We start from the raw sequence: 144179 nt of genomic DNA on the forward strand, positions 1-144179 counted from the left end.
TTTTTATAAGTTTGTTTAAGAAGCAGGGATCAATGGTAACGAGTGTATTTGTTTATTACTCACTCTGAGACATGAGTACAGAGAATTTTCTCTTCCACCATCTGTGTTCTACTTCTCTGTATAAAGATTAATTGATGACATTTTATACCTTTCGCCTGCTTTTCCTTGAGTGATGGAAATCACGGATCTGGAGCCCTATCCAGCAACGACGCCTCCTAGTTTCCGAGATTTCGGAACCAAAAAAGGAAGACCTCGTACAAAATATATGGAACAGGAAGAGGAGGATGTGAAAGAGAAGAAATACGTAGGTGTGGAAAGATAAGCTGATGGGAGAATTGAGAGGAGAGCTGCGTCAAACCAATCTTAGGATTGTTGACCAGTGACGATGATGATAATGATAAAGCTGATGAGCCATTTTTTTTTAATAAGAGTTGTTATAAAGGGAATGATTTTTTGTTATTTTCCACGCTGTACAATCGTAATGTTATTGAGAATTTGTATTGATTTTGGAAGTGATTCATCATTTAAAGTATCACTGTACCGGGTGCTTTTAAGCTTTAAATATGCATTCACATTTATGAGTTTTTATGTTTTAACGATTGTTAATAATTATGATAGCGAAGAACACGGAGGCATACATAAAACACGATTTAAATTAATTTTCATACTACTCGTTTATATTGGGGCACTGCAGTGGATTGTAAGAGGTTTGTAAAATCTTTCTCCCATTCTTTTTTAGAGATCAGTTTAGTCTGTGAAAATGTTTTTTGGTTTAACACCCCAAAGTCCAGGCTTTAAACCCTTATGAATATTTAAAAGAAATATCGATCTTGACTTATCTAATTTCCGATGACATGAACATCATCCTGCTCGTGAGATGGAACTTTGGAGTGTGATCCACATGGAATCTAATAATAAGAGCATGCTAAGACTGATACTTACCAAGTTTCCAAGATATCAAGTTCACACCACCTATTCCTATCACTTCCCCTGCCATTTCTCACTTAATCTTAAATGTCAATGACTACCTCAAAATAATATTTCCTGCTTCTGAATGTTTTTCTTTGCACGAATATACCAGCTGCTACAATGCGGAGTTGATAAACTACAAGGACGACTACATATTTGGCTTAATTACGATGGATTTTTATTCTCCATAATCTCCATTCGAACAGGTAATACAAAAAAGTTAATTAATTCAAATGTTAACTAGTTAAAAAAGATAGTTCCTTACGTAACGTAAAGTTAACTAGTTTAAGTAGGAACCAGGAGAAATAATAATTTTGCAAAGATATCCTCTAGTCATCTATCTTATTTTGTCGGCGGTAAAAAAAAGTGATGCTCTTTGTTTACAGGGAGTAAATGCTAGATTTCTCACGACCACGCAACAATGTTTTCATGTGACATCATCAGGTACCTAAACTTACCTTTCACCTTGCTCGTGCCCTTAGACCTATCTGCATAGGTGGTCCATGTGTATTTGTTTTCCCGTGTCAGTGCAGCTTTAGGGACTAATGAAACGTGTAATCCCTGCCACTGTGAAGGTATAATTCTAATAGACAGGTGTTACCTGAATACCCCATGGTTTATGAAAGATTTAGTTGATGCGAAGTATGTTTTATTACAATATGACTCATTTTAAGGCGAGTAAGGCTGTATTCATAAAATCAGAAGAACTAAGCGCAGTGAAATGTAATTTTTTCATATTGAAATAAATACTTACAAATTTCCACGACAATCAATATCCACAATTATCGATTACCGTTGAAAACTGCAAGAGTTTCGTTCAATAAGATTGCATTTGTTTTCATTGCATCTCGTTGATAATGTTGATGAAGTTTGAAGTGATTTTCTATTCTAGGTAGCAGAATAGCTGGGTAAATATTGTGTAAGTATCATTTTCCGAACAAATTAAACGAATTATTATTTTTACGAAAAATTATAGCATTATAACGAAACAAATTAAAAATAGTGTACAAATCCTTAGTGTTAAGAAAAATAACATTGAAAATTGTGCTGAAAGTTTTTCATCGTTTATAATTAATGATAATAGATGTGATTCACTTTATTTAACTAAAGGTAACCCTAAGATCTTTTTTCCAAAGGTTGATTTTGGCTCTGGTGTTATGTTAACACCTTAAACGATTCTTGTTGGAAACACTGATGAGTCAATATACCTTTTAACATTTATACAGGGCAAGAAGATGAGTCAAGTGGAATGTCGGTCACATTCCAGAAGATGTCATCGTCTTACACAAAATTTCTCTCCATTCTGGGGTACATCTCCGTTTTCCGCCCGTATGAAGCATCCTCCTTTTCCTTGTTTCATCGCAGTATCATCTCTAGTGTGAAATTCAAATCTTAGTTTACCCTGATTACGTTGTTCAAACTCAAGCCGTCTTTTCTCACTCGCTCTGACTTGTCCTATCACCAACCGTGCCAAGGACTTCCTTGTCCCTTTTCCTCGCCGTAACCACACATTCTCTGTCATCTACGTGTACGAGGTGCCGTGAGAGCCACCACCAAGATGTGTGGCACGGGGTGATAACTCACCAGGCATGTAGCACTCATCCTAAAAAAAGACATGGGGTGCAAATCTGAGAGATTTAAAATATCATTCTTTCGTCGCACTATTAAGGACAGCAAAGGTGACTCAATTCATAGAATTAATGGCGTCACTCGCTATGATATCTCATTGCATTTTAAATTTTTTTCCAATGTCAATAATAGACACTTTGTTACTTCCTCAATATATTAATTTTATATTTAAGCTGATTTAGATGAACGTCTACCATAAAATAAAAGATTTGGATCCACTGATTGTCTGCTAGTCCTGGATAGTGAACGCAAGGAGAAATGGTTTAATTTTCGGAAATAGGGACGCGAAACGTTTTAAAACGTTTCCTCTTGATAGCCAGCGCAACTTTTTATGAAGCAGGAGATCAGCGTGCTCACTCCCCATTTCAAATAAAAATTCTTCGTATTGGCGATGATTAAGCGCTTTAGCTAAAATGGAGTTGATAGTGGTAATCACTAATTCCATAACTTTAAAAATTTCATCCGGAAATGTTTGCGCACAAAGCGCTTCTTGGTGAATGATGTAATGGTAAACAAGTATCTCAATATTTATATTTTCATTCAAAATAGCAACAAACCCTTTTCTTACGCCGGTCATACTTTTGGCCCCATCTGTTAAAATGGACACAATTTTATCGAAGGGAATATGACGTTTAACCTTACACTCAATTACAGCATTTGCGAATCTTCGCCACGCGTCTGACCTTTGAGTGGTAATATTCCGAAAAGTTCTTCTTTAGGGCCTGAATGAGAAATAAATATTACAAAAAACGAAACTTGCGCTGCATCATTCATGTCACAAGACTCGTCAACTGCTATTTATAAAGCCGAAACCAATTTCAGATCTTCGATATGTTGGGTGGTTATATTCGAACACATTTTAATTGTTTTTTTTTCTTGTTTTTTTATTGTTCATGTGGTTTTGGCAGTCAATGGTAACTCTTTAATTCTTTTCAGAATATCTGATTTGTTCTTAAAATTCCGAAGTAGCTCTTTCGATGCATTTGAAAGCTATTTTTATGTATTCACCGTCTCTGTACGGTTTCCCTCTCTTAGCAATCTCTTGGCTAAAAACAAAACTTACCATATTAATATTGCTGGAAGATTACATCCAGTTATTAAACACGGAAGTTGACGACTCTTGACTCTTCTGAAGTTTCTCCTCTGCTTTCTTCCTAGCATCGCCGGTAGGATACTTAGTGCTAAATGAAATGTGCCGTCTTGTAATCTGTCTCTCTAAATTTGACTTCTTGCAAATGAGACATGTCGGAAGTCCGTTCAAGTTTTGAATAAACGCAAAATTCTCGGTCCACTCAACTTAAAATTCGCTGTTTTCATCTTCCGTTTTTCTTTGCTTTTTTGGTATCCATGTTTATGGGGGTGCCTATAGAAGTTATCGAAAATTGATTACAAATTTTGTACAGGAACCACAAAAATATATAGCAGGTGTAACAAAATCGTATGAAAATACCTGTTAGATGTGCAGCTAGATAGAAAAAAAAACAGCATTTAAATAAGACAGGACAACGGTATAAACAGTAGATAAGACAAAACTGTTCTCACTGATACTGATGGTCTGTGATGCCAATTTGTACCCCCACCACTTTAGAAAAGTATGCGGGCGCATGCTTGTGGTACCTTTGTATCACAACGTAGTACGCCAAAAACATACAAAGAATTTGAGTCGGTAGCTAGTACATAGTTTCTGTTTACGTTAACGAAAACTAATAAAATTAAACTCGATGTTCGTTACGTCTTTTTACAACAATATAAAATTTTAATTACCTATCCATCTTTTAACTTAAACAAAAAATTATACATGTTCTCAATTATTAGAAAAATTTTAATTTATCAAAATAAGATGTAATTTTTTTCTTGTCAAGTTTTTTTTAATTGAAAATATTATTGCGCCTTTCGTGGATATTTGTGCCAGAGCCGCACAGGAGCCAAAGAGCCACATACAGCTCTGGAGTCGCACTTTGCCGACCATTGTCCTAGTGTGACCGCGACTTAAGATACGGAGTTTTTGTGTCACGTTGGATAACCGTGGTGATTTGTCTCTCATAGGAGAGTTTTTATGATACCTTTTCGTTGGTAAACATTTTATCACAGGTTGGCTCGTAAAGTATTCTTATTGTGGCTCTATTATTTTTGGAGTGCTTATAATACGGTTATCCAGGGCATTATATAAACGTTTACTTTCACTTGAATGGATTTCCGTGCCTTACGTTCCTTTTTGACCTCTTTGGTTACCGTTATGAAACTTGCGTGACTGAACTAGAGGTACATTGACTTTTGTCTTTCTTACATGACTTGGTTTTATCAGTTTCCGTGACCCCCAATCTCTCTTTTTTCGTATTTGCTAGTGAAAGGGACTGTCGTTTGTCGCAGTTTTTAGGCTTACGTATCTCGGTGATTTCCACACATTAAAAATAATTTTTCTGGTTGATGAAGTGGTTGTTGTTATGAATTGCCCTCAATATCAACATTTTAAAAATTGAAACCATTATTCACTATTTTTACTCTGCATTCGCTTGCTTTTTTAAATAAGTTGAGATCATATTAGTTAAATAGTTGTGTTATTGTGGCAACAATATAAACTTGGATAATATTATATATAGCCAAAGGCGTGTGAAGCGATACAATATGAGGATAGGGTATCAGTTTCTTTACTCCTAGCTTTTTGACTATTTTTGAAGTACAATCGACCCGGTATTTGTAACCGAATTAAATCTCTGATCGCTAACAACGATTTCCGTCCACAAGGCTGCCACTTCTTTACCTGGGCTAAATTACACGTGAACCAGAAAAAAGGTATATTTGTGAATTGCGAACAATTAAAGGGGTATTACTTTCAATTATGAGCTGACCAGGAATCTCATATGATAATTATATTTTTAATTGCGACAATTTTGATTTATATCATAAGTATTAAGCCTCAAAAACTTGAAGTGCATCAAAAAATTGAAAATAGTTGACTGGTAGAGTGTTTTATGAAAATATAATTGTGTTACTTTCTATAATTTTCGTAAACATTTCTTAAAGTAAAATTGATACATAGTGAGAAACGCTTTGAGTAACTTTACTGCTTTAAATTGGACCTATTTGAAAACAGTGGATATGGACAAACTTTGAAAAATCGCTAAGTAGTGATAGTGGTTCCTGTTGATATAAAGTTGTGTGGTAAAACAATACTCTGACAAACAGACAGATTAATTTAGGACAGAATCTGAGGAATTTCCATTAGTAATAATAGGAGAAGAGATACATGTACCTTATTTTATAGAGCTCTTCGAGCCCATTTAACAGATCCATGAATGTCAGGTGTTGTCAACATATTTCGGTATACCGAATGGCAAATCATTAATTGTATTAAAGGGATACATACGGGTGTATGCCGCGTGATGTATCGGAATTGCGCCGACGCTTCACCGACGGTCTCTTCTTCAAGGAAATGGTTTCCTTTCCACCATTCACTTGAAGAAGTGACGTGCAGTCGCTCACGAGACGTTCCGATACATCACGTGGCACACACCCGTATGTCTCTCTTAAATCACGATGAGCCGCGAAAACTTCAATCAGGATATTAATTGTGTTATTCGCATGATGGATACCTTTGTGCAATCGTTTTAGTGGATCTAACCGTACCTTCGCCGGTTTTGGTCCTTTATTCCACTATTTTTACTATCCCTTCGCCGTGTTTCTGCCAGCAAAAGTCACAACATCAACGGAGAACAGGCCATCACCACCTTACTTTCTCTCTTGTTTTCGCCGTCGGGAAAATGCGTCGTGCTGATGGGTATTACATGACGATAGTTGAAGACTGTCCACGGCACCTAATATGAAGATTTACGTAGCTTAATGGGCCGTCATTTATGATTAACAAGAGTCAGAACCAGAGGAAGGAAAAACCGTGCCCCTAAGCACCCTACGTTCCAATAGGATCAGTAAAAGGAATTAGCGTGTTAACGAACGCATTCCGGAGTAGCTAATTTTTATTTATTCTTAATTTTACCCCTTCAAAATTTAAATAGGGAGTAGGAGTAGTACATTAAAGGATTTACATAATTTAATAATAAAAAATGACGTTCTGGATTGCTTTCGCCGACCGCAAATCAAAGATTCGAGTGAGATACTCTAATAATAATCTTATTATCTGGACGCACGGTAAAGAGAAGCTGGAAGAATTTCATAATTATTTGAACGGTATCGGCGACCATATAAAGTTTACAGTGGGTATGGGGGAAAACGGAAAACTTCCATTTTTGGAGCTTCTGGTGGAGAGGAGAAGAAGAAACATTAAGGCAATTAGTATGTTCAATTAATAGTAGCGTGCGTAACTTGGTGGAAATCCACAATCCTAGAAATGGAAGGAATAATGGTAATTTATTGAGACCGACCATGGCTTCGCTACAGCGTAACATTATCAAGCACCTTGAAGCTATTATTCCTTCTTTTCCTACAATTAGTCTGTTGTAAACCAACAGCAACAAATCGGTGCAAACTGCACGTCCGATCTCATCATCACCTAATTGAATTTGAATTGAAGTTGCATTTCTTTTGTTTATATTGATGTTTAGCCTAATTCCTATTATTGTTATTGTTATTTTTATTGATACATATGTGAATAAATGGTCAACTAAATTTAGAATTGTGCTAAATCACAGTGTTATCCTTGTGTTATGCTTTCTTTAAATAAATGTTTGTTTGACATAATTGTCATAACGTATTGTCACCATATATTTTTGTAATTAGTATGTTATATCTAAGTGCGATTATTTATTATTTTGTTGAAAATATTGTTTTGTTTTTTTTCATGCTCTTGGCGATCTGCACTCGTTGCATTTGTCTGTAATTATACTTATTTACTTTTTTACTTCTATTAATCTACCATGATGTAAATGTAGAAAGCTGTACTTTTATTTTCTCATGGTCCCGAGTGCCTACGAAAATAAACGACATTATTATTATTATTATCATTATCACCCAACCAGAATAAATGGAGTGGTCAAGACATCTTGATTCACCGCTGCACACAATAAAATTCAAAAACAGCTTGCAAAAATGATGTATCGAAATCTGACTTGTGGATAACGAGACCCTCAGGATGAGAAGAACCCGGGAGAGAAGGTGAGAACAGAAGCTTGATCGTTGAAGCACATTATTGGGATCTACGGAATTCCCTAAGGCCCTATTCGGTGGCATAACTATTTCCCACAATCACCGGTGCAGAGTCACATGCACGCTTAATTGCTAACTGAAGCTGAAAATACTTCAAAGAACAACAATTTTTCCAGTGAGTAATAAGAAGCAAGAAAAACAGCATGAAAATCATTAAAATTTGCTAAAATCTTTATTGCAAGCATACTTAGATCATAGTTAAAATAGATTAATCAATAGATCAGTAGATTAGCGCCAGCGTCGAGAGCCGGCAAAGAGATAAACCCGGAAAATGAAAAACGAACAATGGCACCGCATAGAGGTCGATAATTTATAAAAACAATGGCCAAGACGGGAATTTTTTCCATTTTTAATTAAGGCGAATATGTCGCAAACTAAAATTCATATTTCTGTAGATTAAGAAACTGTTGAAATTTTATTTTTATAGCTTCCTCTAAGACTACTTAGATATCGTTAGAGATGAACAATATTATTCAAAAAGTTTTTTAACATCATTTTTCTTAGAAACCGTGGTTTTACTTTAGCTTGTGAACGGTTTATCTGATTCTTAGCAACAATTGAAGCATATTTCCCGAATGGCATGTTAATTGCAAAGATATGTAACAAATTATTTATATTTTTTAATTATATTTTTGGCATGCTCCCCCTACAAACGCTTAAGGTCTAACCACTTTCTTCCTCTATGAATTCCTGTATGGTGCCTATTTCTGTCTTTTAATTGATATTCCACCAATCCCAATAATTTTGACACTTATATTACGTTTGGGTCGCTAAACCTCTCTCACTGACAACGGTTGGCTTTACCAAAGATGTAATTTTTTGTGTTATCAGAAATTTTTTAGTGATTTCTGTATTTTCTATCGTACTGAATTGTATAATTTGTTAATATAGCCCGCTTTTGTGGACTAACTAAAACTTAAGCGGTTTTTTTTTATCTTCTAACTTTCATTCTCCGTTCCATTTCTTCGTTTCAACCTAGGTATTAAATTGTATCTTTACACAATGTGCTATAACTGTGCTACGACCATAATGAGCAAAAATTTCTATGCTGGACACGTAGTTGCAAAAACTTTAAATTAGTGCATTTTAATTCGCGTATTCTTGCGTTACTTGTGCTATGAATTTAGCATCCCATACTGGCCTGACTAATCAACGACTGATCGACAAAAGTGTAACAGAGCAATGCATAAATTGAAAAATTAAATTAATACAAGCTTTTTTTCAACTTTTGTGACAATTAAACAAATATTTTCTCTGTATGTGATCATTTTCAATGCCCTAAAATATGTGCAGTTTTTTTTAAAGGATTTATCTATAGTGACTCTTCAAAGGACTTAATTTTGTTTGCAAGAATATTTATAAATTTTCAATGGAAAAATAAGGGGAAGGTAAAGTGTTAATTGCCTTGTTTTCCAGCACAAGATGTGTTTCCATCCATCGTAAAAGGATGCATAGCTGAGGCCATGCATAAATTTCTTTTGTGGCATGTAGCAAGCGTAATAAAAACTGTGGAATTGTTCAAGGCACTATATATATGATATATAGGATATATATCCTATATATATATATATATATATATATATATATATATATATATATATAGGATATTCTGCGAAATGAATATAGCGATGAATCCTCAAGTCTATTTTGATGCGCTAGCGGAATATGACCAGGATGAATGCATTCGGTAACACAATTGCTTGGGAAAAAATATCAAAGGATAAGTGGAAGAATATTTCTGCATTTTCTGGAATGTGAATTCCGGAATTTTTCTTTCATTGGTATTAACAAGGACATAGCAGTAATAACCTGTAAAATATAGCGTAATGAGAGAACTATTAACTTATCTGAATTAGGTTTTGCCACTCGTGACACCTGTTGGCAAATTATTGCGGCCGAAGGACTAAAGCCATGATACTGTTTGTATGTTATTAACGGTTATTTTTGGCTCAAGAAAAAAATTACTATAACAGTAAAAAACGAGCAGCTCATAAAGTCAATCAGACGGTGGAAATATTAGCTATTGTGGGAGTACTTTATTTCCTGCATTATTACGTTTCGTGTTTTGTAATTCCAAAGGAAATTTCTCCTGATTCGAATGATCAATCATTACTTCTAGCATAACAATCTTTTAACGATACCCATTCATTTTTTGTATTTCCAAGCGTAATTTTATGAATCAAGGAATTGCATTGAAAAACCATCTGTTGATTCAACAAATTCGTCAAAAATAAAAGGACGGTTTTTTGAACTCCTGTTGTTTTATTCTTTATGCCTAGATGAGGCAAAAATTCCTATATGTATCCTTAAAAATGAAAGCATTTCTCGTCTACCTCAGTGATTTATTTCGTTTTATCGAAATAATTTTTAGACCCTTGTATCTCTAGTTGATAATAGTATTGAAGTATTTTTCCGCGTATATTCAGCTTCGGCTTGTAAACTCAGCATTAGCAGTACAGTCGGTGGACCATCAATTATCCATTGATTAAATGGACATCTAGTTCGCCGTAAACAATCGTATGAATAAATATGCCTAATTACCTTTGTAAATTTTCACTCAATTTTTATTTGGTGCGATGCGTTGCGACGCTAAAGCGTTTTTTTTTAGTCCCTCAGTTCCAAGTAAAAAATGAAAAATATCTGAGAAAATATACAGAGGTCGTATATTCATCAAGCTGATTTTCACCAAATGAATATAAAATCGATCTATTTCATCGCTCGAATAACCAAAATAGATTTTCGGTCGATTGATATGTTGAATGTTTGCTAAAAAAAAACTACCTGCATAAGAAATCAGGTTCTCATCATAACCATCATAATCTCATCAAAAATTATTAGTCACTTTATATGAGAAGTAAATAAGCACAGCCTTATCGGAGCGCATGATTTTAATTCCTACCAACGAGGCCGAAATTTCCATGTCTACGCTCAAAGATTTCCCATCATAATCATCATAATCTCATCAAAGAATGCAAAATTATTAGTCACCTTATATGAGAAGTAAATAAGCACAGCCTTATCGGAGCGCATGATTTTAATTCCTACCAACGAGGCCGAAATTTCCATGTCTACGCTCAAATATTAAAGTTTTTGTATTCCCTTTTCCAGTCATTTATTTAGTTTTACTGAAATTGATCTAACACATCATAAATAAATGAATATTTTTGATGCCTCATAAAATGAAATAATAGTTTTTTAAATCGATGAAATTATTTGTTTGGACGAAATCGAAATTTTCATTTGTAAATACTAGTGATGGGTCGATTCCAAAATTTTATCGATTCCGATCCCGATTCCGATTCTGACATTTCGATTCCGATTCTACCGATACCGATTCCATCGATTCTGATGCCATAGGTTCCAAGAAAAATATCACTTCCAGGAAACAAGAAAACTACTTTTTAAAATATTACTCTGTGAAAGAGTCAGTTCACAAAAGAATCTTTCATATCATTACTATGCAATTAAAATATAATAGCTAAATTTCAAAACAGAACATACCTGAAAAGTGGTGTTACATGATAGGTATTACTTTAGAATATTGGCACTCATAATATGTCGACAATGTATATATCTTTATCCAAACTACAAGGGAGAGCCCTGAGTACAGGAATTTTCATAGCTGTAATAAAGATTACATACTACGTATATGAATCATGTAATATTTGGCCCTTTCAAATTCTCAAGCAGAAAATCCAATTATTCTACATCAGTGGCGGATACAGAAAAAACTCAAGGGGGGGGGCGCAACATATCTTGAGTTGTCTTTACTTTTATCGTGATGAAAGATAATCAAGTCACAGGCAAAGTACCTATATGAAAATTTTATTTAAAGTGATTATAAACATGTAAAAGACAATGCCATCTTATGATATAAAAAAGTTACAATTGTGGTTTTGCAATGTTCGGCAATACAGGCGGACCCGCAAGGGGGGGGGCGCGCGCCCCCTGCGCCCCCCATCTGTATCCGCCACTGTTCTACATGCTCAGCCAGCAGGTTTTGACGTCTCCATGTTACAGTATTACTGCCTGCAGAAAATTGCCTTTTGCTACACATGTTTGTTATTGGGCAAGTACTTTCCCACCAAAATTGCAAGATTTCGGAGACTTTGGAATTTTTATTAAAAATTATATCAACGATTTGTTGGATCTTGAATCTTAATGGAATTCAAGTGGACGAAGCGAACAACTATTGAACTAAACTTTAGTTTTGTAGAGCCAAAAAAAATGCTAGACTTCTCACGTCATTCGATCAACCTTTAAATCTCTTGCTTTTTAAAGTTCAAGAAAGAAACTAAACGCTACAAATGAATATTACATCGGACGGACGCAGTAATAGAAAAGGCTAAAAGAGCCTTGTGGTGTGAAAACTCCCCCTAACGCGCGACTCACCTCAGAGAGGGTGGAAAGGGAAAAAGGGTATCGCTTGTTGCCTTTCACGGAAACTGTTCATTTTTCTCTCTCTTAAGCATACTGACTTAATCTCTTCACTTTACTTCAATACCCGAGGCATATTTCTTACGCGCGGGATGGTTCCGAAAAATATCCAATCGTTAGTATTTTCACTCGAGTAATGCGCGCTAAATGGTCTAGTCGATCTATACATAGTCCTTTTTAACATCCTATTTAGTGTTTTAAGTCAATGAAGACGATTATCCATGCTTTAAATGACGATTTTTCAGGACTAATGTTTTAAAAAACTTGAAAAATCGGCCTCAGTTACCGAGCCTCAGAGGTCCGCGGCGTGTAGGTCAGCCTTGACGCGCGATTGAAAAATCGCTCTTATTTCCTTCGTCGCAAACTTTCTTTTCAAGATTTTTACTTAGTACTCTTTATAAATCTCTACTTTATATTGCGATTCAAATTTTCCGAGTTATATTTTTCGTAAACGAAAGATAATGTCTACTTAATGTCAAATTTCACGTGAAAAACGGGTCGGCCATTTTGCGTTGTAAAACCAGACAGATGAGAGCCAAAATCTTCAAAAGTCATTGAAAGTATAGGCAAAGCACCAGATCAAAGGAATATTGCGTTTTTTATTCCACAAAACTCATACCAACGCAAAACCACTTGGATAAATTCAAAGATTTTTTGAGGGAAAACGATATCTCGTGTGGCATTGAAAAATTGGTCATGTTTGGGCCTCTGTATCTCACAGAAGGTTCGCATTTTTGTAAAATGGCATATAAAGCAATATTTGGTAATGATTAATGAGTATTTACGGTGATTTTCAAGTCTCTATCCCCAAAAAGGTCATTTTGGACTTTATTCCAGCTTTTTCCGATTTCGGACCAGTGTGCGCGGGGTAGGAAGACGATCGGCCGCCGCGGCTGGCGTAAAGGTATTCGGCGCCCACGTCGACAACAACAATAGAGTATTCGGCAAGCTGAAACTACCAGGCCAAGGCATTATAATGACTTATCGGCTTTAAAACCTGCACTATTACATGAGTTTCATGATAGCGCTTCCTGTCGGCAGATTGCTGGACCTACTAGCCTCGAAAGCTCTGTAACCTTAACTACTCGACTCGACATCCGTAATGCTACTCGAAACGCTCGAGTCGAGTACCAACTACTCGATCGACTTGAATTTTCGAGTACTCGCACATCCCAAGAAGATATGTGTTTTGTTATTACGATTACGTGGCACGAAAATTCATATGACTATTGGAAATGCGGTCGTATATTTTGTTGTTTGAAGTACTGCTGGAATCGGAATCGATTTTTCGCCTTGGCAAGTACTCGTTTTCGATTCCGGTTCTTGGCCGAGAATCGAGGAATCGAAGAATCGAGGAATCGAACCGACCCATCACTAGTAAATACCCTTTATTATGTTTTTAAGCTGCTCTACTGCTGAAAATTCCTTGCTTTGCACATAAATTTTAACTTTTTTGGCATTAAATTATTTTTTGGCATTATATTTGTAATAAAACATTGCCCAAATATAATCTAGATTTTATTCGCGATGGGCTATCATGATGATACTATCAATGGCCTTAATCGACATCAGAGTAGATGTAGGTCTCTGGAGTACTGAGCAAGGCAAAGAACAAGGTACAAACATTTTTATATTTCGGGCCGCATAGGGGCTTCCTCGGTGAATACCCGTTGGGTTATAGTTTCGGAATGCGGAGTTCGGCGATGGGAAGTTCTCAGAAAACCATCAAGAGCAGATTGGGCGCAGTCTTTTCAGGGGATCTACCTCTCACGCAGAGAGGTATCGGAACTCAGGCAGGAGATGTTGGGTAATATCCTTGTATGGGTTCGACCTAAAAGGATAAAGGCTCCAGACGGAATGGAAAGATGGTGCGGTTAAAGCTATCGTGCGGTTGAAGATATCGTGCGTGGGGATAGAGTGGAGCCTCCGGCACCAACCAGTAATCCCCTGATTGCTCCTTATTATCCGCCGGCAATTCATTAGTAGCAGAATAGGGCGATTTTCCATTATTTTTTAATGCCTAAATCGAAATATTATTACTCCTGAAGTACGTATTAAAATGCTTATTAGATTTTTAAATGATAATATCTATTTTTTGCGATTAAATGAAAAGTGAAAATTTTTAAGCGCGCGAAAACGCGACGGCTAAGTATGAATGCCGGGAAAACTCCGTGTGACGTCGTTCTAGTTCTCGCTGCCGCAAGTGAGGTGACCTTGGGGCGAGGCTTTGAGCGCTGATACGACGCAGGATGCTAGCAGGTAGCAGAGTACCTTGCTAGCTGGTAGCATTTGGCTTAAATAAGGATTATTAATACCTTATCAAACGAAGAAAACTTTCCGACCGTAGCCAGTTTTAACAGGTGATTATTAAGACATGTTTCCGTGAGATCTGTGCCTCATGCATGCATTGGTAACCTCAGACGATGTAAAACTCCCATCTACTCGTATAAAAACTAGGTCCCTGTGACGTCACGTGGAGTGGCACCGCATGGGCGCCAATCTGGCCTTTTTCAAATGAGGATAAAATTGACAATTGCCATTCGTCTAAACCGGTATTTCTAAAACCAAATAATTTGTATATTATGAATACAGTAATGGTGGGTAACGAATCACAATCAATACCTTTAGTTTTCTTTGATGAAGGAAACTACCCTAATGATCTATTTCCACCACTTTGCTGAAAATTATTTTCCATAATATGAATCTAGCCAAAGTGCTAAATTCCAGCCTACAGTACAGAATTCTCGGCATATATTTAGCATTCCAGACTATGAGGGCGATATATGAGAGATTAATGCGGTTCTGGTTATCTTACGAGGATTCTTCTGTTTCTTTTTCTATTTTATCTGATTTTCAAACATTTCGTATTTAAATTTCTCTGGAATTAATTTCTAGATAAACTACATAGTCAGGAAAGTAGGGAGTAGAGAAAAATGCATCTAAAATTTTTTACTGAATCTCTACATGTGCAGTAACAATGTGTATCAAATAATAACGTATTACCGTTAATCTGCAGCAATACAGTGAAAAAAGTTGGTGATAATAACTTAAATAATAGGTAAGAATTCAAAAAAAGCCGTTTTAGAAATCAAATTCTCCCAAAACGAGTACGTTAATACAGAAAAGTAAGGAAATATTTATTTTAAGTGAGCAAATGACTCCTATCCGAATTTCCTTCATTTGGTCCGTTTTTGTGGGATTGCTCTTAACTATATTTTTTCTCTTCTTATCTTGACCTCGTTTAATACATGTTATAATATTTCCTGGAGTTTTGGTCAAATTATTTTATTGCTCTTAACTTACCTAATGTGATATTAATTGGAGGTAATTATTTCAATCGGTAAACTAAGTTGTTTTTCCTGGTTAACTTTTTAATTATACTATACGTATTAAATCCTACGGCACGAAAATTTATAGGTAAAAATATGTTTGGATTGGTGCGGCGGGCAGTGTATCCGGGTTCAAACCCCGGTCGTGGTAGAGATATTTTTAAAGATTGCCCGATCCCTTCTTGTGTGCTATGTGGAGTGCTTCTTTGTGTACAGTACTTCGTCCGTCAGATGGGATGTTATGCCGTTGTCCCCTAGCGCCTTTCGTTAACAATTGGGTAGTTCCAACGCGTTGGGTAATCCAGTGTTGCAACGTTGGATTTCTCTATATCCTACTCTCCTTACACGGCACAGGAGGCATCTTAACTGCTGGTCGCCTCCTTCAGATATCATAGTGCAATAGAATCTAGCGGTGTCAGAATAATTTTGTGGAATTATATATGCTGTCGGTGTAACTGTGTACCATTCAAACCATATCATACCAATATCCAGTAAAAAGCAAGACGAATGAATTTTATGCCAGTGCAGACGTCCAAGTGAAAGTCAAGAGTCGTTGAATATGTATCCCAAATGTTATGGCCCCTTTAAGTTTGAAAAATATCCCGTTGTCGCATGAGTCTCGTGGGATGAAATAGCCTGGAGTCAATTTTTTTCTTAAGTGGGACCGCTGCCCACGTTTCCCTTTGAAGACAGATACCGGCTGTGGCTTCCCTCTGAGACTATCTTGACAGCCTCGAAAGGCAGCGCAAAATTAGTTGAAATGATGGGAGAAATGATTCCCGTAAAAGAAGCAGAGGGCTGCCTAGCGGTTCGGTAACTAAAATTTTGGGGTTCTGTTGCAGTCCTTCTCCATTCAAATTCATCCCTTGGTACTTTACGCAATCCATATTTTCTTCGTGTAAGATTTTATGACCCTTGCTACCGTGGTCCTTGGTAATGATCCTTGAGGCGATCTCTGTACCCGTATTCCTATATACCATTTCTCGTTTTGTATCTCCTCTATACAGTTTTCTAAGTCCTCTACAATGATATTTCCAGAAAATGAATAATTCTATCATTTTGCATTCAAACCGAGGTAAAAGTCATTATTCTGGCCTTAACATTTATCTAACCTCTTATTTTTAAAGTCAATCGTCTTTTGGTAAATTACGTAATCTATACTTTCTTCGGGTAGGATTTTACTTAATATGATCCTTGGACGGACTGAAGTATCGTTTATCCTATATAACCTTTATCATTTCATGTCTTCTCCATAGAGTTGTCTACGTCCATTACAACGATTTTTCCAGAAAATGCATTATTCTATCACAAATTTATCATTAAAAACCTTGAAATAACCCGGTAAATGTATACTATGGTTTCATCATTCATCACCGAGTCTCTTATTTTTAAGGACACTCACCCTTACTCAGTGCTTCATCCTAGAGGTTGGTTAATCTAGGTGAGGGTAGAGCTCACCCCGAACTAGGCCTAAGAAACTAAAACTAAAAACTCGTTTAATTAAAGAGGCTATAGAGGTAAGACTGGAAAATAAAAATGTCAACAAAGACACCGGATATTTGATCAGCAGCTCTTGGAATAGAATTCTTAAAAAAAATGATTGCCAGAGCTAAGTCTACGCTGGTCCACGGTCCTCCGCGACTACCATCGGAACTCGTCCAATCCCACCCTCCTGATGCTGAGCTTCAGCGATCACTTCTAATATTGATTCAGTAGCCGTGAGAATGGGTAACGAGTCGGATCCCGAAACGTCGGCGCTCTTAGAAAATCTTACCCGCGTGGAGTCCCGAGAAAAGTTTAAATATAGGCCTAAGAATCTTCTCGGGATAACGCGCGGGTTATATTATTTAAGAATTTAATTTAATTTTTTTATTTTTATTATTTATTTTTTATTTATTATTTATATTTATTTAGGTATCCCGAGAATATTTTTCTAAAGTTGTTCGCCGGGAAAGTGTAAAATCATATATAGGCCTAAGAAGTTCACACTCCTTTCGATGGGCCACCTCACACATCACAAATGGCTTCACCCGGGATTTTAACCTTCACCAGTAGCAAAGCGTCCTAGCCACTAGGCTACCACGCTTCCATAATGTGATTTTGAAGGCATGATAATTAAATTTTCTTCATAGTAGCTTCTTACCATATGATTGAAGAATTGATTGATGAGGTTCGTTTTCGAATAGGATATCCCAGAGATAATATCATCCATAATTCTAGAAATTGTTGGTATACAATCGAGTAAAAATAATCGGATTTTCAGGTAACATTATATTTTTGCAGTAACTTGTACTTTTAACAATCAATTTTTACGAAATGAAATTTTTTGTGATATACTCCTTGCGGCGAAAGAAAATTGTTATTTTCGTGTCAACGATTACTTTATTACGATGACTGATTTTACTGATTAACCCAGGAACTTCTATCCCCTGAGTACCATAATTATCTTGTTTAGGTTCAGGAAATCTTATGCGGTGGCCTACTTATGGTGGGTGCAAAATATGACACCCCTTGTGTTGTTATAGCAGTTGTAATTGTACATAGGATAAATTGGGGAGAGTCGCAGCATACAGGATAGACTGCGCACCCCCTTAGTTTTGGTGTTTCCTGACAGATTGCGGGAAAATGCCGAATGCAGAGACGGTGTAGATGCTAAAGAATACGTGAAGATATCCCGTTTGTTTTTCATTGATTTTCCAAATTTTAAGAAGCAAACACAAAGATAAGTCTGGTATTTTACCTTCAAAATTTTTCTCGCCTTGCACTAAATTCGTATCGGACATTCAAATACTGCTATATTACAACTTTTTGAGGTTTGTAGCGACAGTTAGTTCTCTTCAGAATGTTTTTAGTCTAGTTTACGACGTGTTGGCCTTAAGGGCCGTAGAGCCACGATGTGCTGCGTCTCATCCGTAGAGAAATGGAGAAACGCCGCACTAAACTTACAATTAGTTACACATTCTGCATTTCTCTCATGCGGGATAAACGCCACACGGTATAGAAAATGATTTCAAATGAAATATAACATGTTTTTTTACAAATTTTTAACAGTTTTATTGTGTATTCTAATCCTGAAAATTTTTTTTGTGTTGTGTGGTATTTAATTCTTTGTACGCATAATTTAAACATTACTATGCTAAGTTTGTAGGCAAAAGCAAGTATCATCGATTCAACTTTTATTTATAGACAAAAATTGGATAAATGTACCCCATGTTAGTCAAATTTCTTGGTTTTTACATATATATTTTTATAATATAATAACAAAAACATAGCTCTAGTTTTACTACCTGCATTCCAATGGCATTAAAATTGTGGACATTTGATATTAATTAGAAAAATGGTAAATGCATATGAAAATCATTTGCATATTTTCTATGTATGATTGACGTCTGAGGTCTGGATTATCCTATTACTGTGTTCCCTTATTTTTAAAATTAGGTTTGTAAATATTTTGTTTGAATCATGCCGTTGCAACTAAAACACCTTAATTTTTTTCGCATTTCATATGTCTCTTGATATTTTTTAATGATGTTATATTTGTATTTATTTGGATTTACTCTATCAGCTTCGCCAATAACCTTCTGCATTAACCCATTTTAACCTAATGTTGCTTATAAGCAACATCAAAAATGTATGAATTTTCAGCTCTATTTAGGGAAAATTATAACTACGCATTATTTTAACGTGTAAATTTGAAAGAAGAAATATTTAGCTGCCACGACAATTGCGATTGAAAAAAAAAATTTCAAGCTTTGAAAATGAAAAATCTTGAAATTTAATTTCTCCCAGAAGCAGGTCTGGGTTAGAAAGGGTTAATTGCTTCTGTATTAATGTCATTAATTCATGACTGAATCCGTAATCGAAAAAGCCGACCAAATTCGTTTCAAATGAAAATTATTTATCATTTCTTCGATTTTTCATCACTATTATCATTTGTATGGAGCCATGTTCTTTCAAGTAGCATTGAGGCTAAATATATCATACTGAATGAGAAAAAAATTACCCCTTGTTATTTTAATGTTCTACTGGCTTTTTGATTGATAATTATCCTTTCAATACGACTGAGAATAAGAAAGGTTCTCCATGGTTTAAAATTGCCGTTCGATATTTAAAACGTGCTTGTAGTAGTAACCAGTTGGGATATTCAGTAATAAATCGATTTATCTCCATTCAGAGGAGGAAAATCATACTTTTGATCATTTTTGCTGATTAATACATTCTATGTAAATTATAAGTAAATTTTTATAACTTTTTATATAATTAGTATAACTTTTTTCATTTTCATCGGCAGTAAAATAATGTAAAATAATTTTGTGTATGCGCCATATTACTATTCAACTCGTATTATTATATAGTAAATATTATGAAAGATAAAATGTAAATATGCTGATGGCATTGTTCACGGACATTGTTCCTCATAATTCCTTTCACCGCACTGTCGTTGAGAGGAAGACATTACTCCTCAAACTGCTGCGCCTTCAAGCCGAGCTATGAAAAAAAGAAGATACGAAAAGTACAAACACTTTAAACGTCATCTCTTGGAACTGCAATGCCCTACTGAATAAAAAAAATTAGTTCTTCCTGTGCGCCTTCGAAAACAAAACAACATCGAAATTTTAATATTGCTAGAAACGCATTAAAGTCAACACATTCTTTTTTATTTTCCTCAAAACAACATTTTCAGACTGAGTCGCTCAATGCGAGGTGGAGAAGTAGGAGTCCAAGTCGGTAAAAACCCCCACCACTCCCTTTAGAACTCTCCAGCTCGCGACGTATTCGAAGCTCTTGGTATTTCGATCCATGCTTCACCCGGTCCTAACTCCGTCTATTGCATTCCAACAAAACACATCACCACGGACGTCTGTTCTCCACTTCTAACGGCATTCACCTCGGTGAATTGTAAACACCTCTGCTGAAATAGCAATGGAACCGATAAAGACGACAAAATCCCATGCTCATTCATTACAATTAAACTATTCCCCACTTTGTCTCCGTTACACCCGACGCATTAAGCTCTGCGATCATCAATTGATTTTGTCCTTCACCAAAGCCTCCCAATTCAATTCGCTCCCTCAGTCATCTATTATTTTACCGATCTAATACCGTTAAAAATTTTCAATCCCGTTGAATAATCTGCCCTTATAGGGTAGTTTCCTTCATCGAAGAAAACGAAAGGCATTCATTGCGATTCGTTACACACCATTACTGTATTCATATTATACAAATTATTTGGTTTAGAAATACCGGTTTAGACGAATGGCAATGGTAATTTTATCCTCATTTAAAAAAGGCCAGATTGGCGCCCATGCGATGCCACTCCACGTGACGCCACAGGGACCTAGTTTCTATATGAGTAGATAGGAGTTTTACATCGTCTGAGGTTACCAATGCATGCATGAGGCACAGAGCTCAGAGAAACATCTCTTAATAATCACCTATTAACTCTGCCTATAGTCGGAAAGTTTTCTTTGTTTGATAAGGTATTAATAATCCTTATTTAAGCCAAGCGCTACCTACTAGCGGGGTGCTCTGCTACCGGCTAGCAGCCTGCATCGCAGTGGCGCACATATTTTCGCACCAAGGTCACCTCACACGACGGCAGCGGGAACCAGAAATACGTCACACGGGCTTTTCCCAGCCATCATACTTAGCCGTCGCGTTTTCGCGCGCTTGAAAATTTTCACTTTTAATTTAATCGCGAAAAATAGATATCGTCATTTAAAAATCCTACAGCCTGAAATGCGTACTCCAGGAGTAACAATCTTTCGATTTAGGCAATAAAAAATAAAAGGAAACCACCCTATTGCCGCCAGAATTTTTAGTCAACGACTGGGAAAAAATCTTAACTTTTTTTTCAAGGTTCCCTTTCCTCAATTACGTCTACTTCTGATCCAACTCCCTCAATGATTGATCAGTAAACTGTACTAATTACCACCGCACTTAGTTCTGCTAAGGAGTTTGCCACAGGCTCCAAAGCAAAATAAGCTTTCTCCCTCTCCCAAAAAGCCGAATAAAGTCTCTCAGTCCGTGGTCGCACCCATCAAGCGCCGCAGTGCTGCCCGTCGAGAGCTCTGCATCGAGGTCTGTCGAGAGTGGCCAAAATCGTAAACTCAATTTGATCAAAAATGCTGCAATAGTCTTCCGAACAAAATTAAAAATGAAATCCGCAAAGTCAGTGACAGAAATTGGAAAAAATATATCGCCAAATTATGCGAAACATCCACAGAGGAAAAATCATTCGCCTTAACCGGGATTCGAACTCGGATCCCTCGATTTGCTAGAGCACTCGGCCCGAAATCGAGGGATCCGGATTCGAATCCCGGTCAAAACGAATGATTTTTCGTCTTTGGATTTTTCGCACAATTTGTGTATTGCCGGTGACTCCGTAATACTTATCACCGTGGCTAGTCCCGGTATACTTAAATAATCGCCAAATTAATTTTTCAAAATCCTGCTCCTTTAAATACATAGTCCATCTGGCACACACTAAAATTTTTAAGAAAGCTAGTGTAACGTTTTTTATTATCTTCTCTTTAATGGTTCATAAATATTGTTATCACACTGTACAACACGTTTTATAATTTAAAACTCGGGAGCAAAAGACATCCACACACCGTGACTATTACAATCCCACTCCCCCTCTACCTGCCGTTCACAACAATCTCTGTCCACCATCCCTTGCCTCATTGTTCCTCTCCCACCAATTGTCATATCAACATTCTCCGACTCAACTCAAATAAAACTCGAAATTAATTGTTACACTAGTATAATTCCGCTCAGCTTCACATTTATTCGAATTCTGAATTGATTTTTGTTCCTCATCAAAAATTCGTCATCCAAGTGATCGTTTGCAAAAAGTAATGTCTCTCGGCACCTTTCTTTCGCCTATTGAACAATCAATTTACTCTTTTTTCCGACAATCTGCCATCTATGCCTACAACATTTCCAGTATCAACTCCTACCGCTCTTCCCAAAGTTCTATCTTCTCCTCCCGTCAGGAAAGCCCCAGTAAGGATAACATCTCTAAATCTCAGTTGACACATCCCAGCCGATCTACAAACTTCCTTTCTCTTTTCTCAAATCTAATGACACCCTTAATGCTGAAAAAAATTAACAAAGCCATTAGCAACTTATTTTTTACAATTATATCATATCACAGAAGGGAGGCAGAAGGGAGGCAGAAATTCTACTAAAATCAATCGAAGCGTTTCCGATCACTGCGAAAGACGCACTGGGCACAATTGCAGGGTCTATTCGAAGACGCCGAGACAGATAGCGGGCTAAGAAACATAAGGGGACCGATGCTTTAAATTAAAGGCCTCCATATTGAGTGTGTTAACTCATTGCTATTCTTATGTATATTTACGCAGCGCTTGGAAGCAAGAAAATATTACTCTGTTTCCAAAACCCGGGAAATACCAAGAAGTCCTTTCCCCAATTAATCAAATCATCTGACAGTTAGTTAATTAATTTAAGTCCAGGCTTGGGGCAACCAATACCACAAATTAAAGACATTTGGAATTGTGATCCAACAATTCCAACGATATGCATACTTCCTCATCAAGTTTCTCTTCCCCGAGTCTTTAATTATCTTTCCTTCTTCTAGTTTTATAATGGTTAATTGATGAAAATGTTCATTATTGAAGTTTTATGCGCAAAATATAAGGAAATGAAAAAATATATTTTAAAAATGATAAAAATTGCATCCATAGATAAAAAAGAAAATAATTAAATAAATCAAAAAATATACACAAAAAGTTAAAATAAATAAACTGACTTTTATTACTGCTAAATGTAAACGTACGCAAACATCCATTGTATCTCTAAGGGCTATAGGAACGTGCAAGCCTTTCCGCCACGTCAAGGTTGAAGTTCAAGGGAAAGGAATCGGAAATAATTCATTTAAAAAATACTCATTCGATATAAAGGTGCCGAGTTAAAAAATGTAAGTGTCTTCCTATTTTTATAACTTACATCTCCCAGCGGAGACTCGCAATGCCTAACGATATACATCGCATGGCTTATTCCTGCTCATTCTTCATTTTAACACCGCCCTTAATTCATTTGGTCACTAACAAAAACTTAGCATGGAAATCGCGCGAGAAGAGTTCTTGTCTTGCATATGCTTGCAGGCCTATTGACTGCACTTAACATAGCACGGACAGGTGACCAAATCAAACGGCAACGTAAGGAATTCACTGATAATGTCCAAATTTTGGAATGAGAACTGAAGAAACTTATCTATCTATCGAAATTTTGAAAAAAAAACATCTAGCAATTTTCCGGTATTATAAATTTTTTAAGCCCTAACATTCAGTGTTACTACATCATCTTAAAGGTAAATTTATGTAAATGCAGTAAAATTCGGTGACTATCCATAACTATGCCTATAATTTCAAGGTACATGTAGTAGCATTAAAATCTTGGTCACAATATATTTTATAATCATGGAAAATTCCTCGATTTTTTTTATTCAATGTGGAAAAATTCCACTCCATCGGGCTTGAATCTTCGGATTCTATCCATCGAAGGGATCACAATAATAAATTGGGTTTTATGTTTCTTGGAAATCAAATTTACCGTGAATCCTCATGTAAGGGGATCCTGAAGGGAGGTAGACAGTTGAAGGAACACTCGCATAGGTACCACCTTAACATGAGTCAGGAAATTATACGTATTCATTCGAAGAAAACGGCAATCGGAAATCCCGATTTCTGGAAATTTTGGATTTACAGAGAATTGGAAATCGGAAGGAGCTCTCATACAGCAGCATGATCATGCTGGCTGTAAAGTGCATGAAATGAGCTTTTCCCAGAAGTGTCACATATTTCAGAAGACGGAAAATGTCTCCGCGCTGTGAATTGGGCCAACAGGCATATGAATCGCTAACTGCAGAAAGGAATCGTGTCGAATTTGGACGATTTTCCTCCTTTTTCTTGGACATGTTTCCAAATAGTATGACACATTGATTCTTGCACTTAGTAACAACTTATAGAAAATAAAAAAGAAGAATCGTTCAACTTGGACATGATGCCTTTCTGCAGTAAGCGATTCATATGAGTTTCAAGCAATTGTGTTGAGAATAAGCCCTAGAGGAAAGAATAATTCCCTCTAATGGATTTCAGCTTATTATGCGTTTATAAATTTTCTTGGCTTCCGTTGCTATGGTATTTTGCTACACCTAAGCCGGACCTCATTCCAACCCTTTCGCTCACAACTACAGCATTCAGCTGAAACATGCGACATCGCTGAACCACTCTCATAAACGGTAGATTTTAACAAAAGCTATCATGCTTGAAAGTAGGTTATTATTTTAACCTCAAATGTCTTACGAATAAATTGAAAAAATACTTTATTACTTTTATAATTATCGAATTACTGAATTATTGAGGTCTTATTCTTGCAGAATTCCATTTTAAGTTGGGAATAAGAACAACTTTGCTCTTTACAAATTAGTCTTAAACCGTAGACTAATTTCATTACAATATTAAAGACTACTAGTGCAAAACATATTGCAGAGTGTCCAGCGACCGGGAAAATTTATAATTGCGCGTTAATTATTAGTCCCTGAAATTATGCAAGTATTATTCATGAAGTTTTGCTCTTACCGGTAATTTCAAAATATTTAATTTCAAATTCATTTCACGTAAAATCAGTCGAAATTTTGTCTGTACGAAACTCAGCTTTAGCCTAAATAGACAAAGCCAAAATGTAGAACGACTCGTCACATCTAATTCCCGCTACATATGTCGAATTTAAAGAAAATTTTTTGAAAATTATTGGTATTATGGCACTCGATATTTTCATACAATAAAGGTGACGCCCGGGAAATATCACCGCCCCAGCTATGGGACCATGAAAGATCATCTCACGAGTAAGATCGCTTCAGCTAGATTAAGCGGATTCGAGGTGAATGATCCCGTTTTTTTGACCGCTCTCATGAAGCAATAACCAATCCACAACCAAGATTTGATACGTTCGGCAGGTCCCGTGTCGATTGAACATCTCAGAAAGCTGTGACGTTGGTACGAACATTCCGCAGTGAGTTCACCCGATCGTCCAGAGCAGAAGCCTAGCGTAAACCACATACGCTAAGTACCCCCCCACTCCCAACGCAGGAACCTTACCCGACGAGATAATCACGAGTCTTTTAATACCGCGTCTCACGAACGAGGGATCCAGAGAGGTTTTTTAGAGGCGGGTGGCTTTAAAAATTGTTTTTAGATTAGGTGGTCTCTTTTAGGTGATCTGAGGAGTAGAGGGGAGGATCTGGGAGGTGGATTTGTGTTTGGAAAGGATGGGGTACAAGTCCTTCAATATATTCTGTAGAACGTGAGCGCCAGGAAAGTAGGTGGTGAGCAGAGAAGGGGAGCAATATATGTGTGAGCGGGGTTTATTGGAAATGTGCGGTTTTTTTCTAATTTTATTTATCAAAAGTTTTTCGGAGTAGCTGCGGTGAAGAGGAGGGGTGTGACGTTTGGAGATGAACTTCTCAAGGGCTTCGGGGTTATTACAAATCCTATGTCCGCGGACGGAGAGGGAATAAGGGATGGAACGCTTGGTGTGTGGTGGCAGAAAAAACGTAAAATATGAATCTTGCATAGGTTTCCGGGGCGGTGATAATCATAATAACAAGTTTCTCCATCATAAAAAGGACATAAACTACCATCACAGTGAGAGTATTTAAGATCAAAAACGTTAATTAAGCTGTAAACTAGCTTTTAAAAGTACAGTGCAGTTAGCGCGAAAGACCACTGCAAAATATAGACCAAATGGTATATTTAATATTTCTCCAGGAAGTTAAAACTCAAAATTGCTTTTAAAGGCGTAAAAAAAACTATTCTCCTTCATTAACACACAATGAAGCTTGAATGAAGCTAAATGAATTATTTTATGCGCGAGATAAGTATGAATGTTTCCTTATTGTGCGAAGATAAAAGAGCTCTGCTTTAAAAGGCTGTTCTCCTTTCTTTGACAACCAAAGTGCTCATTTTTCTGGGTCAAAGGGTAACCATAGATTTTTCTCTCATTTGAGATTTTAGCGCATATTTTATTTCACAGGTACTTTATTTTTTTACCCTTTTCGATAGTTAATGCCATGGGGGAATTATCTTGGAGTAGTTTTCATTCTCCGTAATTTTATCCTTGTTCATACCCTTATAAATTATTAGTTCACTTTAAGAATCACTTTTCTCTCGACTGCTCATCGAGCTGGATGCCTGGTGGTAGCTAACGCAATTTTCTTAGAATGAATGATAATTCTTTTTATTCGAAATTTAAACCGCGTTGGTATGAATCGCATCTCACATATGCATTCAGTATGTAGACTTGAGCAAGTTTTTGATACTATAAATGCTTTTAAACACAGCAACAACACGTCTAAGAACATACCAATTAACATCAGTAATGACTGCGAGTATCTGCTGATATCTGCGAGTTTAATCAAATTGATTTTTGAGTGGACAAACTTTTTAAATATTGAGTGAAACTAAGATATAGATGGCAAAATTCTAGCAACACGTACCTCAAATTCGTCCGGTTTGAGACAGGTATTTTTTACAAAGCGCAATAACATTAAAAAATAAAATACAAGCAAATACCAAATCTTTGTTTGCAAATGAATGCTTCTTTATTAGTTTTTTGAACTTTTTGTTCTTAATTTCAGTGTACAATTAAAATATATTAATCGTTTTTTTGCTCACCTAAAAATTTTCCTTGTTGAGCTACGTGCTGTTAGAACTTAGCCATCGATGTCGTAATGCCCACAATTTATTGACAGAGTACTACACATGTTTCGATTCTATTCCAACATCCTCAGGTACTAATGGAAACTAATTATTAGTTTCTATTTGTACGTGAGCATGAGTACTGTGTCAATAAATTGAGGGCAATACGATATCTTCGTATAAATTTAGTTACGTTGTTCCACGATATCTCTCCCAAGGAAGTTGACATTTTTTGATATGGTGTAATCGGAAGTTTTTGTGCCACGTCCTATATATTGGGGATTTACCATTGCGTCTAACGATGAAAAATGCCCAAGGGGTCTTAAAAGTCTATAAATGTGTGCTTTAAGTCTATGAGCATTGAATTTCATGTGCTACTCAATACTACCCTCCTTATTATTTTTTAAATTTTTTAAATTTAGTGACCTTTCTGAATCAAAATTCGAGACCATTAGATTTCTTACGTTCATTCTTCCCTCGAGTCAAAATAACAAATTTTTTCATCTATCCCAGTATTCTTGATACTGCTGCAAACATATCACGTTTAAATCGCGATACAGCATTACAAGCAGGATATTTTAGCGTGTATGATATATTTTCAATCAAACGTACCTCAAAATTCGGGTCAAAATTTTGATATTTTCTGTAATTTTACATGCCAGGCTCCCTTTCGAAAAATAATAAGTCCCACAAATATTAACATTGCTGAGGAAACTCTCGTGTCCACAATCATTCGGTAGAAATATTTCCACTTTGAAACTGAAATGCAGCATAAAAAAGGGTATATTTTATCACCTAGGATATTATTTCAGCCAAACTTACGCAAAAATTGAGATCAAGATTTTGTTATTATCTCTAATTTTATATGCCAGGCTCTCTTTTGAAAAGCCCAACAAATGTTTGCTGAAGGAACCTTCGTGGCAGCAATAGATCATCACATAAAGGACTTCTTATCGTGGAGGATATTATTTCAAGCAAAGTTTCATCATAACGGCGTTTGTCGAGTCTGAGAGCGATAATAAATGAATCGAAAAAAAAACATTTAAAAATATTTCTTTCATTTTACGGAGTATTTAAAAAAAGGATATAACAGAAAATGAACAATGTTTACCTCAGAATATTTTTATTGACAATAGGGTGGTTTCCTATTATTTTTTTATTGTCTAAATCGAAAGATTATTACTCCAGGAGTACGTATTTCACGCTTTTAGATTTTTAAATGACGATATCTATTTTTCGCGATGAAATGAAAAGTGAAAATTTTCAAGCGCGCGAAAACGCGACGGCTAAGTAGGAATGCTGGGAAAAGTCCGTGTGACTCATTTCTGGTTCCCCCTCCCGACTTGTGAGGTGACCTTGGGCGGGGCTCTGAGCGCTGATACGACGCAGGATGCTAGCGGGTAGCTGAGTACCATGCTATCTGGTAGCGCTTGGCTTAAAAAAGGTTTATTAATACCTTCTCAAACGAAGAAAACTTTCCGACCTTAGCCAGTTTTAATAGGTTATTATTGAGACATGTTTCCCTGAGCTCTGTGCCTATTGCATGCATTGGTAACCTCAGACAATGTATAACTCCTATCCTCTCGTGTAGAAACTAGGTCCCTGTGACGTCACGTGAAGTGGAATCGCATGGTCGCCAATCTGGCCTTTTTCAAATGAGGATAAAATTTGGCCCTTGCCATTCGTCTAAACCGGTATTTCTAAAACCAAATAATTTGTGTATTACGAATACACTAATTGTGGGTAATAGATCGCAATCAATGCCTTTCGTTTCCTTCGATGAAGGAAACTACCCTATTGGAATAGGTATAAGGGTGTTACGATGAGAAAAACCGATTAAACTTTGCTTATACAAAACTCTCATATAAAGATGATTGGTTAAATGAATTAGGTGAAATTGGGAGGGTGGTATAATAATTGGATCAGCTAATATTTTTGGTCCCTTCAATTTCCGTAATTGATGAAAAAAAACGGTGGCGAAATTTAACCTGATGTGTTCAGAAAAAATGGTGAAGAGAGGCTAATTTGAATGGAGGTTGAATTACTGAGAAAGACCCAAAACACCTTATACCGTACCACAAACCTCTTCGATAAAACTTATATCTTTCTCTTCATTTTCTGTTTCTTATATATATGATACTTTAATTGAAGATAAATACACTTGAAAAAAGGAAGCTCTCAAGTAAAAACTCGCTAAGTTTTTAGCGGATATCGGATGCCTTGTGCTATTTTATTTAGTACTTTAAATTTTGATCTTGAAAGACCTTTGATACCTCCCCTTCAATCTTAAAAAATATATACCTACATTATATTCATTAAATTGCTATAGTAATTTAAAGCATTAGGAGAGTAATTTAGTGGCATCGCATACAAAGTATTTGCTAACATTTTGTATCCATGTGGCAAAGAGAGATAGATATAGACAGGGGCGAATCGAGGATTTTTTTCTGAGGGGGCATAAGAGCCTGGCAGGTAAACGGTGTTCTCATAATTGAGATTAAAAGCAAGATATAACAATTACTGTACGAAATATTCTCTTCATTTTGACATCAAAGTTATTAATATGAAATTAAATGATTCAGGCCCCGTAATATATAAAACAAAACGAACGTGATGAAAGCAATATTAAAAATTTCTTAAGCGTCTAGGGATAGGCACTCGCCCCCGTGCCCACCCACCCCCTATAATCCGCCGAAGGATATTTATCCCTTAGCTAAAGATAGACACCCTCACATTTCACATTATTTCTCCACTTTATACCTTGACTTGTGCCCGTGTAACTTTCTCACTGATTGTTGAAAAATTCTCACAAATTGGCTATTTTCATGACACAAAAGAACACTAAATATGCTCATTAAGCACAGAATCGGAGATGGTCTTGACTGATATTTTCTTCGCTAGCTAAGCCACGTGCGTAACCACCGTAGGGAATAACGTCTTTTTTACCATTAGTGCGGAAATGTTCATCCGTCAGCATGAGCCATCCACACTTAAAAGAGTCCCTGCAGTAGCCTCACAAAGTTGCGTGATGTACGTGGCCAGAACGAGACGATAGAGTCCTCTTTATCTCCTGAAGTAATCATGGTCGTGACAGAAGTTCATAAACCGAATGGGGCCTCCTTGGGGGGTAATCAATAAATTCCATTGTTTTCTTTAAATGCGCCGAATGGACTGGCCGTGTTTTTCCACAGAGTCCTTTTCACAAAACCAGGCACACAGATATCCCTAAATTTTATTTTATTATGACAAAACATCGCAAAATTAATTATATATTATGCGAGCGTGATGCGCCCGCTCCCAGCGGGCTTCCCCCGCTCTTTTCAATGCAGGTCCACAGAGGGATAGGCGCATTTCTAATTTTTTAATGTAGAAAAAAAGGCAGGGTCTTATGTACAAATTCAATTGGAATGTTCATGTACAAATTGAGGTCAGAGGACCCCTGCAGACAAAACATTGGAAGTAATTACACTATCCTCTGTTAATACTTGTTTAGCGTTTTCCTTAATATTTACAAACATATTTTGAAAAGATCTTACCCTAGAGAATGTTACATAAGTTGGCCATGAGAGAATACAGGGTCAGGCAGGAATAAGCCAGCTCTTCAAAGTCTGACCCTGAGCCTTGTTAATAGTCATCGCATAGGAAACCTTAGTGGGAAATTGTCTGCCAGTCAAATTAAAAGGCATGGTGGGATCTGACGGCGTTAACTGTATTCTTGGAGTGAGGACAATCTTTCCCGAATCGATAATAATTTTTTATTGATTATTTATTATTTTTTAGCCAATTTTAGGACACAATAGCAATATTTAGGAAGTAAGATATGCCGTCGCATGTTCTCTGATGAATTCTGTACATTTTGGTACCTCATTTGTTGAGTTTGGTTGCGTGTAAGTTGATAAAAATGTGTCTATACAGTAGAAATAATATAGAGGATTATTGAATTTAATGTTCATATTTGAAAACTTTTAATGACTAAGAGTGAAAGAACGAAATACGAGGAATCATACCATTAAAAACAGGATAGGGCATTTTTCCGTACTTGATTACCGAGAATACTTCTGAATCAACTATAATTCAGATTTTTACCCATTTTTATGATGAAAGAGATAGCTTTTGTTACATTTTATCTCTAAATGGGATAAAAATTATTTAACGAATATATTATAATGTTTTTAGGAAATGCGTTGATCCATTCATTGCGCATTCATATGACTTCCATCTAAGGTAGAGGGTCGGCATATTGTCCTAAATGTGGAAAAAGTAATGCAAATTCTTAAATTTTTTGAAGATTTCGTTTTCAATTGGTATTTTGTGAAATTCCCTATGCATTAATAATTTATTTGCAGCAACGTTTATTTGGCAACCGAGGTATTGGCTCTTTATTGTACCTTGTAATAGGTTATTAACGAACCAAAGAGGTAAATAATTATGTGTTTAACTAATTAGCAATTAGCTATTGTTGGATAATTAGAAGTTTAAGTATCGAATAATTTCACGGGAAGAACTTCAAACCAATAAATGGAAACTTTTGGCTGGGAAGTAAGCTGTGAGTCCAGATAGAAGTATAAATATTATTTTTAATGCAGGGGTTACAGTAATGATTCTAAATCCTATTTTAATTGCCACTCGTGAGATCAGCGAACTCTCTTACAAGCGTAGGTAAATAGTCATAAACATATCAAAAGCGGAGTAGATGATTGGGATCGGAGAATGAATTTTTTTTATTTCTTTAAAAACATCGATAGTGAGTTGAAGTGTCTGGGATACCACATCCGTCAGCTATGGGTTGCATTACGTCATAGTCTAGACGACTACTCTTTATATTTGTATACTCCAAGGTCAAAAATATCGCTATGCATTATTGAGGCTTCATAAAGAAAATGCTTTGATATCAACGCAATAACATGCTCAATTTCAGTAATACAAAAATATAAGTATCAATTCAATTCGTAACGAACGCATGTGTGAATAGAAAGTTTTAATATCAACAAAAAATGGTGACCAAGCTTAAATCCAGGTCTTCAATAGCAGTAGAATCTACGAATAAAGGATTGTAGGTACTGTGATGTTTTGATATCTAGCGGTAGAGAATTCCAGACACTAGATGCGGCTAGTTTAAAAGAGTTGAAATATATGTTACGCGAGAGTTGAAATACTCACATACTTGTTACTTAGACTTGGGTGAGCTCTACTCTCACCTATCCATGTCAACCTTTGGGTTGAATTAATTCCCCTCACATTTTATTTTTAAAAATAAATGAACGTGAAAAAATTAGGCTGATATAATTACTGGAATTGAAATAAAAATGATCACCATCATGCATATATTCCAGTAAGAACATCTATGAATGAGCAGAGCAAGAACTAATTAACTAATCCTTCAAAGAGAAAAACGACCTTCAAAGTAATTGAAAATTTTCCGCCTATTATTGACGCTGTTACTTCTAAAGATTTTCATTACAAGACATAATTCACGTTACGGAGCCAATGGAAATTGCTTGAGACGAAATCAATGTATGTTATTAGATATTTGAAAACATCTCAGCCAAAACTGATTAATTGATGCAGGTTTAAAATGGTGGTTGTTAAGGTCGGCGATAATGACTTAATTATGACAAAAGCGTGTGCAGTTACTACTACATTATAAATTTGGCCGTCTCCAATTAGAGATCCAGGTTGTCCTAGTTCAACTCGAATTAATATTCTGAAAGCAGTCCCTACTATTCCTGCTCATGCTCCAAACATCAAATATAGGGTTCCAATATCTTTGTGGTTTGTAGAAAACAATCATGGTCGCATTCCTATATCTTTTTATAATTAATGACCCTTTAATTATAAAGTAAGATGGTTGAGAAATAGACATTAGATTGTAAATCTAATTACTAGGAGTTACCCCTCTCTTGCTAGGTTTTATAGTCAAAGGAAATGATATTAGACTGCAATTCTAAAGTTGTTTATATAAACTGAGACCTAAAAGATTATTACTTACAATTGGAGCTTTGAAGGCTACTTGTTTACTTAACATAAGATCTTAATATAAATTAATTGCCACAATTAGAGGAATTCCTGCTATTGAAATTAATACTGATATAAATATAATTGATTTATTGTTGTTTTGATTTATTCATGATGTGATGATAAATGTGCGTAAATATCGTTTAAAAATAAATTAATGTCCGTTCTTGTTAAAGATTTTCCAATTGAATGTTTTAAAAAGCATTGAGCAATCCCCAAACGGGCTTCATTTTCCGAGCTGCATTCGTTTCGATTGGCTCCGCGAAAAATTTCGTGGAGGAAAAAATTATTCGCCTCATTGGCTAACAGGATTTTTCGCAAGTATTGAGCGTGACTATGAGTGACGCCCGAAATGTAAATCACTAGTTAGTCCGCGATACGAATTTTATTTGAATTCGTTGTGTGCGTACGTTCTTCTGATGGTGTAGACGATACCCTGTAGATGTATATTTGGTGCGCTACTAGGATATATCGTGAGATTGACTCCCTGCATCCAAATGGGGTGATTATTTTGCTGAAACTCAAGTAGGAATGTATAGTAAATGTTTCGGTTTACCTCCAGACGGAAATGGCCCGCTGGCTACATTTTAACTTGACTTAACCTGGCCTAACTTTTGATTTGAGCAATTGAATAGCGCGAAAGCGGATTATGAGTTCTTAAAGAGGTGTAAGAGGGCTGAGAAAGGTTTTTATATGGGTTTGGAAATAAATAAAAAAAAGCTTTCGTATCTTTTAGAAGTAGCCTTGAAAGTAGCTTTGGAAGTTAGGAAAACGATGTCTATCGAGAGCCATATGGACTCTTCAAAGTTCTCTCGAATTGATTTTACAATTGATATAAGGTCTGTGCTTAGATTTGTGGAATCTATTATATCCATAGGTCTGCGGGTTTATTTAAGTTACGCCAAGTGAAGTTTCTGTATAATAAAAATTAGTTGAGCCGTAAGAAACGTAGCAGTAAAATGTTTAAAATTGTTAGTGTATTTAGTTATTTTTTGTCATTTATGCTAAAAATGTTGGAATTTTCAATCATTTGTTTCTTTTTGAGAAGTTATTTTTTGTTTTAACCCTTCTGCGCATTTTTATCATATATACCTACCTATGCCCTACACTCATTGCCGGTTATTTCTGAAGGGCACAATTCTTCCTCTCGAACGCATTGTGTAGACAGTCAGATATGATACACCCCTCCGCTGTACTATGTGGTTCTCGAAGCAGTCAATAGGTGCCAAAGGTGATCAGCTCTTAATTATGTAGAAGGAAGTCATTAAAATGTAGCAATTGAAGCGTTTCCGGATATATTTTATAAAAAAATATTTTTGCATGAATTTAGTAATGGTTAATTTCTTCTATAAAACTAAGTGGAGATCATTTAAATGATTAGTTGATGGATATTTAGCTTACGTTTATTGGTCATGAAAGGTGTTTCAAGTGTATCGTCAGACTTTTGCTTTGTTCCCAATCCTCTTTATTTCCGATAAGATACAGTTTCTTTTCACAATGAATGATAGAATATTATTGGCAATGAAGGGCAGAATGACATTATAAAGAGAAAATGGTTGGAGGTTTCTCACCATTCTATAGTTTCATGATGCCCACTCCGGCTAATATTGTGGTGAAGATGAATCGCTAAGAAAAATCAATACTTAATCTGTCTTTGCGGAGACGAGGATCCTGTAGGAAAAGATGGTATTTCACGATCGGATGTGAGGTCAGAGCGTGATGTAAAATGAGGAAAATTTCGTGGAGGCGGAGCATAATAAAAATACCCAATAATGATGAATAAAAAATTACAAACAACTATTTTTCAAAAGGTGCATGGCGTAATATTACACCCTCAGCAAAAATCGAATGATATCGCATGGCCTAATATTATGCCCATTACACGCAAGGTGTTGAATAGCTTATCATAGCGGGTCAACGTACCATGTCTTTCCACTATCCTTCAGATTTTGTTTTTTAGATTTTCATGTCTATAAAAATTCATGGGGATAAGTCAAATCTTTTTTATTGTTCAGCCTAGTATCTCATTTTTTTTACTTATCAAGCACTAATCATCTTAGTAAATACGTCTACAGACAACTTCAAGACGCGAGTTCCTCCTAAGTTCCTCTAACTATGATCGAGTTGTTGATGGAGGCCTCCGCGGAGTGGTGCAGTAGGCGCAGCTTGGCTTTTGGGTTGTCCTCCGCGTTGATTCATCTTCATTTCGACACTTTAGCCGGCGTTGCAGCAGGCGTTCAAAAGTCTTCTGGCTTAAAGTCCTCAAGTCTTCAATGCTGAAGACACCAGCTGCAACGTCGGCTAAATTGTCGAAATAAAGATTATCTAACGATTTGATCGTTGAATCCTTCTTCCTCATAGAATGATCCTCCAAGATCGTTAGACCATTAATGGCTTTGCCTGGTTTCGCTGATGGTAGGACCCGCCCGCCTTTGTGACGGTGCGGGATTCAGGTCAGGTTTCGCTGGGGCGTCCCGCGGTTGCGTCCGACTGCCGCGTTTGGTCGTCGCGGTTGGACGCTGCGGCAGGGTGGTTTCTTTCGGGCGTCCCGGTCGCAAGACGGCTGCGGCCCGACAACATTGTTTTGAGCAGAAAATGCATTTCAGTAGCTGTTTGCCTCTCAAGAGGTTGGCTTGGAGCATGGTGGAAATGGACGAAGATTTTTTCCTGATACATTGAGCCTTCGCAATTAACTTTGGGAATATTTTTTTCATTTTTAAAGCCGTGATTTTCACGAAATGGTCAACTTCATCGTCTTCTTATGTCTTTAATTATTTCCAATCTCTTTCTTGCTCTCTCTTCTAAATATTCAGCCATCCTTGAAGTAATACTTAGCTGCCTTTGAAGTATTTCTCAATTTCGTATACTTCTGTGTATAATCGGAGTCTGGGGTTAGCGCTCTTGAATCGTCTGAATTTAGTTACTTCTTCACAATTTTTCTAGCAATAATGCTTCCGAGGTATTTTGGCCTAACAGCTCAATGTTGATGCCATTTTGACGTTTTGACAGAAGCAGCAGAGCCCGTCCCAAGTTTTTGCTTTCGCTCGTATTTTAAATAAATTTTCCCCTACATTCTTCCACCTTTTTTACAGTCATCCCTTTTATGATAAAAGAAAAAATATCAATTAGTCAACTAGTAAAGGAATAATCTTTTACAAGTGTCTAGCTACCGGAGACACCTTTCGGCCACTGAGCTTTGCTTTTCGTACTTCATACAGTTATTAAAGTGTGATACTTAAAGAAACATAAAAGCATTGTGTAGCCGTTTAGTACCTTTGTAAAATTCCCCACAAAATCATAAGACTTCGAAGAAGAATGCTTTCGATTTTTGGGAGAGATGGAACTTTCCAAATTTTGTGTGCCCCGTTGACGGAAAATACGTTAGAATATTCTGCCCAAAAGCCAGCGGATCTTTGTTCTTTAACTACAAGGAATAATTTTCTATTGTGTTACTAGCCATGGATGGCGCTAATTGTAATTTTGTTGCCAGAGATGTTGAATCATATGGAAAAGAAGGAGGCAGTGGAATATTCTATAAATCAAATTTTTCCCGCCAGATGAAAGACTTCCCGTGTGTCATAAACTTTTGCCCCATGTTATCGTTGGAGATGAAATGTTTAGATTACACAAACACATTATGAAGCCATATAAAAAAGTAACATATCGGGCGGAGAGAGCCAAGATTGTATAAAATAACAGGTAAACTCGTGCTCGTAGAGCAACGAAAAATGCTTTTGGGCTGATAAGTCAAGTGTCTCTTGTGTTTTATCCATCAATATCGATTACCCCTTAAATATGCGCATCACTGATAATAACAGCATGCTTTCTGCATAATTTATTGAGGGGTGGTTATTAGAGAGACAACAGCGGCCACAATATGAGTTCTATGCTAATGTAGACCTACCAGCAAACATCGCCCTTCTGGAAGAACTGGGTTCTTCGCTGGATCAGAAGGTTTTTAACTGAAAGACATTTTAATTAAGTTTTTCAGTGGAGAAGGAGCTTCAATTTGGCTGCAGGAACAAGTATTTCGACTCACGAGCATTGACCGACCCATTGTATATGAACGAAGGAAGTGAATTATGTGACTGCCAATTATATAAACTTATTAATAAATATGAAAGAAAAACATTTTCTCGCTTTTTCACTAGTTTCTATGTAATCACGGGCCAGGTATTCTACTTTATCGCGTAATATTTAAAATATTTATCCTGATGGTCGTAAAGAGGTGCATATTTCCTTCCTTCTTCTATATAATGAGTCAGTGGCGGCCGGCCGCGGCAGTCGGACGCAGCCGCGGGACGCACCAGCGAAACCAGACCTTTCCTCGACCCTTCCCTTCCTTCCCAATCCACTCCCAGGAGGCGTCGTCGGGCTCCTATCGCGGCGGCGGCGCCTCCTTCCTTTCTCCTTCCAGGCCTCCCCCTTCTGTGGTGCAGAGGTGATAAGCTTCGGCTTCAGGCTTCGGCCCAGGAGTGTGACCTTGCGAGCCCGCCGTAGGGTTTCGTATCCACTGTCGAAATGAAGATGAATTAACGCGAAGGACAACCCAAAAGCTAAGCTGCACCATCATCGATTTCTTTGGAGAGATGCCATCGGCGCTGAATACGCCTCGGGAAATACTTTATCAAGATAGGCAAGTTGGCATGGATGTCTACGTTTTCCTAAGAGAGAGGCGTCTACTAATGCCTGATCTACAATGGGACGTAAGCTGTAAGATATAACTTGTATCCAGCGAAAGGCTTAAGCCGAAATAAATAAATTGAAATTAAGGCCCCGGCGAAAACAACTGAGTTCCGATTTCATGTGTGGAACTCGATACTCGATCGCGTTTTGTTTTGCATCATATTAAAATTCACCCAGCTATTACGCAAAATGTATTCTGTCTCACTCTCGATCAAAAAAGATTCACTATTCAGCGAAAAGGTAGGGATTGAATTGGTGGGCTGGTATTAAAATAGCTTATACTAGCGGATTAACGTATCTTATATTTCATTTAGTCTTCCTTTTTTGTTTTTCAGATTGATATAAAGGATAAGGTTGTACACTCCATGTAACTTTGCACTGAATTTTTCAATGTTTTTAATTACATCATAATATTCGTACGAATATGTGTTAATATATGCATTGCATACACCGTGTTTTTCCATTAATTTTCATTTCTTGGCAAAGAGGCATTACCCAACTGAAATACGTAAGTAAACTCTCGGTTGGCGAGGCATTGCACTAACTGAAAGTCGTGCTAAAGACGCGCTCTGATTGACTAGACGTGAGTCGTTAGCCATAAGGATGAAAAAAGACCATCGTTCTCTCGGCACGTCTTATGTCCATTGTGGAATAGCTTTTGGCTCCCTAAAGGCTTGCGTCTCACGGGTAATGTATTGTTCTAGACCAGCCTTAAGGGTGGGAAAAGTTTCCCGAGCCTGCTGTGTCTTGGGACCCCTGAAACCATCGTTGCCTCGGCGCCAAGTGGGGACTTAGCATTCAAAGCATTCATGCATAATCCTCTAAGGATAAGGGTGGGAGCATCGCACCACTCGACCGAGCTAAGGTTAAGGGCCAGGCTGCTCGAAACGTAAACCGATACGAGTAAATGTCTGAATGCATGAGACAAAATTTAAACAGGCTCTATTTTCTATTCAAGGGATCGCATAAGTTTGGTGACTACACGGTGCATTTTGGCATTGATTTTCTAGGAACGGAACCCAGTGGCGGATCAATAGGGTGGTTTCCTATTATTTTTTTATTGCCTAAATCGAAAGATTATTACTCCTGGAGTACGTATTTCACGATTTTAGATTTTCAAATGACGATATCTAATTTTCGCGATTAAATGAAAAGTGAAAGTTTTCTAGCCCGCGAAAACGCGACGCGTAAGTATGAATGTCGGGAAATCTCTCCGTGTGACGTATTTCTGGTTCCCGCTGCCGCCTTGTGAGGTGACCTTGAAGCGAGTTGAGCGCTGATACGACGCAGGCTGCTAGCGGGTAGTTGAGTACCCTGCTGGCTGGTAGCGCTTGGCTTAAATAAGGATTATTAATACCTTATCAAATGAAGAATACTTTCCGACCTTAGCCAGTTTTAATAAGTGATTATTAAGACATGTTTCCCTGAGCCCTGCGCCTCATGCATGCATTGGTAACCTCAGACGACGTATAACTCCTATCTTCTCGTATAGAAACTAGGTCCCTGTGACGTCACGTGGAGTGGCATCGCATGGGCGCCAATCTGGCCCTTTTCAAATGAGAATAAAAATGGACCATTGCCATTCGTCTAAACCGGTATTTCTAAAACGAAATCATTTATATATTATGAATACAGTAATGGTGGGTAACGAATCGCAATCAATGACTTTCATTTTCTTTGATGAATGAAACTATCCTATTGGGTGTGGGGGGCTAACGGGTATTGCTCCCCCCATTGGTTCGAACACATGCTAGATAAAATGAAATATTTTCGAGGTTGCTACTTTGTACAAAATTATATAGTTATATTTTCCGATATCTTTACCTAATTTAATCAATGGAAATACAAATTAACTCCAAAGGGCCTATTTTACACGCTTTTGGTATGTTATAATCCACTGGCGGTAGCAGATTCAGGGGACTGTTGCCCCCCTTTTGGATATACAACTCACACAAAAAAATTGGTAATTTAGTTCGGACCCCCACTTCTGCCGAGTTTACCCCCCGCATAGCCCCACCTTGTCCCTATCCTTGATCCGCCACTGACGGAATCCATGCACGAATGCTTGAACAAAATTAGAACATATAGATATCTCTACTAGCCAACATCAAACTACTAAATTCATTCACGTAAAATGTAATATGTGAGGCGTGAATATTATATTCCCATGGATGTGTATTTATTTATGTTACATACACCATGCCGTACCCTTAATTTTAATTTCTTGGCCATGCTGAAATGGTCAACATGAAATAGCCTATACACTATATAGAAATAGCCCAGGCACTTTACCCACTTTCGGTTTGACGAGGCACTGCACTAATGGACTAAAAGATCTACCTCTGATGCGGTTTCTCACATGTTCATGTTTTTTCTTAAGGATTATTTTGCTTATTAATGTTTGTGCGCGGCAGTGGCGTTGCGAGGGAGGGGGTCCGGACTCCCCCCCCCCCCGAAATATAAAAGCATACTTACTTTGCATCACAAAAGAAAACCAAATATTGAGAAATCATGAATTTTACTTTAATTGAAGTTTTTCGATTACGAAAGCTGTTAGATTAGTTTATAACCCTCCACATTGTATCCTGATTTCAAAAATTTTCCCCCTGGTTTTGGACCTCCCCCTCAGAAAAAATTCCTGGCTACGCCATTAGTGTGCGGTAATATATTCATTCTTACATACCTAAAATTTATCTCGCCAGCAAAGTATGAATTAATCTCGTTTAACGCGCACGCATAGAATTTCGTAAACATTTCATCAGTTTTTTTTCATGACTCTACTAGAAATATCTTCGGGGTTCTCATCGCATCCGTTATATTCGGTCGATAACAGTTTTTCTGGAATTTCTGTCAGCATACTTCAGTCCTTTCTGCAGTGTCAGTCATTGTCAACAAATGCCAACGGACATGGTGAGAACCCAAATAAATGCTGATATCATCAGATCAACGCCACGGAAATATTTGTAGCTACAAAATTTGTAGAATTTTCTATTCATGGATTTCCACAAGTAGGAAGGTTACAAATTACAATTTGGCGTTCATTGTCACTTTCACGCTATTATATTTTAACTTTTACATGTTAATTTACAGTGTAGCTAGTCCTGAAGAGGTTGTCCGACTCATGCATGAGTGTGGAAGATAAAGCATTTTTATGTGGACGGTACAAAGTTCTTTAACAATTTCAATTATTTAGAGAATTTTATTTTTCTTATTGGTTTCACACAGTTCAAAAATGTTTAACATTATCAATCTACTCATTATGTCTTTCCAAATCATGAATTCCCCTTTCACTAAAGTTATTTTCTACCTGATGTCCATAATTATGTGTTTAACTACTCCACCTGCAGCAGTTTTTTTCAGTACTCTTCTTATGCCTGAGCTAACTACTGATTTGACTAATTCTTTACTATTTTACGTAGTTTTGGTCGAAAATTCGCACACTGGATGGGGATAAGCTTTCTGAGAATAATAATCACTGAAATTTCCATGAAAATTTCTATAAGGTTTTTTCCGTTTGGCAGACTCTCAGGGCCTTGGTGTTCCTGGAGTTATTAATGAGGCTATTATTTGGACCCAGATCCTCGGCTGATGCATACATAATGCGAACACATACGTGCTCAGAATTTTGATGTGGTGTCTCACATTTTCATGTAGTTTCTTTTGGATAATTCTGCTGAATAATGTTTGTTGACGGTAATGTATTCATCCTTAAATACCTAAATTTTTTCCAGCAAAAAATTAATTGCGGCAAAGTTTTAAGCGCTGGTACATGATGACATATAAAAGAACTTTTAATACCACATTAATTTATTTCTGTTCGGCATTGGTTTCGATGTCACACGTCGTTGAACAGCAATAAATTTATTACTGATCAACGATGAAATAATGTGAAATTATGAATTGTTTTGCATTTTATTACGTTAAGCCGATTCCATGAAGTCACGCCAAAGATAACGAATAATAATATTAAGGCGCACGCTTAGACGTTCGAAAACTCACCATAATATTTTTCAAGACTTCTTGAAGAAAATTTAAACGTGGGTCGTGCATAACCTATCTGCATATATTCATTTTAGTTTAACCCTAATACGGGCATTGGGCAAGGTGAGTCTCTTGGACTCATCGCATCACATTTTTGAGAATTATATTATGCTATTGAAATGTCAGCATGTTGTTTTTTTTTTTACTTATTCTAATTGTATATTCCCTATAAATTAGAGTAATTCAAATTTCTTTCGGAATTAAAGTAACTTAGAAATAATTTTTTTCCCTGAATTCCCACAAATCCGGGCAAGGTGAGTCTGTTTGCACGAAATGTAAAAAGTAATGTGCATTTTACAAATATTTGGTTTGAATTGTCAAAATGATGTAAAATTGTCACTATGTACATGTAACGATAAATATTTGGTGTTTTATGTAGTGAAAACAGAAAGAATTAGTCAAAAGTTTACTGTAATCGCTGTCTGACTATGTATGAAATTAATAAGTAATGTAAAACTTTTGTTGAACAAAAAATAATCAAATTTTTGTTAAATGATTCTATATTGCACAATATGTACAAATTAATGTGAAAAGTAATATCTTTCACTGTTTAATAGTTTAAATTAAAAGCATAAGTTAAAAGAGTCCATTGGACTCACCTTGCCCGCTTACGTCAGAAAAATATGTTGCCCGTATTAGGGTTAAGGCAGTTTTAGGGAGATGAAAAAAAGAAATTTTATTCGTGGAGCTTGATACAGTGTTTCAGTGTGGATGAAATATTCCCAGGATGAGTTCCTGTCGAACAATCTGAACCTCATTCAGTTTTAAAGAGTAGTTACGCCAATGAGGAATATGCGAAAACCTAGCTTGCAGAAAATACTTTCAAGATACGGAAGACGCGCGGTGCTTGGATGGAATGCAGGTTGACTGCATATTGGTAAAATTTTAATCAGTTCCGCACATCGGAAAATATATATTTATATGATTTTTTTATTCGGCGTGACATTGAAAGAGGAAAGAGGAAGACAAGCAGGAAAGAAAATTCGAGCTCAGATTTGGAACCTCAGAAATTCAATATACAGTAGATTCCGGTTAATTGGGACATATCGGGACTTGTGCACTTTGCCCCAATTAGGCGATCAACCCTGTATATGGGCATAAAAAAACGTTGAAATGATAGAAAGAAGGCTAAAGAATGCAACATAAGTTTATTAAACTATTAATATGATTAATAAATCAGCGAGTTTAGTTAATTTATTATCATTTTTAAGAATTATAACAATTTAGTTAAAAATATTTTTCATTTATTTTTTAACGGGCGACGCTGAATGAATGTCTTTTACTTAGTCCAATTAAAGAAAAGTCCTATCCTCTTGCGGATATTATAACAACAATGGCTTTCAAAATAGGCCAACAATAGGAATATTTGAGAAAAACCTAAGGAGGAAAGTATTTAAAAAAATAGTATTCTGAAAACAAAAAAAATTAATTTCGTCGCGAATATAGAGTCTATGTCGCCGACTCTTGGCCCAATAGAGAGGCATGCTGTCCCAATTAAGCGGAGAATGCTCTGAGATATTCCTCTATTGGGTACCCCAAAAATTCTCGCCAGGGAGAAATGCTTTAAAACGAGGATTTTCCGGGAAGCCTTAGAAATCAAAAAACATAAAAACAACTTCAACAGAGACAACGGGCAGAAGATCAGTGACACATGGCTTCCGGTCATTTCCAGAAAAACAAGCTTCCAGAAAACTCCCTACCACCACCCACCACCTATAAATTGATGCGAAATAAAGACAACACGGTCATTTGCACTGATGAGGTCTCCGGCATAGGAGAAGAAACGTCGGCCATTTTAATAACCTGACGCGGGATATTCCCAAAAAACCATAAATCTACAAACATGGACCGCGAAACCTTTAGTAATTTGATCTATTGGGTTCTGTTCTTCAAGATCTGCCCCAATTAAGCGGCTGCCCCAAGTATCCGGTGGACCGCGTATCTACTGTATCTATAATTAGGCACTGCTCCTTATTGCTGACGTGAATTATCGTAAATGGACCCGAAATGTTTACCTAAGGGCAGTGAACTCATTTCCTAGCAACGGGTCACTCAGGGAATGAAGTAGGTTTTGGCGAAATTCAATGGCGCATGAGGCCCGACCCAAGATTTATTCTGCAATTTGCGACCGTTGTGATATTTTCGTAGTAAGCCGGTGATAGTTGTGATATTTTCGTATTAAGCCTCTCTGAACTTTTATATTCTGAGCAGGCTGAAATATTTTCTGGTAGAAACGTCTATCTACAGAAATCAATACTTTTGTTACGGAGCTAAATTTTCATATCAAGGGGGTAAAAACAACCCCAAGTATATTTTCGCGCAAATTGCCATCATTTCGTGTAACTCAGGGTTTATTTGGGAACTTTTACCGAAGATTTTATGAATATCTCTGCAAACATTTTATTTTCATCAAACTAAAATTAAGCAGTGATGTGAATAAGCAAAGTAAAAGCTGAAAAACTGTTAATAACTTAATTCCTCTCTGAATACAGCGTATAAATGGAGAGGGACATATAGTAAACATTTCATGATATTAGGAAATATCTGGAAAATTCAAAATTGTGTTTTAAGTACACTGGCAATTCAATCAGTTTGTCAGGATATTTTACTTAATGTAAGAGATAACTGTAGAAATATAGAGCCATAATATATTTACGTATTTGGGATAGAAATTCATTTAACATTGATCCAGATTAAATTATCTTATTAGTGAAAATTTCCATATGTAAGAAGTTCTGTTCGTAGTTCAGATGTGCTCTTTTATGTCCAACATCAATAGCCACTGTAATTTCATCCAAGAAATCATCTTAATCCGTAGTTCCTTCGGATCTAAATTAAATATGCTAAGAAGTAATAGAAGGGACAGGAATGGAAACATTCGAATTGAAAACGAAGACAAAGCCGAGAGATGGAAGGAATACCTGGATGAATTATACAACGGGAGCAAACTTAGCTCAAAAGTTCTCGAAGAGGAAAGTGAAGTTGAAAAGGATGGCATTGGAGCAAGCATCTTAAGATCGGAATTTGACGCTGCAGTAAGAGACCTGCAAAAGAATAAGGCCCCAGGAATAGATGACATTCCAGCAGAGTTAATAAAAAAATGCAGGAGAAAAGGTCTTAACTCAACTGTATATATAACTATCTGCGATATGTACTCAACAGGAGATTTACCTAGTGACTTCGAGAAGAACATCATCATTCCCATACCTAAAAAGGAGAGAGCTGAGAAGTGCGAAGAATTTAGGACCATAAGCCTGACGACACATGCGTCGAAGATTCTGACAAGAATCATTTACAGGAGAATTGAACGAAGAGCAGAAGAATTCCTGGATGAGGACCAATTCGAATTTAGGTAAAGCAGGGGCACAAGGGAAGTAATTTTGGCTCTTAGGATGATCATAGAGAAGAGAATGGAGAAAAACAAACCTACCTTCATAGCATTTGTCGATTTAGAGAAGGCCTTTGATAATGTGGAATGGAATTCAATGCTTAGAATTTTGGAAGAAATCGGCGTACTCTACAATGATCGTAGAATTATTCATAGTTTGTATAAAAACCAAGTAGCTGTGATCAAATGTGGACCAAACGGTGCAGAAGCAAGAATAAGAAGAGGGGTGAGACAAGGCTGTGCGCTATCCCCCTTAATTTTTAATGTTTCCATAGAGAAAGCCATCAACGAAATCAAGCAGAAAGCTTCGGGTGTCAATATCCACGGAGAAAAAATTAGTATGCTGCTATTTGCTGACGACATAGCAGTCATAGCCGAGACAGAGAAGGATTTGAAGAAGACGTTGACAAACATGGAAAGGACAATGGCCAGATATCAGCTAAAAATCAACAAAAAGAAGACTAAGATATTAGTTGGCAGCAAAAGAGAGGAGGCTAAAACAAACATCAACCAAGGAAAGCATACGCTTAAAGAGGTGAACGAGTTCTCTTACCTGGGAAGCCGAATTACCAGCGATGGACGGAGCAAGAAAGAAATACACAGTAGAATAGCGCAGGCGAAGAGGGCTTCTACAAAAAGAAGAATCTTCTTACAGATGAAAATACCAGCATAGAAGTAAGGAAACAATTCATCAGATGCTACATATGGAGTATGTTTCTCTATGGAAGCGAGGCTTGGACGTTGACAGCAGCAGAGAAGTCAAGAGTGGAAGCATTCGAAATGTGGTGCTACCGAAGAATGATGAAGATAAAATGGATTGACCGTGTGAGTTACCAGGAAGTGCAAAGGAGAGTGGGAGAAAAGAGAAGCCTCTTAAAAACATTAAGCAGAAGAAGGGACAACTTAGTTGGCCACATTTTGAGGCAGGATGGTCTGATGAAGACAATCGTTGAAGGACAAGTGGAAGGGAAAAAGGGCAAGGGACGGCCCCGAATGAGTTATATAGGACAGGTTATAAAGGATGTAAAAGAGAATAAATATGTAGCTATGAAGAGATTAGCGGATAGGAGAGAGAAATGGAGAGCTGCGTCAAACCAATCTTAGGATTGTTGACTAATGATGATGATGAAGAAGTAATAGAATTCATTAAAATGTCTGCTCTGGTCTTACGTGTAACATACATCTTTTAAAAAAGTTGTTGAATGCGGACTCGAATCTCAAAAATGTGCGAATGTATGGGATGTCTTAGAGTGGGATTAGTCCGTTGCGAAAAAATTTTGGATATGAATTACATGCCAGATATGAAATTAAAAAATTTTAAGTGGGAACAATTGAAAATTTGACTTTCCACATTTCACTACCATCTGAGATTAGAAAGATACAGATTTGATTTTTAGCTATGGCAGTTATATAATGAATTTCAGTATGAGTGAAATATTTCTTTTACCCTATGAAAATTATCTATCATGTCAAATTATAATCAAGAATTCAATCAGTCTAATGGAGAGCAAACAAAAAATTAATAATCAACCAAAATGGCTATTTCCCTTAATCCATTTTCATGATTCATAATCCATTAACGCAACTATGGCACATCAATTAAAGTCTATTTTCCATTTTTAAATATTCAAAATTGTTTTAATTAATTGCATATTGCGGTTATATCATGCGCAGATTGAGTTTATGGAGTACTATTAAATTTCCTGCCAAAATAAAATGTTTGCATCCAATTGGAAATATATAAAAATATGGGAGTTATGGCATAACGTTTTCCGACCGGATCACAGTGGGCGGAAATCGGAAAAACGGAAAAAATTACGAAATGCCTTTTTTGAGTTAGAAATTTAAAATTTCGCGTGTTAACTCAAAAATAATTGAAATTTATGGAGCTTTACCTGACTTGAGATGATTCTTACCCGTTACTGAGATGCAGATGCTCAAACGTGAGCAACTTTCCAAACACTTTTTCCCGTCTTCAAATTTCTCTGAAAATCTTCCATATGAAGTAGATGTTAAAGTTTAAGGTGAATTATTACGGAATAAAACGGTATATGATCGGTTATTATAGTATTTTTTGTTTTAATTACCGTAAACTTAACGAATATATACGATAAATTCTTACCACGCAGTTACAAAATTTCGGACACTGTTATTAGACAAAATTTTTCATTTAGTATGAGTTTCTAAGGGGTTCTCAGCAATTTCACGTGAAGTAAATTATTTAAGAGCATTATTTGAAGACTTATCGTGGTGTATATGCAGTTAACTTTGAAATAAGTTTGCGATGCCGGATATCAAATTGATTTTTCGATCGCGCGGCAGGGTTCGTCTCCGCACGTCGGGAGCTGGATTAGCCGGGAAGCAAGTAGTCTTCTAGCATGCACCAAAGATTTTCTACTGGCTTCGTGGTATTTCCACTCTTTATCTATTTCCATGTTGCCATAGAACGCAAAAGCAAAGCGTGGAAACAATATGATGGTCTACAAAAGGATGCACTCTCGTTGAATCAGAAACACAATATTTTCACTGGTTTTCATGAAGCAGGCAGATTCCGTCTTCTCCTTGGAGGAAATGAAATGGATTCTATATCACTCACATGACGACCATAAATGATTTCATACAAATTTTTTCCCTTATTAACCCCTGAAATACGAATATGCGTGTTCCCAATATAGCCCGGTCAAATTAGCCCAAAAAATAGGGGTACCCTTGCATAAATTGTCAACAAGCTGAAAATTCTCATGAACCTCAAGGATACCACTCTTATGAAATCCTGAAAAGTCCCCATCGATCCCGTGTGTGCAAAAAATGTTATTCAAGGTCAAAGGTCACAAAAATGAGTTTTTTGCATTTTTTGGCCAAACGGTTAGTTTTATGATAAAAATTGCTCGGATAAAAATTGTAGATCAGAAAATTATCTACAAAATTGTCATTTCTATTTTTTCTCTAAGATTTACCGTTTCTGAGAAAGAAACCTTTTAAATAATAATTAATAATGTTCCAATATGTTCGGAGAACGCAACAATATAGTCAAGCATATTACGGAGAGTACAGCTCCAGCCTACTTTCGAAAGACTTTTTCTCAGAACCTTTGCACAAACGGGATCGATGGGGACTTTTCAGGATTTCATTAGAGTGGCATCCTTGAGGTTCATGCAAATTTTCAGCTTGTTGGCAATTTATGCAAGGGTCAATGTCTATTTTTACCGGGCTAATAAAAGAGTATTCACGTTCACAAATACATATGGTTCAGTTAGTCTTGACGGAAATTCACTTTACGGGTTCCACATTTAGAGATTGTAACACAAATTTCTCATGTTTTCTTGAGAATATCACGCAGCCGATGGCAAAATGCTATCACTTCACCTTATAACCTAATAATTGGTACCAGATTTTTCCCAACTGAATTTGTTAAGCTATTTTTATTCTTTGCGTTTATTTATGCCACGATGATTTTCTTATGTAACCTGGCATAACTGCCTTTGGTTAATAAAAATTCCTGCGAAGCTCATATTTTTCTGCTCTAGCTGTTGGCATCATTTATCCATTCACGAAACAAATTGCTCCATTCGTTACAATACTTTTGAATTCGACTGTACGTTTTACCCCTTGCATGGGCAAAATTGTTTTCTTAGGCTGATTCCAACTTCAAAGATTAAATCGTATTTATAACCATCTGGCGGGGTGTTGCCTCTCTGTTGTAGTCGCCAAGAGGGTCTTTCAATTACCACTCATCTCTTGTGCATGGCTCTTTTAACTCTTGGAGGTCCAAGTTAGGGTATCCCTCGGGATGTACATATTTTCTGTCAAGGACTCGAGGCCGAGTAGAACTCGGCCTGTCGTATTTATTCCGTTGAAAAATATTATCTACATTTTTCCCGTTACCGAATTAATAATTCTCTTTCTTTAGCTATCTAGTCCTCTTGTATGGACTTTACTCCCATTTAGCAGCTTCTAAATATACTTACTTCTGAATATACTGGAATTTATTTTTTTTTAACATAAAAAACTATGGGTTTCACACAACCGGCACATGATAACACCACGGACTTCAAAGTGATAAGCAATTTTTTCTCTCAATTTTGGCATCGTTTATGCAGTCACGAAACTAATATCACCCAAACTGGTAAGGAAATTTTCATTTGGTTCATATATTGTTTCATCTAAAAGCGCGATGTTGTAAATTCCAGTTTTGACAACTTACATGAACGCCTCTAGAATATAATCTTTCTTGAATTTACATGTTTACATTTACTTTTGGGTGCTCGTTCGTTTAAAGTAGACCCAGTTTTTGAGTTGAAAAAATTGGCGCATTTGGAGCATTCATTAAAATATCAGGCCTCGAGCTTACTTGTCTCTTGCCTCATTCAAAAATTTGTTGGCAGTGGACGTGAATCCTTCGCTGAAAGGTATGAATGTTTAATTCAATGATCCGACGTAAAGTGGGATTTAGTCATCCCACATCTGTGGCAAAAAAAATATTGGAAATGAAATGAAATATTCAAGATGGGAAAGAAACTTTTATCAAGAGATAACATTTGAGATTATAATTCTGCACATTACGCTGCCATATGAGATTAAATGGATACAGGTTACATTTTAAGTGTTAGCAGGTAGTTTATGAATTTCAGATCAAAATAAATGTGAAATTTACCTAACATATAAATTTGTATCAAGATCTTTATCAGGTCCACCAAGAGTAGTAGTAGTAATAATAATAGTAATTATAATAAGAATAACTTTATTTACTCCTACATTTTGATTTTACAGCTGAATAAAAAAGACAGCAAATAGAAGGAGCTTTAGGTAGTTTAGACACCATCAGATATAAAAATGTATGCCAATAAAATAAATAATTATGCAGTAAATAATAAATGAGTGTTTTAAAGAAATAACATCAAAATAAATTTTCAATGATTTCATGATAGAAAAGCCAGAGTTTGGCAAGTTTTAGCACTTGATTTTGGGATTTAATTTTTTTGTAATTTTAGCGGGCAGTAAACGAAATAACTTTGGCCCCATGTAGAGAAATCAACGTTTGTATAATTTTACTTTTTTACTAATAATGACTCACTTCTTAATTGTATTTACATTTATCATATTCTCTCGGCATATTGCCACTTCTGGGATAAAAAAAATTAGGACTTTGAATAAAAACAAATTCCATAGTGGCAAAATTAAGTAAATGAGTAAAAAGCAACCACTAATTAACAAAAAAAAAAACGATTTCCATCAATCCATTTTAATTATCCATATTCAATGAACTCAAATTTAGCTCAATAATTGAGGTTTACTTCCCATTTTAAAATTTTATAAATCGCTCGAAATAATTGGTTACTGCTGTTATATCATACGGAGATTAACATTTTCGAGCTCCATAAAATTACCAGTTAAAATAGAATGCTTGAATCCAAGAGTACAAGGAAATATGTGCCTGAGTAGTGGCGTAACATTTCCCAACCGAAGGCTACTAAAGTTCTCCCTGAGGAGAGCAAGAACTCATCCTACATGTCGAGGACTCAAAATGAAGCAAAGCTCCATTATGACAAACAAAATCAAATTTAGTTACCAACTAGTTTCAGTAACGACTCAAACGCTCAACATTGAGTGGTACAAACCACCATTTGGAACTGACGAACCTTTGTACTTGGGAAGAGTGAAACTTGGCCGGTTAGCAGCTAACGTGGGCGATGTCTGAATACCGGTTGCAACGCAAAAGAGGGATTTGCTCGAGTGGGAGTGTTTAAAAAGAGGGAAGTTAGTTCTCTCTGAGTCTCAAGGAGAGGGAAATATAGGGGAGGTGCTGCTCCTTTAGGTTTAAAGGCCGAAGGGGTGAGTTTTTTACTGACGATGATTGACTCTCTTCCATCATCTGATATCTGTAGAATTCCTCTCACCATTGTCCACGTAGTGATGCAATAATTCGATGAAAGTCGATTTTTCGAGCAATCGATTTTTAAACGAAATGAAAAGCATGAAATATCTATAGAGATGTGCGAGTAGCACTTTTTGATCTCGAGTCGAGTTGAAAACTATTCGCGAATATAGAGTCGAGTGTGGTAATTCTTGAACTAAGCAATAGAGCAAAGCTTGTCCCGTCATTTTTCTCATTTTTTTTCAAACCCAAGCAAATTTTCTATTTTGAATGCTTAGCTTGATGTAAAAACGAAAAGATAACGAGAAACTTTGATGGTAATTGAGTCACAATTAGAAGATGAATGAAATTGAATGTGCCTTAAACAGTTCCACGAGCACAATTGAAATAAATTAACCTCTTGTGATATGTCGTCAAAGTATGTATCGATATAGTGTTACATTATTACTGCATGCAGAAAAATGACTTTCGCAACACACAATTAAAGCTGTACAAGTTCTTTCTTTCCAAATTTTCACGGTTTGGTAACCTTGGAATGTTTTGTTGAAAGTTATATCAACTATTCAATTGGATCTTGAATATTCATGGAAAATTCGTAGACGATGCGAACGAGCTATAGAACTTAGCTTTAGCTCTGTAGATAAAAAAATGTCTTTCTTTATTATTTAATTAATCAACCATAGCAGCAATTTTCTGTTAGTTCAAGAGGGAAACTAAACACAGTAAATGAATAAACAAAAATTAGACTTGGGCGTAATTAGTGCTCAAAAAGGCTACAACATGGCATTGCTTGTGACGTCAAACACCGGGAAAAACCGGCATTACACGCTACAACCTAAAATTTTCCCCGCGGCCGACGAAAAGGTATTCGGCACCCATTTTCGACTACTGTAGTGGTTGACTTCTACGTGTAAAAAAGCTGAAACTCCCGGTTCAAGGAATAATATTGACTTATCTACTTTTAATACGATGTTTCAACATCATTTTGATGATAGCGCCTCCACTCGGCAAATTTATGAACTTACTAGCCTCGACAGCTCTGTAACCGAAACTACTCGACTCGACATTCGTAGTTGGTACTCGACTCGACTCGTATTTTCGAGTACTCGCACATCCCTACTTATCCACGAAAATTGAAATTTGGAACAAAAGATCGATTATTCGAAAAAATCGACGAATCTTTTTTACTATTTGCGTGCTACGGGCGCAGTACGAGGGTATACTTAAAAATAAGGTCTCCTAATTCGCTGCTTCGCCGCATGAAGTGCTAGGTGCAATCCGCCAACACCACCCTGTTTCTTGGTAACTCTACTACCACTCTCGACCTCTGCGAAGCGTTGTCGACCGCTCTTTGTTGCCATAGCAGCCATCTCCATGGAGCTTCCCCTCGCGTCTCCGTCCAGCTGTGAAATCCGCTCTGTCTTACCGTTTTTGATCGCCGAAAAGTTGGCACCTGTTGGAATTAGGCGCCACTTGGTTGAAACTTACGGTGAAAAATACGCGGGTATTAATAACGTTCTTAAGTAGTGCCACGAGTTCCTTTCCGGTCATGCAAACTTCCACTGCCAGGTGTGTGGAAAACAGCTCACCGAAGACAGCGCGTGGAATGTACGGCAGAAGTTGAGCGCCATTTTGAAGAGGAAGGAGAGGATTTTTTTGGATCTATCAATTGAACAATCATAGTTTGCCTTTTTATAACATAGTGGTAAACCTCTAAATACACAAATTTAAAAAGGGAAATTAATTCCTTCGAATGATGCCAAACATCAATTCCTTGTAACAAAGGTTGGTTGTAAAAAAATAACACAAAAGTATTGAAAATGGCAAGCGCTGGAGTGCATATCTACTCCAGTGTTAGGTGCTACGAGTTCCTTTCCGGCCGCGCAAACGTCCACTGCCAGGTGGGTGCAAAACAGCTCACCGAAGAGCAGCCAGGGGCATCGCGTGGAATGTACGGAAGAGGTTTTGCTCCATTTTGAAGAGGAAGGAGAGGATTTTTTGGACTCTTTCTCTCACTGATTCCGTCATGAAGAAACACAAAGGTGGGATGAAATTCGCGACGGGCGACGAGGTGCAAGAAGAGGTCAACTTCGAGACCTTTGCAAACGTGGGCGGAAGCTGGTATGACGACGGGATTCAAGAGTTCGTCGTGCTGACAAGGAAAGTCATCGAGAGCCAGGGTGATTAAATCTAAAAATAGCTGAAGCCATGACCTTTCTAACGATGTATACAACAATATGTGGTAAAATAGTTCTCGAAGTATAGATCAATGTATGTGATGTAAAAAACTTTTAGCCAACGTTTCAGTTTATTTTAAACTATCATCAAGGCTTAGCTTTGCACATATTTATTGATATTACCGGATAAAATATCAATATATAATATAAATATCAATATAATTTATTTATCAATAAATGTGTGCAAAGCTAAGCGCTGATGATAGTTTATAATAAACTGAAAAGTTGGCTAATTTTTTTGCAACACATACATTGACCTATACTCCGAGAACTATTTTACCATGAATTAAACGAGGTCAAGATAAGAAGGAAAAGAATTACAACAATATAAATAAAAGTCACATTCAAAGGCAAAAAAATTGGAGACCTTACATCGTATTAGGCCATCTATCTTTTGAACAATCGTAGTTTGCCTTTTTGTAACATAGGGGTAAAACTCTATATAAACAAGCAAAAGAGGGAAAATTAGTTGTTTAAAATGATACCAAACACCTATTACTCGCATCAAGGATTGGTTGTCAATAAATAACATAAATGTATTGAAAATGGCCACCACTGGAGTACAGGTCTACTACGGTGCTAAGGTCAGCACGGTAAGTGTAACAAAACACAGTTTATACAAAAATATGTTAATTATTCATTCTAAAATCTCACGAAGTATATATTTTAGTGGTAGAAAAAATTTACTGTGTACGTGGTTGAATTATTGGTGGTGAAAATTTACAAATGGGCTCACGTTGAAATTTTGGGATCACCGCTTCTAACTATTCGGCATGACTAAATTATTTAGAAAGAACAAATTATAGTAATGCAGGGATTGAGGTGATTTTCTGACCACTAATTACAGTTTATTATATTTCTTTCTTTATCTTTCCTCTTAATATTATAAGTACAAAAATTATAAACTACCCTGTTCTATATTTTCCCCTTAAAATCAACAACTCATTATTGTTTTTCTCCATGGCAACTTTGATATTCAAAGTAATTGAGAGTTTTCTATATCATATTAGTTCAGCTGTGCGTACTTCAAATTGATTGCGATATTTTCTTGATGATTGATTGCGTGACTTTCCAATTTTTCCCGTATTTTAGGAATGTGATTCAAAGGAGACGGACGGCGTTATCATAGGCTGATGGTGACGCTGCTGAGATCAAAGGAAATTGTCATGATCGAAGTTGAAAATTTGAGTTTAATCGAAAGTCGTTGATGATGACTCGATCTCAATTTCCTCGATATTTTACTATTAAAACTCAATTTTCGATTTTAATCGAAATCTATTTTTCCATCAATAAGCTCGGGTGGTCTGAGAATCTAAGGAAACCGGTAATAAGCCAACATCGATGGAAGGCAATGAAAGTATATCAACATTGAGTAGTAAAAACCAACATTTGGAACTGACGAACTCTTTTCTTTAACAAAAGTAAACCTTTGCCGTTGTGCGGCGAATGTGGGCGAGGGCTGAACGCCACCCCGGTTGCAACGTAGGAAAATTAGATGAACTTTGGCATGAGTACTAAGGAATGTCTTTCTGATGCCAATTCACTGATGTACAGAATTTCCTCGATTGCGTCAAGTCGCTGGTTAAAGGAGAGCGTACAATGTTTGGAATAAAGGCAACGTTTGCAAAGAGTTTGAATAATTGTATTGGTGCCAAGTCATATTCATCTATATCACATGAACCGGCTGAATGTAAGGCTTTTATCTTTGTTTTTGTTTCGTATTTTCCGGATTTATTCGACTTAATTAAGATTAGTTTTCAGAAAAAAATATTATGTTCATCATAATATATGATTTTCATAGTTCTGCGTTTACGCAACGCTGGGAAAATTCCGGTAAAATAATAATAATAGACTTTTCAAAACTTAGGTTGCACAGTTTATTTTCTTTTATAGTACCTCAGTGTATGCTACGTGAGAATTTATCGAATGTTTTGACAACGTTTGACTACAGTTGGCTATGATAGAAAAATTTTCCAATTTCATACGACAGGCGGGAAAACCGCTCCTTGATCCTCTTCATCATCTTGTCAGCTCACCAGTTTTGAAGGGGGATGAGAGTAGGGGATTGGTTGCTATGGTGGAAATAAAGATATGACTTCTTGGAAATAAAAATATGACTTCTTTGATAATTGCAGAATTGTTGGACTGATTGTGGAAATTCCTGGAAAAGTCGCGTTCGCTGTAATCGCATAAACGAGCTTTTGTTAAGGAGAACTTCTGCGAAGCTCATTTAATTTCAGCTTTAGCTTCCATGGTGGTATCATTTATCCACTTATCAGACTATTATCTTTTAATTTGGTAAGGATTTTTCCATTTGCTTTAAATCCAACACTGCCTCATCTAATGACACGGTACTGGAAATCTCAATTTTGGCAACGCACATGATTGCCTATAGAGTATATTATTTCTTCAGTTTACGTTTATACAGCTCTTTCGCCTGAAATCGACCCTATGTTGTTTGAAAAAAATTCGCATTTGGAACTTCCATAAAAAATTCTGGACTTGAGCTCACTTTTCTCTTGCCTCATCAAAAAAAAATTTAATTGCGGTCGCGTGCCATTCGATGTCGGGCGCGAATGTTTATTTAATAAGTTGTCTTAGAGTGGGATTAGGAATTGTTTCGTCAATGACACATAGTAAAGCACACATTGAACTTTCACCATCCTCTATCATCAAAACTGACGAGTGTTTTTTCATTTGGCGCCATAAATCTTTTTCCTCATTGTAAAAACGCGAACCTGGTCATTTTATTTTTACCTACGTACGTGAAAGCCTCTGTAATCGAGTATTTATTCAATCTTATTTATTGCTGTTCTCAAGGATATCCGTCAATGAAGACATATGAGTGGCCAATAGACAGCCTTTCGACCTTTGACGAACGATTGAAAAATCAATTTCAATTTCGGCGTCACAAGAGTTGGAGATCATCTTTTCGGACCACACTGTACCCTGTACACTGTACAGGCTCTGTTTTGGTGTGAATATATCGAGCTACCTCGGTAACCCTTGTTTTAGTCCAAAATAAACATAATGAGGATGAAATGTCAATCATTTTGATTCGTATTGTTTCGAATGCAACTATGTGTTGAAAGTGAAAACAATAGCAAATGTTTTAGTAACATTGTGAATGTTTGACTTTAGTTCAATTACAAAAAAAAGTGTACCATCAGATTTAATATGATGCGTTTCAGAAAAAAATTCGTTATGTGCATTTTTTGCGCATAATGTTCAACTTTGAGGTCCTTTTTATTGTTAAAAGAAGCAAAATGTAAAAAATTAACTTCAAAACATGCACAAATTTATTTTTGAAAACTGGGGAAATTTTCTATTTCGATACTCAAACATACCATTTTTGATGTTTTGGCCAGCTTTCTTCGATTTCAGCCAACTGTTCGTACGAATCAATTTCATCATCTCCAACACAACCTTACCGCCTTGCTCATAACGGAAGAGATTCAGCGAAAGGTGAAGGTAAACTTTGGTATGAGCACTTTAAGTGGACAAAGTAATGAACTAGTGATGCCAGTTCGCTGAGCCACTGTATTTCCTCGCTTACCACAATATTTTAGGTTAAGGACAGCATACGGTGTTTGAAATAAAATCAAAGTTTCGAAGATATTGAATATTTGCGTAGGTGCTATGTCACATTCCTCTGTATCTCATTATTAAAGCCGCTCAGTCTATGATAGGTTAATAATAGATCAAACGTTGGGCAACCCATGACTTCAATTTGCAATGCTCGAAACATTTTGAAATAATGCAATTTATACACTAATTTACAGAAGCATTTGTAATTGTAACAGCCAGTAATAACAATGATGGATATCGACTAAATTTGCCAGTGGAAATTTGTGTTATATTCAGCTTTTAATTTCCATAGTACATAAATATAATTCTATATTATTACTTTATGCAAATTTAAAATGACTAATCTCTGGTCATGCATTATAAGTAAGGAAGTACGATAGCAAATTTCATTTCGTTTGAAACGAACTACATAGTTCGTTTTCCATAGAATTATTTTGCTGCCCAACCTTTCATAACAAGTATCTATTCGTTATCAAAAAGAAAAGAAATCATCTCACCTTTTCTGTGTAATGTAACCTTGGGTTTAATTTTTAGATAATCAGCTCACGTAATAAATCTGCATTGCAGGGTTTCAGTCTCTTGCACTTAAGGCTGAGCTCATGTTAATACCTATCCTTGAAAATGATTTTTAAAAATAAATTTGAATTGTTGGCTTCAGTATAAGTGCGATTTTATTAAAGTGGTTCCTTTTCCATACAACGTCGTTGGCATAATCTCACTTAGATGGCTATGAATAGAATAAATATTAAGGTGCCGTGGAATTTAACTTGAATTCAACTAGAGTTTCTCATTATAATGAAATCGTATCTCAAAATAACAGCGTTATATATACTGTCATATTATAAGTATTCAGAATGAGTGTACATGGCAGTAACGTTAAAATGATCTACCTTTCTTTTAACAAATATCCTACGTCGTTTAGCATAAAAAATAATGTGCTTCTGTCTCTTTCATAAGGTTGTATAGAAAAACTGAATCTTTCCAATCACTGTCTGCCTGGAGTAAAAACTTGGTAGCGAGTATCATTTGAAAGACGTCCAGGCTCCAGGCAGGCTCGTAATATGAACGGAATCCGAACGATTTTTAGTTTGATTTAAATGGTGAACATAGGTGTGTTTTTACGGAAGCGATACTTAATTTGTTGATGATCTTTTTTCATTCTACCGTTGTTTATTTTTAAACTATCAATTACAAATTAAAGCGCAAAAGTTTTATTTTTTCTCGTAAATTTATAATAGCAAATAATGTTACAATATTTCCTGGAGTTTAGGTCAACGAATATTATGCAAGCAAGTTATAGCCAACGTAACTATAACAAGTTTTAGCTAACGTGGCTATAACTTGTTTGCATAATATACGTTGATCCAGGAAATATTTTAACATGTATTAAACGAGGTCAAAATAAGAAGAAAAAAAATAGCAAATGATAGTAAGTCACTATCCGTTATAGGAGAGGTGATATTGCTAATAATTATCTTAGTGCTTGTTTCACTAAAGTGAAAGATATCAATTTGCGTTTGAAATTCTGGATAAATATCTCTCACTACAAGGTAAACTAATTTAATTTTTCTTGATAAAAAAGATGAAAGAAAAAAAATCATATGGGAATGATATCCAGATTTTAAATCCATATAACCACGGGCTTTAGAAATATTTCTAAAGCGCAAATACAACCAAAAGCCTACATTTTTAATTGATACGTATATTGCTGATTAGATATTTGTGTAGCTGCGTTTGAAAACACAAGATCCTTTTAATGGTTAAATAATTATATACAGTTCCATGTTTGTATTTATATACATTTTTGTATGTTGAGCCACTGTGGACGCGTTCAACTAATGCTTTTTCAGATTTCCGTTTTCGCGAAAAAGCTAACAGCCGAAGAGTGTTTAAGCGAAGTCAACCTTTAGAAGTCATTACCAACGTACTTTTTCGATTTGCGACGGAGATTCCTTGAAGATGTAGAAACACCCGAGCAGCAGCACCTTCAGAAAAAATGACTTTTCTTTCACCATTATTGACAGTGTAATAGCGAGGGAAGAGAAGATGCGCAAGTAAATGCGCAAGTAATTGGCCCTTAAAAGGGCCGTCGAGGAAAAGGAGTGGGATGTAGAAGGGAAGAAAAGCTCCATATCAGCACAAATTCCCTATGTTCCTGGTACAATGGAGAAAGTCGCGTGAAGTCATGAGAAGCACAATAAAGTGAAACGATTTAACTGTGTCACAAAGACAGTGGGTTCGGGGGTCCCAGGGCGGGCCCCGCGAGGATACAACTCGAGAGCCGGGAACCAAGTCCGAGACTTATACGCCCGAGCTTCTCGAGAGGGGGAGGACAGAGGAAGGAAAAAGGAATGGAGGCATCGCCGCGATGAGAGCCCGACGACACATTCAGGGGAAGGAAAGGAAAGGAAGGGAGGGGACGAGGAATCCCGCACCGTCACAGAGGCGGGCGGGCCCTACTATGTCACAAAGACAGCCGACCTCCTATGTAAGGGCAAGGACCACGTCCCCATGGACATACAGTACGACTTAAAGTACTCTTCCGGAGTCTCGTACATTGGCCAAAAATCTTGAGCCATGAAATGTAGAGGAACACTAAAGGGTTACCGAGAAGTTTCTCTTATCGCCGAGCACGTATCGGAAGGACCAACGCACAATGTGAACTTTGAAAATGCTTAACTCCTCGCTAGAGGGAAGCGTATTATCCCCAACTCAAGCAAGAGGCCCTAAAAATAGCCAAGACATCTGAATCAAACAAGGGAGACAGCTTTTCGCTCTCCAACGGCTGGAAGAGACTCTTCTACAAACAGTCCGATTCTGACGCACGAGGTCAAATCCAAGGCCTATGTAAAACAAGCAAATACTTGAATCCGACAGAGAATGAGGGCTCAGGGTTCGAGGATACAACACACCAGGGCCGGGAACCAAGCCCGTGGCTTATACGCCCGATCACTCGGGGAGGGGCAGGAGAGGAAGGAAAAAGGAAAGAGGCAACGTCGCGATAGGAGCCCGGCGACGCGCCTGGGGTAGGATATGTGCGAAAGGGATGGGACGGGGAAAAACACCTCAACGCTATGCAAGCGAAGAGGGCCCACTAAATAGCGAAATCAAGCAAAGCTATTAATGTTCTGACGATTTTGGGGGATCATTCTATGAGGAAGAATAATCCAACGATCAAATCGTTAGATACTTGAATCCGACAATTCAAACTTGAAGACGCCTGTTGCAACACCGGTGAAGCTTTTATCTGGAAGATAAATCGGCGTTAGGGACAACTTGGAAACCTTGATGAGTCCCCTGCACCTTTCCTCGGATTTCTTTATCAAATTCTGATCAGGGCTCCGCTGTATGTGTCATAGGAAGGTGTTTTTGAGTCACAAAAATAATATTTTTGGTTAAGTCCTTAATACCTACAGAAGACAATGTGTAAGAATATAATATTGAATTGGCCTCCGATATATTTCCGAAATGCCTAAAAACTATAAATTTTTCCTCGCAATGGGCAACAGAAAGCTAATTCTGGAAAATCCATTGCCCTTTTGTACGTTGAATACTATAAATGAAAAGGCATAATTATTCAATCTTTGCAGTTCAATAAATCTATTGGAGAATCAGGCACTTGGTTGGCATTACTGATCGTACTCACACCTACAAATACATACTATTTTTTATTTCTAATTTAAAATGCAGATGAATTCCAACATTCAGCGGATTCATCAGGACTTATATGATGAATAAACTTTTTCCCTTGTTAAAAATGTATTTCTTTACAGAGAGATATCATTCGTTGTTCTGTGCTGTATATCAGGCAATGCTAATTTAAAATTTTTTGCAAACAATATTGTTTTTAAACATTTTTAACTTAAACAGTAATGAATCTTTCAAATATCTGCTATGTATTGTAACGGTTCAGATACCATTTTACGAGGTGCATTCAATTCGGCGCATTCATTTCCCTTTGCACGCTCCGTTCCGCTAAAATTTCCCAATCCCCCCCCCAGACCACGGCCCGTGGAGGAAAGCGTGAATGCGTAAGTGGGGATGAATGTTGGTTATGCAAGATTATGAGTGTTGTGTGTGAGTGTGTGTGGGAGGAGGGGAACTCGGGTTTTTCCCGTGAATAGCGTGTTCCTCCTCTCTTTCTTGTGCATTACCCCACCCCAAGATGGGGAGGTTATAAAAAGGCTGTGCGCGTGGAAGAAGGAGCATAATTTTGAGGTGAGTGTCGGGCGGAGCCCATGCCCGAATTTGGGTGCGATATGGCAGAGAAGACGAGGGGCCTAACAAGTCACACGACTGATTGGTCTGAAATAAGAGACCCCCCTCGTCCGAAGGAGCAAGGACCAGCTGAAGAGGACGCATTCCCTCCGTTCCGGATGCAGCTTCCTCCAATAAGGTAGAAAGGAGTGTGCAGTAAATGGAACGAGAGTTTGTTGGATCCAACCTGGTCTAACCACGGGCAACGATCAAGTAAGATCGCAACTAACCCCCCCCCTCCCCCCCAAAGCCCCTCTTGTCTTCTGCCAAGTGTCAAGACAGACAGTCACGAAACGCACCCGTTACTCAGTGAAAGTGAAATTAATCACCAAAGTAAAATTAACACTCGTTGGGATGGACTTTCATTTACCTCCCCCATCAAGAAATAATTAAAGTGTATCATTATATAGGTGTTCACAACCGAACAATATTTTGTTGTTATCATTTGCTATTCCAATTACATCTTGAAAATCAAGTTATATTGCTGTGTTTTTTTTATCAATGATGTTTCATAAATTGCTTTCACCAATTCACACATCACTATTTTATAAGAGGGTTTCTTTTTGTTTTGTCACATGCAGTTTTATTGTTTGAATTATATTTTGTTTCGCTGAAAGTGTTGAGTAAGTGTTTTGTTTTAACTCCTTCACGGGTCATCTTAAGGAAAAATATCCCTCGCCATTCCTTTCGCCCCGTTCATTTTTCTTTCCGTGAATGCGTTGTGGAAGAGTGCATAAGTGTCCGAACGTTACCCATCAGGTTGAATCGGGAAACCCCCATCCGCAATTATTTCCAAAGAAGGGGTATTTTCAATTTCTGTAAATTGTACGAAGAGAGTGACATAGGTTTGTCCCGTAGGTCCCATGCGGGAGGGATCCACGCAGATTTATATATTTTCTTTTGTTTTTGTGAGACATCTCCCTCCGGTTCTATTTTGGTATCCGGGCGAGCCAGGGGTGGGATGCCACAGTATATAGTAAGTTATTAAATGAAATGATAGCTATCTGTAATTGGCAGAGTATTATTCTCAAGAAAACATGAGTACGTTGCAGTCCAATTTAGAATCTTACATCCCCATAGAGTGAATTTATGTCTAGACTTTTCGAATCATCCGTATTTGTGTACGTCATATACCTTTTATTGGGACTATGTGTACCCTCCATTTCATAGCATTCGTGTTTCAGAGGAACGTCTGGAAAAAAACATTCGTATCCAATCATTTCTGATCGCCAAGTGAGTGATAGGATAGGATCCATTTCATTTCCTCAAAGGAGGAGATGGATTCTGTCTGTTGAAGGAAAACCTGCGAAAACATCGTGCATCGGATTCAACGAGAGAGCATCTTTTCCGGGTCGACCATCATTCTGACTCCCTCATTTAATTTTGCATCCTGTACAAACAAATAATGAGTGGAAATACCACGATAGCGGTAGATAAATCTTTGGTTCATTTTTGAAAACTAGATAGTTTCTTTCATACTCTAGTCTTCATTTCTCGTTCCTGTTGCTAGAGTCTTTACTTTTCCAAAAATATCAACAAAAGAGTTGCAAATAATTTTGATAAAGTCTCCCAACGGTGCCTTCTTAGTCTCGCAAAGGTCTTCCAATATTTTCGACAGAATGACAATTGCGCAACTCCGTGTAAAAGGTGCCTTAAAGTTTTGTTAACTTAAAGGTCTGGATAAACTCTTTAATTTGGCAAAGTATTGGTTTTAATTTATGACATTTCATTTGTGAATTCCTTATAAGTTTAGAGCGTGGTCCTTCACTTTTTGCATTATCTCAGAGGTATCTATAGTTTTAACTTTTGTCACGAAACGGAATTTTCAGTATTAAAATCTAGCCAAATTAACTATACAAATCATTTTGATATAATTAGCTAAAATAAAAACCTAGGTAATTTTTATGTAATTATCATATTTATATGCATCTTTGCAATTGTGACATGCTATACAGGCCTCTCTCTATCCCTGAGTTGTCATATAAATAGTTAGCCAACTAAAACTAGAGAGGGACTCGTGAAGTTGAATGCCAGAACGCTTCGAATAATTGAAGAGCATAGCATGACACGTGGCATTTTAGAAGCGCCTCGCTTTGTTTTTATCGGAAAATTGCTGCCTCTTGTTGGCATGCTCTAAAAAATGAATGTTATGTCGGCGCTGGTTAGGAGGTATTCAGGTAGTAAATGACATCGAAAAACTCACGTCAAACGCATTCTTCCGACGGAAATTTCCTCTTAAGTCCTCTAAACTACGTCGAATGAAGAATGTTTAATTGCTATGAGTTACGAATTCATGTTTCTATAGATACCAATAATTCCCGCGGTTTTAAATACCCACACGGTATATGGAAAGCTCTCTACAGTATATTAAATTAAAGTGGCAATTTGAAAACATTTAAGTTTTTTAAATCGTATTTCAAACAGCCACTTGGCATTTATACAAACATGAAACCCCCGGGGAGCAATTATTTATGTTATAAATATAAATTCCCGACCACAACTTTTTTTGCGGAAATTTACGAATAATCCAAGCAAGCAAAGATATAATCTTGTGAAAAAAGTTGAGATGGAATAAAATTGTGTTAATTTACTCTAGAAAATTTATTTTTCATTCTGTCTCGTTTCGTTACATAGTGCTTGAGGGGATCAATTTACAAGCGATTAGAGGAAGATGAAAACCGTTTAATTAGCACGGATGATCGGCAAGCTGTGAAGAGGGTTGAAAAGAGCATTATTTTCCATGGGTAGCGTTTAAGGGGATGGTCCTGATTGCGAATTAAAGAGGGAGTTCCATTGTGAGAACGTTGAGGAGATCTGTGAAACTAACCTCCTGGGGATCGGCCTGGTGTGGTGGCTAGAGTGTTGGCTTCCCACCCCGTGGACTCGGGTTCTAGTCCCGGCGGTGGCTGAGAACTTTTCAGAGACTGCCCGTTTGAACTGCCTGCTTGAATGTTGAGTGGAGGACATATCAAGCGCAACACTCCGTCCGTCGGATGGGATGTTAAGCCGTGGTCGCCATTGGCGCCTTTCGTTTAGAGCAGGTTAATGCCGACGCCGGGTGTCTCTCCACCCTTCCCTCACGGTGCAATATCCTCAGCTGTCGGTCACCTTCTCCAAATACCATACGCTAACCTTCTTTATTATTCCCATACTAACAAAAACAGCACAAAAACGGGTGAGAAGCCATGGGGTGCAAGTGATTGTGTTTTCTAAACATAGCTAGGCATAGATATTAGGTCAAGAAAACATACGAGATGAACTAGATATTTTGTAGCGCATTTGATGTTCTAGTCAATATCAGCACAGAACACAGACTCGCGCGCATCTCTTACCCATCAAGTTTTGTGTAATTCTTTTATAAATTTCTGTACCAAACTCTGCTTAGAAAAATACCAATCGACGAAAGTAATAATATAGTAATATTTGTGAGAATGAAGCCATCGTAATTCCCCGTTTAGCATTTTCATTCCTATCTGATATGGCCGAGAGATAGAACGTGGATGCTGATAAGTAAACCAACTTGAGTAAGGGAGTTTATGGGTGTGTGCTTGAATTAATTTTGAATATCTTTCGATCTACCCCCCCCCCTTTCGATCTACCCCTTTTTCTGACACAGGAAATTTTCTTGCTCAATAAACGAGAGAACAAAGAAGAGAGAACAAAAACCACAGTATAGTTCCTCACATTTTATGGTGCTGTCGACTATTTTCGACGGCTATTGCGTCATTCTCAAGAAAAACAGTTTTCTCTTGAATGTGGAATTGATTTAAGTTTTATGTTTTTCTTGTTTCACTGCCTATGTAAGAAAAGAGTAAATCCAAATTCCAACTAAACTAGGATATAAAACTGTCACCGAAATTTACATGACTTTCCATAGAAAATTTTATTGAGATAGCGTCTAGTACCATGAAAAGCCAGAAATTTGCCATGAGAAATTAGGAGCGTTGATAGCATAACGACCTGCGTTGTGACCCGAAAAGCCAAAGATTCGTGTTTCAGGTTTTTTTTCTGTCAGCAATTCATGTATATTTCTCAATCGTTCACGCGGGAGGCTGTGAAATATTACATATCACTGAAACCGTTTCATTCGAATGTCTTAGGCATTTATCAACAGCCGCATCAAATTCTGATCTTAAAATTTAATGGATCATCATCATTGTCATTGGCATCCACTTCCCTCTCGTTTTCGATAGCATTCGTCCTTAGGCTACTTACTTTGCACAAATATTCCAGATATTCCATCTCTTCCCTTTATCTTAGTTTTCAATCATTAGTTCTCCGTTTTGTCCCTAAGGGTATTACATCTTACGCCCCTTTCCTTGAAGTGGTTCCTCACTACCCTTTAGGCGGCCTCTATTTTTCCATGTTTAAGATTGTTTTGTGCGTCTTCACAAATATTTTTCATCCACGTTTCTCCAGCCTTCCGCTCTTGACGACACATTCCGTATAGATCGGGTCCGTTCGCCCGTCCCTTTCCTCCCCCTCCTCCCGCCAGGTACCTGTGCCGGTCCCATACAGTTTTTTGTCGTTCCTTTCCTCCCCTCCTTTGCTCGCGAGAGAACGGGCCCGTGCGCCAACTTGCTGTATACACACTGCATATGATAACATTCGATTTTTTGTTAAAATTTATCTCTATTTGTTGAAATTTGATCCAGCTCTAGGTGGTACAGATATAGAGGTACACAGGTGGTAGACGGCCTGTCGCGCGGCGTAAGTTATTCGCCACGGGTGTCGGGTTCCTCTTGCCGATCTAAAAAAAATTTGCAACAACACTTTTTGCTTAAAAACTCACGTATAGACAGTCAAAATGACATTGTAAGAATACACGAGGCCAATCAAGAAAAGCAAATCACAATGTGCACGGCCGGTCGCGCGGCGTACTTTGTCGGTGTCAGTTCCTCTTGTCGATCTAAAAATAAATTAGCTACAATATTTTTAGCTTTGAAAACTCGCACTATTGACAGACAAGGTATATTTTAAGAATATACGAGGGTTTTTTTTAAGTAAGGGCCGTTTTTTATATAAAACAAACCAAAATTTTTTTTCAAAAATCTTATAGAATTTTCATACTTTTCTTTATGTTTACACATTTTTGGCTTGTTTGTTTTAGTTTGTTACCTTGCTTGTTTAGGCACTTATAATAACTTAAAACTAACTTTTAAAACCACTCTTTCAAGAAGTTTGCCTCCTGCCCTGACAACCAGGACTTCACGCGAGATGCCGCGTCTTTTGCTCTGAATGGCGTGTCGGAGACTGACCAGGGTTGCACAGTAGGCTTCCGAGTTCATCGTCATTCCTCGTGTTATTAAGTCCGCTGGCAAAACACCGCGCCTGTTGCAGAACACCGTGGCCTTGATTTTGCAGCGCGACAGCGTTTGTGATCAAAGATGGCCGTCCTGAGCGATCATCATCGTCATCGAAAACATTTTCGCGGCCATCTTTAAATTCACCGACCCATTTCCTGACTTTACTTCGCTCCGCTCATTGCATTAGCAGCATACACTACACAAAACTGAGGATGACGTCTGCAGCCGACATGCTTCTTGAAGTCAAAAATCGTATCACTGACCAAATCTCACACGTGGCGCGCGATTCAATTATCTTAAGCATTTTAAAGATCCACATTAAAGCGTGAAGGCTAGATACAGAACTGCAACTGACATGTGGTTGTTCGCAAGGAATGCCGGGAGGCGGCGCGCACACTCGGTACGGACGGCGAACGAATTGCTTCAGTGTACGGGAAAACGGTCCTTACTTAAAAAAAACAGCCATCGTACGAGGCCATTCTAGACCAGAATGTACGTACAATTTTGAAATCCTTGGTTTTCGAAGATTGGCATACTTTATACGCCAGCGCGCCCGTTCTAGGGTTAAGATAGATATAATCTTAAAGAATTATCGCAGGCTTTCCCGGCGTATCGAATCGTTGAAGGTTATTCGTGAATTCCACCGGGTCAGGATCTCCAACTCCATCTCGGCCGGCATGCCCTGATGGTGATGGACAACTCGCTCATCGAAACGTCATCCGAGATGGAGTTGGAGAACCTGACCCGGTGAGATTCCCGAATAACCTCCCATAAATATATAATCTTGCTGGTCAATGCTAATGAAAGCATAGATGAAGAGATACGATTCTGCAAAATTTATAAATAATTAAATTAAATCTATTGATTGAGTAAGGAAATTTACACATTGATTCTTATTGTTGGGCCCCAGTTGTACTCATGTACATTTACCATATGCGCAGCCCATCTTAAACAATACTTACACATGGAAGAGATAAGGAGACTATATTCAACCGCATTTACAATATTTTTAACAGCTCATCTACAAATAATTCATCTCTATACCTAACATAACCTAATTACGAAGTTCATTATTTATCCTGAAATATCAGCTCAGAGGTTAGTGACTATGCAATTTATTCAACACAGCTATCTAAAATGAAAGCTTATTAAAAACACACATCACCTAATTTTAGGTAATTCTGTCACAGTAATTCCGTCACATCACAGTAAATCCGTCACACTGCCATATGGCCTCAATGAAGAATTTTTGAGAGAACCTAAAATTAAAACCTTAATGGGTGTCAGAACCTACCTATTGAGGAGGAAAATTAAATCTCTATGTTATAAAATGGTGATAGAATAAAAATCATTGAAGAGTTTTTGTGACGGCATTACCATTTATGCATGCGCACTAACATACATATTTTAAAGTATTTATACTGTGACGAAAAGCCTCGTCACGGCGCATTCTGCGTCCGCGTCTTCTTCCCGATTCATGTTGGCGCGCGGCAACAGCGAGTGATGAGCGACCTTCTTTTTTTTCTTGTGTCGTCTGCTAGAATTTAGCATGTCTTTTGTTGTTTAATGGGTATATAAGGCCCGGTATTGTGGGAACTCTCGAGTTACCTTAATATACACCGCCACTCGTATTTTCAGAAATGAATGCTACCTAGTGGTGGTAACTTACAGCTAAAGTCATTTGTGCCGTAGGGAAGGTTAGGGTGTTGAGGAAACCCGGCGTCGTCACAAGTCTGCACTTAACAAATGGCGCCACGGGGACCACGACTTAACGTCCCATCTTACGGACGGAGTGCTGTCCTTGATGTGGCCTCCGTATAGCACCCAAGCAGGGATCGGACAATCGTTGAAAATTTTCCCCCACCGTAGGGAGTTGACCCCATAGATCTTCCGTATAGGATAAAAGATCTATGGTTGACCACGGACCCATGGAGTGGGAAGCCAAAATTCTAGCCACCAACGCGAACCTCTGGTTCAAGCGAGTAGAACGCATAGTGAGGGAATGTAAGCCGCACTTTTTTCATTACATCCCATCACGATAGGAAAAATCTGCATTGAATTTAGTTAAATTGAGGTTTATTTCCTTCCTCATGACCTCAATTTTTAACGTTGGAACCTTGGAGTGTAGTTCTTTAGCAACTAAATGCAAAGAAAATAAATTTCAAATAAATGTTATTAAATATCTTACAATAATCTTCTTGCAAAGATTATATTACATATTTTCAAAAAAAAAAAGTTGTATTAAAAGACTAGGCATTGATAAGTTTAGAAAAATTTACTTTTACTCAAATAATCATAAGTGATTGGCGACTATGGCATGTATTAGCTCAGTTTCAATCAATAAAAAAAATTATATTCATGGCAAAAACGGTTTGCCATTTTTAAATTTAATTTATTTACAGTTGAATTTTATTTTATTTTAGTATTGTGAAAACATTTTAATAACCTTTCATGCCTCCAATAATGTAATTAATACAATAATTTTCATTTATAGCCCTAAGCATTGTATTAAAATATAGTACCAAAACGTTGGCCAAGAAGTTTGCACTACATTTTCAAAGATCTACACTATAAAACACTAGTAAACAATAAATTTAATGCAAACAAGTACCACCCACGGAATAAAGCGGGAGAATTATCTGTGTTCGATTAGATTTACCAACGACATTATTCCTTTCCCTCCTAAGGTAAATGCCGAAATAAATTCACGAGAATATATTGATGGGAATAGAAAAAAATCGACTTCATCAGCATCAACTTGGATACATTGTTATTTATATTTAAGGAAAATGTTTTGACTACACATTTTGCAGATTTTCTCTGAAATTTGTGTGATTTTTACGCATATTCCTGCTTTAATTATAGAGAAGGTCAAAATTATTGTAAGGGCTCTAAATATGATCGTATGCGGAATTATAAGGGGAATTTAGTTGCTAATTATTTCCCAACGGTAAATCATGAATAATTAATAATTTTATGATAATTATCGATTCATTTTTTTCACAAAAAAATTACAATTAAAAAGTTAAAATGAACTGCGCTAATGTCCCTCCCATTTTCTTGTGCCCTGGTCAACCAAAAGGGTATGGTAGATGTGCTGCTTATTCCCATTCAAAATGCAATAAGGAATTAGAAATGCATAAATGTGCGAACTAAAATATCAAAATGGCTAGAGGTAATATGGTTTAGTGATTTCCTGAATTAAAGTATGCATAACCGTAAAAAAATATAAAATCTCTTAAACAGTAATTTTGACGGTTGCTGGTCTTTCAAGTGCTATTCAAGACGGTTGCTGGTCTTTGCTGGACTCAATTTCTACGCGGAAAAATTAAATTGTATTTTAACAGAATGCATAGCATAATAAATATATAAATGTCAGAAAAGTGAAGGCGACAGAGAAAAATTCTAGGCAATATGATTAATTCAGTAGAGGTTATCCGTCATAGTGACGAATCTGGTCCCTTTAGTGTTAATCCTTTATTTTTCGCTATCACCACGACGTAAGCGAGTTACACTGGCTTCGTACGCATCCGTTATTTTTCCTATTTTTTATAGGAATTCTTGAATTCAAATAATCCTCGAATCAATACAGCAACCCAATTTTGAGGGTCTAAAATCCGGAAAAATAATAAGTACGGTGTTTAAGTAACCAGACAATGTTAGTGCAATTAAACGACACGAAGCCAAAATATGGTCGCTTATTAATGGAGTCAAATCTGTGCTTCAAATGTTTGAATGTTCAATCTACAAGACGGTCGAACGTAAAAGTTGTCTCCCTTTCAGAATTTTATATTTTATTTATATGCTTTCTTTCAACTACGAGAGCTAGTACCTACTTTTTTTAAACTATACTTTTACATGCATTTGCACTGAATTTCATCGCTCTCATTAATTCGTCCTAAAAGTCCTGTTTTTTACATATTTATTAGGAAATCAGGGGAGAGAGGTCGACAGTCGACAGCCTGATGATATGTAAAAAAAAATTAATAATCTTATATTGCAAAAACAAAACTTTATGCCACTCCGTTCTGGAATGAATTTCGATTACCTCGAAAAATTATTCAATGCATCGCATGTTTATTCTCACGGAATAACTTTAATGCTAACCACAAACTCATTCTATGAACTACTGCGCCAACTTACCTTTGTTTTAGGTACCATTACAGGTCAACGGTTAGCTTCTTTACGACTAATGAAAAGCATCTATTGAGATTGCTTACTGAAGAGTGGCTTGTTACATCTCTACGATATATGGAATATTCATTCTTTCTCTATGGAATTAACTCACAAAAAGAAGGATTATGAGCTTAAACGACTTAGGTATGTGGTATGACTCTGCCTGTAATTAATGATCCATCCACTAATTACACTGATTTTGATAGAAGCTGCGCGCCACTACTGATCTATCTCCTCAGTATTGCTGATCTTCGCTGCTGGTGAGTAATTAATCCTTCTCCAAGCATCCCAATTATTGACTATGGATTCCTGAGGGTATATATTTGTATTCGTATGTATTTTGTGAGTGAAAAAGTTCTAGGCTTAGAGTTAGGACAATGAACCCCTATCGGGTGCAATACCAACTATTCTAGCCATAATCTATAAAAATATAAATATTTTTGAATGTAAATAACTACTATTAATGCCATGTTGCCAGACGGGGCCGCGCCGGGCCAGTGTCGGTTACCAGGATGCAAAGTTTCGCGCGCAAAACGTGGCAACGCAGCATTCGTTCGCTCCGGCGTATTTTTTTATTGCCCGCATATAACCTATACTACATAAAAATCATGTATTTTCGGGTCATAGAAAATTTTCAAATATATTAAGAAGTGTTTTTATCAGTTTTATTTTTTCTTGCGGGGTAAACTGTAGGACTAGGTAGTATTTGAACATTTTCGTTACTTTACAACAAAATATGCGTTCTAAAAATACGCAAAAGCCATTTTATTAATGTACATTAATCTTTGCTACTTATTGTGGAAGATGAATGTTGCAGACGTAGTAGTTTTCCCTAGGTTGAGTTACAAAGTTCATGGAGTTGATAAAATGGTCCGTGGAGTCATTTATTGCACTCGCGTGTCTTGATTTTTACATTTTTTATAAAACAAAAAATAAATTAGAATTTAAAATAAAATTTTCTGTAAAATGGCGTATTATTTATTATTATGGCACAAACTGAAGTCCAGATATAAATTTGCAAAGTACAGAAGCACATCATTTTGACGCTGACAGTAATGAAGTTTTCAATTAATTTTAACATGAATGAAGAAATATTTAAAATAATTACTACCCGTAAAATGACGGATAATGGTCCTTCTCGGTAACCATGCGACCCCGGTCATTCCTTTGCTAAGCATTGTGGAATTTTAAAAGGATTTTTAGTGTTGATATTAGTAAAGTTAGTGAACCTAATGGTACGAAGACCAGAAATCCGTCAATTTCGTTTAAAAATTACTTAAAAACAGAATAAAACAAATAATTCAATTCAAAACATAATGAATAGGATTACGTAGGAAATTTTTCTTCTTGAAAGTCATCGACTACCACAACCACGGATTACTGGTGTGGGGAGGTCTCGCTAAGCTGGGTCTCGGCCAGGGACAGAATATCTCCGACCACTTCCACCTCAGCGGTCACTTCCCTTCCCCTGCATCGGCTATAGCCGACGTCCATTTGTTTGCGTTGAAAAATTCACGTCGACTAAATCCAAGGTTCGGCGCAAAAGAGGTAGAAAATAGCTTGTTCGTTCCGCAGCGTTTCGTGATATTCTCTGAATTTACTAAACGCACATATTGATGCTTACTTCTTAACCCGTTCTAACCCAGAGCCGCTTCTGGGAGAAATTGAGTTTCAAAACCACTCATTTTATTAATGTGAAAGTTTTCTACTCAATCATAATTATTGTTGAAGCTACACATTTCGCCATTAAAATTTACAGCACAAATAGTTCGTAGTTTAAATCTTTCCTGAATATAGCTGAAAACGCATGCTTTTTCGACGTTACTTAGAAGCAAAACTGAGTTTTATTTGGTTAAACACATTAATGGTATGCATATGGGTAGTTTATCATGTTTCAACAAGTTCAACAAAGCTGCATATCCTATAAAAGCTATTTAAAGAGCTATATCATGAATAGTCTTCGAGTTATCATTTTTTCTTTACACGAGACCATTTTTATTAGCATTGAAGCTGTAAGCAAATATAAAAAAGGATGAGAATTATTTTACTCACTTATTATTTACTTATTTTGCCAAGCCTTTTTGGTGTCAAGCAGAAACTGTCGTTGCTCTCGCCCGATGGTAGGTTATAAATTATCTGTGGAAAGATTCATATGAAAATTTCTTGTAAGGAAGTGATATTTAAAAAGTTACCTGATTGAGGTTTCAGAACCCATTGATAGATCCTGTATTTACAGACGATAAAGCGATGAAAATTCTCTAAAATGGGTCAAAAAATGCTACAACAATGGATTTGTAAAAGTAACCCAAGTTTATAGGTTTTACATGACGAATTAAAATGTAAGAGGAGGTTTTCATTTGTATTTTCTCGGAGTAAAAATTGAGAACGTCGATTTGAACGTCCTTCAACGACGGAAAGGCTGAATGCATTGGAGAGCATTTTATGGAGGGTTAAAATGTGTGCTTTATATGAGGGTTGAATAAACCCAAGTCTTATGGTTTATGTTTTGGGACCATCCCGGCACTTAAATCTGAATAAATCAGTTTAGGAGACCCCCCATGCATCGTTGCTCTTGGGTATTTGTGTTCACATGCATGAAGCTACTGAAATTTTTCTGATACCATGCCCCAATATGTATGAAAAAAGACATTTAGATTAGATTTTTCCGCCATACTATGCCTCTTATTGCATTCAAAAATTCCAAAGCAAAATTGAAAACCGCGCCATATGAGTTCCCTGGTCTCGAAGATAGCATGTATGTCACTTCACTGCCTATATAAATGAAAAGTTTTCGTTTACTCCATACTATGCTTACCTCCTCTTCTTAAATCAGCGTTTTAGGTAGTACAATCGTGAATTCCAATCCTGAATTGCATCTTCATTCCCTGTTATAGGAAACATCCTGTCCAGAAAATCTATAGCAATCTGATGAGGAACAAGAAAACTGATGACAAGCCGGCGTGTACTCATGGCTTCCAAAATCGTTATCTTATCTCTGTGCCTTGGAATCGTGATCCTAAGTCCCTCTTCCTGAAAAATAAATTTTCTTAAAAAAATTTCTTTTAAATGCACGATTCTGGAGCATCAGCAACATCTCCGTATTTCTTTAGCTGAAATCTTTCTACGAGGAAATCTTTGTCATGTTTGCTTACTTGCATATTACCAAGTATTATAGGTAAGTTTATTCCGTAAAAAAATACTAAGGATATTCTTGAATTCCATCGGCTGGTGAAAAACCACATTTCATGTTCCTAGATATTATTTGCTGAATATCATTCTCTTCATTTCCATAACTAACCCTCAAATAGATTTTTGTCGAGACTACGCTAAGGAGGTTTCTTGGGTAAACATGAATAGAATCGTGCGGGAGCCTGCCTATTTCCAACTAGCCGCTCTATTAGCATAAAATAATCCGGAGCTCAACGAACAAATCTTTCGTTGGATTCACATGAAGACGCACTTTAATGCTACTTCCCAAAAGGCATATCTGTCGCTCAAATAAGGTTAATAGGATAAGGGCTATAGAACAAGGTCGTGCCTAAGCTATTAGAAGGTCATAACAGCAAACAAGGATCCTCAAGGGCGATTCAGTCTCCTATTCATGACGCCGGGATGGTCTATTCCTTTCCCAATTTCCTTCAGTTCCTCTCAAACACTCCGCCCGCTTCCCTTCGGCGTTACAAAACGAAATTCTGGAGACGGGCACACATTGGAGAAATCCTTATAGGTTTGCCTCGATTCTCCTGTTGACACGGTCCTATAGTTTGCAGTTCTGTGTCACTTTCAATTCACATTGCCTCTTATTTTTTTATTCATATTGACTGGCTTTTAAATCGGTGGGGACAGCCTAATCGGTTGTCTATTAATCTGTCAAATTATAAATCAATAAATCATCTCCATTTTATGATTTATAATTATATAAATTAAGTTACATTTTAATTATATATAGATATTAATTATATGAACTTAAATTATCATATATCTATTTAAACCTAATTGATATGGGTCGTTTCTTCGTTTTTTAATAATAAGAAAATAAGATTACTGAACTAGTTACTTTAGAATTACATTTTATGTATTTATTTTGACATTTTATGCTATTTATGTTGTAAAATGTAACAATGAAATAGCTTCCATGCCAATGTTTAACTAAAGAATGAAGTAATGATTCCTTAAATGAATTTAACTTAGGATAACGCGAACTCGGAATAAAAAATGTGTAAAAGAGCTAATTGATTCCCACGAATAATTTATTTATGTGTTTAAAGGCGAATAAAAATAATATACCACAAATTGGAAAAATCGTTTCGGGGTAGTCTATATTCTTCTACTGATACGGCCTTATTGTTTGCAGTTGTATGTCACATTTATTTCACATGCCTCTTACTGTTAATTCATATTGCTTTCAAATCGGCGGTAACTGCAAATTCAGTTGCATTATTTTTATTACATGATGTATTGACCAGTTTGATATGTATCGTTCCTGCGTATTATACTCAAGAAAAATTGAACACTAAAATTTTAATAAAATTAATACTACGTATTTTATAGTGTAGAAAGTATTGAAACTGATTTTATTTCAATGTTTAACTTACGAATGAATTAGTGAACGCCTAAATGAATTAAAGTTAGGATAACAAGAACAGGGAATAAAGGTACTTGTGAAAGTGTTATGCGATTCCTAATAATAATTTATATTATGTTTAGCTATTTAGAAATGAGTGTATAAGACCCTGAGTAAGGATTGGCACACAATATAAATATCTAAACCTAATCAGCAACCATGCTTTACTCTTCGAGTGATGACAATTTTGTTTTGTTTTTTTTTTAACTATTTTGGGGTTTTTGTACTGCTTTTGGCAAAAGGCGTAATATTTGATATTTTTCTATTTTATTTTTATTTGCTAATATTTAGCAGTGAGTCTTGAAATCGATAAAATCAGAGCTGTAGAAGAAATATCTAACAAAATATGCAAATAATGCCATCTATTGAGAAATTTTATAATATTTCTCCACGTGGAAATTGCAAATTAATTTATTAGAGCAAAATCGAACAAAATATCAAATATCTGATTGTTGAATATTCCATTGTCATCAGATGCCAGCAAGAATGTAAAGTTTCTTGCCGTTCCGACAATGGGATGTAGATTAAAAATTGAAAACAAGATTCCATCAATGAAACAGACAGACGAAGCAAGTTCCGGACGAGCAAGAAAAAAGATTGTAAAAATAAGTAGCTTTTTAGTTGCGTTGTTGCACATTCGTCGCATTTCAATCCCTAGCATCATGGAATCAAAATACCCTGGAGAAATACAATGCGCGAATAGGTAATTGGTCTTACTAATTATTAATTTGCCTTCTTCTCCCCTCCTAGAGCCCATCTATTTCCCCATTGGCGTGTTCTGTTATAAATCGTAAGGCTGAGGACTAATAGGCTTTTAATAAATCCTCAGCGGGTATTCCCAATTCTCGCGTCGCTACGACCTTATTTTTCAGTAGTGTATAACCTTCGCTCCACTTTTTCTTTACCCTTTTACTCCCAAGGCACGCTTCCAAAGTAAGCAGCGAGATTGGTTTCGTAATTCCACATTAATTTCACATTCTTCCATAGTGTTTCTAAACTATTTAACATGGATCATATTTGCGGTTTTTTCTGTTTGCGGAATGCGTAAAGTGTGTGGATTGAAATAGATTTGGTGCTGATGCTGTGAAGAAAACTACAAAAAAATTTCGGAAATAATTTCGCTTATTTATGTTTTATAGAAATTTATTCACCGATCTTAGATATATCTATTACAAGTCATTCTCAAGATCTCGATAGTGATTTGTGATGAACTGAATTCTAGTTTGATATTTACATTATTTTTCACGAAACATAGTTGAGTAAAAATACTTAATAATATCGCTGTTGATTTCGCAAAATTAAGCATTAAAATTATACATACGTTAAACATTTCTCTCTAAATATTTTTTTAATCGGAAAGGGTGGTAGTTGATTATTAAAGGTGCCTTATAGGAACAAAGAGTTTTTAATTTAAAATCAGTTGTAAGTTTAAGGAGCACTGAAAATAAATCGCTCTTTTTCGCTGTTGCGATATCACATGGGACACATCTCAGCCGCCAGCATCAATAAGGCATATTAAAGGAAGCATCTCTATCTTTCGATAGATCGTATTTTAAATTTTTTCGAGACTCGTTAAAAACTTTCGTTATCATTTTTTTCCCATCACATTTAGCAAGGCAGGTAAACATTTTCGTTATTTTTTTCTGAATCTCAAATATTGAAAAAAATCGTCCACAAAAACCCTGAGGTAATATATAATTGGATTTTAGGCCCGGGTAAATGTTTTCTATAGTTTACTTCATACGCATTGAAATATTATGATTAATACGTAAAATTTAAACGCGTCATATGTTACAAAAATATACCACTAGAGCCTAAGTGATACATCAACAGGGTTTTTAAAAGGTTTCGTTATAGTTTGCTATTGTTTTAGTCAAGATATTCTTGAGCTGAACTCTAGCCTTGTAATAACGTAATGTTATTTAAACACTGGAATTTACTACAATCGCTTTGGCTGGAAGCTAAAAATTGAGCAATAACGAGAGAATTTTAACTATGAGGAGGTGTTTTGTGCTCTTCGAAGCATCTTATCGTCTGGTAGTCAAAAATACAATATTATTCTATTAATTTTGAAATAGCGCACATTACGACTAGACTCGTGTCTAAGTGAGCAACTGTGGCATAGCGCAAGGGACGAATACCACTTCATAAGAGCCACTATATCAATTGTTCCTCTAAAAAATACATCCATTTGGAAGTACTAAGAAATAGGACCCTCCTATTGTGAACAGCCAAATTAACTCCACTGTCTCTATTATTTTCAAGATAATAGACAAATTAATTTGAACAGCATGAATATAGCTTTGAAAATAATGTGAAAAACTTTGTAAAAATATTTTTGCGTATCTGTAAATGTTTTTCTTGATACTGAAAAAATCTCATCGCTGTGGCGGAACAACCACGCTATTATTGTTGAGGACAACAGTGGTGCCAGTGAATAATCTTATCTCACTTGAATTATGAATGTACGAGGGTTTCTCCATATTTAGTCGTCCTAATCTGTGCCCAAACCTCGATTGTGAACCGCCACAGTTAATCTAATTCTAGTTCTTAAACATCAAATAAATTCTGCTGCACAGCAAAATGTTCTTTCCTCGTGAAAAACTTTCATCTTGGGTTATTTGCACACTGGCTATTAGCGAATTTTCACCTGCCGCTGCATGTCCGTATAAATATTCTTGATCGAGGGTTATGTATACCTGTCCACAAATATTCAGATAAAAATATTCATTCATATAATTGAAGGGCCCTCTTTGTTCTTCGTAAAAAATTATATGAATAACTTTTAAGGATGTGAATGAATATTTTTAAGAGTGTTGATAACTTTTGGAAACGTTCTTGCTCGTATCTGTGAACTTTTTCATCAAAACTGAAGGTATTGTCGTCCTGTTTTTTTTTCAGGAATTTTATCGTTTTAACCTGGGCTCTAACCTCGATTATGAAACACTAACTCTCTCCCATCTCCCATTTTCATCAACAAACGATCTGAGTAAAACATTATTTCTTAGTAGAATATTATCTCTGCTGCCTATTTTTTGGATTTGGTGGATATAAGTATTTATCTTTGTGACCAAATTTTCCCACAACAATTCTTCAGGGAATGAAACATATACCTATCAATCGTGTGGTCACTCACTGTATCAAAATATTGAGCAGATTCCTTGAAAAAAACTTGGAAATATCTTTATATGGCGTGAATGAACTTTTAGATAAGTAAGAATAACTTTGCGTAGTATACTTATGCATGTCTGTAAACTTTTCCGTCAATACCAAAAGTTTTCTCATTATCATTTCTGGAGTAATACGTACTAAAAGTTAACTCCATAAACGTTGTGCAGGAGGCGAGTGTCACTTCATATGTTTCACTTTTTACCTCACTTATTACACTTTCGATGCCCCAAAAATTCTCAATGTTGTAAGTTGAAGTACACGGCTACGATTCTCGATCGTTAAAAATATTAATCATAAAAAATGTTAATGCCTTTTAATTATGTGGATTTAAATTTAGGATAGTGACAATAACTTTTTGAAACTTACTTGTTGGTGCCTGTAATGTTTTTCGTCGATACTGACGCTATTATCTTCATTTCAGTTGGAATCCCGCCTCCTCTTAGTTGCATAAAAATAAATGCGCCACTTCAAAATTCACTTGCGTCATTGATCGTTAGAAAGGATCATTATTGCTGGAGTAATATGTACTACAAGTTGACTGCACAATCGTTGTGCCAGAGACGAGTATCTCTTCATATACTTCACTTAATGCACTTTAGATGTTCCAACAATTCTAAATGTTCTAAGATACACTACGTGACAATAATTCTTGATCGCGAAAATATTAATTATTTCATCACTCATCGCATCATAATGTTGAAGATACTCCTTTAGAAAAACAGGGAAATTTAATTTTTTAGCCCTGATGATGATTTAAAAATAAATCGAAACGTTGGCTGAAACTTGTTTAAAAATTGATCTAAACTCCAGGAAATATTATATCGTAAAAACAGGGATATAACTTTGTATCCCGAAAATGAACTTGAAGAAGAAAATAGATTCTGTTCACAATCCTTTATGTTCTAAGTTGTCCTACTCGACAGCAATTCTCAATAGAGAAAAATATTGATCTTTTATTCACTCAACGCATCATATTATTGAAGATACACCTTTAGAAAAATGGGGAAACAACTTTCTATACCGATAATAAACTTTTAGAAGAGAATAGATTTTGTTCACATACCTGTGGAAATGCACAAACCAGTGCCACGGCCCAGGCGACGTACAACATCACCTTCGCCCTATGTCTCGCATCTGAAACCCTTAACGGGTGCACCACGGCGAAATAGCGATCCAATGACACACAGACCAGCACCATGGAACTAAGGTAGAGCCCGAAGGCCCTCACAAACAGGAAAACCTTGCACGCTATGTTTCCCGCTAACCACTGCGTGGTAGCTCTCCACCCAATCTCCATGGGGATCATCACAAACGTGACCACTAGGTCTGCCACCGCCAAATGCGTGAGCATAAAGTCCACGCGTGATTTTCTGTGCCGGAGACGTATCAGCGACGCGATCACGCTGAGGTTGCCCACGGCTGAGATGGCAAGAAGCGTGCAGTAAGCCACTATGCTGACCAAAGAATCCTCATTGAAGATCAGCTCCGGCGGGAGGGTTGTCAAGCTCGAACCCGAGTCCGTAGAAGGGACGGACTCCATCGTTGCCGGTGGGAACTCCGTGGAGGTGGTATCAACGCTGGGTTGCCCGGCGGCTGTGTGACGTATGACACCGGAGTCACTACGGTGTCCGTCGCATAGGGTGCCGGGGTCGGGTACCGCGGCACCGTGGACCTTCCACTCCTCCCACGTGGAGCGCGGGGTCGACGGCATTTGTTTTGGGAACTAGTCGGCGATGGGACTTGGACGGCGAATGCTCCGGTCGGAGCTCCCTCGGTTCCCCACGTAACGTTCTCCACTTCCCCACTGTAGGGCTCCAACCCCGCCCCGAGTCGGATATCGCGGGTCGTAACATCAGCGCCTGCGCTCAGGGTATACATCCCCACACTCCTTCCCGTACCCAGGGTATCAGGGTGTGAGAGATAGAAAGGGAATGTTCCGAGGAGGGGTCTGCGAAAGTTTTTATGGGACTGCCAGGCTTGGAGATTTCAGGAGTTTAATTCTCCCTCCCCTCTGGCTACTCTTTTTCTCTTTTTCTCACTAAGGTGCGTGTCTTTAATGGAGCGGTTCTAAATATAGGACGCCGCGCCGCTTGTGTATCTCCAATAAAGTACTATTCAAACCTTTCCGGTCCATATTTTTCAATTCAAATAGTCTGGTCCAAATTAACTGTTAGAAAAAAATTAATGATTGACAGGATTCATTGGTGCCTTTTAAATGTCCATTTACAATAAACTTCCACAAACTTTAACGCACTCAATGCGGATCCCTTGAATTCAAGGCATCGGTCTCGTTAGGTTTCTCTGCCCGCCATCTGCCTCCGCGTCTTCTACTAGACCCTGCAATTGTGCCCAGCGTCTCAGAGTGTCTTCTCCTGTGACTGGATACAAGTCGTTTGCTTGCAGCAGATTTTTTGCCTTCTTTTTATTATAATATATTCATTATAATTTTATTACAATGTTTAATATTTTCTTTATTAATAGTGCAAATTTTAATAATTTTGAACTATGTATGATTGTATACGATTTAGGAAGACATAATATCTGATATTATTGCAAAATATTTTTTCCGCGTGGCGGTGTGTTATGATAAATTTTCTCAGAATTGAGTGTGTTAATATTATGGTATAGGTTTAATTAAAGATTTTATAATTTAAACATTATCTATGTGTGACAACTCTCGAAACATTTCCCTTGTATAGTCCTCATCATATATCCTCGTGATATTGAGCTCAACTTGACGTTGGATCTGATGCTTGCAGCAGGCCTTTCAAGCCAGTCACGACGTTGCACCGCAAAGGGCTAAGAAAAGAATTTTCTACAGCCTCGGTACAAAAGGTGTTTCAGAAAGAATCTGCAATACTTCAAAAGGCGGTATGGAAGGCAATTTAAAGCATTTTTTACCCTATAAACATGATTTCGCAACCTCATAGTAACTGAGCAATGGCAACGCAAAAAGTTTTGGATGCACATAGCTGTTACCATGAAAACGGTTTTTAAGGCACACTAAGGAAAAGGCGCCAAATTTTGTCCCTGTGCCTAATTTCGTCCCCCTAAGTTTCTCTGTTCTGGCAACAGGGGCGCCATCGGTGATATTTGCCGTTAGTTGTGCTCATAGTCACCAGTTAGTACTAATACTTTCATGCGTTTAGTCGGTTGTTTTCACCTTTGAGAACACTTATTCTGATTTTTGAAAAGGCGAGTTGTACCTAATTCCATTTGTAAGTGCTCTTTCGAAATTAATCTAATGTGATTATTTAGCTATGTTTTACGAATATGGATAGGTTAAGCTATAAACTGAATGATATGAGCGTTTTGACGTGCTTGGTTCACTCCACGTAGTGTAGGAAGCCGTCATATTGGCAAGTGGTATTTTCCTATTTTCGTCCCCCCATCTGTTACTTATTCCGTCCAGGGGACGAAATAAGGAGCATATATTTTTATTTTGTATTAGATGCCACCTGGGAAGAAGTGTGACAGAGAGACGATGGTATCGACAAAAAGTGCGGTGATAAACAAGGAAATGGGATATAGATCTGTCAATAAGAAATTAACTTTGCCTAAACTCTTAAGGTTTACATAAAGAATGATGCAGAGGACCCCATTTGCCTAAAACGTTTTTCTCATCACAATCATGTGTAAAAATGGCTGCGTTGCATTCAATGTTCCTTGTGTCAACATGAAATGTGCCCTAGAGAAAAGAACAAATAAAGAAATTCACTTACAAATCTTGTTTGAAAGGGTAAATAATAATCTGAAAGTTACTATAAAGTATTTTTGTACCAAAATTGAACGTAAAAATACATAAATAAATCTTGTAACATACCGTTATTATAATCACCTCATTTTTAAACTGTTAATACCTCTTTTACAAGATGTATTAATAGGGGACGAAAATAGGACCACTTTTTCAATTTTGGTAGGAGTAGATTACATTAAATTTTTTTTCTTAAAAGATAAAAAATCGTTTCTGATAAATTTTGAGCTAAATATCATGTGTAGGCTTAGTTTTTGGTGTTACATAATTTTTCTTTGGAACGATTGACTTTAAAATGTGGTATCCAGATGCCAAAAACAGACTGGGAGACGAAATTTGGCGCTTATGGCGAATAGATTTATTTTATTTTATTTAATAAATCAACATTCAGCCCAGATGATGAGCACCGAGACGAAGCTTGAAACGTTGGCCGTTATGAAAGAATTGACCCGGTGGGAATCCCGAGTACAGTTTACCCATTTAATTCGCCGGGGAAGAATCAAATCATATTACACTATAAGGTGTTTTAGAAGGAATCTGCAATACTTTAGGAGGTGGTAAGAGAGATAGTGTTTAGCTTTTATTTTTCCATAAATATGGGGTTGCCAACTTTTTAGTCACTAAACTACGCTAGGGGAGACAATTTTATGCATTTTCGTCCTATAAACATGGCATCGCAACTTCTTAGATACTAAGCTATGGCAACGCAAAACATTTTTGGATGAACTTTGCTACTACTCTAAATACGGTTTTCCTTGGATATTCAGCCTTTCCGACATTTTATTTACTTCTCTGGATTTTTAATGATGTTAAAGAATCAAGGTTGGACGAAAATATTCTATTATCAATGACTGAAACAATCTTAGAGCTTATTTAAACGAGGGCTTGCAGTGAATATCAACAATACGCTTGCCCAATCTCACAATATTGAGATTAATTGTATCAGACGATTAAAATCGCAAGAAAAATCGTTTTTTTGCGAACAGGAAATATTAGATGCCACATTTTCTGGAAACAAATAAGGTTGTGCATATTTTTTAATACTCTTTTTTTCACCACACCCTTTAAAATTTTCCGAAATGTAACCAAAATATAGTTAATGGTTAACCCTTAAAAATATGAGGAAATTTTGCGTTTTCCTCATGCAAGCGACATCTGGCAAGGTTAAGGCAGTCAAGATCATTAACTAAGTAATTGCGACCCCATATTTATGGACATAAAGTGCTCTAAATGGCTGAATCACCCCCTCTATCACCTCGTGAATCATTGCTGATTCCTACTGAAACACCCCGTACATTTGCACCCGTTCGCGTGAGTGAATAGAAAATTACTTGTTTCACGCATATATATCTAGCTAATAGTGGGAACCATTCCACATCCGAAAAAAATTACACCCTATTATGCTCAAATAATTTAATTAATTTTACTACGACCTGGATTCCATCACCTAACCAGGACCAAGGATTAAGCCTGCTGAAGATGACCCTATTAGTATATGAGGATATGATGTTATAAGAAATAAATCAAATTTAAGCATTATCTCGTTTAGTAATTCTTGCTTCTGGTACTCGGTTTTACCACATTTTACCGTCTACGCTTTGTAGCTTGTTTTTTCCTCACGGAAAAAAATCTTTCCACTCAAATGTCGACCATTTTCTGACTAGCTGGAGCGCTGAAATTTTCAGGGTTGCTCAGAAATGGTTGGCAATATAATTTTATTACACTTTTATGAATATCGGCGCAGTGTCTCGAGTAATATTTAGAAATCAAAATTCTATATAGAGAAACCAATGGAGGCGCTTTAATTACTACAGGTGTAATTGCGTATAATGAGAACACAGAAGTAAGATAATCAGATCCAATCTTTCGACACATAATCGTTATCTTAAATCTCTGAATGATTATGCATGAAATGTACGTTGTCCCACTACACAACCCTTCCCAGCTTTTAACCTAGGAAAATTCATGTCTTGCTAAAGCTGTTGCTTACATAAGGAACACGTAAAATTCCTTTATATTTTTTAAGGCTTAACCATCAACTATATTTCAGTTATATTTCCAAATATTTTAAAGATTGTTGTAAAAAAAATCAGTCTTAAATAATATGTACACGTTTATTCCTTTCCGGAAAATGTGGCATCGAATATTTCCTGTTCACAAAAAAAAAAAAAAAATTTATATTAAGCGTTACCTATTCATCTGCATTCATTTTTTTTGCTAATTGATTCAATTAGATTTTTTTATTTGCGGATGAATTTAAATATAACAATTTTCCTTCAAATCTGAGAGTTTGAGGGCCAAATCAAGTCCTAATTGACGTTGCTGCTGGAGATGAAATTGGAAGAAGAAATATGTGCGCGTATTTGCGAAACGAATCGGCTCCTATTCCTTTCTCGTTCCTGCGTCGTAATGGAAAATGCCACTTTAATTTTGATTCACGAAACGTGTTTTCGCCGGACGAGTTCCCCTTAACGTAAATTGGTCGTAAGATGATGCCACTTTGAGTGTGCCAAACTTAATTGGAACGCTAGAGAAATACATATGGTAGAGCACGTAAGCGGGGTTGCGCAGTAGTGGGTGGTTGGAACCAGCATTTACCTCTTCATTCGATTTATTTACGCAAGATTTGAATTTTCCCTAGTTACGAGTGATCCACCACGTTCATTATTGACGAAATTTAAGGCTATTATTGTTTTAAAGCTAATATTTAAATATCGCTATGGAGGATATCAAATTAAATCTTAAAATGATGTTAATTTCAATACTAATAAATAAATACAAAAATTATATGGAATGTAAAAAATGACCCAATGAGTTTCTCTACCAGTGAATCAGTTAAGCGAAAAAAAGGACGGCGACCAGAAATGCGGCCTTTTACACGAGGAATTTCATTTCTCTCTTAAAGGAAGCATCAGTAGAACTCCAATAAATTATAATGAAATGGTTTTCATGACTAATTATTTAAGTTCTCCATTATCTACTGCACTATTTAAAAAAATTCAATGGAGGCCTTTTTCATACTGCCATTTATTTTATTTCAAAAATTAATAACAATATGCGATGCATTGCAGTTCTGATGATAGCAGATCGTAATGAGATCGATTATAATCAGTATCTAATTCATTGACCAAATTACACCCCATCTCGCCTAATGCAGTTGAACTATTTCTACTGGGCAAACGGTATTTGGGTGCGGCCAATCAAATTATTTGGGAAATGGTATTTGGGTGCGGCCAATCAAATTATTTGGGAAATGTTGGCATCGTGCGCCGAAGCCAATTAGATGCGTGCTATTGTATATATTTCCTCTGAGAATGGAATTCATTGCTACCCCCGACACAAAATGGTTGCTTGGATAACCTATTACTTCTGAATACAATCCTAGAAAATCTATCGTCACTACGCATACACGATTTTGGGACTTGAATACGCTAATTACCTTGATACCTGTAGTCACAGATGTAGAAGTAAAGCTCATAAGCGTAACAACGTAACTTAGCGCACCTTGAGGTAACATTCCACACACGATAGATGAAATATATCTACAGCAATAGGTTAGACTCCGCATGTATCTTGAAATGACGTAAATGTAGAGGTATTCAGGTAATTTTGTGCTTTTTAGATAGACTTGATTTTACCGTGCCTTACTTCACCCGCTTTCTTCTCTGTTTGTCCTCGGAAAAATCTTGCAACTCAAAATACCTTACTGAATGTGACCATATCAATTAATATTTAAACACTCCAAGTGTTACGAGGAATAAATAAATTTTAAGTTTTATAAGGTGTTGTAATTCTTGCTACCGCTACTTTATTTTACCACGTTTTACTATACCTCTTCCTTGTTTGTCCTTCCCACAATAATCTTGAAACTCAAACGAATTTATGTTTGATTTTCTTCTTTCTGATTATCTATAACGCTGGTATTTTCAGGATAGCTCAGACCTGAATGCAAATTCAATATTCGTACACTTTTATCGTGATCGAAACAGTATCCTGAGTAATATTCTGAAATAAAAATTACATACGGAGATGAGCTCCTAAAATCGCCACCAAAATCCAGTGGAGGTACTGCAATCACAAGACTTAGAAATATCTTCAAACCCTTGGCATATTTCCGTACGCCACAGGTCGGTTATTAAATCGAGAGAGTCAGGTGAGGTAGGAGTCATATTCATATACCGTAATCACCGGGACTAATGGCAAATAGCTTATTTCTAAAGGAATATGCATAACAAACATGTAAATGTTTAAATGCGTTTTTTGCGCACTACGTTTTTCGTTTCTGATACTGGAAATGTTCTTAGAATACTGAATGTCACTTTCTCATCTCAAATTTCTTCGAAATATTCAATCATTTAAGGCAAGGCCGTAGGCAGATTTTTCTTCTCTTTAATAAAGCATGTATCTTTAATAAAAGGCTGTTTTTTTATTTCGTAATATTACTTTTTCTTACTCCAGGAAAATTTCATTAGAAATTTGAAAGTCACCTTGCAAATAATGATACTGAATTGAATCTCTTGAAGTGTAGATCTCCTCCTGCTATACACCTTTAGTTCTTTATCGATCCTTGTGAGGATCGTATCGATCGAGGAGTGATGAGGTTTTCATTTCTATCTTCTAAGGCTACAGTGTTCAACGAAAAATTTTCCATTCTCTTCAATCACCAAAAACTATTTCATTACGATTCATTGGAATCCTGTAGCAGCTTCCACTTAGACAGAAGTCAAAACCCTTATGTAAGAGGCAAATTTCTGGTCGCCGTCTTTGTTTGGCTTATTTCTTCTGTTTTTTAATTTTTTTATGTTAAGTTTAATTGATTTTTGGAAAGACCAAAAATTTTTATAGCAGATATAAGAGGCCTTGCGCGATATTTTCAAGTAATTAAAAAAAAAATTCTTTATACAGCGTCACTCTTCAATCCATTAATTTCTTATAAGAAGCAAGACTTGACCGAGTTTCATCGTTCAATTGAGAAATAGGTAAAAAAAAGTGAGGTTTATTAAACGAGGTTTAGTGAGGCTGATTTTTGTGCCATGCCTATCTTCTTTTATTTTTTTATCTTAGGTGCCCATCTGGTCGTTAGTATATGGCTTCAGATACTTCTGTTTTCGATATTTCATAGCATCTATATTGCCATTATATTTTATCCAAACAGAGATATGCATTAGCAAACTCTAAGATATTTAAGCTAGTCCTATGCAATTAATACTTACATTTCCTTTGCCATTAATACCTTTTTCCTTTGAAACTTAATTCTTTTCACTTCTTGGGACAAACTCACTTCTTTCATCTGTCAGGGCATTTTCCAGTCTATTAAGCTCGTCCTTTTTAATCGCAGACAATGTCTGCTAATGGCATTCCTTTATTTCGATGTATTTTTAATCTCCATCTCTTTTTCCTCCATCTCGTGTGCCTTTAGTTGTTGATTGATTCCTGTGTGTAGCGGAGCGTAAAGGTTTTTAATGCTATCTGCTAAGGTTGCTGAGTTAAACGAAGAATCGCCTTTTTTCTCCATTCACCTGAAACCATCAATTGCTATTCGTTAAAATTCTACTGCATCTTCCTCTTGAGAGAAGTCCCTAATGTAAAAGGATGAATTTCTGGTCTAAATCTATATTTTGGCTTATTTTTATCGTTGTTATTCTATTTGTGTTTTGATGAATTGATTATTGGAATTACTAATGGTTTAAAGGTTGGTATTTCGCTTTATTTTCAGGTAATTTCTTATGTGAACTGTCAATGTGTAACTCCAAGCATGATATAGCTATTTCACAAGGTCATGCTCCATTCCTAACTTAGAATGTTTTATGGGTCAATCAGCTGATATACTCACTTATTCCTATTTTGTAATTTGGTCATGTTCTTTGGTGGCAATAAGAAAACTGTCCTAACTCGGTCAACTTAAGCCAAACACAAAGTTTTGGCTATTTGTATCGTACCTGCTGTGGTATTTTAAGGCGCATATCTAACTCAGTTCTTTGTAAGCGCTTTTACTCTACCCAATTAATTTTCTCATTGCATCTTCCTGCTTTATACCCGTAAATATTTTTCACGCAAGCTATGACGTATAAAATAATAATTATTTGTGTACAAATCATATTCATTTTCATTAAATAATACAAACAATTATTATTTATACAATAACCTCATTAATTATTTTAATTATTTTCATTAATATAGGACATTGAACATTATCTCCATTTTGGGGTTACCGACACGACCATCTCAGATGAAATATTTTAATTAGAAACTAGAGTTACTGTGTTGGAACTACAATTACAAAGATGCTCTATACACTATTGGATAGTTTTTGAATAAATTAGTAATCAACCCGTGGTTTAAAATATGAAGTGAAAGCAAATCTGTAAGATACATTAGTTAAAAGACTTCTATTTGAACTAACGGAGAATTTCAAGCGTATTTTTATCGTAAAAACCTTTGTCCATAGTTTTCATCAGTATGTTTTTACACTTCCATCATTTTTAAAACCATAAAAAAGGTTAAATATGAATAAATTTAAATATCAACAGTTATTTAATTTCAGTAGGAATAGATATGTTGCTCGCGATGTTTCATTGAACCATAGGAAGGCATATAAACCCCACTTTTGGTTAATATATTTTCATCTCAGAGAGCAGCTTTCAAATAGTTGATTAGTAGCTTTTTGTGACAGCTGATAGAGTTTTGATGATTTTATTCATTGCGATATATATTCTTCTCAGAAAGTAATAACACCATCTACAACCTATGCCGCGACTACTACATTGTTGGCTAATTCATAGTTCCTCCTTAAGTTTATCTAAAATGAAGCTACTTTATTGGGTTAAATTCATCAGTCACAAATATGATATTACGTTAATTCGAATTGGAGATATTGATTATTGAACAACTTTGTTTATTTTTTATTTTCGACTTTTTGAACCGACTTAGTAAGTACTATAGATATTTCATTAAATAATAGACCATAAGACCAACAATATATATTATTCCTCATACAGTAGAAGTACCTACGCGTTCCATGTTATCTAGCCTTATTTTTTACGATTCACGGTAGAGCTTTTGGCTTCCTAATTACTTCTCTGTAATTTAAATTCCTTCGAAAGATTAAATGGAGCCCTCTGGTTACTGAAAAAGTGTCAATGTGATTAGGAAAATGCATTAAAAAAGAAATGTTTTGAAATGAAAATACACAACCTTAGTAACTTTTCACTGGAAAATTATTTATTGGTACGACGCGTTTTGACGCTGAGGCGTCATTCTCAAGTACAAGAAATGTTTTACCTTTTTGGTTGTATAATACATCAATAGCTGTTATCGTAGAAACGTTTGCTGATGTTGACTATTACTTAGTTCATGCTTGGGAAATTCCTCTAATGAAATCCTTATTCTAATGATACCATCCCAACAGTTTTTGTTTTTTTTTACTAGAGAAATCTGGCCACCTTCGAGATGAGGTTCTAGAAAAGAATGGAGAAGGTGAAGTGAAGGGAAAAGAGAAGGAACGTCAAAGCGCTGGAAATGGTGGGTGAAGAGAAGCAGTTTTATGATAAGATAGGTAGCAGACAGAAGATAGATGGATGGAGCGAGAAACTAGCGGGGAGGGGATGTTGAAAACAGTGTTAGATGGTAGAATGTTAGGTAAACGAGGGAAAAATAGGAAGAGTTAGGGGTTTTGCAGTAGAATGAAGGCGATAAAGCCGGTATCGCAAATTTAAGAGGAAATTCCTTGAAATGAGTGAAGACTGCCAGAATACTTCTTAAGCACTCCATGGAAACCAACCTTAATCGGTAGAATACTTTCATAATAACTCCAATGCGAGTTGCTTTTTGCTTTCTTAGTGTTTTATGTACCCACCTCTGTTTCTGTGAATTTCACCATTGGCTATGTACGCCCATTCTGAAAACAGACGCTTGGATATAATTTAATTAATGTGATTGCCATATTTCAAATGTGTACGCAATTATCTGAAGTGACGATTTTATTTCGTAAATATATGAATTTCAGCAGTAATCAGTCGTTATACTCCACTATTCGATATATAATACATTACATGAAAACATTCCGAGTACCCTGCTAGTGCGAGCTCAAACTACGCACGAATTCCTGGAAGAAAAATCAAGAGCTACAAGGAAACTGGGTAAAAACCACGATAAAGCGTACTAAACAACAAAAGAGGTTGACAATAGGGATGGTCGGATCGGATACCTCGGAACCAAATATCCGCGGATATTGCCCTTCATCGGATACATCGAATCCAAAGTCGCGGAAGACATCGGATCTCGATCCGAAATTTTAAATAATAGCTTCAGTGAATGCAACTCCCCATAAGGCTGGAAAGAGTTCCGATTCTGTCTTCGAATGCGCCGTAGCATCCGCTTCTTGTCCTACTCATGAACCGTTTTGTTTGAAATCCCTCGCAGAGGTTACGTAGGAGAATTTCAGCCGTGGAAAATAAAAAAATGCAAAATAGGACTGGCACATAGTGTGATTCTTCCCAAGAGATTGAACAATCATCGGGGGAATCTCAGCGTCAGAAATTTGAAAATGTGTTTGGATCCGAAAATATCCAATCCGAAAGATCCGGTTCCGAAAATCAAGGATCCAATCCGAATCCGGATTCGATAAAAATCCTGGATCCGTCCATCTTTAGTTGACAATATTTAAAAAGTGTAACTATGGTATAAAAAAGTTGCCCTTGTTTCGCTTTTTAAATATTGTCAACCTCTTTTGTTGGGTCCTACGCTTTATCGTGGTTTTTTCCCAGTTTCCTTATAGCTCTTAATTTTACTTCTAGGAATTCGTACTTGGTTTGAGCTCGCACTAGCAGGGTACTCGGAATGTTAACATGTAATGTATTTAATATCGAATTCTCAAGCAACCCACCATACAATCGTTAGGTAAAAAGGAAATAAATGCTTATTAACTGCCAATTTGCAATATACAATATTACTTTCGAAACATTGGAAAATCCCTGCTCAAATTTTACCTTCCATAGTGTATCTCAATGTGCAATGGAAATCATTAATAACTCGATTACAATCAAACATCAGCTGGCAGCATAAAAAGAATAAAGGCTAGGAGTAAAAAATTATTTTTTCGAAACAGAAATAAACAATGTATCCATAAAATCATGTCCGATGAAATAATGTTGTTTAGTGGAATAAATTTGGAGAGAGTTTCATATCATAATCAAACACTTATTAAAAATGGATGCACTATTTGCTGCCATTATTTCAGCAAAACATAAAAATGAACGAGGAAGTATTTGAAGAATTGCCGTTGTGTTTTATCTTATGATGTTTACTTGCTTTTATCTATCTACCACCGGAGTATCATGAGAGATTATTATAGTGGAGTTCGTGTGTAGGAATACTCTTTTCGTTTAGATTAATTTGCCCCCTGCCGGAAATTTATCTAGGGTAATGTGCCTTAACATACCTTCAATTAACTAATCTGTAAACGTTTACCTGCCAGCCGATTTGTTTCCTTTTGTTGTTATCCACGCGTGCTCTGTTTCCACGATGGTAACCGAACCTGAATTACACTTAAAAATTACCTGAGAAAATATTATGCCTTGTTTATATTAAACATTTTTCAATTAATTTTGTGTACTTGCATTGTTTCACTATTGATCACGGTTCCCGTGTCCATTTTGATTGCTGTTTGCGATTTAAGACCACACGCATGGAGGACGACTTACACACAGGCACGTCATTCCTTAATCAGGCGCATTTACTAAGGAGCAATCAATTGCGTCGTGCAAAGCGGTGAATTGCTAGAACACGTGCGAGAATGCGCGGATGCGATACGGCAATAAAGCCCCTGCTCTAATTTCGAGCTCTCATTCTCGCAATTTCAACATTTTTTTCCGATAGATGTCGCAATGGTAACCATGACTATTATTCAGAATATTTTCGTGAACTGAGCAAAAATGTCCCTAATTTCTACTTGAAAATAAGCATCAGATATGAAAATGACAAATCGTTTGAGAATAAATGTCTGAATACCTATGAAATATTTGGTTTGCTAACTTTTAGTGATTTACCGATCATGGTGTCTTGAATAATGTCTCATGATATTCCAGTGGTAGATAGATAAAAGCAAGTAAACATCATAAGATAAAACACAACGGCAATTCTTCAAATACTTCCTCGTTCATTTTTATGTTTTGCTGAAATAATGGCAGCAAATAGTGCATCCATTTTTAATAAGTGTTTGATTATGATATGAAACTCTCTCCAAATTTATTCCACTAAACAACATTATTTCATCGGACATGATTTTATGGATACATTGTTTATTTCTGTTTGGAAAAAATATTTTTTTTACTCCTAGCATTTATTCTTTTTATGCTGTCAGCTGATGTTTGATTGTAATCGAGTTATTAATGATTTCCATTGCACATTGAGATATACTTTGGAAGTTAAATTTGAGCTGGGAATGCCGATGTTTCGCAAGTAATATTGTATATTTTAAATTGGCAGTTAATAAGCATTTATTTCCTTTTTACCTAACAATTGTGTAGTGGGTTGCTTATCTTCTGGTGGAGCCAAACTGTGACGAGAATGCCCAATGTGCCGAATTAGGCACATTCGTAAATGTTAATCAATTTTGAGAAAAAAAATAAAAAAGGGTGTGTGTGATTTCTATGAACTCCCTTAATTGAAATTTGGAAGGAAAACTTTTTTCCCATGGGTAAAAAATAAGGTTAAGTCTCAGACCACTCGTTAAGAAAATGAAGCCTTGTATCACTAGTATAAACATCTGGAAGCCAACACGTACCTGTTGTTTTAGCTCCAATCTTTAAAAAAAAACGGCGATCCACTCTTGCATTTCTTTAAATACCCTAGGCTCACTCAATGTTTTTCGGGGAACGAGATATGGCTATTATTCCAACAGAAACGTACGGGAAAGTTGTATCAAGCGGAAAATGTTTCATAGAGACGTGGGCGTGTAAATGAACGAAGAGGAAAAGATCCGAACTCTGCGAACGACGAGAAAGAGTTTGGCATAGTAAAAAGAAGAGGAAAAGGGAGGTATTTCGATATCGGAAATTCCAAGAAGACAGCGACAATCAAGGTGGGTGAAACGAAAGTGTACTTGAGGAAAAAGGATGGAAGAATGTGTGTCCAGGATGGAATTGGAAGAAGGCTGGAATTCCAGAGAGCCTGTGAGAGGACGAAAGATTCGTAGAGTCTTAGAAAGGTGGAGCGCATGTCGACGGGATAACGCGAAAAAGTTGTCTCAGGGCGCGCGCCTTGACGTCACACTTCTAAACAAACGTATGCTAAAAAGTTAAGGTGAGTAATTTTTTTAACTGCTTTTATTCTTGAAGACAAGGAAAAATAGTGCCATAATAATTGCCACAAAAAAATTTAATTTTCAGGGTAAGTACAATATATCTATACTAAACCTCATCTCAAGCATTCTAAAATTTACGCTAAAAATAATACTGTGGTAAAATATTTTCAAATTTGCGATACAGTCAAATGCCACGTGGGGTCGACTCAACATTTCAAAATTATAGGAAGAAAAAGAAATATTTCAATATTACCGTAGCGTATATCTCTATAACGAAAACAGAGCGATCGATTAAAGAACTATAAATTTATTACTAATTCGATGTAAAGAGGCAGTGTGCAAATGCGCGTAAATTATTTCACATGCGCTCTATAACCGGGAAGCTGATGTTTGAAAAATTCTATAGCAATCAAGGAAATGAAGCACTTTGGCTTGCATTTTTTTCAAACCAGATGGATTTACTTGAAATTTTGACAATAGGTAGGGAATAGACCAAGGATCTAAATCTATATCGTGCCGACGGGCGCTTTTACCCTGGGGGTGGTTTCCAGCCCATCTCGGGGGTGGAAATTTCTTACTAAATTTTGACCTTAGAAATCGATAGGAAAACTAATTAAAAGAGAAAATGTTCGTAATCATTTCCGTACCATTAATACGTTTCGAGTTATTCGCGATTGAAAGTTACAGTTTTCCAACAAATAAAACAACGTTTGTTATTTGTTTTTCGCAAATAACTTTAAAAATACACATTTAACAAAAAAATTATTAACTTTAAAATTGTAGCTAATTAAAAAATTCTTTTTTATATTTCCTTGGCAACCAGTACGAATCTAGATACGGCTTGTTAATGACAAGCTTTTGGCTTTAAATGCCATATTTTAGATATTCAATGTCAAATTGTGGGAAAATTATGCATTTTTCGGGAAAATTAAAAAAAAAATTAGTATTAATTTGTTCTACAACTTCTCTTAAGAAACATAAAATAATTCTTTAGCACTAAATTTCAGTGAGTTATGATAAAAATATGACCAGTCCTTACTTTTTTCTTCGAAAATATCAGTAAAAACCGTAACCGAATTACCACCATTACTAAAATTAATCGTATTCCTGTTGCAGGTCTCTTTATTTACATACTGTCAAAAAATCGCGAAATGTAATCAATTTTCAATCAATTATTTTGAAAATATTGGATCAAATGGTAAAATCGATTTTCTACAATTTCATAAAAAATATTCTTTTTTTTTCAAAATAATTCCAAAGATGATGGAGATACGGAAAATTTCTGGGCTAAATATTGTAACTACTATAATTTCATACAATTTTATTTTTTTTAATATCCGTGTGATAATTTTTTTTTAATATGGTGTTTAAACTCTCTGTTTGGAAGCAAGTATCACTGCATTTTAGCTCTTTAAATTTGCTCTATTTCAAAACTAAGGTATTAAAAGGGATCAATTTTACATAGCCTCTCAGCCCTTAAAAATAACTACATAAAAATTTTTAAATATACTTTTCATCGTCAAAAATCAAGGAACTATGTTTAAAAAGCCAATAACATTTTTGGAAATTTTCGAAAAACACAATTCAGAGCATCATAATCCACATTACCGGTATAAACTTTGTGTGCTACACGTTCAGCACCGACGCAAACACTGAAATGTGCACACAAAAAACACACATACCCATAATATGCCTACAAACACAAATGCATGTGTGTATGTGTGCGCTCGCACGCGTGCAGCGTGTGTGCATGTGTGTTGCGGAAAAACTGGACGCCATGCAGTAACTGTTATGTCGTGTTAAATTTAACTGATAAAATGCATAGCTTTACACTTTGGTTAAAGCCTTAGCGTGCATACATAATTCTAGGACTGAGTGATACTCGTGCGAGGAAATATATCCCAAACAGAAGTCAGCCATGCGTAGCTTAACCAAGAAGTGGATACCCAGATGGAAATTCAGATACAAAATGACAGACAGGTGGGTAGCGTTCAAAAGTGGGCTAGCTTTGGCCATACGAAGGAAAATAGGACTATTCAGTCCACGTAAGGGCTTAGAGAGCTTGATAAAGCTTGATAATGGGAGATTTACTTAGCGGTGATTAACTGCAGCGGAAGGGTGTTTGAATCCCCTCATGACCTGTCTAGATTTTCTAATTTCAAACTGGTTTCTTCTCCAGCCGTTTCCATCTCGGTGACTGTCCTTACTCCTCAAGTTTACTCGTGAAAAGCCAAAAATGTTATAGAAGGTGCATCTAGTAGCAAAAGAAATGACATATCGATGAGAAATTTTATTGACCAAAAAAATTGGACCTTCAAGTCCATGTCCCCTAGATGTCACATGGGAAAATTAGAATTTTTAAAGCGATTCTCATGGCGATGCTGGTGATTTTAGGAAAGATTCTATTGCAATGCTGGACTACCTATATGTAAGACTAAATAATTATATATAATTGGCTCTATCACAAAAAAAGAACAAATGTATTTCTCTATACGTTAGGAAATAAGAAAATTTTACCTTGGGCACATATGATATTGGCAAAAAAATGCAATAAAGATCCCAACGTTTCGTTCGGATATTAAAGTTTACGTAGACTTGGCATGTTGACAGGTCAGTGCTTGGGTAACACTAGCTAATTACGAGTAAAATTCATTCATTTAGGCTTTTATTCCTAGACAACTTGTAGGTCTAATGTGGGCGCTATTTTCTTCCTAATAGACTAACCGCCCACTCATTTCCTCTTCAAAATATGACGTATATCACACTTATTAGAGAATCGCATAAAAGAAAACCAAATGAGTAAAAAGTGAATTAAACGCTGGGGAGAAACCAAAATAGACTCTTAGTTTTTGAACTCTATAAACTTGAAATATTTCAATATAAATTCCATCGTATCCTCCTGAACCTTCCCATGTTAATCATAATTTAAGACATCCTTTCGGCCGATAATCTCACAAGTGCTAATCGATTAATCTCTCAGCTGGTGAATAGTTTCAAGCCCAGTCTTCGGGCAAGTAAAACAAATTATTAACATAAATTTGTAATTATGACCCTTCAATTCCGACTACATATACACTGCCTCTTCAAGAAACCCTTCTATCAGCCTATATTATGCCTTTCCTTCCTCTAATTTTAATGTTTCCATGTTAAATTGGTTGCATTGACTTATTGTTTGTTGAATAAGTCAATAAAGAAAATTTCCAATAATTAAGATAAATTCAGAGGTAAGGAAAGAAAGGGATAGGAACATATAATTGAAAAAGGACGAGGACAACGGTGCAGTGGTAGATGGAAAAAGCCAGAAATCAGAGGGTAAAAATGCTACCTGAGTGGGAATCGAACCCAGAACCTCCCTGATGATACCTGATGTACCTTAAGGTGACACCTGATGATAGCATTAGATGCTGAAACCTGGGTCGTGCTATTTAAAATAAAGTGTGGAATAAAACCAAGTTCTTTTATTTTATTTTATTCTATGATGAAGCAATTCCACAAAGTAACGCCTTCACTAACTTATCTAATTAAAATTTTATGTCTACTTTCATTTTTCTAGTGAATCTGATCGATTTTCTACGTGGGCGCTTCTTAGCACTCTCCTTGGATATCGAAGAGACAGCGTGCCCTACATTTGCTGCACCGTATCGGGTGAGAGGATTTAATAGCCCTTTCGAGACGGAGGAGTTTATTTATTTATTTATTTGAAATAACCTGAGGTCTTTCAATTCAATGAGGCCTTTACATCGAGGGTTTAAACGATCAACAATAGACGCTCACACACAACCATCCTGGAGGGGGCAGCCTATCCATATGGGACTCGAACCCGCGACCTTCGGTATGGTAGACGAGGACTTATCCCCGCCGCCACCGAAGCCAACGAGTTCTCTCCTTAGCATGACTGCTGTACTGAACCCCAATATATTCTTCTGTCCCCTCCATACGAAGCATTTTTGCAGGACATTCGTTAAGAAGGGTGTCGCGGATAATCACACACTCTCAGCACCAACCTTTTTCTACCCGTCCTAGCAGTACTCTTATCTCGGACTCCAAATGTAGTTAAGCACCCTCCTTTATCGGTTTATAACCGTATTAGTGGCGTTGGTTCACGGTCAGTCATGTTTTGTTTATATGAATTAGCTATATAAATAATTTATGCTTGAACGTAAACTGCAGGTTTCAAATTGAAATCCTCGTTTTATTCTGAGAATTGCCAAATTTTGAACGAAGCCCTACTGTCAATATTAACGCATTTAATACAGCAACAATTTCCATGTTGAAATTTAGACTGAAATCGAGATGTAAGTTAATGATGCACAAAGGTTAAGAAAACACTTCGCTGTTTCACAAAATAAAATATATTGCGACCGGTTTTGATACAGCGTATTTTCATCGGGTGAGAGGATTTAATAGCCCTTTCGAGACGGAGGAGTTTATTTATTTATTTATTTATTTGAAATACCCTGAGGTCTTTCAATTCAATGAGGCCTTTACATCGAGGGTTTAAACGATCAACAATAGACGCTCACACACAACCATCCTGGAGGGGGCAGCCTATCCATATGGGACTCGGCTGTATCGAAACCGGTCGCAATATATTTTATTTTGTGAAACAGCTAAGTGTTTTCTTAACCTTTGTGCATCATGAAGGAGTTTCACCATGTTACGCCAACCACCATCGTATTTTTCATGTAAGTTAATATTTATCGTAGAACTTCGTTTCAAAATTGTAAACGCTGCTCAAAAGACAAATAATTCAGTTCTTGTTTTATATTTTTTTTTAGAAAGGAACAAGTATTTTTTGCAAAATGACATGATAAACAATTGCACGACCGCGGTCCCTTACGGCTAAGAGGGGTAATATGAGACGAGGAGTCCGGGTACCTGCTCCCGGATTTCGAGGGCACGGCCTAAGTCCAGCTTTATTTGGTCTCGAAACAAAGACCTCACACACCCACGACCGTCATAATAGGGGGAGAGCTAGGAATCGTATATATTCGATTAACTTGGAGTTAATCGTGGCTGTTTTTTTCGGTCAGGATGAAGGAGCGTTTGGGATCATCCATGAGGACCACTTTGATTTCTCGGAAGCCTACAAGGTGTAGTATTTATTTATACCATATAACATTAATAATATTGATCCTTAAAAAATTTTACGTTTTAAAAGGCCGTAGGTACAAAATCATTTGCGCAGCTTTAGATGACCAACTTGCTGCGCTCCGCGCGCTCGTTAAGGGGCTCCGCCCCTTAAAAACCCCGGTTCCGGCTTCGCCGTCTACTTTTGTGGTCATTCGAAGACTTTTGAAGTTCGAATAATTACACCTCAGCTAGGGGCCGGCTTCGCCGGCCAGGGGGTAGGGAGGCGCCCCACTCATTCCTCGGAACGGCTTCGCCGTTGCTCGCTGAGGGCAGCTTCGCCGCCCAGGGGTTGAGTGTGCCCCACCGGGGCTACCCCGCTTAATACTCGGAACGGCTTCGCCGTTCCTCGTCTAAGGTCGCCATAGCCGCCCAGAGGGCGAAGGCATTTCGGAACTGTTTCACCGTTTTTCGTTTGGGGGGAGGGGATGGGGGGAGTCCACAGCGGCTGCGCCGCTTGAACATCGGGGCGGCTTCGCCGCCCGAGGGTTACTGAAGCTCCTCCTCGCCTACGCCAGTTACTCCTCGGAACGGCTTCGCCGCCTTGGGATTGAAGAGCCCCCCGCGGCTGCTCCGCTTTGTCCTCATTAATGCTCTTCTCCACCGAGAGGGGTGCTCTGGGGGATTCGGGGGTTTTAATGTGTTATGCATGCGGTCACCGATCGTCCACAGTGATCACGTAGCGATGATTGTAATGGGTAGTGCAATGCGGAGTAATAGTGGCGTCAAGTACCCATAAAAGAAGACTTAATGGCAAGTTTTTCATTTTTTTGCCGGGGGTTCCAACGGAATACCGGGGGTTTTATACTTGTGTTAAACCAGTGGTCAGAAATCGTTCTCATAAATTCCGTGCCGATAAGTCCTAGGGGTGCGGAACAGTGGTCTGACGATTCTTTTACCGCAGAGGCGATTTATTAGCAAATGGTTTTGGGAGGTTTCACGGGCTTATCAGGGGTTTTAATAAGTGGTGGGGGCACTGGTTAAATTGTGACGAAAACTACTCGGAAAGGCGACTTTACATTTTTAAATTTTTTTGGCGACGTTCCAGGAGGTGATCGGGGGTTTTCTGGTATTTTTCCCGTATGGTTTACGGTGGCTCGCCCTCACCATATATTCCGGATCTAGAGCTCAGAGGGGACGGGAAGTGCGGCGTAATGTTTGAGAGTTCCCATATAGGAGACTTAATGGCACATTTTACATTTGGGGGGTATTTCAGGGGGATTCCGAGGGTTTATATGTGTGTATTCCAGGTGGTCACCATCCGTTCAAATAATTTCCGTGGGGATGAGTCGTTGGGGGCGGTGGTATAGTCACGAAAAGTACCCAAAAAGTAGACTAATATGCAAAATTTTATTTTTAGGGGGGCGTATGTGGGTTTACCGGGGGTTTATAGGTTTGTCCTACCAGGGGTCATCAGTCGTCCACATCAACACCGTAGTGATGAGTGGCAAGGCTTGGGAAAGAGGCGGAATCGTGGCGAAAAATACCCGAAAGGGCTACTTATATGCAAATTTTAATTTTTAGGGGGTTTCGGGGGGGGTTAAAGATGATGATACCATATGGTCACATTCTTTTACTGTCGTATCTAACAGTAGCGTGCCCTATGACATCCATATTTCAGGAGTAATACAAAAGAAAGGAAACCAGTCCCCGAAAAAAGTGAGTAGTGCCCGCCATTTATATTTTTTTGCGGTTAAATCCATTAAATCATTTATTAGATGTTTATGTTTTCTGAAAGACAATGCATAGTTGTATGTAACTACAAAGTTTGAAAGAAATCAGTCGGGTAAGAATTGACAAAACCTTGTGTTAATCTTTTGGAAATCGTAATTTTCGGTGATTTTCGGAATACTTTAATTTTTTTCTGAGTAACCAAGCACGATGAAAGAAAATTGTTAGCCACAATTCGTAGATGACATTATGAGCATATATAATAATCATTTTCGCTACCCAACACCTAAAATTAAGTCGAGGGGAGGGGAAAGTTTGAAATTTTATTCGAAAAATCAATTTTCGGACGCCATTTTGGCTGTAATTTTCTCAAATGTAAACTAATAAATTAACTTAATTACGTGCCTACGTTAATTAGCTTTCAAAAAATGCATTAACGACTCGTGTGGCACGTACGATTCACGCGCAGTAAAATAAAAACCGAAAGACGGTCCTCGGAAAAAGCCCGATTTCGGCCATTTTGTCGTCCTAGCGACGACACGTGGCGGAAACTTCCGGTTTTCGGATTTTTCCTCCGGATCATTTCGGGGTCCCCGCCCGCGTGTCAAATTTCAGCTCTCCAGCACTTCTGGAAGTGGTCGGGACTTTGTATCCATCAGTCAGTCAGTCACCACAAGGGCTGTATATAGATAGGAAGAGGCTCTTCCCTGATGGTGGGATCATCTTTAGAAAACAATTGTCTGCATATTATTGCAATAACAAAAATATTCCTTCATATAAACTTTTGATACATAAGTTAAAGTAATGCTAAGTTAAATGGTACTCCATCTCACCTCCTTGATATATGATATACTTTTTAATAGTTGTATTTTATCTAGTGATGGGTCGGTTCGATTCCTCGATTTTTCGATTCCTCGTTTCTCAGCCAAGAACCGGAATCGAAAATGAGTACTTGCCAAGGTGAAAAATCGATTCCGATTCCAGTAGTACTTGAAAGTAAAATTTATATACGACCGCGTTTCCAACAGTCATTTAAATTTTTGCGCCATGTAATCGTAATAACAAAACCATCTTCTAGGGATGTGCGAGTACTCGAAATTTCGATTAGAGTCGAGTAGTTGGTACTCGATTCGTGCGTTTCGAGTAGCATTACGAATGTCGAGTCGAGTAGTTACGGTTACAGAGCTTTCGCGGCTAGTAAGTCCAGCAATCTGCCGACAGGAAACGCTATCATGAAACTCGTGTAATAATACAGTTTTTAAAGCTGAAGAGTCATTCTAATGCCTTGGTCTGCTAGTTTCAGTTTGCCGAATACACTATAGTTGTCGACGTGGGCGCCGGATACCTTTACGCCAGCCGCGGCGGCCGATCGCCTTCCGACCCGGCGCACACTGGTCCGAAATCGGAAAAAGCTGGAATAAAGTCCAAAGTGACCTTTTTGGGGATAGAGACTTGAAAATTAGCGTAAATACTCATAAATCATTACCAGATATAGATTTATATGCCATTTTACATAAATACGACCCTTTAGTGAGATACAGTGGCCCAAACATGACCAATTTTTCAATGCCACGCGAGATATCATTTTTCCTCGAAAAATATTTGAATTTATCCAGGTGGTGTTGCGTTGGTATAAGTTTTATGGAATAAAAAACGGAATATTCCTTTGACTTGGTGCTTTGCCTATACTTTCCATGACTTTTGAAGATTTTGGCTCACATCCGTCTTGTTTTACTACGCAAAATGGCCGACCCGTTTTTCTCGTGAAATTTGACATAAATTAGACATTATCTTTCGTTTACGAAAAATATAACTCGGAAAATTTGAACCACAATAAAAAGTAGGGAATTCTAAAGAGTACTAAGTAGAAATCTTGGAAAAAAAAGTTTGCGGCAAAGGAAATAAGAGCGATTTTTTCAATCGCGCGTCAAGGCTGAGCTACACGCTGCGGAACTCTGAGGCTCGGTAACAGGCCGATTTTTCAAGTTTTTTTAAAACGTTAGTCTTGAATATCGTCATTTAAAGCATGGATAATCGTCTTCATTGACTTAAAACACTAAACTGAGGATGTTAAAAAGGATTATGTATAGATCGACTTGACCATTTAGCGCATTACTCGAGTGAAAATACTAAGGATTGGATATTTTTCGAAACCATCCCGCGCATAAGAAATATGGCTCGGGTATTGAAGTAAAGTGAAGAGATTAAGGCGGCATGCTTAAGAGAGAGAAAAATGAACTGTTTCCGTGAAAGTCAACAACCGATACCCTTTTTCCCTTTCCATCTTCGCCGAGGTTAGTCGCGTGGAAAGGGGAGTTGTCACATCACAAGGCTCTTTTAGCCTTTTTTATTACTGCGTCCGTCCGATGTGATATTCATTTGTAGCGTTTAGTTTCTTTCTTGAACTTAAAAAAACAAGAGTTTTTAAGGTTGATTAAATGACATGAGATGTATAGGATATGTTTTGACTCTACAAAGCTAAAGCTTAGTTCTATAGTTCGTTCGCTTCGTCCACTTGAATTCCATGAAGATTCAAGATCCATAAAAATCGTTGATATAATTTTTAATAAAAATTCCAATGTTTCCAAAATCTTGCAATTTTGGTAGGAAAGTACTTGCCCAGTCACACAAGTGTGTACCAAAAGGCAATTTTCTGCAGGCAGTAATACAGTAACATGGAGACGTCAAAACCTGCTGGCTTAGCATGTAGAATAATTGATTTTTCTGCTTGGGAATTTGAAAGGGCCAAATATTACATGATTCATATACGTAGTATGTAATCTTTATTATGGCTGCGAAAATGACTGTACTCAGGGCTCTCCCTTTTAGTTAGGATACATATATATGGTCGACATATTACTTGGAGTTAATTAATTTCAATTGTGCCAATGGAACTATTGAAGACACATTAATTTTCATTCATCTCTTACTTCTGACAATAACCATCAACGATCCTCATTATATTTTCCTTCTTACATTAGGCTAGACATTCATCACAGAAAATTGGAGTAGAATATATTGTAGTATGCATTGCTGTATTGCCTGATTCAGAAATTATCATACTCGACTCGATACTCGCGAGTAATTTTCAACTCAACTCGAGATCAAAAAGTGCTGCTTGCACATCCCTATTATATTCCAAAGGAGCAAATGCAGACTAAATTTGTGAGACAATGATGATAATTATAAGATATTTTCAATATAAGATAGATATTAAAGGAGATACTTTTATTTTAAATTTAAACATGAGTGCTAATATTCTAAAGTAATACCTATGAGGTAACACCACTTTTCAGGTATGTTCTGTTTTGAAATTTAGCTATTACATTTTAATTACATAGCGATGATATGTGAGATGCTTTTGTCAACTGATTCTTTCACAGAGTAACATTTTTTAAGTGGTGGTCTTGTTGCCTATTTTTCTTGGAGCCTATGGTGTCAGAATCGATGGAATCGGTAGAATCGGAATCGAAATGTCAGAATCGGAATCGGGATCGGAATCGATAAAAATTTGGAATCGACCCATCACTAATTTTATCGCATCTCATTATGTTAAAATCTAAAAATAAGGCATGTAGTACAATAAAACGTAAATGACAGTACACTGTGAAGCGTTCATGTAAGATAACATAGAGATTGCGAAAACACTAACAAAATGTGAAAATTAAAACGGAAAGAAACGCTTTGGGGAAATATTATCCCATACTGTGCTTACTTCCTTGCAAACTTACCATCGCAGGACAATTATGACTCTTCATTGAACTCTTTCGAAGCTTTCTGGTAATAAGAAAATTGGTATGATTCCTCAACTCTTTTTCTTCAATCCTACAGGGATTGTTTCCCATTTCCTCCAGTTATGAAACAACCGGGTTATACCGTAAACAGAATTTTGGATGTAATAAGAGTCGAAAAACCGATGTGCTCGGTTCATAATCTGGTGAAGGGTCTCGTTGGAGCTTTGTCTAGATTACCTCGCACGAGAGGACAAAGAGAACTGTATTCCCTTGAGTACATGACTTGCAAACTAAGAGGTTCTAGTCTTGTCCATGGTGAATATAGATTTGTGGTGACTTCGGTTTTAGCGGTGGCAGTACCCCAGAGATAGATGTTTAGACCTTTCTTTCTATATGTTTATATTACGTGAAGACAATTGTGGTTCAGTCATTTAAGATCATGGAGTCAGAATATTATTACGTCATTATCTTGAATAAATAATATTATCCCATCTGCGGGGATTGTTTTCTCTCTGGAAATTGGCAATTCATTGGCAAATTGGCATCACACCGCTTTTTAAATCCCGAGGTACGTTTAGTAATTCAATATTCAATTACCGATCTCAACGTAAAACTTTGAAATAAAAATTACTCATAGGTGACCTTGTCACTATCAATTGGCTTTGGCGATATTATAACTAATGAGCTTGAAAAATAACAGCAAATACAAGAGCTGATGATTTAAAAATCTATTGTGCTCCCAGCTTTGAAAGTCATACCTATCATTTTTAGACTTGAAGATGATGTATTAAACGTCGAAATTGGGGTAGGATAGACTTTTTTAAGCTTTTTCCCTGAACTACTCGAATCACCTGAGTAGCCATTTACACTTTCATTTATTAGTCAAGCAAAATTATAATTGTTTTCCGAGAATAATTATCATTACATTATCGGTATTCAAAGGAAGGCTATATAAAAATATACGACTTTTTTTCAAATTTATTTTACGGTCGAAAAAAATATAAAATCGAATTGAATTATATGATTCAGCTTAATGGTTCTTATATTTTTTCCAGTAGTGATAATTCATCTAATAGTTTATGAAGATTTTTAAAATTCTTCATCATATTTTTCAATATTGTGGTACACATCCTGCGACTCCCGTGACACTCATAATACATATGAGTAGACGTTGCATACCTTACGGGATGTAACATTACTGGACTTATCGTTCTTATTTCAGTTCATCGAACAATGGACCCTCATCAACTTAGATTATCCATCCATCTACTCTGTAATTTTATACATTTCTTATTGTATTACACGCCTTTTTTTAATTTTAACACAATAAGATGCAGTGAAATGCAACTATAAAAAAGAAAATCATATTTCCAGCGGCTAGAGTAACATGGAACGCGACACATCTATTTTATTAATTATGAACCACCCATCCATACTATCACATTGCAATTCTTTCTATAGCCCAGCATGAAAATTGGGATTCCATTTATTTCTCTGCTTCTCTCTCTTCCATCATCCCTTGAGATGCCCGTACACACTTATTCCCAACACAATAATATCCTATACCTTCTGATGGCATTCTTTTAAACTAAGTTTCAATCATTGCCTTATAAATCTGCTATTTTTTCCAGTCGCGGTAATTCAATTAATAGTTTATAAAGCATTTTCAAAATCTTTATCAAATGGTTTATTGCGTAAAGCTCGATATATTTTAATAATATGGTGCATACCCAGAGACACACGTTATACTCACGATGTGTATTGGTTGTCAATCAGTTGTTGAAAACTAAATTTACTTATTTCTATTCCTACATAAATAAGAAGTACTGCGAATTAGACTTACAAGGGAATTTCTTAGACGCTCATTTGAAAAAATTCTGCTACATACTCAACAGACAAACAAAATTTTCCCAGGAGGATATGACCTTATTTTCTACCGAGAGCAAAATTCCTTGGTAGACCCACACTGAGCTGAAGAGCTCGCGGCGAGGGTCGAACCACTTGGGGAAGGATAAATGGAATACCGAATAATTTGGTGAAATTATATCATCGACAAATATTTACACGACAAATATTACGTGAATCAAGTTCGTAGTTTTCTGTTTTCCTTTCTACCAAACGCCTCGGAAATTCGTCAATATTTACCCACATAGATTTAAACGGCTCTCTCGCCGCATTGATTTACCGGAGCGTGTTGAAGGGCAGGATATTGCCTTAAGGGAATAAAATTCGACCGTTAACGAGCGAGGGAGGCTCAAGGTCAGGTTAAAAGGTTGGGTTGCAAATTTTCACACTGATAAAAGAAAGTGTTTGCGGACCTTGACACATCAGAAACCAGTGATCTGTAAAGGTTAATCCAGGAACGAACTCAGTTCCGAATAACCTTGTAGGGAAATTTAGGATTACTCGGGCGTTGAATAATAAGCAGAGCTATAAAGATGAAACTTTACTCGTCATTAGTATCGCCAGAAGTAGTACATGGATTAGAAGTCTGAAAAATGACTCCTGCAAATGAAAGGACACTTAGTGACTTTAAAGAAGACAGGCTCTCTGCTTTCATTATTTTCTTCTGGTAAAAATAACTAAACCACTTTAATGTTACCTGCAAAAGGTAGAGGAATGACGGGCAAGAGTACGCATCTAACTAACAATCATAAAAATTATTCATTCAAGTTCAAGCTAAACTTTTTGTTTTTTCGCAATGTTTTCAATGTTTCATGTACTACAATACTTATCTTCTATTTATGCAGAAGAAATTGAGAACGGAAGTTATTCAGTAAAATGTAAGCGAAAAACAAATAGGAAACTTGCCCCTCGCGTGGGGCAAGAGTCCTCCCATTGTGGGGCAAGAGTCCTCCCATTGTGGGGCAAGAGTCCTAATCACAGTTTTCACATGTGAACTTTCTCTTTCCATAAAATGAGGTGCAAGATTTTTCCTCCATGTTTTACATTCATAACACATTATCCAATTAACAATTGGTGCATCTGAGTGCAATTTTCCACAACCTGCATTATCAGTTTTTCCTGTGAAGTGAATGCCCTGTTTGCCGTTCACGAACCGCCGCTCAGTGCTACGACCCTTTCCTTCTTTTTATATATCATCGCGTTTAGTTTCTGGGTGTTGGGGGAACTCGTAAGAATTTCTGACCACTTTGAGTTTTTAGGCCGCTTTAACGCTTGCAATGTTTTTGGATATGGTCTACAACTCTCAAGAGAGACGTGTGCCTCCCGATTTCTGCTAGGCAAAGTATGCTTCGAAGTTGTAAGCAGTAAGTAGTAAGCAGAGCAAAGTACTCAAAGGTAGAAGGTTTTATGGATATGAATTTGGTAAGGAAGTATAAGGAAGGAATATTTGAGTGTAAAAAAGCTTATCTGCCTTCCATGACAACCGTAGATCATCGGCAGAGACTTTTAGATATCCCTTAAAGTGTTTCAGCCAGTCATTATAAATGCCTGAATCGATAAATACCAAATTTATCGTTAGCAAAAGAGTACCTGGAGGTGCTTCAACTGCAAGCTTATTTTCAATCGCTTTCTCGGAGAAATAAGGACTGGGAGAATGTACATACATGCCTGTTCAAGGGTAGTTCGGACACAACAGCCAGTATGATGAATATGTACGAATAAAACGCATCTAAAATTCGGGAAATAAGAAACGTTTTTCGAATTCCCGATCATTGCATGCTATATGTTCAATTGCAAATACGGTCTTAAGACGTGTACGCAGAAACATTCTCCAAACTTTGTTATCCTAATGCTTCACAATCGGTTTTTCTCTAACAGTTTCCGCATTTTCTTTTGATTTCATCATTAAAAAAGTAAATATAATATTTATGGCAGAAACTATGAAGTCATAGAAAAAGCTATCCAATAAAGTGGGGCAGGAGTCAGGACTCTTGCCCCAACAGCACTTGCTACACCTATTTCGCCATAACACAACCACAACATAGTGATCTGCGAACCTGCTAACTGCATGAATTTTTTGAGGCAAATAATGCATACAAAGGAATGCTAGACAAACGTAGCAATTAAATAAACGCCCAAAGCACATATAAAAATTACGCGGCCCTACAAATTACATAAACTCTGCGTAAAAATGAAAAATAAGAAAAACTTAGGTTCTGTCGTTCGTTGTCTTCCTCTGAACGCACCCTTGTGCTACACTTGGTCACGTAAATGAAACTGAGTGACTACAAGTGACTACATCCAGGTATTTAGAGAAATATTTCGGAAAAGGAATCTTGCCCCATGAGGGCTCTTGCCCCTCACTACCCTACCTGTTGAAAATCAACGGTTAGTGAGCTCTTAAATTTAGCCATAAAATCACTAAACCCGTACTTTTCTTTTTAGAAGAGTACCTAGGTTTAGGTAAAATAAAGCTTTCCCTTATTTTTGTCTAGAATTCACGTTTATTTCAAAATGCCACGGTCAGTTTTCATAATGGAAATGTTCAAAATGTAATTGACACATTTGTGCAATGTGCATAGTATGTGATAGTGTGAAGAAATTTTTTTTTATTGAAAATTTATTTATTAGCATTTAGAAAATTGAGAAAAATTATTGATTGCACCATTACCTTTTGCTTTCAATGGTGCAAAGCTGCAAGCAATATCTGCAACTGTAAGCTACTTATTAGTAAAATAATATAATATCTTTCAGTTCTATATCAGTAAATATATATTATTTATAAAATTATTTATTTATGAAGTAAATCATCATTTTTTTATTGGTGTGAAAACGTTAGAATTTGATAAATAATTCATAATTACACAACAAATATTACATTACGCCAGTTCATGTCAGTGAATCATTTAGTCAAGACACATGGTTTTACGCGTGAAGAATATGGTAGATAGTGCTGGATTCTTCACATAAACACCCGGCTCAGTAAAATATTGGCTCCAATTTCCTCAGCACAATCAGTTGAGTGATTCCCTAAGGTCAGATGAGTTCGAGGAAGAACGGAATCGCATTTTTCACGTCCCTTTGAAAGTTTAACATTGAGAGAGCCGCGAATTTACCTTGATGATGCAGGAAAAAAGAGATTAGTATTCTCTCACTCCACTTCCTCCTTTGTAGAACACGTGGAAGAGATGAAGTTTTCTTAACCGAGTGAAAGGCACATTTCTCACCACAGCCACCTACACCTGAACCAACTTAAGTGTTTATCTTAAGGGGCATGCTTATGATTTGAATAGGTGAGTAGCTAAAGATCCAATACAATTTTGGAGCATGTTTTTCACGAGTGTTTTCATGATTTAAGAGGAAACGTGGCCTAATACCCTTCTATAAGTAAGGCTTATAGTGGCTGTGTTAATGCTTGCCCCGTAAATATTATATTCCTAATAAGACCTTTGCTGTCTCTTATCTATGCTTATCTCCATAAAAACTCCACGGAAAGTTCGATCTTTATATTATATTTCAGAGAAACCGAAAGGTTATTCAGTCACGTAATTTAAGGAAGTAACTCCATGCAATTTTGTATCATACATAAGAATGGATTCGCCAAGTTCATATAACCCTTTTTTACAATATTAGCATGTAAAAGCGGGAGTTTGAAATAAAAAATCGAGGCTATAGTGTAGTTATGTTGTTGATTTTAATTACAAGGCGGATTTATACCACCGGTCCAATACAAGCCGAAAAATTACACAATACGCCATTGTACAACTTTTGACTGTTGCACTAAGCGTATTTTCAACACCAAAATATTCTGTGAGAGTTTGTGAGGAAAATTGTGCAATTTCTCATACAATCGATTATATTAAGGATTTCCATCGCGTTCTGTCAATTATCATACCTGATGCAATTTCTACTAAATTTTCTGAATTCAAATGCGGATAAATTGAAAATATTAAATAAATTAAATGATCAATTTCAAATATAGTAATGTCATCTCATCCCATGGGTTTGTATCAAGTTTGCGAAAGAGGAAATTTAAATTTTGTTTGAAGGTTATCGTGTAATCATGTTGTTCATTTCAATTATATGGTGAATTAATACTAGCAGACAAATCTACTACCACATGCTGATTAAATTAGTCATTGTACAATATTTATTTTCACACTAAGGTTTTTTTAGAATGAAATTCACATGTGTAGATCTATTTTATTTTTGTTTGTAAGTGACTTAAAATTATGACATTAATTGTAAATTTGTATCATTGCTAGTAATTTGAAACAATGCAAGGAGATTACATTGTTGCTGAGAAGAAAAAAAGGTCGAGTTACGCCCGTCTATGAAGTCTCTGGCTTAAGTTGGAATTTTTTTCAGTGAAACATATTTTCCAAGAAATTCAAACATTCAAAAAATATTTCTAAGAAATCATGCCGAAATTAACTGCGAATCCAGTAAAATATATTTGTGTTTTGTATCTGCAAAGGCAGTATGTCGCTGATAACTAGATATGAAGTGTCAGAATTACCTCAGTATTCTCGGGCTCCATCAGCTAATTGAAATGGCTAAAATGCATGCCTTCTACTTTTAGCGAATAATCCAGAGAGAATTTCAATACCTGATTAAACGTACTGTAACCAACGCAAAGTTGCTATTAAACATGGCCTAATACCCTTCTATAAAAAGGCTTATAGTGGCTGTGCTAATGCTTGCCCCGTAAATATTATATTCCTGAACGCTTATCCAATGTTTATGCCAAGCTTACTTGTACTCACTTGTGCCAATTAACGTTTTGCTAGGCTTTTATACAAATTAAACAATGCCTAGGGTTCAATTCACTACTTTATTATCGTTTGTAAGCACCACATATATAAGTTTGTATGTGTGGCACCAAGTCAGGATTACATCCGGCCAAGGAATTATCACCAGTGCGGCAAAAAAATGGAGGGGAGGGCCAGCGTGGTTTAAAGAAATATTTATATCTTATATACGTTTATTAATATCCTGTACGTAATACGTTTATTAAAATCCTGTTTCCTTCCGTAAGACGGTTAAAACTTCATTGAGACTTCTTCACTTTGCTGAGATTAGGAAAATGGCACAAGAAATTCTTTAATTGGGACTCAAGGGTTAGAAATCAATGGTTTGCGAGTTTTACTTTGTGACATGATAGATTAGAAAATGAGAGGACAAATAAATATTATTGCTTCACTTCTTGATAATAATTTATTTGAGATTTACATTATGACCCAAGAAATTCGTAAACAGCGACTTCTTTACTTTGCTGAGATTAGGAAAATAACACTAAAACTTCGTCAATTGAGACTTCTTCACTTTTTTGGAGATTATGACGGAGACTGGTGATTTGTGAACAGTATTTTTTAGGATTATATCCAGCCTAGGAATTATCACCAGTGTCTAAAAAGATGGCCCCCGCTCGAGGGTTAAAATGGCATCTGCAACGCCAATCTTCGAAAACCAAGGACTTCAACATTTTACGTACATTCGTGCTAGAATGGCCTCGTATATTCTTAGAATGTAGTTTGACCGTCTATAGTGAGAGTTTTCAAAGCACAAAGTATTGTAGCAGTTTTATTTTAGATCGGCAAGAGGAACCCGACATCCGTGGAGCATAAATTACGCCGCGCGACCAGCCGTGTATCACCCGTGTACCTTTTTATCTGTATTGCCTATAAATGTACAAGCTTGAACTAATTTCTACAAATATAGATAAATTTTAACAAAAATCGAGTGTTAATCATGTAAACGCATATATCGTCGAGAAAGTACGCCGCGCTCCCGGTCAAGCGCGCCCGCTCGAAGGGTAACAGCGCGGGTATTGCGCGGTCAACTGTCGGAAGTCAATGAAGTTAAGGTACCTTCACAGCTCTGCTTTGCAAAACAAATGCAAGGCAAAAAGCGGGGGCTCTTAAAAATCGGCCCGGGAGCATATCATGTAATAATTTCGAGCCAACCGCACAATACATATGTTATTTTGTGCATTTTTACGCAATTTAATTTCTTAAAATATTCTTCTCAACTAAAAATAGCATTCGAAGTTAATATAGCGACCATAAAGTCGATAATCATGTATGTAGTGATGGCCTTTGCCTCTGCACTATTATGAATTTTGAATTTTAATTCCTGACTCAGAATGTACGAAAAATAACAAATTTCATACACTCAGTGGGCATGAGTAACGTGGAATGTTATCAGGAATAATTATTTATTATAACTGTTGTTGAAATAGATTGTCCTAGCCATGTTATCTACATAGCTTAAACTGAGCAGATCATGAGGTCACAATTATTAGATATAAATTGGAATTTAAACGACCGTAGTCACCAACAAGAAGCTCTCACGCTGTATTTAGCTTGGGATACCATTGACGGGTATTTGTGATGCTATTATATGCTCCTCAGTGATTGTAATCTAATTTAGGGTTAACATTTGTCTTATGTTTAGGAAAAATACGAAATATCTACCTATGCTTAACACTTCAAAATGATAGTAAATAATTAAATCAATAGCATTTGTCACTCCCATTAAAGCTAATCTTGCATTTTTGTAAACCTAAGCTTCCCATAAACAAACACCAATTCGAAATCGTCGGCGTACTGCCGCCTTCACGCAGAGGAAATCCGACACGATCAGACTTTTCTACGACGACGCAGCGAGCTGGCGATATGACCATCAATTCTCAAAGGCGGGCTCTGATTGGCTCGCTATCCGTGACGTCAACGCAACGCCAAACTACGAAGGCACCCTTATTCGAGACGAAGCGGTAATGTTTAAAATGTTCCACAAGAAATTCCTAGGATTTTCAACCGAAACTGGCCGTGAAAAAAAATGGTTGCATTACTTATTGAACTTACCTCGTATTCTTCAAATATATATGCCTCACATGATAACGTAGCCACGAACCAAAACAAACCTTGAGGAGGTCATTTAATCTTGAGATTTAGGTAGAGATGATTTCGACCATCTGAGGTTGCGTTCCTGGAATTTCATTTGCCTGTGCCACTTCAACCCGTATCACCGAGCTTGGGGGGGGGGGGGGGTCGAGTATTTTCTGATTCAGACTTAATGCAGCCCGAAGAGAGTTATAAGTGACTGTTCTCCCCCTCATAATCCTGATTTAAGGGAGTTTCCAAGGTTTTATATTTAATCCGCTAGGATTAAATCGCGTAAGCACCGAATCCACTCCCATTTTTCCGGGAAGTCTATAACACCTGTGGCTTCCTATTAGATACCCTTTTCCTGGGAAACTCTCTTAAAGGATCACGCTTGGGTTCGGTCGCTAAAGCATTTTACCCATCTCACGCAAAAAGTAGTCTGACATGTAACATTTGAGCCCTTATGCTGGAGTGCAATTTTCTCCATTATTTCTTGAAGCTCAACTGAAAGTGCGCATCCATTCAACTAACGTGTATTCTTCATATAGCTTGTAGGAATCCTTATTTTTATGCGATGACTCATATTGCTTTATGGAAGGAAAATTCCGTAGAATACACTGCGGCGAACCTAAACGTAGGAAACCGCAAGTGCAATTAAAGAGGGATAGTTCCGCATAAGAACAATTATTTGCCTTAACTACAATTCGAAACAAGTTTGTGCTTTAAGCCTCTTTGCCTGAGAGAAATTACGATTAGGTTAGATACCTTTACAGCGTTAGTGTAGATAATATTCGATTCCCGGTAAAGTATTTTTGAAGTGAAAACTTCTTTAGCGGCGTTAAGCACTTTTGCGGGATGGGGAAAAAGCATAGAATTCGCGTGAGCATCACCGACCCGACACCGCGATCGCTACAGCGAGATATACATATGTATAGTGTGTATAGTGTATAAAATGGTATAGGTTGCGTCACCGCTATACTTTTACATACTTACTGAATACTGGCATCTGTTTGCTTCTAGTTCTATACTGTGCATATGCACTTTTTCTATACAGTGCGTATTATTTTGTAGACTGTTAATAGAGATTAATATATATCTACACTTTGTTAATATATTGTTAATATATAGACTGTTAAAGTCTTTTTGTTTTAAAAATATTAAAATTGAAAATAAAAATCTATAGTGTATATTATATAAGTTCATTAAATATAAAGAGCTCGTGCATGAATGTGTAGAAGAGTGTACACGCTATAAAAATACAGGTCAGTACAATTTAAGGCAGTTTCTTTTATGTGCATAGTGAACAATTATAGGTTTAAAGCATTTTAAATAAAAGAAATAAAAGCATGTTATATTTTAATACATAAATGATGTTACTTTCTATTCATACACATCCTATTTTTAATTTATAATTAATAATAAACAGTTTGCTGAAAAAAATAATTTCAATTTTTGTTGAAAAATGAGTATTACTGGAAAAATAAGTTCTTTAATAATATTAAATCTATATAAAAAATAAATGGATAATAATTATTTCAGTTTTCACTTCTGTCGGCCAGTCCCACGACTTTTTGACACGAGTTTTTTATCTCTGCCAGTTTTGGCAGTCTGTTTATTGAAGTCAATAACGCTAATATCAAATTTCATGGAATGTAATATCTGAAATAGTGGATCGCGAAAAAGGAGATGTACATATAACTTCCCTGCAGGCGTATTCCTTGAGGACGCTTGATTGAGGGATCAATTTAATACATTGCGTGGTTAAGTACTTGTGCTTGAGGGTCGGTTTTTGCATTTAACCGTCTTTATTTGCTAACGGAAAATAGATTCTTTGTAACTCTATTAAATATTTTCATAAACTTATCTTTGTTCCCCATTTTGTCGAAATGGGTCACGTTTGATAGATGTTGTTTTTGGACGTCATAATATAGCCAAAATTATTTTCATTCATGAGTCGGAAATTCCTCCATGTGGACCAGCCAATATTTTGCAATTATGTCTGAGAAAAACAGTACTAATAATTTTAATTGGAGTGTTTTAAGACATCTTTTGTGATTTTCGCAATTTGTTAATTTTTGTGCTCATTAGTATCAATTAATAAAATGCCTGTGCCTTTGCTCAAGTTGATATTATTTCCCTTTTTCATTACCATTGTACTTCATTACTATTAAAATCATGCCTTTACTAGAGGAAAAGTTTGTATACTTAAAACTGATAAGACATTTTTGTGTCCCAATGATAAAAGCAATTTATTTTAATGAAGCATAATTTCATTTGTTATTAAGATTGTATTCAGTACTTCCATATATTATCAAATACTATCTTCTTTGATGAAGTAATAATTTTGCAGCTAAAATGTACACATTCTGATCACCTTCTAGTTCAAAGGCAGATTTTAGATTTTAAAAATCATTGTTTCCTCTGGCTTTAGTTTTTTTGTGAAATACCTTTGATATAATGGTGAGGGAAAGAAAAAAAATTTCGCTAATTATAAATCACACCCGGAATTCGATACAGAAATACCTTCTCACTTAGTACATCATTATTCCGCAATGTTAAGTAGAGCTGAATTAATTTATGTACAATAGCAAGAGCAACTAGTAGAGGGAATTAAAATTGTAACCCAAAGAGATCAAATTTAATTTCATTAAACATTATCAATGTGTGTCCAAAGGTCTGTCTAATTTTAATCCATGGTTGACAACTCTTTACAGCTGAATTTTTTACATGGCTTGCAAAAGGTATGGATAAAATATGACTTTAGCTGTGAAGAATGTGTATTACCTAAATTTTCAAGCGTCGACTTTTTATAATTATTTATTTTAATTTCCATTTAGATAGGTTTCAATTCGTCTACTCATTCAATAGAGTGCAAACACTACTATAAATAGCATTACAGTTCTATCAAATAAACGGGATTCAAGTCCACGTTGAATCGTGCACAAAAGCAGTGTACGCAATTAAAGCGTTCACAAACAATAATATTTAGGCATCTAATGGAATAGCTTTTTAGAAATTCTCATGATTTGTAAGATATAATTGCTTTTTGAAAAAGCATTATAATTTAAGGAATGGAATGTAATATCGTATTTGCCTCCGGAAGACCTTTTACGAGTTCCATGAAATAAATTTTCCAATTCAAAGTGATGCCGAGCAATATGGCAATTATCCATATTTGTGATTAAGTATGGCTGCCATTTGAACTTTCAACATATTGGAGGAAACATTACTCCGCTTCCCACGAGTCTGTACATGATCCGTATTTCTTTTTAGCAAATCGATTTCCGTCCCTTTGTTATTTTAAGCGTTTTTGTTTCTTTTCTATGAGACCAATGAAAAACTATAAAGGGTCTAGCAGGTTAAGATGGTGAAAAGTGCCCCCAGATATTTAGAATAATAAAAAATATGCACTTGAAGTGCCAAAAAATTGAAACACGATTTTTCGTTTTTTAACCATATCTCCATTTTTTATTTTTGTAAAATCGTTTTCTTGATTTTAATTTGTATATAATATTACCTTCTACCATCCTGATTTTTTTTGACCGAAAACAACACTTTTATATAGGTTTTTAATGTAGTATTAAATTTTTGTTTCAATAAGTTTACTTTTCAATTTTTTAGGGGTTACTTTCCATTGTTGAGGCCTGAAACTTAGGGGAAGTACATAATTTTGGATGCACTTTAAGTGTATATTTCCCTATTTTTCAAAATATCTGGGGGCACTTTTCACCATCTTAACCTGCTACACCCTTTACCCATGTCGCATCTTGTATGTTTTCATTTCTTTTTTTTTATTTTTCATTTCCTTTATACTCCTTTTCATTCTGCATTATTTACACTGGGACCTGAGAGGTAATTTTTCGGTCGTGGTATGTGCGAATAAATTGTTCTTGTTTCCTGCAAATAAATTGCTATGAAATCCTTTATCTTGATCGCTTCACCACGTGTAATAAAAAAGGGAGTTCATCTAGGATACAAATGATTATCACCTTGAGATTTGCACACATAGGAAATAATTTGTGGCCTAATATTGTGGAACGTAATATTAATCATTCTTCCTCACATTTTGAAAGCCTTAATTTCTCCGCTGCTGTCATTTTCGTAGCTTCTCGTCCTTGGAAACATACGCCAAATGTAATTTCTGTGAAATACTTCATTATTAACGGGGCTTCTCAGAATTCTCGGCCTAATAAAAGCAGTAGGTCTTGGGGAGTGATTGTTCACTGCAAAGTAATTAGCTCACACTCACAATAGTTTTGAAAATATGCACGAAAACTTGATTTAGAAACTTAGCTAGCTATTTCATTTGCTTGAGAAAAATGAGGGAAATGAATAGAAATATATACTTTAGAACTTTGCCTGGGGAATTATAAAATATATTTTATTATTTTATTTATAACAACCAAAAATAGCTTTTAAAATTTCTAAAAAATTCAGTTAGTGAGAGCTAAAGAAAAACAGCAAAACAGGAAAATATACTTCAATCCCTTAAAAAATTTGGTCAATTTCTTATTCCTAGGCTCTCACAATGAATGTTAATTCTCTTCTAGTAAATATTCATTTAATTAACAGATCTAATCGATTACAACTCAAGTGACTCCAATATGAAATCCGCATGTCTTTCTGTCTTTAAAGATTAACATCGTTGGTATGATGAAATACATGCTAAAGGTATTCTCTTAGTGAAGGTAGAGTTTACATTGTGCCAACGCCCATTCCTAAGCCTCTTTTTCCATAGTTAACATTTAACTTCATTGCATTATATGGCCAGTTGCCTTTCATTTTATCTGTCAATCCTTTCTCCTTCCTCCCACACACTTGCTCCAAAGAATATTTTTCCTTCTTACACGGAATATAATAATAATAATAATAATACGTCTTTATTGGGCGAGATTGGGACTAGAAAGTCCCATCTTCCATCTAACCCCTCGTCAAACATTAAATATATGCAGTTAAATACATTGTCAAGTTGCTCATGAAATTACATGCAGAGAAATTACATAAAAATAAGTGGAAGTTCCATTTTCAATCAACAATTAGCATTATAATTTAACAAAGTTACTATTGACCAAGTGTAAAAAGATGTTAGTGAACGCGGGAAAAACCTAAGGATATTGACTGTCGTCCTTATTGGAAAAAACCCACTGCAGGAAAACGCCCACACAAGAAGGGGGGCGTGAAAAACCTGCGAAAACCTACTGAGAAAGCTAATGTAAACCTGAGTATAGAAATGCAATAAATTACATGGAAAATGTCACCCAGTACCTGTAAAGAAAAGTAGGCATTATGGAAAAAAAATGAATATAGTAGGCATTGTAACAGACCCGCTTGTACATCGCACCTTGCTGACCCTCTGACTCCTAATCTACTTCTTCTTCTAATCCACCATCTTCGACTTAGCATTTCCTCGTCCCTTTTATTCTCCATATTTACATTTACCTCCTCAACCATCCCTCAAAAAACCCCACGCACAAAGACAAAATGACTGATATATCCTTCTAGCCATACTAGGGCATTCTCTTTTACTCGCAATTGGCCGACATATTTTGCTCCATATTTTTCCTCACGATTTCGGGCTTCAAACATATTTTAATATTTTTTTATTCAAGTCGGCGTACCAATTCTTAAGTAGTCCCTTTCCCTTTTCTTCCAAGTCTCCCCATCTCAAAGCGCTAGCCTCCAATTCAGGCTCTAGATTAGCCATTTCATTACGCTGGCTGCCATTGGATGTTCCGTTTCCATTAATGCTTGCTTGTTCGGTCGAGAGACTTTGAAATATCTCTCAGGAGCCTATTAGCCATCTTTTTCCTGTCACGCCCTTCCCGAAAATGAAAGCAGCTCTTTGAAATTGCTCATAATGCTAGCTTTTTTGTCAATTTCTGCACTTAATCATATTGTTGGAGAGTGAAGCCGTAGGCATGGGCAAAAAATACCGGTATTCGGTAGTACCGGGTACTAATTTTTTACTCCGGTAGTACCGGCCAGTATTTTTCTAGCGGTACCACCGTAGTATCGGTACTAGAAATACCGGTACTTCAACGGCGCTGCCATCGTATGTGTTATCAATTAAATCTGAACAATTAAAGTGTTGATAATATATCAAGCGAAGTAGGCCATTTCCGAGAAATAAACATCAATTCACGTGGCTTTCTGCAAGAAGTGTTTATTTAATTCATGCCAAGGATATTTCTCAATAAATCATAACAAGAGACAAGAAAATATAGATGCAGACTTATGTAATAAGTGCACAACTTGTGTTTAAAGACACTAAAATAGTACCATCTGTTTATTTTAATTTAGACTGATGATATAAGCACTGGTACATTTGATTAACGTAGGGAGAGACTGAAAAATAGCGCTATCATGATATAGGCATTTCTATCAAGCTTTAACTTGTTTACAACAGTCATCAACTTTTTTAATGCATTAACAATGTTCATCCGTTTCTCTTCTTTTACATACAACCAATCAAGTGCACCTCCAAATGAAAACCATATTAATTTTGCTTCTTAATTATTAAAATGTGTCCTCCTTCCTTAGTTCCTTTCTTGTTTTCTCATCATTTAACGGAACTTTTACAAAACTGTAAGTTCGAGACAAGTGTTATCATTATTGATATATAAGATATTTATTTACTCAAGTAAGGCAAGAAAAGTCAAAGTTATCGAACTCCACATATGTATTTCTTTCTCAGAAATAAATTGAGCAGGGACCTACACGTCAAACTTTATTCGATCGCGGTGTTTTAGGCATAACATGAGACGGATTCCTGTTGTGTAAAATCATAAAATTAAATGTCTTAGTATAAGAGGAGCTTTTTCTAGGTAATTTCAGACTGACAACTAAGCTCTATGAATAAGAAAACTTTTCATTATAAGTTGCTGGGCAGAAGACGTTCTAATGTTGGTCTCGAGTCCGAAAAAAAACCGGTGGCTTTAGGAAAAGAACACATCTGGTAGAGTTCCCGAGAGAACTACACACTTCACATGCTCCAGGAAAACAGCATAATTTAATGATATGCATCAAAATCATTGCCTTTAACAACTTCATCACTATCACCCTTCTCATTATTAGATAATCTAGCCTCCAGGTATTTTTCCGATAAATTTTCGAAACAAAACCCAGTTAATGATTTTTTCAATGCATTCTTTCTTTAAGTTACGCTAATTTGCCGAAATACCGTATAATTAAAGTAATACAAGCGTTCTCTCATCTCCACATATTAACATATTTTATCAATTATGAAAGTACCGGTATTTTTACGCCGGAACTACCGGAGAGTACTAATATTGCTTTTTAATACTCATCACAAAAATACCAATACTTTTTAAGTACCGCCCATGCCTAGTGTAGCGAGCTCTGTGCGACCGCATGTCGTCTGCTACTCCCAATGGCGCATGCGCGGATGAACCTGCTTCGCTCGGTCTCGCCGCGCCGCTGTTATCTTGGCGTGTGTGCTTCAACCGAGTCACTGTCGCCCTGTCGACTTGTCGCCCTGTCGACTTGTCGCCCTGTCGACTTGTCGCCCTATCGGCTTGTCGCCCACCCGTTCCGGTCGACTGAGCAGCCAACCAGCTCCGGTTGACGAAGTCCACATACAAGATTCTGTGGCAGCGGCTTCTGAACGTCAAATATTATCCGCAGCCTGTTTACGTATAATTGCTATCAATATTTGAATTATTCATTGAGAATAAGTAGCGAAAGCCAGGAAATCTTTTATTCCTGCGAGCAAAATAATATTTGCAGTAATTTATCTTTAATTAAGCCAACATATTTAGATAAAATTAAACTTTTAATTCGAATACATTTTAAAAAATATTTTTTGCCTTTCAAGTCCAAATTCTTTTTTTAATCACATGCCAACATCGTTTAATTTTAGTTACTATACATCTAGGTAAAAAGATACTTCGTATGGTTAATTTTTTATCAGTATATAGTAAAATGTGAATTTACAGTATGCACGAATGAAAGCGTATTACGCAGAAGTACCGAATGCTTAACATAGACCCGCGATTCATCAGGGCACAGCCTAATTTTTAAAATGGAATAGTGAGATTTCGAGGATACTTTGCTATTTTGCGCACTTTGGAACTTATAAGCTCCGTTTATATTAATTAGGCTACCTTCAACGGTGCTAACCGATGTGCTAATCTTGCGTTGAAGGCAATTCACGATAAATTTGCAAAAAAAAGTTCTCAATCTCGCGGTAGAGGACGCATGAAAGGAGCTTTTCTAGTATTTTACGTAAAATAATGTATCTAAATTATAAACTTTAGTCTATAATGTGATCCAAGCTCTTAAAAATTTTGCAATTTGGTCCATGAATGAAGGCAAATGAATACGGAAATAGGCAAAAATGGCATGACAGCTATGTTGTAATAAAGAAATGTGATCTCTGCGATTCTTCCTGGCATTTCAAGCGGGAAATCAACGACAAAAATGCAAGAAATAACTGTCTACTCTAAAGAGAGTGCAAGAGCAGAAATTTCAGATGGTAATATGACTAATGTTACCTTGAGAGGAGACCACAAACAAGCCTTAAACAACGTCATTGACTTTTGCTCGTAATTGGCCGACATATTTTGCTCTAATTTTTTCCTCACATTTCAAAATTCTAGCTTCAAAGAGATTTAAATATTTTTAAATTCAAGTCGCTATAAAACTCGGTAAGAAGATACATGATGCGATATATTATGATGGGAGTGCCCAAGTTATATGTTCCGTTTATCGTTTTTATTGACTACTACACTATCTTCAACGGTACAAACCGAGGTGTTATTGCAATAAGCAATTTATATTTCCACTCTCATTAATATTTATTTCATTACATGTTTTTAATGTCTATTTTCGTTTCCAGTGGCGTATTGGCAATATTTTGTAATATTTTGATTATCCAAATGGTCTACTCAGTTCCACTTTAATTAGATAGCAAGAACACGAAAAACCCTGAGGAACTTATAAATTAACAAATAAAAATTGGCGCTTATTTTGTTATTTTTCCTCGGTTTATATTTTATTGGCATTTTACATCTTTCTCTCTGTAACTCCAACTTTTTCACTTTTCCTTTCTCATCCTTTGATCTTGCTTTAATCATATCAAAACTAAAAGGTTTTATTAACGTAAGAAGAACATTCCTTTCTCTGGCATCAAAGAGGTGACTATAGAGTTACAGGATCTTCTTTTATGATTGTGTCAAACCTAATGCCATTACGTATTCAAGGCCCAAAGGTTGGTGCTCAAAAAAAAAGTATTCTATAAGTTTGAATATATTATACCCAAGACGGTGTTTTTCAAACTGGGATATGCCAGATATCCCAAATTTTTATCGATAGACGGTGTTTTTCAATTTGGGATATCTGGCATATCCCAGTTTGAAAAACACCGTATCTCTCGAATGTGATTCATGAAGGAGTCTTAAATTTTTTTGGTACAAATTTATACCCGTATTACAACTCTACGTTGGTCCCATGCTGCATCATTAGTGGCCTTAATGAAGTTTTGTATTTTAAATATTCAGTTTCTATACGATATATTTCTTTTTATTATCCATTTATATTTAAGGGCTGTTGTCTCCTGGTGAGGTAAAATAAATCCTGGCACAATAATTCTGTCCATCCAAAATTCAAAATATGAACTCTACGCCAGCTTTTCTCCATGCCACCTCACATTGTTAAGTCATCTTGACATTCGCTTTCTCCGACACCACTGTCTTTGGTTATCAACACTGTCATATCATAACCGACCTTTACGGTGTAAATATTTATTCACGGCAATTTTCGCCCCACAATCTATAGATGATGTGGTAGGGGTTGATGGTATTACCAATATTTTCAACTATTCCTGCTTTTATGTCGATCATTTTCAATTTGCTTGCTCCTAATGGACGCCCTTGTTGTGGACCATTTTTTGTGCCTCCGTTCCTTTATTAAAAATTTTCCGCTCTTTTTTTATCAAGGACGATGGCGGGCTTGAATGTGTTTTCATGCATATTAATGACCCCTTAATGGACTTAAATTGGCGTTATTCCCTTGATTCAGCAGCCTAACTTCTGTTCTCAATTCTCTCTGCTCCAGGACTTGATCCTCAATAACAATTTTTATTCGTATCGGGTTGCTTCCTGCAAATGCCGTAGTCTTAGCTTTGGTTTTTGAAATTCTCAGGTTGTATAGTTTGATCAATTGGTGTAGTCTATGTACTGCCGTCTGCAGTTTGTCCTCTTTATCTTGTATTATAACCTCATCGTCAGCAAACAATATTGTATTTAAGTATTGGGATGGTCCTAATTCTATGCCTGGTGATACATTATTCTCCTTCCATATTCTCAGAACGTTATCTATAAATAGATTAAAAAAGGTTGGGGATAGGCTAAAACCCTGTCTGACTCCTTGGCTAATGATAATTTCTTGAGTGATGTATTTCCCAGTGTCAATTACAATTCTGGAGTCTCTGGGAAGCTTTGATTAGATGTTTAGGAAACCCTTTTTTTTTCATAATTGACCATAAAATTTCTCTATTTACACGATCGAATGCCTTTTCAAAATCTATGAATGCAAGATGCGTTTCTAGATTAAACCTAATATTAATTATTCTACTGTTTATTATATATGCAGTATTTAGTAGACCTATTCCTCTGTAATTCTTTGGGTTATTCTCTTTTCCTTTTTAAACAATGAAACAACCTTAGCCACATTTCACTCTTTTGGGATTTCAAGTTTTGTTCAGCATATATTGTATAGATGCAGGTTTCTTCTTTGTAGGGATGTACCTCCATGTTTTATTAGCTCTGATTCAATTCCATCTATGCCTGCAGCTTTCCTATTTTTTGTCTTATGCAGAACATATTCGAGTTCTTTCAAGTCAATAGAGTCTACTCCTATTGTTTCCTCTGGAGTGTTGATCGTATCATCTAATCTCGGATCATACCATAATCTCTTATACTGTTCTATCCATTCTTCCTTCGGTATAACATTTAGTTCAGCAGTATCTTACTCTGCTTTGTTGAGATGTTTCATTAGTCTATATGCTGTTTCTTGTCGACCATGAATATCATCCTCTACACCATTTATAAATCTATCCCATGATATCATATGTGCCTTCCATATTATTGCTTTCTTACGGTTTCTAACATTATGATATTTTTCTTTCGTTTCCTCTGATTTTCTCTGTAGGTATTCTCTGTATACTTTGTTTTATTTTCGATGGCCTGTGCTATAACTTATATATATATACTATCTCTTCTATACTATACTACTATACTTAACTATACTATTTCTTCGTTCCAGATTTTTAAACCTATTTTCCGTTTCTTTTTACTTCAGGTGCCCAAAACTTCATTAGCTATTTGTATAATAGCGTTCTTAAGATTTTCCCATTCCTTATTGATGTCATGGTCTGGTTTTATCTGTTCGAGCAGTTGTGTAATCCTGTGTTGGTACAGTTTTTTTAATACTACTCTCCTTCAGAAGATATGTTTTGAAAATTTTCTTTACTTGACATTGTTTCTTTTCCGTATTTCGCTTTTTCCACCTTGCCCATTTGTGTATTTTTGCCTTAACAAGGGAATGATCTGTGCATATATTTGCTCCTCTATATAGGTGTGTATCTGTTATCCTTGTGGCTAATTTTCGATTTACAATTATGTAATCAATTAGGGATCGGAGACCCCTGGCTGACCAGGTAAATTTATTGATATATATTTTCTTGAAAAATGTGCTTGTTACTTTTAATTCGTTAAAAGTTATTCTCTTAATTTAATTCCGTTTTGGTAAAAATGGTCTTCTCCATATACTGCAATCAATTTTGGAATTGGCTCTTCCCCAATTCCAGCATTTAGATCACCAGCTATTATTAAGTAGTCTCTATTATTCAACTTCCCCATTTATTTTTGCAATTTCTCATTGAAAACCTCCGTTTCTTCATTTTTCCCATCTTCAGGTGCATATGTTCCAAGTATTGTTAAATAACCCCCATCAAAATTGAGTCGTAGAGTTATTACTCTTTATTTTATGAAAGTATATTCTCTGATGTTATTTTTACATTTTTGTCTATTAAAAACTCACTCCACAACATGCTCCTTTATTCTGATCAACTCCACAGTATATAATTACGTATTCTTCCTAAGTCTTCCGTCCCTTTGAGTTTCTTCTTTGTTTCAGTGATGGCCGCCATATTCACTTTGTATCTTTTTAGGGTGTATTTAAGTTCTAACTCGTGATAGCCTAAGCCTTGTACATTACATTTGGCTATGTTTAATATATCTCAAAATTCTTAATAGACCTGTTAATTTCTTCGTAAACATCGTGAAAAACCGTAACCCTTCCCTCCGTAATCTCACTGCTGATGATCTCCTCTCTCAACTTGACATAGTGCCCTTAGGGCGAGGACGTACTCTAAGTGACCTCAGGTTTTTCCACCGAATCATGAATGGTCACTTCAGGTCTAACGACATTCTTTCAATGTTCTCCCTCCGTGTCCCTTCCCGTAAAACACGGAACTCATCTCTTTTCCATCTTCCTCTCCACCGTTTATCAGTGACCCAGAGATCCCTTACCTACCGGCTACCTCTTACCTACAATTCCATCAAAGCTCCTTCTGTTGACATAACATCATCAATTTCATCATTTACGACCGTCATCAGGAAACTTCCTCTTTAAATCCCTCTTTCTTTGTCCAATCTTCCCAAATAGCATATGAGCGGATGAGGCGTTCATAGAAGAGGAGTATTATGTATATCTGAGTGTATTTAATCAAGTTTTATTTTTTTTGTCGTTGTTTCTTGTTCCACTTTCTTATTTATCCATTTGTTTAAAAATCCAATGTAAAAGGTCACATGTACTGTTTTTGGGTTTATTGCAAATAAATAAATAAATATCCGTTATACCCGTATTCATGTCCTTACTTTTGCCTAGTCGTCGTGTATTGGATCGTAAGCTCTTCCGAGGATCTCTGTGATGCTTATGAGTTAAAGAAGGTTTTACATGGGCACTGGGCAGGTTACCGGCCTGTCGCATAACCCCCAACCTAGAGGACCAGTGGGCTAAACTTAATCTGTCCCCTACCCTTCGACCTGTCTGGCTTGGGTGGCCCTACCGGGAGCATACGCTCCTGCCAGCATAGCTTTCTGGGTGATTGGGGCACTCAAACCTCTCCACCACTATAAGATGGTAGCCCATATAGAGAGTTATTTTCATTTTTGACATTTTTTACTTTTTATTTGCAATACCAAGAAATGAAATTTCGCTGTAGCCCAGTGGGGCCGATGGTATAGTTGAGAATTTAGAATTTTCTCATTTAATAAGAGTAGTCCATCAATGGCATTTCAAAATACCTTAATGCGTCGTAAGATTGGAAAACTAAAATTATATCGTGTCGTTTTCGGCATCGATTAATGTGTTGGAAATCATGCTGAGTGTATTGAAACGGTGAGTTCAAATTCTATGTAAAAGATGGAGACGCGCATATTTGTGATAGTGGGAATACTGGCAATTTTCCGCGATTATAAAACTTACACAATTCATTATAAAAAAATTAAATTTAACTACATCAAAGATGATGTAGTAACATTGAAAACTAGGTTTTATTGCATTTTTTTATCGTGGATGCAAACTTTTAATTCAATTTTATGCAATTTTTTATTTCAATATGGAAAAATTCCACTCCATTACGCTTGAATCTAAGGATTTTATAATCTGTGATAGCATACTCTGTGTCGAGCCACATTGCAGTGGGGTCTTACATTTTATAAATCATATTAGAACCCAACCGTCACTTTCATCATCCGTATTCAACCCCTTGTTTAACCCCAAATAAACTTCTGAGAGAACCTGAATAGCTAATTATTCTCCACGTGACCGGGGATATTAAATTCAACACTCGGTCCAAGGGAATATTTTTCACGGCAATTTGTGTGAATATCACCAACGCCCTTTTCGGATTCCGTGGGAAGTTTAGGAGGTAACACTTGCGCAGAATATCAACGACTCAAGCTCATTGTATCTGTTATCCCTGATCTCCTTGGAGTACAAGTTTTTCATAACTTTCGAAAAATATAAACAAGATCTTTGGTCTCCAAATCAACTCCAATTTTTTAATAAATACCATTAGAAGTAGTGGATCTGATCACTAAGAGAGAGACTAAAGAGACATTTTTCTAGAAAAACTCTTTACCCGGAAAATACATTTTTAATACCACCTTCACCCATTTCCACCAAAAACACTTTCTACTTGCAATTGTTAAGGTATTTAGATACACTACTCTTATTTTCGTCTATGGTGATCCACTGAAATACATTGGTTATACATTATAAATGAAATAAGTGAAATAAACACCTGGAATTTTCCTCTGTTATAAACTTTTAAAAATTACATTTATTTAATATGAAGGACTTCATCTTTACAATGTCATTTCTTGTTTACTTTTATTATTCGTGCATTTAATTTACAGACATTAGGGGTTCATATTGGATATCCGTTTGGAAGCCGTCTCATCCGTCAGAAGGCTTATTTCGACCGTCTTCAAAAAGCGGAATAGCAATTTCGTATATTTAATACTTATTTATAGATAAATGATTTCTCCTGCAAAGTTAAAAAAATTTGAATTTTTGCATTGCTGATTAATTAACTTTTCTCTCAAAAGTTAGATTAATTGTGATATATTAAGTTATTGCACACTTCAACAATACATTCGTGGCAATTTGACATCAAAAAGGGGCAAGGGTTTTCGTCAAGAGAGTTTCCTCATATACTCAGAAAGGTAGGATGTAGCCATATGACAACGATGGACGGAAAGGGGTTTATTTATTTATCACTTATGATAGTTCCAAAATACAAAGCTCTTTTCATAGTTATTCGCCCTGCCCTGTTAGAAATATTTTTTTTTTCCACTTTATCTCATAGACATTTAAACTTAGGAAGACTTTTGAATTACTAAATTGAATTTTTTCGTGGGCATAATACTCTTTTCATTGCAATTTATGATTATTTTATTACTATATGGCAATTTGACATCACAAAAGCGCACCAAGGGGTTAACCGGGGGGTAAATTGGGGCTTTTGCAGAAATATTTGACCAAATCCGGTAATATGCGAGGGGCCATAAGTGATTTGGCTAACTCGTGCTTTGTATAAGTTTCGCTTTGTATTAATTTCTTATAAATTTTTTTATTTCGAGTTTATACTTGACCTACGAACAATACTTATTTATGAAACTCATACAAGTTTTGAATGTAGAGAGATCTCAGGCTATATCTGGTGAAATTCCAACATAAACGATGAATAGCCTTTATTCCAAACAAATTTTATCGCTGAAAAATCCTCTCTATCCGTTGTTTTTAAGTCCATAACGTTAATTTATTTACAATTTATTCCTAAATAATCATTGGCATGTCTAAAAGGACTTGAATTTTACCTCTCACCAATTACAATATAAGTACATCACTTTTGCCTCAACTTTTACTGTTCTCAAATTCACTCCTGAATTACCAAATGTTCTCCCATAGCAAGGAGGAATGTAATCTTCAAAGAAGTCCTAATTTGCTGGGAATGGATTAGGGTCTCTGATGCTGGTGAGATGTCATAGCCGTAACCAAACGAAACAAATGAGTTGAAAATCCTTTGATGGCATTATTTTTTATTTAATGACCCTATCAAACTTGATTACAAACGTTAATCCAAACCGTTTGAGGATTAATGAAGATGAGAGTTTGGACACGTGAGGAGAGATTGGAATGGGGGACAGGCAACGAGTGAGGTGATAAACACGTCAGAGGATGTTGATAAGCTTTTCAAGGTGAGCGATTTACAAAGAGAAGGAAATCAAAGTCCTTCAGAGACAGCAAGGTCGGACGCGGCAAGACGTGACCCTGATGCTAAATCCACGAAACTTCCTATGCCAATTTTATCAATATACTAGCTGACCCGGCGAACTTCGTACCGCCTAACAATCAATGAACTTACAGTTTACTTACACCATTTATAAATCAAGAGCGGCTGCATCGTTTTTAATCATGTTTAATTTATTATAATAAAATAAGGATACAAATTCAATAAAACTACGTAAATGAGAACCAAAATTGCTTGTCAGAAAGACATTTTCTTTATCGAATCTCAAGGGTGAATCGGAGCACGTTTACGCGGATTTTTTTCAACAAATTTTCTTACGTTTTAGCTTAAGAAATTTTGGGCATTGTGGTTTAATAAAGCAGTTCATGAAATATAAATTATACGCATTCAGTTGTTGGCTATTTGCGTTATTAGCTGTAAAAAAATGTTTTTAGGTCCAAGTCTGTTGCATACACTTGGCCCATTCAGGGGGCAGGTTGACACGACCCCAGACCGACGCTTGACTGATGCTCAAAATCGTGCAAGAAAAGCCCCTATGAAGCAGCATTCGCATTAAATGACTTAAGGCGCGCCAGTTTTAGTATCTCTGCTTGGAAAAAAAGCACTGCGTAAACGTACTGCATGCGTAAACGTACTGGATACGTAAACGCACCACGGTGAGCCCTACACATTCGGGTTTAATGTCTTGCGTCAAGCACCTTCTGAGAAACAACAGTTTTTGTTTTGTTATCAGGCGCAAGATGAAGCGGATGAAGCTAAATAAATATAGCGAAGAAAAGCAGTGACGCAGCGAGGGGAGGTTTGGGGGATAAACCCCCCCACCCCCAAGAGCTTAGAGAATTTTTTTATGAAAGATTATGTTATTAATATTAGGGGGACGGATGACTAACAAACAAAACAAAATAAATATAGCGAAGAAAAGCAGTGACGCAGCGAGGGGAGGTTTGGGGGATAAACCCCCCCACCCCCAAGAGCTTAGAGAATTTTTTTATGAAAGATTATGTTATTAATATTAGGGGGACGGATGACTAACAAACAAAACATATTTAACTATTCACACAGCCACAAAACCCACTATTTTGAACCATTTATCTTAAAAAATGTCTGGGGGAAGTGCCCCCACACTTCCCGCTCACCTTAGCGAGTTTTCTATACCCTACAGACCCGTGGTATTAGATGCACCAAAAACCCCCTATCCTAGCTACGCACTTGAAGCGAAGGAAGAAATACAGAGGATGGTTTATCGACTCGTGAACATAGCACGCTAAATTGACCATGAGAAAATCATGGGTTTTCATTAGCACATGAGCACAAACAACCCAAAAACTGAAAAAATGACCATGCGATTTTTTAATCGTTATCACGAATGCAACACGAATTGTAAATTGAATATGTTTAAGCTCAAAAGGGCATATGAGTTGAGATCATGGAATCTACGGAATGAGGACTTCCTAACCTTTGAATTTTCCTTTGAGTAAAGTTGCGTGAATCACATTCATCACCAATTTTTTTAATGACCAAACACGTTCCGTTGGATAGTTATGGTTGGTTTAGGCTTCGAAAGATCATGAGCACAGAAACTACATTTTTCTGTAAATCGTGCCTTGGTAAGCCAGGTACGTCCAAGGACTTAAAATATTCAGATAGATAGTTGGTGATTTCGTCTTCGTTTGTTACACATTTAAAAGATTCGAATCCATGCAGAGTACGAACTATTTGAATTTACCTCGTTTTAGTCATCCACATCTTCGTTCTTGCTCGCTAAATCAACCATCTTTGATTCTTTTGGTGATCAATCATATTCTGGAACTCTTTGTTGATGAGCTCACCTCCCGCTCAAACTAATTTGCAATCATTCCAAGGAAATTAGTTAAAACTACTCGATTCCTCGACAGGAACACGGACATTACCGTTTGTCAACAATTGCTTGGAGATTTGTTTACAAACACGGTAGTGAAGTGTCAACTCGAGCTGGGCCACGGCTGGGCTTACAATCAGCTCGAATTAAATTTTTAAAATGTAATTTCAATTTAATTAATATTTTGAATATATTTAGTAATTAAAATGTTACATTACATGCCTACATTTCTTAGATAACAGTGAGTGCTTGTAATTTAATATGAACTTTATATAATAGCAATAAAGCTCAAATTGATTCTACGTTTTAGTTAGAAAACGTTTGTATGTGAAAAAGAAAAGGGCTGTTTTTAGGGTTTTCCCGGCAATTATTCGATTTTTTCTCGCCGTAAGAACCATCCTTGGACTTCAACGAACATTTTAAAAAAAGAATTGGCCAAATTGGTCCAGGCGTTGTTGAGTTATGCGCTTACCAACACATTTTGCGATTCATTTTTATATATAAGATTCGGTCTATCCCACTCCAAACAAACTGCGATGACAAGGGTGGAATTCCTTACTACACTTTATTTGATTAAGGGTTCATGTTCAATTTATTTATTTTATAATCTCTTTCATTTTCCTTGAAAATGGTATCCCAGCTATGGGTTATCGGTTTGAGATAAGTAAATTTGAAGCCTTCAGAGATAGCAATGTCCAACGTGACACTGATGCAAAATCCACGAAACTTTCTCTGTACATTTTATCGACATATACGTCATATTCCACGCCAGATAAACTGTCGCTGCAAGGGTAAAATTCTAAGCTTTCTTAATAATTATACTATTGATTTGACTAAGGGTTCAGGTAATGTTCAATTATTTTATTTTATAATAGTTTTATTTTTCCTGATAGTGATATTCCAGCTATTTGATATCGATTTGTTATAGTTCAGTGTGAATTATAACTGCTTTTTCCATGCTTGCTTGTTCCACAGCTTGAGGCCAGGAACTTTAACTTTAGTTGGGGTACTCTTGTGATAGTTCTTTGTAAATATCAATGTTAGCCTATTACTTTTAATCGTTGAGTGTAGCTAACATGAACTATTATAATTTTTCACTAATTCCATAGATTTTCTATCATTTCGTTATTATTGGTATTTTGAAGTGATTTTTTTGAAGACGTTATATCTCGCTTGGAATCAGAGTAGGTCTTTCGGTTTCGGAGGTCTTTGCGGAAGATGTACCGAGGTCCAGATGCTATGTATCTTATTAAAATATTTTCTGTTCCCTGGATTTTCTCCAAGTAAGTTTGATGACATGATGAGCCAGAAAGAAGAGGCATAGCTTAATAAATTTTTAAACATTGTTTTGCATAATGTTACTTTCGTCTTCAGCAAAAGTATGGATCCTTTTTTTATGTAAAGGGCATAGGGCAGCGGCGGCGTATTTTGCTTTCACGGTAGAGCTATTAGTCAAATATCATGGCTCCATGTTAGTCTTCTGTCTAATTACACGCTTAAAAATTTAGTTTTTTTCATCTCTTGGAAGCTCTGAATTTCCATAATATGTTGAAGCACCGATACCAGCTTTCGGCTTGCGGGAAAAAGTGACGTGCACGCTCTTCTCTGCAAAGGCCTTGGAAAAAAGGGTTAATCTACACAGTTTTTCAGTGTGATCAGTTGATAGGAATGCTTTTTTTTTGCAATAGCATAACTTAAATTTTAAGTCTCCGTAAATGATCGGACTGCGCTTTTCCGACGAACAACTTGGAAGAGAAGAATTAGGTTTTTCACCTGTCATCCTAAAATTCTTTCATTACTGACTTAATCAACGTGTCACTTCTCCTTCCGCAAACTCTTGTCTTGCCCTTGTGCCTTCAAGCAACCGAAGCCTCTCACCAAACATATAAATCGCTTCCTCGTCGTTTTCCTCATCCTTCCTCATTAAGTCTGTTTCCATTTGCATCCTCATCGTTTCTCTTAAAATTTCAAATGTAAAGGACTCAACCCTTTATCCTAAAACTCCAAAGGCTGCTCTTTTGTTTCATCTATATCTACATCCATATACTCCCCTATCAAGCCACCCTAAAAGATGAATGGATTAAAGTTTTAGACTTCAGAGTCGAATGTCGGCCTCTCTGAGCTTCTACATACTCGTCATGTAGTAGCAGTTAATGCAGTAGGAGAATGGGCCAGTTGATCTTTTATCTCTTACCCTTGCATCTCGTCCGCAACTTATTGATGCAAACCAAAGGCATCCTGATTTTTTAAATGTATTTTTGCATGTATTTTGGTTTATGAGTGAAGCTGAGGCTTGTTATGTAAGATTTTACACTTTCCCGGCGAACAGAAGTTAAACTTTTCTCGGGATTCGGCGCGGGTAAGATTATACAAGATTTTTTCCTCACATACTATTTTTTATTATTAAAAAGTTAGTTTAAATATTTTTTCAGTTATCTTGTTGACTAGTTCTGATTCCTGGTTATGTTTTCAAATAAGAAATTAACGAATTATTTCTCTCCCACTGTAGCAGAGTTTCTTCTTCATCAGCTATAACTATAAATTCACTAAATGCGCGAGTTGATCCATAAATAAATAAATCTTTGACATTAACTTTTGATGTTTTAAAAATCGCTGTTCATAAAATATTTCGTTGAGGTGGTTCTTTTCCTAACCTGAGATTACACATTCGATGATCATTAAATTATAAGAGATCATTTATCTAGAATTATGCCAATGCACATTTTAAAATCAAGTAAGAATTTATACTTCGGATATGTTTTTCCTGTCCAGACAAGACTATTGACAAGAAACTAATCTTGCAGTCTTTCAGAAGAAATGTTAAATGAAGAATATTTGTCCCTAATTTCATTAATCTCTTATATAAGATAAATAGAGAATAAATAGTAAAAACTGAGAAGTCACCTTATTTTTAAACTAGTCATGGAGTTATGGAGATATATTTAATGTCGAATTTGACATAAGTTATTGCACGTGGAAAAAAAACAAGTGGATTTCTTAGTTGCTCTTATCCTCTTTAGAAGAGACTTATTTGCAAATTCTATATGTAAATAATCGTATTCGCATGTTTCACATATCCAGCATGTTTTAAATCACTGCTTGCTCAAGCAGGCATAAAATGAAAAAGCTTGCTTCTTTATTCCCAGTGAACGTTTGGGGGTTTCAATTCAATCGGTTATAACATCCCTGGAGTACAAATATGATTAAAAACAAAATCCGCTGCAAAACGTTGGTGAAACTGATCCCTAATACGCCTTTACTAATTCCTTCTGATTTTCGAATTAGAGTGAGTTTGAGCTGGTCCACCGGTTAATGAGCATAGAACTTTCCAATTGCAACCTTATCGTAAACAGAAATAATCGCATTCGCGTGCCATGACGTGACGTGAACTGGTCTCTTGAAACGGATTTCGAAAGCTATATATCATGCACACTCTTATGCTCATTGGTGGAGTGTCAAATAAATCTCTTTTGGCGAGGCCTGAGCTTAGTCTTGGTCTATTGGTTTCAGTGTTAATTTTCATTTTGTGCTAGGGTTAATGTAATCATAAGCTGCTCAAATCTACAAATTGGAATCCCTAATTATGTAATCTACGTATTACTGTCGCAATCCTTGGAATGACATATTTCCTGATAGGTTCTTCTTGATAATATTCATTGCATAATTTGATGTAAATTATATAGACATTAAGTGGAAATTCTTTGATTTTTTATTTTTCTCCTCCTGTCAGGAATTATTACGAAAACAATGCACATGAAATGCAAATATTTTTATCATTTTCTAGATATTCTGGATGTCTTGTGAGGATACCAATCTTGTATTGATAGATATATTTTTAATGCAATCCTATACATGGCATGATATCTGTCCAGCAATCTTGTCTTAGCACTGACAATGAGGTCGTTTGGCCTGTGAAACACGGCATAGTAGGTGGAAATTTATCCACGATGTCCCTATAAAATCCCCTGAACATTGGCTTTTTTATATGTTATTTGGCGAAAACTATGCATGCTTTTTGTATTGTTTGTTGGACTTATTTGGACGTTAAAACGGAGTGTATCCTTTCACGGCGTGTAGACTTTCACCGCGCTATTTATGCTTAAAATATGGTGACTAAAATACCATAGTATAGCAAAACTTAACCCCTATTTCTATGTAAATAATTATCTTATTATCTCAAATGATACACGTCGTTGTTGTATCTTTGACTGATTCATCTTATCCTGTAACTAATCGATGCCACTCCACGTGACGTCACAGGGACCTAGTTTCTATACGAGTAGATAGTTTTACATCGTCTGAGATTACCAATGCATACATGAGGCACAGAGCTCAGGGAGACATGTCTTAATAATCACCTATTAAAACTGGGTAAGGTCGGAAGGTTCTTCTTTTGACAAGGTATTAATAATCCTTATTTAAGCCAAGCGCTACCAGCTAGCAGGGTACTCTGCTACCTGCTAGCATCCTGCGTCGTATCAGCGCACAAAGCCTCTCCCCAAGGTCACCTCACTTGCGGCAGCGGGAACCAGAACGACGTCACACGGCGTTTTCCCGGCATTCATACTTAGCCGTCGCGTTTTCGCGCGCTTGAAAATTTTCACTTTTCATTTTATCGCGAAAAATAGATATCGTCATTTAAAAATCTAAAAGCGTGAAATACGTACTCCAGAAGTAATAATCTTTCAATTTAGGCAATAAAAAATAACAGGAAACCACCCTATTGGTTAATTCATTAACTTTAACAGAATATTAGCAAAGCAGTTGATCCCTAAACCTCATAAATCTACTTCTTATTTTATTATTGTAAAAAAAAATTTCATAACCTTGTATTGTACTCATAATGTACTCGTATTTTTTTTACAGCCCTGATGAAGATGCATAAATATCCATTTAATATTTTCCCTACGTAATCACTTAGTAATTTCCAACAAAAACGTTTTTGCTCCGGCTCTTGGTTTCGGCTAGTGCGTTGTAATTATCATGGTTGGACTACGACTCGACTATAGCCGACTATTAAGGCCGTTTTACACGGGGCACGGAATAGCGCAGGTTAGAGCTGCATTAATTTCTAAAATGGCGTGGAATTGCGCGAATGTATGAACGAAATTAGAACAGGGGCTATTTTGCCGTCTCGCATCCACGATTTCTCGCATGGGTGCTAGCAATTCACCGCTTTACACGACGCAATTTTGATTGCGCCTTCGCACGTACGTCAGATTGCGCAATTCAGTGCACCGTGTAAAACGGCCTTTAGTCGAGACCCATTGGAACTTTTTATAGTTTTTGTGAATCATTACTAAGTGATTTATTTCGCACTATAGATATGTAGTTCCACCAAGTGATGCTAAACACTTGATATTTATGCAACGTTAGCAAACATTCGCATTTTAAAATCTTCAAGACCTATACCCCAAGACACTGAATGAACATTAAAAATAGAGGTTGAGAGAAGGAGAAAAAACTCAATTTAAATCTGTGTTTGCCGACACCCGAGGAGAAGTTTTTGAATAGGGCGAAACACATTTGGAAATGTTTTTGTTATTGTGGCTGTAAACGTTTTTCCTCATATATGATGAAATTTTAATTATGTTTCAATAGCAATGTTTAACATCTTCCTGCAGCAGCCCTCTGCAAATTTAATGCGTTTTACCGCAATTTTTCGTCTATAAACAATTTCTCATTCTCCTGGGTGTGGGAATGATTATAAAAATGTTTCTTGCCACTTCTAAATACGAGGGTATCTCAGGTACGGGATGAATAATTAAAGGCCGTGGGAAATGAATCACCTGAGAGAAGTTTCACAGCTTCGGTAGCGTGTGGGCTCGGATAGTGAAATGGTTAGCGGTGGAATTATAATTTTATTTCAATATTTTGTATCAGGACACGAGATATCGGACTAATTAATTCGTTTAGAGATTCATTAGCTCCCCAGTCCCAGTAGAAGATAATCCCCTCTTCCTATTTCCTGCTTTCTCTCCATCGTTACGTTTTCATCTTCTTTCTCTGCCGCTTTTTCACGGCTTCGCTCTAAGGATGTGCGAGTATACGAAAATTCGAGTTGAGTCGAGTATTTGGTGGTCGATTCTAGTGTTTCGAGTAGTGTTACGAATGTCGAGTCGAGTCGTTAGTTTCGGTTATAGAGCTGTCGAGGTTAGTAAGTTCAGAAATTTGCCTACAGGAAGTGCCGCCATGAAACTCAATTGATAAAATCGTTTTTAAAATGGATTTAAGCTTTTTGATGCCCTAGCCTAGGAGTTTCAGCTTGCTGGATGCATAACAGTCAAACACTATAGTAGTCGACAACGTGGACGCTCAATTCCAAATCATATTCCGACCCGGCAGCGAATGCGAAGTAATCAGAGTAGACCACTGCATTGCTCACACTTTCTTATGCGATATTTTTATACCCTACCCTATTTTCTTTACTCAAACGCCGAGATAATGCACAAAAATTGTTAAGATTTCTATGAGAAAATATGTGCCTTTTAGTTTTAAGCGGAAAATGCCTATTTTTTCTAGTGTTTCATATCACAAGTGGTGCCATCTTTTAGTCTTTTTGATTTCTAGGTATTTTCGATATAAATTTTAGTTTGTTCCTTTGTTGTGTGTATTTTCCCTCTTGAACTTACAAGACAAGGGTCGCCGAGGTTGATTAAACGAAGTGGGAAATTCATATTTATTTTTTCCACAAAACTAAAGCTATGTTCTATGTTTCATTTGCTTCGTCCACTTAAATTCCAAGAAAATTAAATGATCCATAAAAATCGCTGATATAATTTTTAATAAAAAAATTCCCAAGGTTCTCAAATCTTACCAATTTTGCTAGAAAGTACTTGTCCAGCCACACAAATGTGTAGCGTAAGGCAAATTTATGCAGGAAGTGGCACGGTAAAATGGAGACGTGAAAATCTGCAGCCTGAATATAGAGAATTAATGTTTTTCTGGGTGAAAATTTGAAAGGATCAAATATACATGATTCATTTACGAATTTTAAATTTATTACAATCGTGCAAATGCCTTCACTCAGGACTCTTCCGAGCAGTTTTGAATGAGAATATGTTGGAATATGCGTTGCTGTAATGCGTGGTCCATAAATTACCAAACTCGACTCGATACCCGCGAGTAGTTTTCAACTCGACTCGATACTCGACTCGAAATCAAAAAGCACTACTCGCACATCCCTACTTCACTCTTCAGAGGACGTTTCGCTATCCTCGCGACCAGTCTTATTTGGTCTATTTCATCTACATCTATATACTACCCCGCAAGCCGCCTAAAAAGGCGTATGGCAGCGGGTGTAAGGAAACCAGCCTTCTACAAATAAAAATCAAAAGCTCAAGCAAGATTACGACTACCATTTATTGAAGTCCTTTATGGTTCGGCGGAAAAACGACTTACCATGTCCATAAATTCGGCAAAATATCTCAGTAATTTATCGCCTTTGTCGGACCTAGAAGTATATAAAGATTAATTAATTTTACATAAATTAACGGAAATTCTCAAATTTAGGCCGGAGAAAAATTATTTCTATAATGAAAATAAAATATTTATTCGTATATAGCCTGATCGTTGACAAGACAAGTACAACTGTAGTTTATTATATTTTGCATTGATTCCCGTGTGTAATCTTACAGCACTCCATGCCAGCAGCGCAAAGGATACCAGGATTACACCGTCAAGGCATCTCTTGACTTCAACAGACCTCTTCTGCTATATCATCATCTTTTACTCGGCGGTCTACGTGGAGTTCTGCCGATTTCCCTCACTAGTCCAGGAAATGAAGCTCATAAAAGTGAAAAACCTTGCAATTTTTTCAAACTGAATCGATTTGCACCAAAATTTGGGAATAGACTAATTATACCCCCTACTTCAAAATCTATATCATGCCGAAGGGCGCTTTTTATTTTTTAGGGGTGAAAACTACCCCTAAAAGCTGGAACTTAAAAAATTATTTTTTAAAGCTAAATACGAGTAAAATTTAGTTTAAATTATTTGTATAATTATTTTTTTGTTTGGAAAATAATTTTAAGGCGTTTCAACCCATAATAATCAATCCTTATTGGGGGTTAATGTAAAAAAGAATTTTCAAACTGAATCGATTTGCATAAAAATTTGTGATTATACTAATCATACCTCCTTTAAAATTTTTTTTCAAACCGAATCGTTTTGCATAAATATTTGGGATTAGACTAATCATACCCTGTTACTTCAAAATCTATATCATGCCGAAGGGCGCTTTTTATTTTTTAGGGGTGAAAACTACCCCTAAAAGCTGGAACTTAAAAAATTATTTTTTAAAGCTAAATACGAGTAAAATTTAGTTTAAATTATTTGTATAATTATTTTTTTTGTTTGGAAAATAATTTTAAGGCGTTTCAACCCATAATAATCAATCCTTATTGGGGGTTAATGTAAAAAAGAATTTTCAAACTGAATCGATTTGCATAAAAATTTGTGATTATACTAATCATACCTCCTTTAAAAATTTTTTTCAAACCGAATCGTTTTGCATAAATATTTGGGATTAGACTAATCATACCCCTTTCTTCAAAGTCTATATTATGCCGAAGGGCGCCTTTTATTTTTTAGGGGTGAAAACTACCCCTAAAAGCTAAAACTTAAAAAATTATATTTTAAAGCTAAATACGGGTAAAATTTTGTTTAAATTATTTGTATAATTATTTTTTTTGTTTGGAAAATAATTTTAAGGCGTTTCAACCCATAATAATCAATCCTTATTGGGGGTTAATGTAAAAAAGAATTTTCAAACTGAATCGATTTGCATAAAAATTTGTGATTATACTAATCATACCTCCTTTAAAAATTTTTTTCAAACCGAATCGTTTTGCATAAATAATTGGGGTTAGACTAATCATACCCCTTTCTTCAAAGTTTACATTATGCCGAAGGGCGCCTTTTTTTTTAGGGGTGAAAACTACCCCTAAAAGCTAAAACTTAAAAAAATATATTTTAAAGCTAAATACGGGTAAAATTTTGTTTAAATTATTTGTATAATAATTTTTTTTTTGTTTGGAAAATAATTTTAAGGCGTTTCAACCCATAATAATCAACCCTTATTGGGGGTTAATGTAAAAAAAAATATTTATCACATTGTATCTTCTTATTCACTTTCTTACTCCTTTTATTATGTATTCACTTTTTTCTCTCATGATTTTAATCACTGCACAGAAAAGATATAACAATAGGATAAACAGAACAAACTTCGTCATGGTAACATAAACAAATAAATGTACATTTATGTAGACATTACATGAAACACAATCAAACGGAGACTGTATGGCTTCTAGTCTTCCCACCACATGCATGCTCACAGGTAAGCGAGAGCTCACATACTCACACATGTGTATGTATATATACATCTTATGGGTATGTGTGTTTATTTTGTAGCAAATTTGAGTGTGTCGTTAGCTTCTAACGTAAAGTACAAAAAGTATATGCTGATTATGAGGAATATTATGCTCTGAATTGTGGATTTCGAATTTTTCGAAAATAAATTTGATTGGTATTTCAATCATAGCTCCTTTATTTTTTATTATAGAAAGTTCATTTAAATTGTATTTTGTAGGGATTTTATTGACTAGAAGGTCATATGAATTAAATTTTTTTCGAGTCATTAATTTTGAAAGGGGAGGGATTTAAGGGTTTAAATAAGGTGGAGCTGGAGGTGGAAATAGAGGTTTTAATTATCAATATCTCACCAAATATTTATTGTATAGAAAATGAAAACACACTAAAATATTTGAAAATAAAGAAGCTACAATTTACTACTCCTGCATTTTTTTCATATCTCCAGTTTTTTTGGAGTTATTTTGAAAAAAAGAGCATTTTTAGCGAAATTGTAGAAAATGACTTTTCACTTTTTCCTCCATTTTTTCAAAATTTAGAGTTGTAAATTAAAAAAACTTCTAGGATCAATTAACAATACTTAAATAAAGAGAAATACTGAAGGGCATTGATCAATTTTGTCTAGTGTGGTAATAAGGAGTTGTTTTCACTGATTTTTTCGTACAAAAAAGTAGGGACTGATCTTATTTTTAATCATAACTCGCTCAAATTTCATGATAAAAAATATTTGTTCTCATTATAAGAAATTTTTTTAAAAACACTTTTAAACAGATCATATAATTTTTCCTCGAAAATTATATTTTTCCCGCTATTTGGTATTGAATCTTTCAAATTTAGCGTATGACAAACAATAGATAACCATCAACAAGTTGTAGCTCGGTCCGAATTGGTCATAAAGGTAATATAAAATAAGATTTTTATTTAATTTTTTACAAGCTACAGTTTTGTAATTCACAATTTTCTAATAAAATTAATACTTTTCAAGTTATTTGCCTATAATCGATTAAAATCGTTGATTTTTTCGTCAAAAAACTGTTACTTTCAATCGCTAATAACTCGAAAAATATTAATTTAACGCAAAAAATGGAAAGAACATTTTATTCTTACAATTCAATTTTCTATCGATTCCTGTGGTCAAAATATAATTAAATATTTCCACCCCCGAGATGGGGTGGAAACCACCCCCAGGGTAAAAGCGCCCGTCGGCATGATATAGATTTTGATTTTTGGTATATTCCCTACTTATTGTGAAAATTTCAAGAAAATCGATTCAGTTTGAAAAAATTGCAAGCCAAAATGCTTCATTTCCTGGACTACACGTCTCGGGCGAATGTCGGATCAATAGTCGTCCCGGAAGATAAGAGTTCCGGTTAATATGTGTTACAATTGCAGCCACAACATTACTTGCAAATAAAAACTTAAAATAACATTTTAAAGAGCCATGAAGAGGAAATTTCATAAGCAGGGTTCATTCTGTGTAAAAACAAAAAATACTATGTAGTATCAATTGTACTTTTTCAACATTGGAAATAAACTTTTCTGGAATTAAATTGGATTAATTGTGGATATTCATCGTCATTGTTGGTAAAAATGCTGATAAAAATTCATTTGGCTCAATCGCAGTTGCTTTTTAAAAAAAGTAACCAATGACGACTGAAAATTACTGATTTCAAAAGATAATTATTAAAATTACAGTGTTTACTACTTTTTGAAAGATTTTTCACTCTAAAGACCAGCCAGCAACTGTCGAATGTTGGAATAAAAATGTGGAAAAACTTACTCATGAAAATCGCTAAAACTACAAATTCTCTTGCGATACATACAATTAACTGATGTAACAAAACAAGGGGTGTCATATTTTGCACCTACATAAGTTTTCTACAACGCAAGCGTGGTTGAACTTCTAATCGCTAAAACAAAAAACAGGCAAATTTTGGTACTCAGGTACTCGAATTATTTGTAGGCTTAGGTAAATCAGTGAAATCGGTAAAGTAATATTCGATTACGATCAAGTAACGATTAAAACGGAAACAGCGATTCCTCTTTCACCATAAGGAGTCATTTTAATTACAGTTCGTAAAATGTAATCGCTACAAGAACGAATTGCTGCAAAAGTAATCGTAATAGGGTAGTTTCCTTCATCAAAGAAAACGAAAGGCATTGATTACGATTCGTTACCCACCATTAGTGTATTCATAATACACAAATTATTTGGTTTTTGAAATACCGGTTTAGACGAATGGCAAGGGTCAAATTTTATCCTCATTTGAAAAAGGCCAGATTGGCGCCCATGCGATTCCACTCCACGTGACGTCACAGGGACCTAGTTTCTACACGAGAGGATAGGAGTTATACATCGTCTGAGGTTACCAATGCATGCATGAGGCACAGAGCTCAGGGAAACATGTCTTAATAATCACTTACTAAAACTGGCTAGGGTCGGAAAGTTTTCTTCGTTTGATTAGGTATTAATAAACCTTTTTTAAGCCAAGCGCTACCTTTCAGCAAGGTACTCAGCTACCTGCTGGCAGCCTGCGACGTATCAGCGCTAAGCCTCGCCTCAAGGTCACCTCACCGGGCGGGAGGGGGAACCAGAAATACGACGTACGGAGATATTTCCTGGCATTCATACTTGAGCGTCGCGTTTTCGCGCGCTTGAAATTTTTCACTTTTCATTTAATCGCGAAAAATAGATATTGTCATTTAAAAATCTAAAAGCGTGAAATACGTACTCCAGGAGTAATAATCTTTCGATTAAGGCAATAAAAAAATAAAAGGAAACCACCCTATTAGTATGCTCATTATGCCTCGTTCACATTACGATTGTCCAAGCGATCGTCCTAATAATAGTTGGCCGAACTAGTTGTGTGAATGCATGTCCTGAAAATAGTTCACGTAGTTCCAAACGTTGCCACTTTACGATGGTTAGCGGCTGGGAGACCGGAAGAGGAAGCGACAAGAGAAAGAAGAAACGTTTGTTAAGCTCCTTTCGCTCTATATTTTTATGGATTTGTCCGAGCAAGGAAGAATATGGGCGGAAGAGAAATTAATATTAATTAGGAATAGAAGAAGAGAAATTAATTCGTTTATTACATATTGAACACATTAATACCTTCGCCCTGCATATTTCAACGGCTTTGCTAACCGTCAATGTCTAGTTCACTTTAGATGTTAGTTCTAGAGGACAGCACAGGTTTTAACCATCGTCGTGTGAATGCACGATAGTTCCAACGATTGCCGCAAAAATCGTAATCTGAACGCTATGAGTGGCAACTAAGGTACTATCTTTTCTAGGTACTATCCTAAAAGTGCCGAGGTATTTTTGCTGATTTTGCAGTAGGTTAGGCAGTAGTAGATTTCCGCACCAATGTTTCCTCGTGTTCCCTGTTACCTCTTCCTCCACAAGGTCTTCCTCTTAAAGCAAAGAATAGTATCTGTTTCCGACCATTTCCTTCCTCTTTTCCAATTGTACGGCAGCTACAGCGAAAGTAATATGTCAGCTTACTTGAACCTCTGCCTTGGTTGTATACGTCATTCAACCTCAGAGAAGCATTTCAGTATTTTTTATTATAAAAATGACCAACCTCCGGCCACTTAAATAATTAAAAATTTCAAATATGATCGATGAGAAAGTTTAAATACATTTTTGAAGAGCATTACAGATGTCAATAACGAATAACAAGATGCGAATGTAATATTATATTTAATGTCGCTACGAAATGTATATTAACCAGCAAATATTGATTTTATAATCTTACATGCCAACCATGTTTTGAAGATACTTTATACACCTATAATCACTGCAGCGCCTCAGTATAATTCTCCATATAAAGAGATTCTGATTTTGACGAAAGTTTTTAACGAATATCTTAAGCATTTTTTCTTCTAGTCCAATGATAGTAAAAATAGTTTTGTCATGTCAAAACATTGTGGTATTGCCAAGCCTAGGCAAAAGTTAAGCATATCATGGCAAAAGACAACGTGGTAATGATTAACGAAAAAAAAAACATAATTTAAATCCTATCAATATTAAGAGGAAATGCTGAATTAACATTCTCGCCTCATTTAGTTATGTAAGTCAATTTAATTTCACTATTACCCATTTATCATTCTT

At 36.4% G+C, this 144179-nt stretch overlaps 1 protein-coding gene across 1 annotated transcript; it reads right to left on the minus strand.

Moving 5' to 3' along the window:
* Nucleotides 1–2491: 2491 nt before the first annotated feature.
* On the minus strand, nucleotides 2492–80325 carry LOC124166456 (adipokinetic hormone/corazonin-related peptide receptor variant I-like). Its single transcript, XM_046543986.1, has 2 exons — nucleotides 79678–80325; nucleotides 2492–2572 (listed from the first exon to the last, which is right to left on the minus strand). The coding sequence occupies exons 1-2, from the start codon at nucleotides 80323–80325 to the stop codon at nucleotides 2492–2494; spliced, it is 729 nt and encodes a 242-aa protein (XP_046399942.1).
* Between the last annotated feature and the right edge of the window lie 63854 nt (nucleotides 80326–144179).

Source organism: Ischnura elegans, chromosome 10 (genome assembly GCF_921293095.1).
Source record: "Ischnura elegans chromosome 10, ioIscEleg1.1, whole genome shotgun sequence".
NCBI classification, from domain to species: domain Eukaryota; kingdom Metazoa; phylum Arthropoda; class Insecta; order Odonata; family Coenagrionidae; genus Ischnura; species Ischnura elegans.

Bases quoted from the DNA above. Each gene is read 5' to 3' on its own strand.
- LOC124166456 (XM_046543986.1), bottom strand. From the start codon at position 80,325: ATGCCGTCGACCCCGCGCTCCACGTGGGAGGAGTGGAAGGTCCACGGT. The intron at 2,573-79,677 runs GTATGTGAACAA...GTCTTTTTTTAG, and splicing joins TGGTTTGTGCATTTCCACAG to GATGAGTGCTACATGCCTGG.